The 144,179-nt window shown below is 31.2% G+C and overlaps 9 protein-coding genes across 17 annotated transcripts; 6 read left to right on the top strand and 3 right to left on the bottom strand.

Annotated features, from left to right (window-relative positions):
* Window positions 1-13,048: 13,048 nt before the first annotated feature.
* On the bottom strand, window positions 13,049-23,394 carry LOC134835363 (mucin-3B). The gene is made up of 5 exons (XM_063850240.1): window positions 23,385-23,394; window positions 21,754-21,804; window positions 17,655-21,254; window positions 13,901-17,519; window positions 13,049-13,712 (listed from the first exon to the last, which is right to left on the bottom strand). The coding sequence occupies exons 1-5, from the start codon at window positions 23,392-23,394 to the stop codon at window positions 13,049-13,051; spliced, it is 7,944 nt and encodes a 2,647-aa protein (XP_063706310.1).
* Window positions 23,395-59,453: 36,059 nt separating this feature from the next.
* Window positions 59,454-61,260, top strand: LOC134835362 (cAMP-dependent protein kinase catalytic subunit alpha-like). The gene is made up of 4 exons (XM_063850238.1): window positions 59,454-59,612; window positions 59,680-59,909; window positions 59,969-60,324; window positions 60,956-61,260. Exons 1-4 carry the CDS (start codon window positions 59,454-59,456, stop codon window positions 61,258-61,260), a joined length of 1,050 nt encoding a protein of 349 aa, XP_063706308.1.
* A 2,397-nt stretch (window positions 61,261-63,657) lies between these two features.
* Window positions 63,658-66,497, top strand: LOC134835641 (intraflagellar transport protein 88 homolog). Its single transcript, XM_063850558.1, has 6 exons — window positions 63,658-63,941; window positions 64,001-64,202; window positions 64,259-64,486; window positions 64,540-64,761; window positions 64,814-64,961; window positions 65,248-66,497. Exons 1-6 carry the CDS (start codon window positions 63,658-63,660, stop codon window positions 66,495-66,497), a joined length of 2,334 nt encoding a protein of 777 aa, XP_063706628.1.
* A 2,431-nt stretch (window positions 66,498-68,928) lies between these two features.
* Window positions 68,929-76,432, bottom strand: LOC134833458 (hexokinase type 2-like). Its single transcript, XM_063847775.1, has 5 exons — window positions 75,943-76,432; window positions 70,238-71,040; window positions 69,926-70,081; window positions 69,512-69,812; window positions 68,929-69,452 (listed from the first exon to the last, which is right to left on the bottom strand). The coding sequence occupies exons 1-5, from the start codon at window positions 76,159-76,161 to the stop codon at window positions 69,366-69,368; spliced, it is 1,566 nt and encodes a 521-aa protein (XP_063703845.1). The 5' UTR covers window positions 76,162-76,432; the 3' UTR covers window positions 68,929-69,365.
* Window positions 76,433-81,582: 5,150 nt separating this feature from the next.
* Window positions 81,583-84,298, top strand: LOC134834768 (two pore potassium channel protein sup-9). Its single transcript, XM_063849542.1, has 7 exons — window positions 81,583-81,929; window positions 82,091-82,433; window positions 82,490-82,772; window positions 82,832-83,022; window positions 83,638-83,762; window positions 83,828-84,051; window positions 84,115-84,298. The coding sequence occupies exons 2-7, from the start codon at window positions 82,307-82,309 to the stop codon at window positions 84,287-84,289; spliced, it is 1,125 nt and encodes a 374-aa protein (XP_063705612.1). The 5' UTR covers window positions 81,583-81,929; window positions 82,091-82,306; the 3' UTR covers window positions 84,290-84,298.
* A 4,269-nt stretch (window positions 84,299-88,567) lies between these two features.
* LOC134833268 (calcium/calmodulin-dependent protein kinase type 1) lies at window positions 88,568-108,109 on the bottom strand. 4 transcript variants are annotated; one of them, XM_063847531.1, is made up of 9 exons: window positions 107,807-108,109; window positions 100,087-100,557; window positions 97,853-97,987; window positions 94,875-94,922; window positions 90,496-90,570; window positions 89,984-90,387; window positions 89,388-89,514; window positions 89,181-89,268; window positions 88,568-89,050 (listed from the first exon to the last, which is right to left on the bottom strand). In XM_063847531.1, the coding sequence occupies exons 2-9, from the start codon at window positions 100,197-100,199 to the stop codon at window positions 88,886-88,888; spliced, it is 1,155 nt and encodes a 384-aa protein (XP_063703601.1). In that variant the 5' UTR covers window positions 100,200-100,557; window positions 107,807-108,109; the 3' UTR covers window positions 88,568-88,885. The 4 variants fall into 4 exon arrangements, with proteins under 4 accessions (XP_063703601.1, XP_063703604.1, XP_063703603.1 ...); XM_063847534.1 differs by having other exon boundaries at window positions 94,878-94,922; XM_063847533.1 differs by having other exon boundaries at window positions 108,062-108,096.
* A 921-nt stretch (window positions 108,110-109,030) lies between these two features.
* Window positions 109,031-134,121, top strand: LOC134835947 (ankyrin-3-like). Of its 6 annotated transcripts, none has more exons than XM_063850993.1 (13): window positions 109,031-109,683; window positions 121,860-121,967; window positions 122,027-124,189; window positions 125,143-125,323; window positions 125,593-125,700; window positions 126,082-126,216; window positions 126,279-126,396; window positions 128,178-130,072; window positions 130,142-130,345; window positions 131,355-131,987; window positions 132,152-132,214; window positions 132,863-132,944; window positions 133,004-134,121. In XM_063850993.1, the coding sequence occupies exons 1-13, from the start codon at window positions 109,540-109,542 to the stop codon at window positions 133,098-133,100; spliced, it is 5,931 nt and encodes a 1,976-aa protein (XP_063707063.1). In that variant the 5' UTR covers window positions 109,031-109,539; the 3' UTR covers window positions 133,101-134,121. The 6 variants fall into 6 exon arrangements, with proteins under 6 accessions (XP_063707063.1, XP_063707060.1, XP_063707062.1 ...); XM_063850990.1 differs by having other exon boundaries at window positions 131,133-131,987; XM_063850992.1 differs by lacking the exon at window positions 125,593-125,700 and having other exon boundaries at window positions 131,133-131,987.
* Window positions 134,122-136,600: 2,479 nt separating this feature from the next.
* Window positions 136,601-138,776, top strand: LOC134835361 (pickpocket protein 19-like). Its single transcript, XM_063850237.1, has 4 exons — window positions 136,601-136,872; window positions 137,400-137,496; window positions 137,556-137,981; window positions 138,036-138,776. Exons 1-4 carry the CDS (start codon window positions 136,601-136,603, stop codon window positions 138,774-138,776), a joined length of 1,536 nt encoding a protein of 511 aa, XP_063706307.1.
* Window positions 138,777-141,547: 2,771 nt separating this feature from the next.
* LOC134835360 (pickpocket protein 19-like) lies at window positions 141,548-142,879 on the top strand. The gene is made up of 3 exons (XM_063850236.1): window positions 141,548-141,613; window positions 141,673-142,098; window positions 142,151-142,879. Exons 1-3 carry the CDS (start codon window positions 141,548-141,550, stop codon window positions 142,877-142,879), a joined length of 1,221 nt encoding a protein of 406 aa, XP_063706306.1.
* The last annotated feature ends 1,300 nt before the right edge of the window (window positions 142,880-144,179 follow it).

Below are 144,179 nucleotides of genomic sequence, written 5' to 3'. Positions count from 1 at the left end.
CTTCGGTTAAACCAGTTTTATGGGTGACTTTTGTGTTTGTGAATTGTGAGTGTGTGCGAAAAAAAAAGTTTATTTATGAAGAATGTGGATTTCCAAAATGGACTTTTAAATGTGCCAGAAAGAAATTCACTCAACCAACAAGCCGTAAAACGTTATTTATTGGTACTTGGGATGTTTGTTGCAGCGATTCACAGAAAATATCATGCGAGAAGCACTTCAGGTAGCGCAGAAAAAAACGGACTGTAAAAGGTAAAAATTTTATTTGTATTTTTATGACAATTTTAAAGCATTTTAAGGGCACTTATTAAAAGTCCGTGTCGGAAATTTCTGCGAAAATTTCGCTGCCAAAGAGATCCACGTCGTCCTGATCCATTTCCTCGATGTCGTCCTCAAAGTTCCAAAAATCCAAGTCTTCCGTTAATTTTTGCGCCTTTTTCTGATGAAGCACGTTCATCTCGGGATTTCCCAATAAAAAATGCACCGAGTCCATTTTTTGCAGCATTAATTCCATTTTTTGTTGTACAGCTCGCATTTCTTCGTGCATCGACTCCTTTTCACGCTGCACCGATTTCTGTACAAACTCCAATTTTTGCTCTAATTTTCCGAATTTCTTTCGATCCACAAATTTGGCGTATTCCAAATCGGGAACGAAAATAAATCCATCGAGTTTTCCCGTTTCATAAGAACGCGATCGATAAAAATTATCAAAAGTTGTTGTATCCACTTTAATTCCCGTGTATTTCAGATTTTTCAGGATTTGTTCCAGCACTGCACGATTGAAGTCATTGTCGTTCAAGTAAAATGATTTGATTTTTGGACATTTTGCGAGGATTATTTCAATTTTGATGTCAAGTAATCGATTTCCAAACACAAATAACTGCTCCAAATTACCCAAATCTCTAAACAGTTTCTTCGACAATGACGTTAATTTGTTGCGACTAACACTGAAGTACCTCAAATTTGTCAAATTCCAAAGAAGCTCTTTAGGCAATGCTGTTAAATGATTTTTGCACAGATATATTCCGAATAACGCTTGATTCCGGTTGAAAGTATTCTTTTCTAGTCTTTTTATGCAGTTTTTGTAAAGACATATCAATTTTAGGTTTTTGCAGTGCACGAAGGCATTTTCACTGATCTCTTCGATTCGATTGGATTTGGCTTCAAGTCGCATTAGATTCGGAAAAGCACCGATAATGTTTTCAGTCAGACGAGGAATGGTCGATTCCTCGATGATTAATGTTGTGATGGAGTCACATTGTTTGGAAAGCACAAATTTTTCGCTCTTTGTGAGATGCAAATGGCTAATCACACAAATATTTTGCTCGTAACTGATGCTAAATTTCACCATTTTGAAAGAAAAACTTGATTCACTACATGAGAGCAACTTTTTTATGACTAAGTTTGATGAATGTCTTTTAACAACTAATTTTTCGATTTTGACAGATGCTTTTCTGACCTGATTACTGATGACTCATTAGGTAATGTTGTCTCTTGATCCAAAGGGAAGATGAATATTTTGTGTCTAAACTCGTTGAAACAGAAAATTAAAAGTGGTTCAGGTAAGAAAATTGAATTTGGCAAATTTTAAGGTCAGATTTTTTAAAATTAATAATAAAAATATTTTCTACAATTAAGGCCGCTCCAAATTTTTTTCGAACTTTTTGTCTCAAAAATTATTAAAAATAATAAAAAAAAAAATTGAAAACTTTTGATACAAAATTACAAAATTTTACTCTTTTTTTCATAAATCAATATTTTAGAAATTTTATGGTATCTACATTAAAAAATAATTTAAAATTTATCTCAAATTTCAAGTTAAAAATTTTTAAAAAAAATTTACTTTAAAAAATTACCTTTTGCATAAAAAATATTTTTTTTCAAAAAACAAAAACAATTCATGTTAAAATACGCAATACGTTTTTTTGTAAAGATTAAAAATGCTTAAAACTTTAATTTTTTTTAAAAATTTTGTAAAATTCCTTGAAAAAATTTCAAAAATATGTAAAAAATGGTCAATTTTGATAAATTTTAAATTTTTTTTTATTTTGACATTTTTTCGACTTTTTGGGAAATGTTTTTGTCATTGTTTGAAAAATAATTTCAAAAAAAATTTGGAATTTTTCCTATATCATTGATTTCCAAATTTTTTATTGAGAAAATAAAATTTCAATTAAATTTTATTTAAAAAAAAATTTAATATTTCAAAAAAGTAAAAATAAAATTTTGATTTTAACTATTTACTCTGTTAAAATTATATTTTATTTTTTATCTAAAATTTTTAAAGATTTTTCATTGACAATAAATTACAATTAAACTTTTTTCCATAACTCACCTAAAAAATTCATGTCTTCATTGAAATATTATTTAAAAAAAAAAAACAAAAATATTTATTTTAAACTTTTTATTTATTTACTCATCTTCAATAATCTTTCATAACTCTTATTATGTATCATATTATTATTAATATTATTACATGTATTCATTAAACATTGTAAATTTAATCTTACAAATATCGTATATAAAAATATATTATATACCATTTTGGCACTTATAACATAGAATGATTATTTTTTTTAAAGAAACCAAAATATTATTTTATTACGTTTTATTTTTTTATTGAAATGCCTTTAATTTAATGTTTTTTTTTCCTGTTAGTAAATTTTATTATATTTATTTTTTGTTAAACAATTTATTTTTATTTATTTATATACTTGGAAACATTATTTACAAAAGAAACAAAAGTAGTGAAGAAATGATTTTTTCATAAATATGGCTTTTCATGTAGTATAAAATTAAGTATAATTTTGTATATTTAATTAATTATTTTATTTAAGAAGACCGAATACCCAAACAAAAGTAAAGAAAGGGTTTTAAAAGTCGCATATTTACAAAACAAAAAATAATATAATTTTAATTATTTAAAGTATAATAATATAATATAAATAGTATAGTTTTAAAAATAATAATTATTAATTTTTTACTGATATTTCTCTCTTTTAAAGGTCCAATAAAGATTTAATGTATTTTTTTCTTTAAATTTCTGTATAAATTGTATAGATTAAAACATTGCACTATGTATAAAATAAATTTCATTATTCATAATTTAACATTATAATCGATATAAAGCACTTTATTTAAAATATTTATTTCAAGTCACAATATGGACGAATTAGCTATAACAAGAAAATTCAAAATTTTTCTTCGTTAAATGATTTTTTTTACAACAACTTACAAATTATTAATACAACAACGTAATAATGAGCAAGTTCGTAACATATATAAAATATATATTATTTATCTCTTGATTAATTTTTATATATTTTTTTTTTGTATAAAAGACCAGATTTTGTATGTGTTTTAAATATCCTGAAAGAGATGATTTTGGTTGATTGTTTTTTTTTTCATAATACTGAACCAAAGGGCATCTCTGTCGGAATTTAAAATAATAATTATAATAAAATAACATTTTACTAAAAATTAACAATCAACAACAACAAATAAATTAATTTTTCTCTGACTTCCTGTAACATTCATTGAACATTCTAGTATTGTAGTAACTCTCAATGTATTAAATTTTTTTGTGTATTTCGGTAAATTTTTAATAAAATTGAAACAAACAAATCAGCTTTATAGTGAGTCGAAACCCGATATGTCACTGCCCTAAAAGTAAAATAAAAAAAATATTTTTTTTTATGAATTTTGATAGATTTTGAAAACTTACTTGTTTGTATAGATGTGTGTGTGGCATTAGAAGCGTTGAGCCGACTTCTCGTTCAGCCATCGTGTTTGCTTCCTGTAAAATTTTATTTTTTTTTCATTATTTTTTTTTTATATTTTTTAATATTTAGAGAAATAAACTTACATCGTTGTTCATGTGTGACGACTGTTTGTCGTAATGACAGCTCCTCAAGGATTTTGTTGGTGCCTGTATCGTCGTTTCATCATAAGAACGCGCTTCGGAAACGGTTCGTCTGTGAAAAATGGAAAACGTAAGATTATTGCTTCAAGTTAATAAATAAAAAAAAATAAGATTTTTGTTTACAGGTCATTTTGTGGCACATGTTCCAGCCAGTCGTCCATAGAATCGATTAGATCTCCATGACTAAAATAAAAGTTAATTCTAATTTTTTTCTTAAAAAGAATTTTGAAGAGAGAAACTCACCTATGGCTCTTCTTGATGATACTCAGATCATCAATGGTGGATTGATTGATCGTCGTATGTTCAGAAATTGTACTGACTTTGTGGGCAAGATGTCGCTTGTTGTGTGAACTGCCTCCCGATGCTGAGACCTCAAAGCCAGCGGAGACAAGAGCTCCTGTCAAATTCATTTTTTAAAAGATAAATATTTTTAAATGTAATTTTTAAGGATTTTTACCTGTCGACATTGAATGACGTGACGGTTGTCTACTTTTAGACGATGATGGTGAAGATTTCTTTTTTGGTGGCACATTCTGTAAATGTATTTTTTTTTAAATTCGTTAAAAAACGACAAAAATTAATAAAACAACTTACTTTACTTGTAGATGGACTAGCATCAAGATAATTTATCAACTTTGCTTCTGTCGTGCTGCAGACCGAAGCACTTCTGCGATCGTATTCAATATCCATTGCCGAATTCGGGGCTGCCGGATGGTATTTGGCTCGCGGTATCATCACTGTCAAACTACGATCCCGTTGTTCCATCGTCGAAATGTTTGGCTTAATTGCCATTTTATTTTTATTCACGACAGCTGGCGGTTTTGGGATCTTTGGCGGTGCGACACGAGTTGGCGTTTTCGATTTCTATAAGAAATTTTTTTGTTTTAATCTCAAAAATTGATCAAAATGAGACAACTTACCCTTTTGACGTACGGCAAGACGTGGGAATCATCACTCGTTTCGCTACACGTGTCATTGTTGATCATCGCTCGTTTGTCGATTTTCGATCCAAAGCTGTGATGTGACGAAGTAGCTCGATGTGAAATGATTCCGATGTTGTTCGTCAAATGTCCGGCATTGTGACGACGCTTTCCTTTGCAACAAGTCATCATGCAACAGATGAACAACAATCCCAAGAGAATTATTCCCAATGTGACCAAACCGATAAGAAGCACTGCAAGAAATTTCATAAGATTTTTGTAAAATTTTTAAGTTTAATGAATTTACCTTTAAGATTGATATGACAACTCGCTCCGGTGTACCATTGGAAACATTCGCAAATTTGTTGTTCATCGCCGCGACTCACACAAGTTCCATGATAGTGACACTTTTCGCATCCCATTTGCTCGGCAGAGCATTTTCTTCCGGGATACAAAGGATTTTCGCTCAAATCTGCGAACCCTTGCAAACAACTACACGTGTAAGTGCCGCGCAAATTGAAGCACTGTGCATTCGGTGAACAATCATGGAACAGCGAGTCTTCACATTCGTCGAAATCCGCTGCTTCGAGCTCATTCAGGGGACGTGCCGCGAAAAGATCTGTGCCACCCAAGCTGTAATTGTGATGCATGAGATATGCCTTGAAGATGTCCACGAGTCGTTTTTCGTTGATATTATCCGACAACTGGAGATAAAAGTTGCTAAAGATGCCCGATTGTTGCGGAATTTCTTCGAAACCTTGCACATGAATGCCGTGATAAATGTCCCGCAACTCGGATTGCATCGCCGTACGATCGAGACCCTCATGCGTGATGGTCGAGAGATGCGAATATGCGGGCGACGTGGGATCCGAAAGCGATTGATCGAACACCAATGTTTCTTTGCCACTTCGATCGAGAGCCAACTTCATGGCATACGTGTACGTTGGTTTGCACGGTCTATCTTCGAACATTCGCGCAAACCCGGGTCTGCAAACGCACTTCATCAGTCCCTCGCTACGTTGACAAACCTCATTTTTGGTTGCCTTGCATTCCGGTCGACATTCCTTGTTTTTGCCGTAACTCACGTTACCGAGGCGCGGTGGCGGGGAAGCAATTAAAATGCCGCCCAACAAAACATGATTTACGTCTTCCGGCAAAGGTTCGTCACGAGTAGCAATTTCGTTGTCCATGTCATTAGGTAATTTCGTTTTCTTCGGATAATGTGTCTCGATCATGGAAGGTTCAATTTTGAAGACACCAGATGACTTTTTATCTGACATCACGACGAAAATACTCTCGCCATGCCCTTTATCGCCAACTCCCATCACAGAAGACGAAGAAATTGACGACTTTGTGTGATGTGGCTTCAATCGTTCAGTACCTGGTTCAATTATGAACTCATCCAAGTCTTCGTCATCCGCATGATCGAACGACGACTGCGGGTTCTTTGAGAAAATTCCACCATTATGAATTGGAACTGGCGGGTAATTCGGGAAGTGATGTTCGATGATGCTCGTTGTTGCAGTCAAAGTCGTAGTTACGTGACGCGTTGTGGGAGTTGCGTGAATCGTGATCCTCGTTGGCTGTACCAAAGTATGCGTTTCGGTGACAGTATCGAGTACTGTTGAAACAAACGTCTTTGTGATCAATTGCGTCGATGGGATGCCCTGAGACCGTACCACAGTCGTCTTCGTTGTTGTAATTGTCAATGTTTTTGTGTTTGTAATGAATTTCGTTGGAACAGTGGAACCTTTTGGCGGTTGAGCGATCGGTCTGACATTCAATCTGTTATTTTCACGACCTTTGTGACCAGTTGTTGGTGGCGTTCCACGACTTGGAGGAATATCGACAGCACCTTTGTTGATATTTGACTCTGATTCTATCGAATCTTCCGGTTTTACGAACAAATTCTCGAAAATTGTCTCGATTTTTAGCTCCTTCGTGGTTGTTGGATTCAATTCTGGCGTTATGGAGTTCTTATTGGATGATGGTTTCGTAATAATATTTGGTCTGTCTTCAAAATCGGGCGTTTCTGAGCCATAAATGATGTCGTCGTCTGATGCGTGATGACCTCCAAAGCCGACATTTACATACATTTCGCCGTCATTCAAGCCGATATCGTGACTTGTGATGATATTTGCCTCCTTAACAGTCGTTGTCGGGCGAATTTCAGTTGATTTCGAAGCTTCTGACGTAGCAGAGGATCGCGTTCTTTGAATCGTTGAATGTTGATATCTCGATTTGCTGTTAATTTCTGGCAAATCGTGCACAGATGGTTCATTCACAACTACTCCTGGACGACGATTGGGATCACGAGCTCTTGATGGTGTGCCACTCGGACGTCTATTCATGTTCGTATAAGTACGATTGAATTGATTCACCGGATATTCCGGTAAATTTTTCTCCGTAGACGTTGGTGTGACATACATATTCAAGCTGAACGTTGGTCGGCGATTCGGAGTTGATCGTGTCGTTGGTGATTGAGTGACAACAGTTTTTTCCGTCGTCGTGGAAGTTGTTTGTTTCGTAAATTTACTTGGCGGGACCATTGGCACAGGGAATCGTGAATGATCTCGTACCGGCTCGACTTTTACGATTAATGGAGGCGGACTCATGCCAAGTACTTCGCCACTGTCTTTGGGCACTGCAGTCGTTGACGGTTTGGGAGCATGGAAAATTGTCACGGTGTTTTCGTGCGTTACTGGTGGCGGTGGACGCATATCTTCACTTGGACGAGGCAAAAATGGTTGAGGAGTGCTGATACTTCCGTCAAGTTCGTAATAGATGGGACCTTCTTGATGCACGGGATTGGCACCCTTCTTGGGAGGAAGGATGTCAAGTGACGGTTGATTCGGCATCTGTTCATATTCAATTTCAATCGAACCATAATTGTGAGGATTCTGACTTTCTTTTGAGTCGAAAATCTCTTTTTCCCCATCTTTCATTATTTCGCCTGTATTGAGAGATAATTCGTCCTTTTCGCCTGTCGAAGGTTTTCTTGTGATATGTTTGTGACTGTGTGTCGTACTTTGTTCGTGAACAATGTTAACATTAAAGGCCGTTACACCGGTTGTTGTTTCATGCGTTGTCGGTTTATGACTTTCCGTTACCGGTGTGATGTACATTTCTTCACTACTTGTCTGCTCGACAGTTGGATGATAGAACACTTGAGGTCTTTGTCGAATATTATTTCCGCCGGAATACACTGGAGGTATCTTATTGATGACATTTTGAGCCTTTGTCGGTCTTCGTGGATAGTGAATTTCCAGTCTTGGTGGCGGTGAAGGTCGTTTTGGGATACTAATGAATTGCAATGGAGGCCGATTTGACACCGGAGCAGGACGTTTGTTGGATTCGATGAAGAACGGACCTTGTGGCTGTTGTTGGTGAATGTGATTGAATGATGATGGAGGACGAGAATCAACAAAATTAATTTGATCATTAATTTTTTGACTTTCGTATTCGTTCATTTGATAGATTTCTGCGCTCGTTTGTTGTTCAGTGGAACTTGGAGCAGATGTTGTGCTCGATACGGTGTCCAAAGCATGTGCAACGACATTATTCGACTCTTGTACTACTTCGCCATTTTCATTTTCAGCATCGTCTTCTTTGTGATGATCCAAATTTGTGTCGACATTTTCGGAACCTTTTTGTTCGTTATCTTGTGGAGGCGCCTCGTTACCAATGTTAACAATGTTTGACAATTCATTCTCTTGATACGGGTTGAAATGTGGCGCTTCTGGATGTCCAAGTGGAATAACTGGGGGACCAGCGTTTATTTGGGCATCAGAATGTGAAGGTTGTTGTTGTTGTTGCTGCTGCTGATGATGATGATGCTCATTAGGAACGAATTGTGGTGGTGTCATGTAATCAACAGGATTTGGTACGGGATTAAGAGATGGTGGCGGAAGATTTGGACGACCGTTATTAAATGGTCTGCCCTTATTGACATACATGTTAAACAGAGAGTACTGCTGTGGATTGTGTTTCGGCATTTGTTTGAACGGAACGACATTGGATGTTATCGGGGGTCTTTGAGGTCTCTGTGGATGCAAACGAATATCTTTCACGTGACCTGGATGGTAAGCCGGTCTCTGTTGAGATTGTTGATTAAACATCGATGGATGAACAGGACCCACAATATTCGAATATTCCGTTGGAAGTTTTGCATCAATAACATGTCCTTGAACTCCTTGCGCCTGAACTTGCTGAGCTTCATGATCATTGCTTGGAACAATAATTGGCAATGGTGAAACACTAATTTCCAAATTGTCACCCGTAATATGAACATTACTATGATAATCTGGAATCTTCAAGTCTCCCCTAAATGGTGGCGGAGGACGTTCAGCAGGAAGTTGCTGTTCGAAAACAGGTTTCTCTGCGTGATTTTGGAAAATTGGTCCAATCGAATGCACATTATTTGATGATTGAGCATTTTCTTGTTGTACATTGTTTTGTGAATGCTCAGAATTTCCAAATACAGCACTGATACCCACTTGGGAGTTCAAATATGGTGGTGGGTCATCAATGTATTCGCCTTTCGTATGAGGTTCAATGGCACCGCCAAAAACTAACGCAGATGTACTTCCTTGTGGAATGAGAACACTTGCCACCTGGCTCGGTTGAATATTTACCAAAAGCGGTTGTCCGCGATGACTGTCAAGTATTTCCGGAAGATTGAATGAATCTGAGTGCGAATTGTGCGTGATGACATCATTTGAAAATGTTCCATGGTGAATTTCCTGGTGGTTCATTACACGAACGGGAGGCAAGTCGGTACTAAAGACCGCGGGAGCCTTTTGAATTTCAAAAACTTGACCATGATTTTTATTTATAAAGTCCAAATTTTGGTGATGGATCATTTGACTAGGATCTTGCTCACTTGTTTGGATGATTTCATTCTGATTCGATGGTAACGGGAGATTGTTTGGTAATTTCTGATTAGTTTGCTGTTGTTGCTGTTGATGATTTTGTTGCTGCAAGACAGCAGGCGGAGGTGGATGGAAAAGTTCATTGCCAAAATCATGAACGGGCTTTTGTTGCAAGCGTAATCCATGTGGTCTAGTCGGAAGTCGTTTAAATGGACTATTTCCCGGCATAATTAACGGTCTGGGATGCTCCTTATTTTTCAAATTCGGTCCTGGTGGATGTCGTTGCCCATTATTTGGTGACAAAATCGGAGGCCCTTGTTGGATTGGCGGCGGCAAATTTTGTTGTTGTTGATTTTGCGGTACATTTTGTGGCAATTTCTGATGATTTTGTTTTTGTTGGATGTCATTCAATGTTTGTTTTGTCATTGGTGGTGGAGGTCCGATGTAATTTTCATTTACGTTCGATCCTTGATGGTGCGAATCTTGATGTACGACATTCGACAATGGAATTGGAGTTGGAGACACATGTTCTATCGGCAATGGCGGTGGTTGCATACCGATCGGTACTTCGTTAATTCTACTATTGTAAGGAATTCGAGGACCAATCGCACCAGGTCTTCCCACAATGACATCGGCATTCGTGTTGATAATTTCTCCGGGTGATATGGGAATTCCTCCACCGATACCAGCAGCCGCAGAATGACTTTGACCAGCTAAAATATGATTCCGTTTCTCATCGTCGTCGATCCATCCATTTGGTGGCGGAATAAAGCCATTGTATGATGCTTGCTCCAAGATTTGTGTCTCAGAGTTTTCTAATTCAGTGCGTGTTGGACCTTTTTTGCCACCAACAGGGATGTAAATTGGAGAACGGTTTTGCGGATCAGTAACTGGAATGATTTCATTTTGTTGTTGTTGATGATGTTGTTGCTGAATTGCTTCTGGATGCGGTTTTGTTTCGTGCACATGCTTTACAATTAATGATTGACTTCCAGTTGAATCATTTTTTGTTCCGCCCAGAAAGTTATTTTGAATAATTCCGGCCATGGTGTTGATCAAAGGACTCAATGCTGAAAAGCGATCCATACTAAAGGAACCAAGAAGATCAGGCACAGCTCCCAACAAATCTGGCTTCGCTCCACTAGGTTTAACTTTGTTGATTTTCGTACTATTTTTGGAAACAATTTGAGCGACAGCGTTACTTGCAGCTGTTTCAAAGTCGTCCTTAACGGGCTTTTTCTTGTTCACAGAAGGAGATTTGATTGCATTTGAACTCAGTTTTGAAGACGAATCTGGCTTAGAAGTTGTTTTAACGGATGAGGGTTTAATAGGTTCGCTAGACAATGGAGTAGTGAAAGGTTGTCCTTGTTTCAAAATTGATGTGGGTTCAATATTCGACGTTTTTGTGCTCACTTTCTTAGTGGGCTTCACGACATTACTCACAGCGGTGATCTCAATCGTTTGTTTGTCAAGTAACGTAGCTAAAGTAGTAATTCCCGTATGATAAACGTCTTTCCTCAGTGATTTTTTCAACTTTTTCACCAACTCTTCCGGCAGCAATGTATTGGGAACTGTTTCTGTTTTCACATTTTCCACAACTTCTGTGTGAGAATTCACGACCGTTGACGAAACTTGTTGCTCGTTTTTGTGGAGAACAGTTGTAAAATACGTAAAAGTCGTCATATAAGTTTTGGTCGAGAAAATTTGAAACGGCAAATTTGTGACAACTTTTGTCTTTTTCTCCAACAATGAGTCGACCACATTCAGGGGTGTCATCGTCTTTTTCGGATACAAATACAATTTTTCCGTCACGACATCGGATGACGTCGAAACATTCGATCGTAAAATGGTTTTTCCATCTTCCATAATCGTATTGTAATACGTGTATGTCACAAAATACGTTTTCACTACATCTGTTGTCTGTATAAGTTCCGTTCCTTGAAGATCGTAACCACCAGAAATGAAAGGCAGTGTCATTCGGCCAGGAGGAAGAAATTCCGTTATCACGACTTGCGTCAAGACATCTGTTGAACTCAGTATTTTCGTTTCCGCGTCTTCGTTCAAGGTTTTTGTCAAGGAAACGGTGCTGAAATACGTGTTTGTGTCATACACGGGCGTTGCCTGCTCAGACGGCTGCAAAAGCGACAGGTAATCGTCGGGAGCGGTGATTGTATTCGTCACAGTGTGTCTCGATGTTACGACAATTGGCAAATCGCCGTCTAAAATGGTGTTCAAGTAGGTGTATGTCGTGTGGAATTCGCCAACTGCCAAATTTGGTGTCTGAAAAAACAATAAATTTTGAGATATTTAGTGACCGATTCGCAATGGAGAGTGAAATTTACAACTCACTTGTGATAATAAAATGCCCGCTGTTGGTGTAGGTATGATGTTAAACGCTGTATTACGTTCCTCGGTCGCGATATTCGATATCACCTTTTCACGACTTTCAACTTTAGTCTTGCCATCTTGCATGTACGTCGTTAGGTAAGTGAATGTCGTTAAGCATGTTTTTGTTACAAATTGATTTGGTATTAACGATGCTGATATTTCGTCCAGCTAAACGAGAAATGAAACATTATTTTAAAAAACGGAAAATTGAAACAAAAGTAAAATTTACCTCTGGCTCTGACGGCAGCATCATCAGAACGTTGTTCTTTAGTGTACTGGCAGCAAGTGTGTATGGCTTGTAAATACTACTCGGTAGTATTCGCAGGATGTTTGGGTCGCCTGGCAGCGTACTTTTGTCGCTGGCTACGATGACCTCCACTCCGTTTGACATGACACGCGTTGCTAAATTAAATCTAGCCTCATCAGTTTCAATTTGAGCAACAAGGGCATGATTAAAGCTTTTTCCCTGATTCTTAGCGACATGCTGCTGCGATGATGAGGTTATTTTGGCTGCAGAGCGAAAAGCAATATGAACGTTAATAAAATGTGATGGTAAATTTTTTTCAATATTTACAAAAAAAAAATTATCTTTTAAGATGATTACGACTAAAAACTCAGAAATATTTTTTTTCTAAATTTCTTTAAGAAAAACTGCTACTGATTTATGTATAGCGATAATTGTGATTTTTATGCATGATTGATATGATTAAAATTTTGGAATGGTGTGATGATTGGTGATTTCTTAAACTAATTTACAATAGAAACTAGAGAAGAGGAACTCACCTGTTCGACATTTAGGAAGGACGTGTGCTTGTTGGAAAGGTGATATTTTACACATAAGATTTAGAGGTTTTATACAAGTTGCACACATACAAACGTTGATGAACGTCAGGATGGAGGTTGTTGTTGATTGTTGTTAGGATTATCATTTTTGTTTGTGTGTGAATTATTTACACAGGAATTCTGGTCTTGAGTTGTTGTATTGGCGGAATTGTAATTGTCAACGAAATCGTTCTCGTTACAGTCAGTGTGGCGGGTCCTATGTGGTCCTTGACTGATGTGGATGACATCACGACACTTTCGCCGTCATTTACGCGCGTCACCACATACGTGTATGTTCGTTGTCGCGTCGTTGTTGTTGTCACGGTATCGAGAATGTGAGTTTCCGTGGTATAGATAATGGGAGTTGGAGGAGTTGTTGGGGTTGGGGAAAGGATATCTGATTCGTCATGCTCAGATTGCTCTTCAACTGGCCTCTCAAGGAGACGTTTTTTGGTTCGGAGAACCTTTCTAATGCGTTTCGTCGGAGAAATTGTAACTTTTTCCGGCAACGTCGAAGAAATATTTTCAGTTCGAGTCTTTTTTCTTGTTATAGCTATTCGTTTACGCGTCGGATTAATAACTAGAGTGCTCATTACTTGATCTACAAAACTATTACTGCTTGTTGTTGTCAAGAGTTTGGGCTTACGTTTAACTACTCTAAGGACCTTACGTCTAGGGATATTATCATGAGTATTTATTGGACTTTCTTTTTGTTGAGTATTTTCATCAATCTCGTCATCATAATCATCGTTGTCAGTTGTGCGTTTAAATCTATTGACATTGGTATCAAAGCTGTGTGCGTTATTTTTTGCGGGGGATTCGGGATTTGAGGGGGAAGTGCCATATATTTTCGAAACATTTTGTGCAGATGGAAGCTTAAAATTATTACTCTTAACATTTAAATTTTCCCCAGAATTTTGATGTTTCTCAAATGTTTCGACCATTGGCTGAACTGAGGTGCTTTCAGCATGGTCCCTTACCCTAAAAAATAACTAGTTGCTTGTTTTTTGTCATTACGCGATTCCGGGACGTAGTATTGGCTAAAGTCCCCTAAGACACTTTCAAGACTGGCGGTTTCAGAGTCATACAAACGTTGTTGCTCGTGACTTGGATCCAAGCTAATTTCATTTGTTCCAGCAAGATAGAACTCATCGATGTTGTTACTAGCTTCAGCTTGATAAATATCAACCAAATCGTCGATTTCGGTCTTTTTGTTCAATGTCGACAAGCGAGAAGGAACAACTTCGACGTAGTTTGCAGAACGTTTGCTCACGGCACTGTCTTCGCCTACAACGTATGTCGACAATACGGTGCTGAATTCTCCTGGACGTCTTCCGGAAACGTATAATGTTACAACACTTGTTTTGGGGGCAGCAACACTAACTGGTTTAAATTGTTCTTGTTTTTTATTTTCGTATTTCTTGAAATTCTTCAAGGGATTTACTTTGGGTTTCTCCACTGGCTTTTTCACTGCCAAATCGTCGTATGTGTCGTATTCGTCAACTTCTTTGCTGCGTGAGTTATCGTCACGAATACTTTGGATGTTATCGAATTGTTTTTCGTCTTGTTCCAAGCTCTCTTGTGTGTCGGGAATTTGGTTCAAAATTCCAGTTTCTTGAGACGCAAGAGGTTGTTGGATCTGAGGTGCTTGTTGAAGCAACAAAGGAAGCAACAAACTATTCAATTGTTGTTGTTGATTTTGAGCCGTTGCAGTTGGAGTCACAACGATCGTATCAGTAATGAACTCCGTAGCGGTGATTACATTTGTGGATGTCTCAACGATTGTCGTTAAAATTTGTTTTCCGTGGAAAGTCAATGGCAAAACGGTAGATGTTGCACTTGTTAATGTCGTTTCATACATAGTTGTGCGTACTTTGTATTCCGTCATTGGTGTGTTCGCAATTTGTGGTTGTGGTTGCTGTTGGAACGAAAGCAGAGGATTGATCGTTTGTTGTTGCTGCAATGGTAATCCAACGTTACCCAAGAGCAATTGAGACAATAAAATGTTAGCAAGTGGAGCATTTGCTGCCAAACCAACATTTTGTGTGGAAACTGTTGGATGAACGTCGTAAACTGTGCTTGGAATTATGTGAGAAAATGAAGTGCGACGTCCACGAATTGTTGTTGGTGTGAAAATAACACTCGAAGTTGGTGATTCAAACAACACAAATTGCGTAACTTCTGTCAAACCATTTCCATTAACTGCAGTCATGTCACTCGATAGCAAAGTCACAACTTTTCCCATTGGATCGGTGCTTGTGTAATATTGCTTTGGACCCAAAACCTCTACACTTGTTTTCTCAGTGATGATATTCTTGTATTCCGTATGTCCGTTATTCACAATTGGGATTTTCGTTTCGGTCGGAATGTGATGTGTTACTGTAATTGTTCCGTCATTTTGTGGAATGTATGGATCGACTTTGGGAGCACGTGTTCTCGAGGATGTTCGACGACCGCTTATTGTGGTACGAGGACGTTGGGTATTACGATTGTTCGTGTTTGAGTATTGGTTGTAGCGGGATGAAGAACGGGTCGAGGCACGTCTATTGGAACTGGACTGGATTGTTTGTGGACGGCGAAAGTTGGATGTACGGGAATTTGAATTGGAATTATCCCTTAATGTGAACTGTGATCGGCTTTGCGATGACGAGGCACTTGTGGGACGAATACGATTGTTGGTTTGTGGTTGTTGCGTTGATCGGGAACGAAATCGAGATTGTGTGGTACGAGAAGTGGCCTTTGGAGGAGCTTCTGTTTCATCATCGTAGTAGTAATCGACTGTTTGAACCTTGGGCTTTCTTTGTGCTTGATAACGAGATTGATAGCGTGTTCCGTAGTCAACCTGTCTCTTGCTGCGACGACGTAATCCAGAAAATGGGCGAATGTTAGGTGTATTTGAGACAGCTTTAGCTGGTTCAGGCTTTGCTTGTTCAACTACTTGCTCTTCGATATTCGAGCCTTCTTGATCTGTGTCGTCATGGAAGTCATTTTCAGTGTCATCAGCTTCCTCGTTTTCGTTTTCTTGTTCTTCTGGCTCGGTTGGTTTTGGAGCTTGTGTAGTTCTCAATAAGCTACGTGGCGGGAATAAGTTACTTCCAGCGGGTCGTGGACGATTTCCGATTGGAGCAATTGGCAAAGGTGATGGTCGTGAGAAAGCACGTGCTTTAGGACGAGCAGTAGTCGTCGTTGTTGTGGTTGTAGTTCTCTGAGATGTACGTGTCAATGGATTACGGCGAGTAGAAATAGCAGCTGCTGGACGAGATGTTGGTCCATTGCCGGCAGCTGTTCCTGGAGCACGCGAAATCGGAGGTCGTCGGAAGTTAAGCAATGGATTTCCGCGACGTCTTGAGTTTTCTGTCGTTGTAACAACTTCTTCTTCAACACTTTCATCTGTAGCTGTTTGTGTGACCTCGTGTGTGATCACATCAGGGGATTCTGTAAAGTCATTTGGCGTTGTTGTGATTCCAGCAGTGCTTGGGGATGTTCCTTGTAAACTAGCAGTTGGTCGAATACGGTTGAAACGAGAGTTACCAGCGAAACCGGCGGAACTCAAATTAATTCTAGGTTGCACAGATGAGCTGCGCAATCCACCACGACGTGAACTGGCCAAATTATTAACAGTTGGTTGGATGCGGTTGACAGAAGATGTGGGACGAACACGAGATGATGATGCCAAGCCACCGCCAAGAGACGCTGTTGCGCTAATTCTTCCGGGACGAGAGAACCGACGACTACTGGAATTGGCGCCACTTGCAACTGAAGCAGCAGATGAGCTTTGGATGGCATTATTTAGTGCCGAACTTGAGCGACGACCGCCGAAGCGATTGCGTGAAGAGCTTTCTGCCTTAACGGTTGGCGTTGCCGTGATTGTTGGTGTGATATCAGATCGTGTGATTGTTTGGGCACTTGTAGCACCACCACGGTTCTTCTTGGCAGGATTAAATGTTGGTCGTGGGCGAGAAGCGAAGGGACGAATAACTGGAGTGAAAGATGGTTTCTTTGGTGTGTATGACAACCGTGATTTGCCACTTCCTTCTTCATCGTCATCTTCATCTTCGTCGTGGTCTTCATTTTCGGAGTCGTCATGTGCATCGCTGATTGATCCCGCAAGCACAGCAGGAGTTGGACTGATACTCGATTTAGCAGCATCTAATCCAACAGTTGCTGTTGGCTCAATACTCAATCCATTGACGTTCGATGGTTCAACTGTTTTCTCAATAACAAAGCTTGATGTACTTTCGATGATTTGCGCATACTTTTCATCAATATACGTTCCAATGACTTTCGATTGATAGAACGTAGTTGTGCGATTGGCGACAATTGTTCCGTCATATAAACGAACCAATCCAGTCTTACGATTTCCAGGTGTAACTTCTGTTTCTGATGTCTTGAGTGCCTTTTTGACTTCGTCAACTTGAACTTTAGACGAGCTCTCTACAACTTGTGTATATGTGTCATCAATAACAGTACCAATTGTCTTCGTTGTGTAAAGGATTGAGCTAATTCCATCGGCATCGACAATCTTTCCTTCATTCAAGTACAAAACTCCAGTTGGTTTCAAAGGATCTTGAACAGGAGAGAATGGTACAACTTTGGCAGCTGATTCAGTTGCATCAGAATCACCATTACTGGGGAAGACGTAGGCTGGTGCAATGTTCTTTTCACTCTTTTCATTACTGTCGATCAAGTTATTGTTGCTGTTCTTGTTCAAATCGATTGCACGTGACGTTGGACGAACCTCCAAGACTGGAGTTGGCGTCACAATGTTTGTGATTGTCTCGAAACGGCTGTTCAAAACTGTTTCATCACCAACATACGATGTTGTGAAGTAAGTGTATGTTGTATAGTATGTAGTGGGTTCAATGGAAGCTGCTGTGCTAGATACCTTTTTGTCTGCATCTTCTGAGCTTGATCCTTCAGATGCTTGAACAGTTTGGAGCTCATTTGCGGGAACAACAACTGATGTGGCATCAATTTTATCGGTAGATGAACTATCAAACTTAACAACGGCAGTTGGATTCACTACATTTGAGATGGTTTCTTCTCGACTTGTGGTTGTTGTTGATCCATCCTTGAACAGTGTGGTCCAATAAGTGAATGTTGTGTAGTATGTAATTGGAGCACTGTCATCACTCAATTGCAATGTTTGTGTCGGATTCAATGTTTCAGTTACGATATTTGTGATGGTTTCCAAGCGACTTTCAATCTTGCTTGTGCTGGCACTTGGATTAAACAAAGTTGTAAAGTAAGTAAATGTAGTATAGCTGGTTTGTAACAACAATTGCGGCGATGGCAAAACCTCCTCATTGTTACTTTCTGAACTTTCTTGATCGATTCTGTCAATGAATTGTTTGCCACCTAGAGAGCTGCTGCTCTTGACGTCAGTCACCATCGTTACAACATCATCTGATTGCTCACTGCTTGTTGGATTACGAACCATTGTACTGTATTTTGGTTGAACAATTTCATTATCAATTTTATTGTCATCATCCAAACGGTCTTCTTCATTAGCTTTCTTAGGTTCTTCAGGTTTCTTTTCGTCTTTAACAATTGATTGCTCGTCGCTCGATGAGTCAAGAACATCATTATCTTTCTTTTGAACATATTCAGTAGCATCAACAATTTCCGAAGGTTTCGCTGTTGGCGTTACATCATTGTTCAAGATATTGGTAAACACTTCTGTGCGACTTGAGATTTCTGTCTCACCATCGACGAAAACGGTTGTAAAGTAGGTGTAAGTTGTGAAAAGTGTTTTTGGTCCTGCTGTTTCGAGATAATATTTCTCATCCAATGCTGGAGTAGCAGATAACAATCCTTGTTCGACCAACAATTGATTGATACCAATCAAATCGCTTTCAGGAATATTGAAAGTCGTTGTAGGACGACCAACGCCAACATCTGTAGCGGTATTTGGATGAATCAATTCTTTGCCTGACTTTGTTGGTTGAATTGCTGATGCAGTTTTGTCCACTGCCATATCGTTAATCAATGCAATCAAGTCGGAGTTCTCATTGGGGTCGAGAGTTTGTGTAATAACATTTGTCACAACTTCTTTGCGACTTGACACGGATGTCGTCTGATCGACAAAGAATGTTGTAAGATATGTGTATGTAGTGTACAATGTCTTGTAGATGACGTCAATTTCTTCGTCGCTGTCATAATCTTCGGTTTCTTCATCTTCCTCATCCTTCTTTTCTGGTTTTTCCGTTGTGATTTTCAAGGGCTCCTCAGTCACATGCATTTTTGTTGTGACAATTTCAGTTGTTCCCTTGATGTCATTCGACAATGTAGTATCTTTTTCTTCTTCTTCGTTGCTTTCAGTTGTGCTAATTGCTTCAGTAACATCTTCAGCAGTTGTCGATGTACTTTCTGTCGAATCATCTTCTGTGGTTGTTGCTTTCAATGTTGTTGTTTCATCTGCAACTGAAGCAGCGGCTTCTGTCACAACGTTTGTAGCTTCAATGCATTGTGAAGCGTAATGCACAGAAGTACTGACTTTAGCGTTCGACTTAATTGAAGTACTGGTTGAGTCGGGATTTGTATCGTCGGGAATGAAGAAAGTTGTAAGATATGTCAATGTCTTGAAAACTGTGCTGGGAATGATTTCAACGTCATCCTTGCAACCCAAAGCTTCCTTAGCCTTGATTTTACGCAAAGCTTTCTCAACTTCCGCTTCTCTTAAAAGTTCTTCAGCCGACTTTTCTGTTGTCACATCTAATGTAGTTGGGAAAGTTGTTCCCTTTTCAGTGGTTGTCTTTTCGTCAGCTTCAGTCGTTGTTTCTGGTTTTTCTGTGAGACCTTCTGTAACGGACTTATTTTCTGTCGTTGTCTCAACTTTGTCAGTAGTTTCTTGTTGTTTTTCAGTTGTTGTTTCCGCCTTTTCGGAAGCCTTGGCAGTTGTAACAACTTCAGTTGGTTGAATGGCAAATGGATCGTCGTCGAAGAAGATTGTTGTAACTCCAGTTTGAATGACTTTCTCCGGCGTTTCTGATGATTTTTCTACCTTTGCTTGAAGTGAAGCCAAAGCTTTCAAAATGTCTTCGTTCGATGGTTTCGACAAAGTTGGTTTGTCAGCAACTGGAGCAACTTCTGAAGGTTCAATTTGTTCAGGCGTGACGTTAAATACTTTTGGAGTCGTATTTTCATTCGTTGTAATCTCTTCTTCGTCCATGGTGGGTGTCGTTGTGTCATATTTCGAAACATCTTGTTCACGTGAGAGAACATTAAGTTTCTTGACCAACTCTTCTTCGGAACTTTCAGTGCTTTCTGATGTTGTATAGGGATTTGTGGTTGTGTCGTAATCTTCTTCGTCTTCCATTTCTTTGCTGTCGCGACTTGGCGTTACCGGTTCAACGACAAAGGTTGGGATTTTCGTTTGCATGACGACGTCGTTTTTGGGCACAGTTTCAGTAACCATTTCGCGTTCGTGCGAAACAAAAGTCTTCGTTGAAGTAACGACAGACTCTTGTAACGTGGCTTCACCTCTAATGGAAGTAGCTTGACCGCCAGTTGCTGGGGCAGCAGTGCTTGGAGAGAAAACAATCATTGTATCGCCGACGATTGTCGTGAAATCAGCAAAACCGTAATACGTGACAGTACTCAAGTGTTTCAAATCTTGCTCTGGAACACCGCCACGGAAGAGGACTTTAGCAATACGATCGGACTTAGTTGTTGGCGAATTGCGTTCTGTCACAATTTCGTCATCAGCAGTAAAGGCACTCGGGGCAAAGACATTTGAGACGGTAAATGTGGGCAAATTTGAATCAGGAATAACTTTCTTCGGCGAAATTATTTCTTCGACTTTGGCGGAGTTACTTTCAGAACTCACAAGTGATTCTGACGGGGATTCGCGACGCGGTGCAACCTGAGCTTGACTTTCGGGAAGGAGTTCGTGTTGTCCGATTGTCACAACATTTCGTTCGAGCTCTTTTGCCTGACGATTGGCAACGAAAGCATCGTAGTTGTGACGCGACGGATACACGACGAAAGGATTATTGGGAGAAATGTAGTCTGTGTTCTTAATGAATTGTCCATTCCATTGGTCTTTTTGGTCAACGGGCGTAATTTCATTGTACTGATGATACTGTAGGGCGGGAATTTTGGTCGCGCCATTGTCGTGGTCATATAATACACGTGACGTTGTCGCAAGTAGTTGGGCGTAAAGTCCATTTTCGAGAGTGGTGCCCACCACTTGGGTCGCGTATTCCGTCGTGACACCCTCCTGGATGAAGGTACGTGCGGTGGATTTCAAAAGTCCAACTTCCGGTTTTATGTTGAAGAATTTTCCATGGGCAGCTCGGTCTTTTGTATCCACTAGCAAGACAGTGGTTACATCTGTACAAGTCGGAAGGGTAGAAAGGATTATTTGTACATTTTTTTTTTACATCGGGTTGATTTTTTTTTTAATGGTAGAACGTTGGGAAATTTGGTAAAGTGAGAGCAAAAAATTTTAAAAACAACAACATGTTTGTTCAGGAAAGTGTCAAAAGCATCTAATTACACATAAAAAACATAAAACTTGAAATTTAATTAGTTTTATAAAAGAAGAAAAGAGAAAAAAAAGAAAAGTTTTGTTAGAAATTTCATTAAAAGTCATTAAAAATTATAGGAAATTATAGAAGAATATTCAATGTACAATAAAAAAAATATGTTTTTCTAGGTATAAAAAAGTTGTCGCATTAGTATGCAGTTCGCGAAGAAAAATATTTGCGCAAGACAAGAAGAATAAGTAAGAAGAAAGAATTGAACGCGGTTGAACCAACTCCTCAAGATGTCGTTGAACCCTTTTTACACAACGTTTTTGCATCTATTTATATTTCAAACGCAGACTTACCTTGATCACTTAATCTTAACGTAGGTGTGGGCCTTACATCACTATCTGATTCTGCAATTAAAAAGAAAGCAAAAAAAAATGTGATCAATCAAAACTATCACAGAAAAAAAAACGCGCGAGAAACAATGCAGCCAGATAAAAGTTACGTCCATCCTGCTTTTAAATATTACACATTAAAAGTTGTCGATAATATTTTTTTATGGAGTCAAGATGCTAATTTGCCACTAAAATGTGAATAAAAACAAAAACATATAAAAATAAATTTCACTTTCGAAGAAATTTTGAGCCGCATTTTTGAGGGGAGCAACTCGCATGAGATAGTAATGGGAGATAAATTCAATAATGAATTTGTAAAAGCATTAATTATCACATATTAAGATGATAATTTATGGAGAAGAGACGACAACATTATACACCAGTCAGTTAAATATGTTGATTAGTGCTTTGAAAAATGAGTCTCGATAGAAATTTTTCTATGTTTATGGACATGTAAATTTACTTTAGGAAGTAATCAAATTAGAGATTTACAAAGCAAAAAATTTAATTTTGTGACGTCAAAAATATTTTGAGACTAAAATATGCCTTCAGAGGCTAAAAATATTGCGCAAGAGTAGTACAGCCTAAAGAACTGAAGAAAGAAACCTACGTCACTACTTGATTGACTTGTTAATTAATGCTGCGTTGTAAATTTCCGTCTTACTTTGTTTTAAAATTAACTCCAACTCCCGTTAACATCGCCATGCATCTATTTTTATGACTCATTCTTACAAACTTTGTAACGTAACTTTTGTTGGTAAGTGCATAGGAGTGGAATTTACTTTAAATTTATGTGACAGATGCTTTTCTCGTTGCAAAATCTATTGTTGAGTCACTCCGTTTCGAGCTTTTCTGATCAAAATAAATCCTCATCTCTGACAGAAAATCACGATTTGTGATCTTTCACGACGACGCCACTCTTTTTTGCATTCCACTGCCATTCACTCATTAATATGCCACACCACATATGCACGATGAGCAACATAAATGTATGCAATTATGATAATCACCCACATTTAAAGCGCATACAGTGTGCGCTGCCGCTTGGACCATCAAATCTTCATTCTTGCATATTTTGCTTTATTTTATTCCTGTGTACACGCAGCGCGCAATTTTATAAAGTACAAAGTATGCCAGTGAATTGCCTCAAGCAAAAGTAAAACTAGGTACGAAGCGAATTTACTCTTACTTCTTCTTCGTGCTCATCGTTCGCTGTACGAGCTACGTGCAAAGACAAGAATTACAGGTAGATGTTGTTGATGATGATGTGAGAAACGATTGTAATGACCTCAAATTTTTCGCAAGTACTCCACTTTTTAATCGATTCTTTTTTTATCTCACTTTTATGTTTTAATCAAAAAAAAATCCGAACTTTAGATGAGAAAAATCAGTCATAAGTCACAACAAAACGCATGAAACGCTTGACATGTTTTTTCGCCGTTATTCGCTACAAACAAGTAAATCACTTTATTGAGGAAAGAGAAAATGATGTGTAAAGAGGTGTGATTGCATGATGGTTGGTGTCAATTAGTTGGTGCATGAGAATGAGCAAAAAAAAAGTGATGAAAGTGTTTCGTTGTGTGAAGAAATTTTACGACTAGACATTGTAATGTCTTGGAATTTTACAAGTTTTTTTGTCATTTCAATTTCGGAGTGAAAGTTGGATTTTCTTATCAGAATTTGACTGAGAATTTTTTTTTTTTGAGTGGTAAAATATTCAGCTCACAAATTTTTTTGTATGAAATTATTATTTTTTTATGAGGAGTTGAATGTTCGGATAATGTTGATTCATGTCACGGAGTTTTGCAAAAAAAATTCTTGTTAGTTTATTTTTTATGGATTATCCCGTAAAAATACAAATTTAATTATGTCAATCACCTTTCGAGAGTGAATGAACAAGGTTTTAGTTGTGAATTATTGGCTTCGATTTGACGATTTAAATGATCCGTGAATTTGAAGAAAAATTTGATTTTGAATATCTTGAAAGGTTTAATCATACTTTGATTTTTATAGTAAAATAATATTCAAGAATATAGTAAATCAACTAAAAATAGTACAAAATTTTAAATCATATGAATTCTTTTAAAATTTTTATTTAGGCCGCTCCAAATGAAAATCAAAAATAAAGTCCAAAATTTTTGAAAATAAAATGGGGGGGGCAAAATAAAAAAAAAATTTGAAATACTACTTATTTTCATACAAAATGACAAAATTTTAGCAATTTTTGATCGTTGATCAACATTTTTGTTGTTTTCTAATAATCTTCTTTGAAATTTTCAAATTAAAAATTGATTTTAGATCATTTTAAGTTAAAAATTGAAAAATTAAAATTTCATAAAAAATAACTGTCAAAAAAATTTGAAAAAAAAAATCAGTAATTTTATGTAAAATATTTTTTGAGAAAAAAATTCAAGTTAAAATATAATTTCAAAACAAAAATTAAAATAATTGAAATTTTTTTATAATTTTTTTTAAAATGTCTTGAAAAATAATGAAAATACAACAAAAAACGATAAATTTTAAAGAAATTTATAACTTTTTTTTTATTTTGCCCCATTGGATTTTTGATTTTCAAAATGAGGCATCGGACTTTATTTTTTATTTTCGTTTGGAGCGGCCTTATGAGTAAAATATATTTTTTCAGATTTCAAAATATAAGAAAAATTGAAAAAAAAAATTCTAGATTTAAAAAAAATTAAAAAGAAAAATATTTTTTTTTTAATTTTAAAAATTAACAAAAAAATTTTCATTTTTTTTTTGAAAATTTGTGAAACAAATGTTAAAAATTTGTGAAATGTTTTTTGAAAAGACCAAAAAATATGAATTGAAGCCTTTTCAAGCTTCCTGATTGTCAATTCCACTTAATTAAACATCTTTTATCTTCTAATAACGCTCAACTAACGACAAAAAACAGACAGTCGACTTCCTTTTCCAGCGTTGCACACATGCAAAACCTACATCAAGCTCCGTAATCTCACAATAATGAGACAATTCATTGTGCTGGATCATGTAAGCTTTAACATTTTTTTCTATTTCTCAAATCGATCTCATTTATTGTGCACACTAACGAGTCGTGAATGATGTCATTTAACTTTTTGTTTCTTTTTTTTAAGCTACAAGTTATTTGAATTGAGCCGCAAACAATGCAACATCGATGCAACAAAGCAACAACAACAATTGGCTCACATGTTTGAAAAAAAAAATTGAATAACATCGAATTTGAATCAGTTTTGTGTTCACTAATTTTTACATGTTTCCTTTTGCATTTCTTTCTCGCTCTCTTTCGGTTTGTTTGTTTGCTCGCAGGAATGGCATGCCACGTAATTGAATGTGAACCGATAATATGAATCAGTACGTACGTGTCTGAAATCTTAATAAATAAATCGGGCTATTTATTATTACTTCATATTCATTCACCTTTTTCGCATTCACGGCAAAAAAAAACGGAAAAATGATTATTAGACACCTTATTATACATTTATTTATCACTCACTTTGCCGCGTAATTTGATAAATGTTTGGATAATTGTTTAATTTTCATTTTTTTTCTTGCACCACTGAACCACGTACGATTTTTTGTGTGACGTAAGTACGTTGTGGTGGCAGATTTGCAACTTTTAATGATAATGACATAATAATGTCGAGTGCGTTTAACGGTAATTAGGTGAATTATTTGATGAGTTCATGAGGAGAGGTAATTGTTTTGTTGCCGTTGTTGCCAACGTGATCATTACATGCCTCAGTGCGAATTTCCCACAGTGATAGCTATCGTTTTTTTTTTGTTGTTGTTTGTGTGACAATCGCTCATTTGTTGTGCGTGCATGCAAAAATTGGAAGTAATGGATGAATTGATGGTTTGATGGCGTTACTCAGAAGTTGCGATCGGGTGTGAAAGTGATGAAAATTGTCAATTAGAGAATATATTATGGTACATTATGTCAATCGAAAGTGAGAAATTTGTCAAAAATAACCGAAAATGAGGCATTAGCATAGTACGTGAGATGTTTCTATTGATGCTTTTACTAAATATGAGAAAATTTAAATTGAAAGTGAGTTCAAAAACAAATTTTAATAAAAATGAAAAAAAAAAATATTTATTTATTTTAAATTTTTGAATTAAATTCAATTAAATCAATAAAATTTTAATGAAAAAATTTAAACAAGAAAATTGAAAATAAGACAAATAAAAAAAAATTAGAAAATGGAAATAAGAAAATAAAAAAAAACCTAGGTGAAAAAAGTAACTGAAATGAGATGTTTTTAAAAATTTGTTCTTAAAAAAAATCAATAAAACATTTTTGATGAAAATTTTTCGATTAATTTAATCCAGTTAAATTGTATTGAAATTTTTTAGACGATTTTAAATATTTCTAATAAGTTTCACAATTTAAATATTTTATTTTACAAAATTTAATAAAAAAAAGTACAAACATAAATTAATTTGATCATATTTTGAGAATTGCTCGAACATTTTTTTGCTGTAGGTAATTTTTTTTATTTTCGGGGATTTTATTTTTGAGTTCCATTTGGAGTGAAAATCAACAAATCAATAGTCTCAATTTAAAATGTCAATTAAATATAACTTTTTTCGTAATTTTTATGCGACAAAAAGATCTTTTCTCGGAAACCTAATGAAACCCTTACAAAGTTTCCTCATAATAAAGATCATTAAATGCATTAAACCGATCAAACAAAAAGCTAGGTGTGACATTTTCTAAATAAAGTGTGTTGTCACAACAGCAAAAAATTACTAAATAACGAAAAATTCACATAATTGTCTCTATGCCAAAGCAAATTTACGAACATTACAAACTATTAATAATAAATATATTGCACCTCTGCTATTTTCAACGAACTAAACTAGTTTATTATGACAATGCACTCGCATAGTACGAGGAGAGCAACATCACGATTGTATGACCTTTATTATTACCACTATTATGAGGCAATGAATCAATATAAATATATTTATTCACTTACACATTCCTCGTTTATGCGCCGTTTGAATAAACAAATAAACCGAACGTGCAGTAAGAGTGAAAGTGAGTATTACTGCAAAATGTAAATTATATCATTATATTCATGTGCAACAATTCGAAATTATTACAATTGTAAATCAATATTTACCGAAAATTTGGTGTCGTCGCATCATGACGAACCACACACACTTTTATTACCTGAACTATAATAATGAATTGCATAAGACGCCCGCCGCTCGCCTGCCTGCCTGCCACACCACTTTTATTGTTATGTTTATGCGTTGCGAGCCATCAGGTATGCACGACGCGACAAGATGATAAAACGAGAGTAAGTTGCATGCGGTACAAGGTCAACATCGTTGTTGCAACCGAAAATTTATTGCTTTCTTGCGCTATTTTTGACGGTTATTGGTTCATTTTGTCAGGTGTTGCACGAGGAAGTTCACATTTTTTTTTCGCTCGGACATCGATCATGACTCAATTTTTATTCAAATTCATAGAAAACAACACTCTCTAATTGTGGCTTAGAAGTTGAAAGAATTTCAAGGACTTCCACCTTGTGAACAGAGTTGCCTAATAGAAAAAAGCGACATTTACACAAGAAACGCAGCGTTCTTGTTTTTTTTTTTAATTCAAGAAACGAGCGAGAACAGTTATGTACGCTTTCAGTTTCATTCGAGACTGGAACTATGATATAATCGAGAAATCGGCTCAACATTTGCATATTCATGTCTTTTTACCATTCGTAGCATTTCTTAGATGAATATTTATTTACAAGAATTGATATTTCTAGAAGATTCATTTTTTTATGAATTTCGTATTCAAATTTTGACATTGAAAATTTTAGATTCAATTTTTTTTCTGCTGAAGAAATATCTCGACATCTCACGAAAAATGACGAAATTTTAATTAAAATCGACAAAATTAACGGTTCATTAAATGACTCGCGATGAATGAAAATAAAAGTTAAAAAACTGGTAAATTAAGTTCTCTTTTTGTACGTAAATGTTCTTGATCAAGGCTGTTGATTACTAATATAATAATTAAGTGGTTTTTTTTTCATGCAATTTCAAAACTGGTACATTACAAACAAAAATTCCGACCAACTTTGCGGAATTTATGACTAAAGTGGATGAAATCATCAATAAATAATCCTGCAGCAAAATAATTTCAAGGATGGTGAGATTTGTTGATGCAAGTTGATGACTAAAAACCTTCAATAAATATCTCAGAAATGTCATCGAAATTGATTGATGACTTTTCACGATTCATGGAAGTTCAGATGAAAGCGAGCAGATAAGAAATTCCCACGTTCTGCTCCCGACCGTACCTTATATGACCGCAGCACGAAAGCGACGACTTCATCAACAGTGAACGCGAAACCTGTTTCATTCCACTTTTCCATCCAACAGTCAAGAATGCTCGTGAATAATGATCAGGTAAGTACTTTTCTCTCTTTCTAATTCCTACGATGCTAATAAGTAATAACGTTCGAAAAAAAAGATTGAAAAGCATTCGTTGAGAAAATAGCTTAACTGCCTTTTAAAATTTCAAAGTTTTCGTAATTTCTGTTAGTTGACTTACCCGAATATTTTAAAATTTTTCATACTTTTCCGATTTTCCATGAATTCTGAAGTTTTTCCGATTTTTTTTAAATTTTTCCGAGTTTTTTTGAAGTTTTTCATGAAATTTCAACTAAAAATGATCTATTTAAATTTTCCAACGGATAAATTTTTAAAAATATCGAATTCAAACTGTCAAATTTGACATTTGAGAAAAATTCGCCATTCTGCTAATTCATTAAAAAAATGTACACGGCATTACGGACAGACGGACAGTACGATGCGCATAATGACACATTTTTTCAAAATAAATTTGAAATGCGGTAAAAAATTAAAAATGTTATAAAAATAAAAACAAAACGACTACTTTATGTACCTTTTTATTCCTATTTCTTCTTTCTTCGTACTTGCTAAGGTAACTTGACTGCTATCGTGAAATATAAACTGTGAGATTGCTTTGTAATAAATATTTATTAGTACCTACAACAACTTCACTTAAAAAACTTTCACTTTGTTTTCGGACGATTTTACACACAAAAATATACAAGTACAAGAAGAAGACGGAGGAGAAGCAGAAGAAAGAACAACAACAACACTCGTACGTTTTGCTCAATGGAGAGATGTGTGCAAAATGGAATTCAATTCGCGGATATCGCGTCGATGCCATGTAAGGTGTTTATTTTTCTTTTTCTCTTCGAACAATGAAATGACAAAAAATATGCAAAAAAAAACATGGATGAGAGAGGACGTTGACTCATAAAAAATCGAAAAAAAAAAATATAAAAGGTGACATACAATTTTTTTTTAAACAAGCAATTCCAATTTATCCAAACCAAGCATTGAAGTGTGATTTTTGTGACGATGATAAATAGGTTGTAGTGTGGCGTGAAATGGCATGACATTGAATTAGTTAGACAAACAAAAACTTTTTTGACTTATTGAAAGGAGAAATCTTTCACAAAACCGTTTTTTTTTTCTTCGTCTTCTTTTAATGTTTTATAACAATCTGAACTTGAAGCTAAGCCGCGCAATTATCTTGTCCAATAAAAAAAATTTTAACCACATTTTGTAGTAAACCTTTCAATGTCAAGGACTTTCATTTCGCTCAAAGTTATTAATTAATATCGCATGTTTAATTGAGCTGCGCATAGTACTTGTTTGCGGAACTAAACGATTTTTGTAATTTTATTATAACAAAAAAATAAACGTTTTGGCGAATTAATTTATTGAAGTACCGAATTAAATTACAGAAGTGAATGAATTTCGGCCTGTGTGAAGTTGAGGTGTTTGACCTTCCGTAATGCAGAAGAAATTTAATTAGGTTTAGCGTCGCGCACTCTAGGGCGGAGATTAAGTTGATTTCTTGCAAGTGGTGAAACTAATGGACCGTAAACGACAAATGAATGTTTGTTACGTGAAATGGCTTCCTGGAAGTTTTTTGATGGCGATTTGTGACGTCAAGTGGAAATTTAAATATAAATGTTTTTAATTAGAAACTGCCAAAAAATGGAATTGAACCTTGGGTTTTTTTTAATGAAATCGGAAATTAATTTAAAATTTTCTAAAGTTAACAAAACTTTTCAATGTTTAATGAAAAAAAAAATCAAAGCATTTTGTCGAATGAATAAAATATGAGTTTTTTTTAAGTTAAAATTTTAAATATTTAAAAATTAAATTTAAATAATATTTTTATACAAATCAATAAGTGCTCTAGAAACCCTTTTTAAATCCATTTTTATGTAATTTTAAACTAAGTCTCTTTATAGCATAATCTTTTAACAAGATTTTCATAATGATTGAATACAAATTTTCAAACAATATAACACCTTTCACTCATTTATCTGTTCGTTACGAAGTCATTTTTGCCCAAAACGAACAAAAAGCCGATAAAACGTAACACGTTACCGAAAAAATTAGACAATCCTTGATAAACAGAGATCATAATCGAATTTCCCATGATGATTAAAATTTACAACTTATTCAAGTTTAACGTCAGTCAAATTTTTCCGAACAAATTTTTTGGTGTGTCACGTAATGCCATTACCAAGGATTAGCATCTATGGAATTTCAGTACTTAATCTTTTGAAAATCTCACTTCTATTAACTTTATGCCTTTATTTGACCCAAGGAGACATCTTATTAAACTTTAACACCAAATAAAACAAAATCCGCAAAGAGAAACGTTAATTGACTCATCCTCCTCAACTGCTATTGATAGCTATCTTTCTTTAATAACTTCATTTTTTTCTTTTTTTAAATTTTTATTTATTTAATGAAACTCAAACTTCAGAAGGTCACTTCATTAATTATTTTTATTTCTCATCATTCATTCAACTCTTTTATTTTTTTTAGTCGCTTCATGAAAGCAAACAAAGGAAAGTTTTCGTACAACGGAGACGTCGACGACAGATGTGACGCGCATAAATTTAACGTAAAAAAGGTGCGTTTTTATTATCGGCTAGCAAGCAAGTGCAATAATGGCCGTTAGATGAAGCAAATGTCTCCGAATGTGTGTGAAGGTCATCAGCATCGTTACTTTTCAGGTAAGTTGCTACAAAAAACAAAAAAAAAACACAAACAAAATTTCATCTTGAACTCATTTTTATCGACGGACCATTTTTTAACCCAATTTTTGCGTTTCTCAAATCAAATCAATAATCGATTAAGAAATTTATTTTTTTTTTTGACTTAGCTTCAACATCGACTTTGTGTGGAAGTACAAATGCTATATTGGGAATTTTTTCGACTCACACGCACTCGTGTGTGACCTTTTACCTTTTTTTTTGTTTTTAACACTTTTGTGGGAAAGTGTTTAGATATTTCTCATAAATGCGGCAAATTACTCGTGAGCGATGATTTTCTTGCATCATTTCCACACACAAACACACGGAGTAAGACAATTCACGAGTTGAAGCGTATTGAAGTGAGTTAATTAGCGTGTATTTCGGTTAAAAGTAAACTTAATTTTTTTAATGAATGTAAAGTGGGACAATTTTTGAGAACTAGAGCTTTGAAAACAATTGCGATTTTAATTAAAAAATTTTTAAATTTCACTTTTAGATGAAAATGCAAGCGCAAACAATGTCTGAAGCCGCGTTGAAGAGTTGATGAGAGGAAATGAAGGGCCAATGTGATAAATCGCACATACGCATATTTTGACAAACTGAGAAAAATGAAAAGTGCTCCAGAGATTCGAGCAAAAATCCTTAAAAAATGAAAGCCAAAGTCAATTTTTTAGCAATAAAAACTCTTACTCGTAAAAACATCATAAAAGATAATAATAATCCTATAAAATATGGAGCAATTCGTGTACAACAACAACAAGCTACAAGATTAACCGCTAATCATACAACATTCTTAACAACACGAAAAACAGACGTAAAGTACATGAAAAAAAGTGAACTACTAAAATATACAGGAAAAGTCGTTGTTTACTTCTTCTATAACAACAACAACAATAATAATGGAATACCATAATAATAATAAATGTAATAAATAATAGAAAATGAAAACGAAATTAAAATTACACGAGATGTCCGAGCAAACGAGCGAGATTGTGAAAGTCCCTCTAAAGTCGTGAGTGACCAATCAAGGGGCTGATTGTTGTTCAGTTACAAGACAACTCGCGCCTTTAAAATGTTCGAAAAAAAAAATGATTAATGACTCTCCTGATTCTTAAATTCATTCATAAAAGGTACTCGTGTCGTCTTGTGAGGTCACAAAGGTCAAAGGCGCTGGTTACTTTCATTGTTTCTGTTATGTTAATAGCCGCTGCTGGACACAAAGTGAACAGACGTAAAACAAAACAAAGTCTCTTGACCCAGAAATTGTACAAGAAAATAAAAAGTAAAAATTGTTTAGATTTTTTGATTGAATTAATGTAAAGTCTTGCTAAACAAATAAGAGACAACGCACGAGAGAAATAAAAAAAAGAGAATTAATCAAATATGCAGAAAGAAGCTAAGGTGTGCCAAAAAAAAAAGCAAAAATTGGCTATTGTTATGAAAAAAAGTAGTAATGAAAAGCTTGTAAAGACATGAAAATGAAATAATATACAGAAAAAAATCCGTTATAATTGAATGGATTAAAAAAAAATTTACAAGAAATCATGTCATTATCATTATACTACCTAGTTTAGTTTATTGGTAATTATTTCACTACACAAGAGGTCAAGTATAATAATGTTTATAATTAAAGTCAAATTATTAGCTGCTGCTGCGTGATGCCATTTCGCAAGAAATCGGACAAGAAATTCGATTTGAAGCAACTGTAAATGGTCATTATCAATTTTTTGTTCGGTAATTTTGGAGAAAAATGGGCCAATATTATTAGTGCGAATTATTTACCACCAAGTTTGGTATCTACAAAACAATCATAGTACTATATGGATCTGAAACCTCACCAACAACCAAGAACGATGAACACTTGCTACTCTCCTTTGAACGTAAGATTCTCAGAACAATACTTGGGGCTAAGCGGGAAGAGGGGGGATGGAGACGTAGATACAACTTCGAGCTGTTCTGTGGATTTCAATCTACAGATAAGGTTAGACTTTTTTTCAGATTTTTTTAGAGTTAAAGCTTAGGACACAGATATTCTCAACGAATTATTGTGCATCCCTTAGTCATCCATTTTGACGTTATATCTCACTTTTATGGTTCAATCACGATGAGAAATTGGTATTGTGACTCATTCCCAACAATCATGAATTTTTAGTGGATGGATGTTTTGTCCTGTTGCCTTAGAACAGTCAAATCTTTTAATTAAATATCATTCATAATTGTTTCATTCATGAAAATTTCATGATCGAAATAGGCTCAATATAATCACTTAATGCCTAAATTATTCGAGTAATCTCCACGCAATTTATTAACTAAGATCATTTAAAAGCATCAGATGCCAAAATTGATCTCTTAAAGTCCCATTGTGATCATAATTCCACAACTTTTGGCACACTTTCATAATTAAGTCACTCCTCAAATGGCTTCGACGTCTTCAAAATCCGACTTTAGTCACTAAAATGTCCCTTTTACGGCAAACTATTCCGATGATCATCGACGCACGCAGATAACATTCCATTTTCAAAGTGAAATTTCGTCTTATTTAACACCTAAATAGTTATAAATAAACACAATTTCCAACACTTTTCGTACCTGGCATACAGAATCGTCGGTGTCAATAGATAGTCGTCGCCCGATAAACGTAATTTGTAATAATAATTGAGGTAATACACACACTCGTTCGCATTGCTCAAGAAGTAAAAAAAAATCTATCCAATTGATTCAATTACATATATTTGCTATAAATGTACATTTCTCTCTTTTGCAAACTCGTTTATTGCCGTCGTCGATGTCGTTTTATGTAAAGCAAGTAGATGTTTCGAAGTGAGATCGCATAAAATGTGTGTTTGTGTAAGAAGAACTCGGCCTGGCTAGTTAAAAGCCTATTTATGGTTTCGCATACGCGAAATGCGTACGTCGCTCGAGTGTTGATGCAATTTCACAAAATATTCATTGAATAATAAATATTGGTTCGACGACGACGACGACGACGATGAATGTAACTTGACATACTAGTTTCTCCTCTCCTCCGTGTCGTGTCTGTGGTGACTGCATATGTGTGATAATACAAAAATTTACGACAACTTTTTAAATACGTTCAACAAGTTTTTTTTTGCTCAGTATCGGTACGAGAGCCAAGTAGTAGCTACAACCCGGAAATAAGTCTTTGAAGTGAAAAGTATCATGTACTGTACATACAGTGAACAGGTTGATTTCTCGCCTACATTTGTTTATGTGGAATTTTTCTCTCGTCGTCTTTTCTTCTTCATCATCGTCGTTGTCGTGATATTGATCATAATTAAATCTACTGGGTTGCAACCAATGTCCAGTCAATAATAATTATCATATCAACACTACACTTTAGTCCGTAGTAATTGATATTTTCCGTTTTCGCTTTTTTTTCATGCTTTAATTTTTTCCGTCTCCTCCTCCTCCTCCTGCGAACATTTTAGATGTCAAACGTCTCGTGATCACGAGGAAGTAAAGAAATTCATTCATTCGCATAGTACGAACGAACCCGTTATAAAGCCTTGACTTTGTTCTTTCTTTTCTCGTTTCTTCCTTCTTCACTCATTTATTACTATTATTTACATATTTAAAGCCCAAACTATCGACGAACAAAAACAAAACGAAGAAAAAAAGGGGAAGAACAAAAACCAAACCAACTGAATTTAATCTGCTTGTCTTTCAGTTTTTTGTCGGTTTTGTTGTATGTTAATTCAATTTTTGCTTCTATTCTACGATGGTGATGACGACGACGACGACGAACAAACAAACAAACGACTATCTAAATGGAACGGAGATTGCTTTCTGTTGTTGTTTGTAAATACCACTCAGATTATTATTTTATATAATAGAGCGGAGAGAAACAAAAAAAAAAAAAAAGTACAGAAGAAGAAAGAACATTTGTGTCTACTACTGAATAAATAAAAGCAAATGAAAATGTAAATTGTTGTAATCGTAGCATGTTGTTGTTTTGTTTTAACTCTTTTTTTTTGTTGCTCGTGTGTTTTGTGTGCTCGGAATTGTTGATCGGAGTGACATTTTGCTCTTTTTTATGTATGAATTGAAAAGTAATTCGTGGTTGATTAGAATGAAATCAGGTCATGTAGGTTACTCGTGTAACGATTGTTACGATTGCTATCAAAGAGCAGGGATTACTTTGAGGTTTATTTTTCGGTAGATTATTGAAAGTGAAGGAAAGGAGAAAATAATAACAAAAGTTAAAGTCTGAAATTTCTTGTTTGAAATTTTTTTTGCAAGTTTGTTCAAATCTCAAGCTTAAACTTAAAAAAAATATTTAAAAAATAAATGTTTGGTTATTCTTAAATATTTGCTTATTTATTTTATTTTTTTCATAAGTTGATTGGATATTTGTAAACTTTTTTTTTGAGAAATTTATTAGATTTTAATAAAAAATCGTTTTATTACCATTTTTGACTCATATGAAATATTTTTTGAAAATTTTTACGATTTAAAAAAAAATAATTTTTTGATGAATTATTTTTTTTCTTCAGAGTTAATTCAAAAAAATCCAAATTAAATGAGCTGAGGTGAAAACAAACTTAAAATCATCATCTTTATATTCAGAGTTGAAAATTTTAACAAAAATTAAATAATTAATCATCAAATTCTAAGCTTTCAAAATTTAAACTTTTGTATTTTTGGTTCATGTTTATTCAATTTGATAAACATAAAAATTATTTTTTAAAGAACTTTTTTTTTCGAAACCTTTCAAAAACTCTCTTTATTAAAAGTTCTTCTAAAAATATAATTTTTTGCCTTTGGCCAAATATGTACTTGAAAAACTCAAGAAGTCATAAAAGTGCGACTTTCTTCATGATCTTCAGAAAATTTTCCATATGCCAAAAATAAACGTGCAATAAGCTACTTATGTGTAAATACTAAGCAAGCCTATCTCACCGCAAGAATCAACAAAAATACTTTCAAATCAAACAAAAATGGCAATCGGTGTCATCGACAACAACATCGTTCGTTCAGGTGCTAGAGAGAATGAAAGCATATCTAATACGAAAAATCTTCACTATCAATTTCCTTGCCTGCTATGCAAAACCAAAGACTATACAATGTCTCACAATTCGTATAGATAGAAAATTCTCTCTTTCATTCAACGATCCATAACCGCAAGTCGAGATACAATATAGCAGTATAATACAATAATGATTCTAGATATCTCCGACTTTTATCATCATAATACTTTTTTTTTTCATTTATTTCTTTTCTTTACAATTTTTGTAGTTTCATTCAAATTTTGTGTACGCGCCAAAGTAGCAAGCAGACGATACACACTCACAAAAAAAAAATGTTTAAATTTCTTGTGTATGTGTACAAAATAGGTCATCGTGCAAAGAAAAGTAGGCAAAATCTATGTCTGGTCATGTTCGTACTTTTCGTACGTGAGTGAGTGTGTTTGCTTGCGCTGCTTTGCTGCTTGAAGTGAATAAAATGTTAGAAAATTATACGATTTAATACGCGATTATATGAGAAAAAAAAGTTAAATTTTTTGTTTTCTGACAATAATCAACAAAAACAAAACAATTTTTCTGACTCACTCACGGAGAGAAGGTTGATTTCTAAATTTATTTTTTTTTTGTGAACGGCGTAAAATTAGACGAGAATTTGAACTTTTCGTCGTTGTTTTTCGCAAGTTGTTGGCAAGGCGTGTGAATTCAAGTAAAAATTCGAGAATTGTTTAAAATTGGATTTCCGTTGTTTTTTTTTTATTTTAAATTAACAGTGGCTTTGACTTTAAATTAGCACCCAATAAAATATGATTTATCTGTGTTGTTAAGACAAATAATCCCCACAAATCTGATAAATAAATATTTGTGTATTAAGGAAGCAATTCCGCACTGCATGCTAATTAGTTGATTGTTTTAAATATTTTTTTGTATTGTTTGAATTTTTGATCGCCTACAACGATATGATGATGATATGACGCGGACAAACTTTGAATGGTTTGCTGTCAAAAATAAAAACTTGGTTATCACAGGAAAAAATTTACTTTCTTCTCATGTCGAGTCAAATTTCGAGCCAATTATATTTTTTTTTATTTATTTTCGTATTGTCACGTAACTCTTTTTTTTCAGACCGTGTGAGTGAATGCATCGCATATGAATGGAGAACTGTCTACCTACTTGAATTTCTTTTGAACCGATAAAAACGCGAATAACCTGTTATAAAATGCACTTTTGATTAATAATAATAAAGAAAGAAAAAAAAAGTGAAAAATTTGCATTCTACTTGACATAATTTTCTGTTTGCACTTTTTCTCTCGTTTTAATCACATACACTTTCAAATTAATAAAAAAAGTTTTTTTTATGAAGATATTCTCATACGATATGTGTGATAATAATGATGATAGCTTTTTTTATTTGACAAATTATTTGTGATATTTTTTATAAAAAATCATTTTTTTGCAAATTTATTATTTAAGTTTATTATTTTTATTTGCTTTTTTAAATGATTTTAAACTTATAAATGTTTATTTTTTAATTAAATTAAATTAATTAATTAAATTGGGATTAAAATAAAATAATTTTTGTTAAAATCAGTTTTAATAAAATATTAAATTTTATTAAAATTTATTTTTTTATAAAATTAAATTTTAAAATTAAATTTTAAATTAAATTTTTTATTTTTTTAAATAAAAATTATTTTATTTTAAATTAAATTTTAAAATTATTAAAATAATTTCAGTCATTTTTTTAAGTTTTTTATATTTAAATTGTCAAAAAAATTATTTTTACCAATAATTTTGATTTTTTTTGGTCTTTAAAATCAAAAAATGAATTTTTTTCGATTTAATTAGGAAAATTACTTTAATGAAAGAACTTCAAACAAAAAAACCTTAGAATCAAAAGTCAAAAGATGAGCTTTACTCAGATTTTCACATTCTTCTTCAACTTTCTCAATTTGTAAGTTTTACATTGTACGCTGTGCTAACGAGCAGTGTTGCACAAGACGCAACTCTCGATGTAATTTGATTAAAAATACCTAAGCCAGCATATCAATTATATGAAGAAAAACCAGTATCTCATAAAAAGTATTGCTTTTACTTGCAAAACTTACTTACTTACAAGTATTGCATCAATAATGTCTTCGTACGTACACTTTACTTTACAAGTAATGTGAAGAGTTTGAAAAAGTTTTTCTGTAAAATAAATAATAAATGAGGAAAAATTATGCTGCTGATGCTGCAATAATCGATCACTATCTGCGTTGATGATTTATGGAAAATCAAACTTATTTTTCTTCTGGAACAATTTTTTTTTTTGATCGTGTCATTAAAAAAATTAATCGTGACTTTCCCACTCGGTAGTCAAAAATTGACCGTAACAAAAGAAATTTTAATAGGAAATCCGTAACACAAAAAAATTAAAAAGACAAGAGGAAGCACACGCGGAGAACCGAGCCTTTCATTAAAATTCATTTTTTTTGCTTACTCACTGCAGAAATATCTTCTTCGACTTCTTCAAGGTAGGCAACTACGAGTCATCTACCTACACGAGCACAAAACACTGCGCAGCAACGGTTATGATTAATAACCGAAACTTTTTAACGTAGCGGTGTTCCAAAAAATAATATAAACAACTACGGTTTTCGCACATGATTGATTAAAAAAAAAACTCTTTAAATATCGTTTAATCGTTGAAAGAGCGAAGTTAAGGCACGGAACTAATGACCTATAACCAAATAAAAGCGCGAGAAAGAAATTTTCAAACTGTTGTTTTTTTGTTGTCAGCAACTTTGAGAAACAAATTTCGCTTGTCATAAGAAAAAAATGACAATTTTTAATGAAAAAAGGTGTGCTCTCTTATACGAGTGTCTCCACTCAACTACATTAAAGTACAGAGGATGAGATCACTGCACTCTTTTATTATTTTTTTAATAAATTTTTTCAGTTGACCGGTGTGAGCTCGTTAAATAACATCAATTTATTAAAAATACAAGAGAAGACACACAAAAAACAAGATTTTATCGATTTAAGCCTTAAAATGCCTTTTTATTGCTTTTTTGCACATTTTAAAAAGTACGTTGCCCGCAGCAGGGCCATTGATGTCAATGAACAAACGCAAATTATTATTGATGCAAGTTCTTTTTAAATCATATTACATTGACCCGTCATGTCAATCGCTCGTCAAAAGACAAGACGTTGCAAATGTAATAATAATTAGGATCGCAATGAATGTTCCAGACAATTTTCTTTTCAAATGTTTGTTTAGCGTTTATGCTGTTTTTTTATTAAAAGTAGAGGCACACGAATCGTGGTACCAAGCCTAGAAGCACGATTTTTGAGTGAATCAGCGATGTGACAGAGACGGAGACTTTAATGGGGATTATTAGCCAGGCTTGGAATGCTAAAAAATGACGTTTATTGGGCATGACATGTGGCGTGCGTCAAATTTCTGTCATTCTTGATAGTTTAATCTCTTGTTAAACATTTACTTTATGTTTAAAAAAAATCGCGAATTGAGTCTTACAAATTTTTAAATTACGATAAGTGTCAAATTACTATCAGAAATGTCAAAACTCTTTATGTTTTGAAATTTACTGCAAATTTTATCGAATTTTAAGGAAGACCATATAAAAATTTGATATAAATATATTCAGAAAACCACGTGGTCAACTACTTAATACATCACGTGGTAAAAAATTTTTTTTTTTAAATTCACCACGTGACTAAATATTAAAATAATTTCTTGTTTAAAAATATCCACGTGGTTAAAAAGTTAAATAAAGCAAAAATTAAATCCACATGTTGATTGAAATATTTAAAAATTCAAAAACCACGTAGCTAAAAAAAATTAATCACGTGGTTTAAAAAAATAATCTAACCACGTGGTTAAAGAAATAAATTAACCACGAGGTTAAAATAAATAATCTAACCACGTGGTTAAAAAAATTAAGAAACCACGTGGTTAATTAACTTTTAACCACGTGGTTTATTTTTAAGTTATTTGACCAAGTATTTGAGAGAAATTAAAGAAACCACGTGGTTGATTAACTTTTAACCACGTGGCTTATTTTTTAGGTTTCTCAAACACCAAGTGTTTGAGAGAAAAAACTAAAAAACCACAAATATTAAGAAAAATTTAAAAAATTTGCTTCTTTAGGCTCCGTCACTGCCGCTGTCTTCCCCAAGCCCGTAGTACACCAATTATAAATCTTCGCTTATATAATACTTCACTAGTCCAATATATATATTTAAGTGAACCAAACAAAATGTGGTTCAATGTAAATAAATTTTCTGTAACAGTATTATTACTGCATTCAAGACAAAACAAGAGAGAGAGACGACGTAATACATTTTATTTAATTCACATTAAAATAATTTTATAATTTTTTGTGATGCTGATGATGATGATAGACCTTGATTTGAATAAACCAAACAAACATTTTGCAACAACCACCGTCAAACATTAATTTTACATCATCTTCTGGTGTAACAAATTTACTTGCATGCATCCAACACAGTCATTTTTTTAATGAGAACACGACGAGTACATGCCCAAAAAGCAACCTACAATCCGAGCATCGCTTGTCAGACCCACTCAGAAATAGATGTTGATGCGTATTGACAGTGAGTCAACTTTAACGGTTGTTTAGATTATTACTATTATTTGGCTGTTGATCAAATTACTTAGACACTGATCATAAAATATGTCACCCAAATTTATTTAAAAAAAAAAAAACATTTAATGAGCTCGTTATTAATTTTTTTCCTCTTCTTCGTTAATAAATGAGCAAGAATCTTCAACATATTTGTGGTTTCTCGATAAATGGGCTCGATAATCGACCAAACCAAACCAAATGATGACAAATAGGACTATTATGAGCGTATGGCAAACTAGGTCTCTGTTCTTCTTATTTTTTTTCGTGTCAATTTGTTAAATAAGAGAGTGACAAAAAATGTAAGAACCGTGTTAAAGTAATAACAATGTTCGGTTTTTTCTCCGTTTTTTGTCATACTTTCGAATTATTTTTGATAAAACTGTTGTTTTCAATCTCTTACGGAGTAATTTGAAACGTAATTTACTACCGAATAATGAATTTTTAAGAAATAAAAAAAACCAATTGATCATTTTCCCGTTTAATCTATTTTTAATAAGATAACTAGATTAATCAAATTTAACCTGAATTCGACACGCGATAACAAAACAAAAGTCCCACAAATTGCATAACGCGAAAAAAAGTTACTTTCAAAGTTTAAATTTAAATAGCAGCAAAGTGAAAAGGGTGCCAACAAATTGTTTTCGTATCAAAAAATTTGACCAACTTACATGTCTCGCGCACAAATAATTACTAATTTGGAGCACATTTAAGTTTTTTTTTTTGCCAAGTAATGCGGGTTTGCGGCACAGCGCACTTATAAACGCATAAATCAATCACACAGAATTTAAATTAAAAAATTATATCAAGTGTGTGTGTTGACCACATATTATATAAAAAAAATGCTCGTGCCACGCCTATGTCATAAAAATGCGCGTTATGATATGCTTTAAAGTGGTTTTAAATGTTTTATCAGGTCGCCTTTGATCGAGAATATGTGAGATTTTATCACGTTTTATTAGGTGTCGCACGCTTCAGATCTTCCGTTTCGCTGCATTTTGATTTCTAATCGGCAGTTAAATGATTTAACGACTTTTTTTCATCACCTTCATTGAAAAAGCATTTCGAAATTTCATCTGATATGGAGTTTTGCCAGCATTTTGAGCACCAAACTTTATTGCATTCCGAGAATATTAAATAAATTTCGAAAAAAATAAAAGAAAAAATTGTGTCACCAAAGTAATTTTGCAAAAACTTTGAGCTTTCTCATGTATGCGCTCTCAATTGCGTTCGATAATAAAACTCACACAATGCATTTTTAGTGACTTATTATTTCCTCTTTGTGGCACTGTAAGACAATTGTGGATCGTAACTTCCAGAAAACTGCATTTTTCGGTGTTTCTTATGAAATTTTGTTCTTACCTGTAATGAGAAAAAAATAAAAAAAAATTATTTAAAAATATTTTTAAATTAATTTCGCATAGATATAAAAAGTAAATTTTTTCCCGAAATTTAAAATTATTTCCTAAAATTAGATTTTTAATTTTAAAAAAATCATAATATAAAAAAAATTAAATTAGATCAATTTATAACATTTTTAAGTAATTTGAAAAATTAAAATTAAATAAAATAATTTTTATGAAATTAAAAAAAAAATAACTTTTCATATAAAAAATTTCCCCTATATTTATCCCTTTAAAAATTCGAAACCAATTTTCAACATTTTTACTTAATTAAATAAATAATTTTATTTTTAATTAATTAATTAAAATATTTTTTTTAATTTCAAAATTTTAATTTCATAAATAAAAATAATTTAAATAATTTTTATTTTTTAAAAATATTTTTTTTAAATTTAAAAATTTAAATAAAAAAAAATTAATTTTCTTTTTTAAATTAATTAAAATATTTTTTTTAATTTAAAAATTTTAATTTCATAAATAAAAAAAAATTAAATTTCCCCAAGTTTTTTAAAAATTTTAGATTTATTAATTAATTTTTATAAATTTCCCGGGAACGAGGCCCTTAGTTCCCTAACATTTTTTCATCACCGCAATTTTGTGTAAAAAAAAATAATTTTTAGTCAAATCTTAAGTTTTCGTTCCTCATGCGACCAACAGTGAACAATAAAATAACAAATAAATACACAATTTTTATTACAAAAACACTCTTATGCATGTTGATTACGTTAATTTTGTCAATTTATATGAACCTACATTTTATACAGCAACAATTAAATTGTAACACACATATTGTAACAATGCGAAAAATTGGCAAATTCCAATATATGCGAGTAGGTACAATAAAAAAAGCAATCTTCAACTAGGTAGAAATTGTGTCAAGTGTTTAACATTCGTAAGTAAGAGTTTACAAGCTACTTACGAGTTGCTCACGTGCGCGACAATCATAGAAAAAAAAACATGTTCGTCAGATAGTAGGTCTCTTTGCTAATCTTTCATTCATGCATTCATTCATCAAATCAACATCAATTTTATTCGCAAGCACACAAATGACGAGAAAAAGTAAACAAGACAGCGACAAGCAGAAGAAAACGAAGAAGACAAGGGAAAAAAGAGGTATAATGTGGAAAGTAAGTGCCTTGCCTGGTTTCGAGATATTGTTCGTTACTTACCGGTATTTCACTCACATCACATGTAATTCAATTAAAAAAAAAATCTCTCGGATTATCATTATTATTTTTATAGAAATCGAAAAGAAATTGTGATGATAGAAAAAAATCGCAGAACTACAAGTAATGAGTTGTGAACTAAATAACTATTTCCCTAATATAGTGAACAGTTTCACTTTATATCATTTCATTTGCGTCATTCGTACTTTTATTTTGTGAAAAGTATATCACATCATCGTCGTTACGTACGCCGCGTTATCAACATTTCATCCGGTTACATCAATCAATTGGCGATCTCTAAACTGCGCCTTAAAAGCTTTTTTTTTATCGCGAAAACTCACGAAATTAGGCTGAAATTTCCTGTTACACTTACAAAAATTGAGTTGAAAGAAAAATTTGGTCCATCAGATTGTCCAAAAATTACCAAGATAACAATTTTTTTAATAATTGCAGTTCTTTGGCCGCCAAAACCACCGCTTTTCTGCTCTTTAGACTGTGTAACCGCGGCATGACAGTTTTTTTCTAGTACACAAATTATTACATATTCAAAATAAATAAACAGACACAATAATCAACTACCGGCAAAACTGTTGGTTTGGTTGCTGATTACTCAAATATGTATAATATTACTCACATAAACAATAATTATTTATAAATATTACATATTTCATACCTTTTTGGTTTGTTTGTACTTCTTTTTTTTTCATAAATTTAAGCAAACACAAATTATTATGATAAATTATTACGATTAAACACGTAACACCATTTAGTTGCTCGCTCAACCAGCGAAGTTTCCTTTATGCACGAAACGAGCCCTGGCTTGCCGGTGCTAGTCGCGTACAAGATCGAAATTTCTCACGGTATTTTGGTTTTGAAATTGAAAATAGATTAAAGTTATAATTGTTTGCCGCTATTGCTTGTGTTTTTTTTTAATTGTACAGCGGTTTTGGTTGTGGCAATACAGGAAAAGTGTATTGTTTATAAATAATATTGACTTTGTGTGACAAGTTACAAATGAAATAGCTAAACTTTGGTAAAATAAGAGCATTCATGTGTTGTGGCATAAAGTTGCGAGACGCCTACATGTTGCATTTGTTATTTTTTTTTTTCGTAAAAAAATGCATACCTTGAAATCGTTTTAAGAAAATATGTTCTTTTGTGTTTATGCGCGATTTTTTTGTGGGTATATTTAAATTTGCTAGACAAATAACGAGAGACATGTAGGTTCCGCGTGTCTTTGGGATTTTGTGATTTGGTAAGAAACGAGTTGGTGACTCAACGGAGAGATATTTAAAAACAATAAAATTGACAAAGTTGTAAAAAGTCAGTTATTTTTAAGAGAGATTTTTACAATTTCTACTGGTATTAATTTAAATTTCGAATTGAATTTGCGAAAAAGGTGAAATTTAACTAAAAACGGTAAATTCTTTCACTTTTAATATTTTAAATACTTAAATTTAATATAGCCGAATAAATTTTAGGGGTAAAAAAATAAAAATTAAATATAAAAATTTTTGACATTTTCTTGTATTTTTTTGATTGAAAAATCATAAAAAATTATTTTTACCGTGAAATCATTAAAAAAAAATGCTTTAATTCCAAAAAAGTCTAAATCACGAGACAAAAATAATGTTTTTTTTTTCAAAAAAAAAAAATTATTTAGGGCAACTTTGTTGTTAAATTTCTTTGAGTTCAAATTTAAAAATAATATGAACTTAAATTAATTCAATGTTAAGACAACGGTTATTGTCGAAAAACTTTAAAATTACAAATAAAAAACCATATTTAAAAAAATATGAATTTTTTTCCTAAAAAAAAATTATAATAAAAAATTCCAATAAAATTTGTTTAAAATTTAGCTCAAATTTATATAGAAATTTTTGAAAATGTTTACTCAGTAGGATTAAAAACAAAACAAACAAGTTTGGAGCGCTCAAATATTTTTGAAAAATTGAAACAAAAAATCTTAACCCGTACGTCAAAATCCATCGGAAACTCATGGACCCCCACCCACCCTCAAACTTCCGACGCCGTAAATGGATGGCGCCTTACGTAGTGCCAAAGTTAAGTAGCAATAGCAATCAAGCCTCTGAAAACTCAGTCTGCGACTCCGGATTTCCCGGACTACCATAATGCATCATGCTTAACAAAAAAAAAAGCAAAAAAGAAAAAAATATTTTTTTAAGAAGCCTAAAAACTAGAAATAAAATATTTTTATAAAAAAAGCCTTTTAAGATCAGAAATGATTCCTCAAGGTAAAAATTTTTAAAATACATTGAGAATTTAAAGAATTTCGAAGAATTTTGCATTTTTTAAATTTTACGCATGTTCCTTATTTTTTTTTTAATAAAAATCATCATTTAAAAAAATTAAGATAAACAACTTGGTTATGAAATAGCCATCACACACATAATATCGAATATTCGCGATTGCCGATGACCCCACAAAACACATAACTCGTCTCCATTCAAACAAAATATTTTACCGTAATGCCATGCAATTATTGCTTTGTTTTGTCTTTTGTTACGTTTTAATCTGAAACAGATGAACAGTTTCTCTTTATAGAAATATAATTTTTTTTTATATCTCCAAGACATTTCATTCTCAATAATTTAATGATCTTCTCGAGTCGTATTAGATTCGCATTTATATTGCAAAGCAAAATACTCATGACATCAACAACGAACAGCAGAAAAAACTCTAATCTAATAAATGTAGTAATAATAGTAATAACGGCAACATCTTCAAAACGGTCAGATAATCGGTTTCAATTTCAACATTTTATTTGGCCTGAAATTGGTTTTGAAAACTATTATTCGAACGATTATTGTGTGTGTTTGCATTTAATTTTGAATGTATGAATACTATTTGCTCTGAGCTACAATTCTTGTTGTTTGGCCTAGATTATTATGCAAAAACAAAAAAAAAATAATAATAAATAAAAATAATTCCGCCACCCAATCAAATAGGTACACACTTGTTCATATTTTCAATGTTTCCCGCTGCGTGTGCGATATACATTTCATGTGGCCTCAAATCTCATTACTCGCAATCTTCTCACAAAAAGGAAACACGCAGAAACCAAGTTCATGCACTTTGGGACTTAAAATCGCATGAGAAACATCTAGCGAAACACACTCAGTGATAGATGATGTAAAATTAACGCAATGCAGCATAATCGTGAAATTTATATGTATATCTTCACCCAAAACGAGTAATAACGTGAAATAAATTGATTAATCAACTGGAGAGGCGAACGAGCATAATCACGATGATATTTTTGCTGTGGAGAGAGATGAAATAAAATAAAAACCAAAAGTCATGAAACTTTCGTTCTTCTTGCAACGAGCAACATAATTGCGAATTAATGTGAAATATCATCGACTCGGACACCAAAAACTCGAAGACTTTCACTTGTTCAATACATTTTTTTTTGTTTTTTTTTTTTGACAACATCATCATACCTGATCAGACCCGCATTAAATCGACGACTTGATTAAAGTTTTTCTGTTTAATTCAAGCCAAGCAAACATATCTGAGCCCAGCCAGCAAAGAAACAAACAACTGATACAACAAAAGACCGTTTATTTACTCAATTTTTTTTTTATCATAAATTGCCGCTAAATTCGACATGAAAGTTCCCTTTGGACATTCACGACGTTCGTCGTTGATCGAGAAAAGAAATTCACACACACACACATGCCGCAAAATTTATTTTACGAAATACCTTTCTTTTGGTTGCGATGACGACAACGGACGACGAGGTACCTCTTGCGCGAAGATAAATATAATCAAATAAATTTTTCGTTTTAAATTTCGAGTGTGTGTTTGTGCGCAAAAAGTTATCCAAGCATGCATCTGTAGACGTCTGTATACACACACGGAACTGGAAGCAGGTTCGTCGTCGCTTGCTACCCAAGTCTTTTGTAGTTATCTTGCACTCTCGGACTGTCATGCGTATCGGACAATTATTTACATTGTTTTTTGCCGTTGTGGCATTTCTTTTACGGTTCATAAGCATTTCTTCCCCAAAAATTTCTTTGGTGCAGTGTGAAAAATTAACGTCTCGCAATTCTAACCACGTGGTTTTATAAGATTTTTAACCACGTAGATTTATAAAATTTATTAACCACGTGATTAAAACCTTTTAATTGTGTGCTTTATCGAATTATTTACTTAAATATTTTGACCACGTGGTTTATTTAAATATTTAACCACGTGGTTTGTTTAAATCTTTTACCCACGTGGTTGATTTAAATTTTTTAACCACGTGGTTTTATAAAATTTTTAAGCACGTAGGTTCAAAAAATTTATTAACCACGTGGTTTGTTTAAATCTTTTACCCACGTGGTTTATTTAAATATTTTAACCATGTGGTTTGTTTAAATCTTTTACCCACGTGGTTTATTTAAATTATTTGACCACGTGGTTCATTTAAATCTTTTGACCACGTGACTTATTTAAACCTTTTACCCACGTTTTTTATTTAAATTATTTGACCACGTGGTTTTGTGAATTTTTTTAACCACGTGGTTTCATAAAATGTCACACCATGTGGTTTTAGAAATTTCTTAATCACATGGTTTTATAAAAATAATTACGAAACAGTTTTTTAAACCACGTGGCTTTATATTTTATTAATTACGTGATTTTTTTTTATTTTTCAACCACGTGGTTTATTTGATTTTTTAGTTATTTTTTTTTTATTTTTAACCACGTGACTAACCCGCAATTCAATTTCTTTCTTAAAAATGTATTAAAAACAAAAATAACTACCGGAATTATTTTGCAGGAATTTTTGATTGCGAAACACAATTTCGTCACAATTTTGTATGTGTGTATGTGAGACAAGTGCATACCACGGAGAAATTTATCGGTGAAGGTTAATAGAGTTCATTAATGACAGCTGCCCTTCACTTATCTCAAAGGCGACTTCTGTGTGGCTTGTCCGATGGCGATTAAACAATGCGAAGCTTGATTTCAATCAATAATTTGAGTGATTTGATTAATAACAATTTTAATCAAAATTCACGGTCTTGTCAAATCACCTCAAGTAAAGCAAGTGTAGGTCTTGTAACTTTTTAATAAAAAAAAATTTACTAATAAAAATATTGACAAACGAAAAATTTCACAAATTAATATTTATTCATTAGCTCTTGATTGGATTAGATATGATCGTTGATAGAGGTGACTTCATGCTCAAAACGTTGATTTTGTAAATGAATCGCTTTCACCCCAAGTGATGATAAAGACTTCCACATGTTGTAATTTATATGTAAAAATTTGATATTTTGTAATAAAATATGATCATCGGTGTGTAGATAAATCTCACAAAAATATATTAAATGAATGCATATCCGCCCAACAAAGCATCAACAGCAACTTGCAAGTGTGTGAAGAAACACTTGCTATACCCAAGAAAATCAACTAAAAATACAGAAGAGAGGTGGTTTCTATTATTATTATTATTTTAATGGGATATTGATGATCTTTTGGTCTTTGCTACTAGCTGATCAAAACTCCGAGCACATACGTCGTTCTTTTCGTGGAGGCAAATAATTTACATGAAACACAAAAATAGCAAGACAAAAGGCAAAACAGGTAATAATAAATGAAGGGAAATTACTCAATTGTATATGCCATATTTTTGTAAGCCAAATAGAAATAGAAAACAATAGATTTGCAATTATTATGATTTCTATGTAAGTGGCTTTGGATAGACAGATTGATGTTAGCTCCGTTGTGGTTATTGTTGTAGCAGATAAAAAGAGAATCGTATGATGATGACCTGCGAGGTTATTGTTTTCATTTTTCATTTCGAAAAGAGTGCTAGAAAAAAAGTAAGTTGTATGCCAGTCGCTCTCAGGGCATGTCATGTGTGTATGTGCAAAAGAGTGGTATCTCCGTTTTTTTTTTCTTTCAAAGAAGAAGTTGAAAAGAAGTGTAAATTGGTTTTGTTGCGTTTTTACTTGTTTCGTGGGTCGTGAAGAGGTCAATGAGGTTTTTTCTCTTTTGTTGAGCTATGGAGTTTCAATTTAGACATTTAGCTTACAAAAGATAATGACCGTTTGTTTTGTGTTTGCAGACCTTCTTGGATGCAAATATTAATTTTCTGATGTCAATTTTTTAAAATATTTTTTAGTCTAAAGGCCAATTTTGCAAGAAATCATCCATTAGTGGAAAAATTATCCAAAACATGTCACTTACAATTTTCATTTAAAATATTTTTAATAAGGGAAATATATTAATTAAAATTAATACAAAATAAAAAATAAAAATTTTTTTTAAATTTTGTTTACGTGACATAAAAAAATTATCTTTATTTCAATAGGAAAAGTCAATTAAAATAAATTTATTTATAAAATGCATTTTTGGACATTTTTTTCCAATTTTTATTTTTATTATTAAAATTTATTCGTTAAAAAAATTTTTAATAATTTATAAACTTTTCATAACTATTTAAAATAACTTTTTATAACTATAAGAAAATTTACTATATTTTATAAATTTTGTCCTCAAATCCCGAAAATTTCTAAATTTTATAAAAAAAACTACAAAATTTTCCAAGGAAAATTTCCAAATTTGAATAAAAAAATTAATTTAAAAATGTATAAAATTGACCTTAATTGGAAATTTGACGATGGAAGCTTGAATATTAAAAAAAAAATTTTTACATCTCTGTATTTTTAATAAAAAAAAATAAAAGTCTAGACTAGATATCAATCATGGACTTATAACTAAAAAAAAATAAATTTCTATTATAAAGGTGTGGTAAAAATTAAAATCCTACAATCGCCTTTCAATTATCAATGAGCTTTTATTTATTTGAAGCTCTCTTAAAAATTCCATCAAGATATTTATCTCCCAAAAAACTCGCGTCGCTCAATCGAGCAAGTAATCCGATAAAATCTCCCGCAATTTCACTAATTCCCATTAAACGCTTGAACAACAATTGAAACATCTACCACTTTTAAAATTTCCTTGAGGGGCCCCTGCAACTCAGCAATCATCATACAAACATATAATTAAATAATTGCCTTACATTTCATTTCGTTTCAGCTCCGGCATTTCAACGAATGAAAAAACCCTCGGGCCAAATGAAAACTATTTATTTTTAACTGCGGGTTGCGTTAAATTAAATCAAATCAAAGATTTTTTTGGTTTGTTGCATTTTTCCAATGAAAGTGGCTTCGGAACAAAATTCCAGTGACGTGACATAACTTTTTGTCTTGCACGGGAAAAATTCTCATACATGATATAATTAAGGCCATTTTTGCGAGGAAAAGAGATGGAAACAGAAAGAAAGTCAGGCAAAAAAATAAATAGAAAAGACGTGAAAAAAGTGATATGCGTATCGTTAATGTGTGATGAAAACAAATATTTATTATGTTACAAGCTCAGTGATCAGTCAGTCATTCAGTCAATAAATCGTATTTATTGCTATACAGAAACGCGCACGACATGCGAACGATGCAAAAGTAGAACATTCAATCGAAAATGATTAAATAACACATAAATTGTACAAGTAGCAGCGTAACAACTCTTCTTTCTCGCAGTCTTCATGACTTTGTGTACGTACGTAAATAAATAAAATATAAATATAAATAGAAAGTTGTCATTCTTGAGAAAAAAGAAAAAATTTCTGTTTATTTAATATTTTTATATGTTTACCGAGTAGTAGTGTATGAAAATATCACTAGCGTGGTCATCATTTAATTATTATTTATGTGCAAGTCTATTAGCTTCTGTGTACGAAGACGACGAGAAATTGTCGCGTGTAATGTTTTGATTGTGAATTTACTTAGCGGAGAGATGTGAATACTAAGCAGGACACCCATATTGTACGAGAATTTACTAAGCAAACACAATCGGAAGTGGAATTTGGTGTCAAATTAGAGATTTTTTTTTGTTGATTTCTCATGACTTTTCGTATTTTTTTGTGTATTTTTATTATTGTCAGTTTAAAAAAAATCGGAAAATTTTGTCCCTGAAAAACATGTTGCTTTTATCAGGAGCGAAATTTCCTTTTCAAAAAAAAAAAAACGGAAAAATTTTTAAATATTTTCTTACACAAAATATTTTTTTTAATGAAATTTAAACATTTTTTTGAGAGTTATTAAAAAAATTGAAGAATATTTCTGTTTCATTTCAATTTTTTTTCAACTATTTTTAGAATTAATAAAATTTAAAAATTAAATTAAATTTTAATTTAAAATTATTTTTTTATCCTATTAATTAATTGGAGTTTTTTAATTTTTTTTTTCAAAAAATGTTTTTTCCCATGCTTTTATAAAATTTGTAAAAATTTTCCGGGGCTTGAAATTTCCAGAAACACATAAAATCACATGGGTTCCGGAAATTTTCAAAAATTGAAATAAATTATTAAAGAATTATTAATGAATTTTAGGTAGAAAAAATTGAAAAATCATTTAAATTAAAAATTAATTACTTTTAAATTAAATAAAAAAAAAATAAAAATAATTTTCAATTAAAATTTTATTTAATTTTAAATTTTATTAATTCTAAAAATAATTTTTGATAAAAAAATACCAAAATTTGACCATTTAACGGATTACACTTTCTAAGATCCAAAAAGGTTAACAAATTAAAAGCTCCTTATAGACTTAAAAAAGGACTTCTCATTCCTTCCTTCAGGCAAAACGGTCTTAATTCCGTCATTTATCATCATTTTCAACTAAATATTTATAACCTCATAATCACGTCTCTCAATAAATCTCCTATCACGTGTTGTTAATCTAACCCCCTTTTCGCGATGCATTTAAATTTTTTTACTTCCCGCGCGCATGCAAACAAGCAAATGTATCTCACGTATCATAAACCATGGAGAAAAAAAGCAATTCCAAACACCATGATCATGCACTTGACTCGCAAATTACCTTGACTGCGACTTAACGACTTTTTTTTTTATTTTAAATGCACTTTTTCCATCGCGAAGAAATAAACAAGACACAGGAAAGAAATATCACCACGCCACGTTCAAATGGAACTTGTACGAAAACATTTCCGGTGTGAGAAAACCGATTATGGTAATTGAGATGGAGACTAACAATTTTGTCGCGTATTTATTGATTGATAATTTTTCTGTGTGTGTTATTAAAATCGAGCGATTGACGATGTTGCAGTTTTTTATCGACTTTTTTTCATTAAAAAAAAATTGTTAAAATAATGATAATGATGATAAAATAAAAAACGACATGAAGCGTTTAATGAACTGCCTTTCCTTTCACGCAAATTAGCGAGAAAAAAACTTGAACTTTTAACTTTTCGAGAGATGATCGATGAATTTCGTGTAAAAATGATCGCTTTTTAACGAGAGAACGTATTTTTGTGGTGATCAGTTAGAAGTAGAAGTAATGTAATAGTCATAAGATCAAGTCACAGTCACGGTTGTTACATAATAAAATGCACATTTTCAGCGTTTTCTGTTCAAATGCAAAAATAAACATGCGGTTGGAATTATTATAAAATAAAATAAAATGAGTAACGGTTAGTTTCGACTCGAAAAATGTGAATGGTGTGACAATTTCCATTGCAAATCAACAAATCTACCGCTTGTTTCCCCAATTACCGGTACAAAATGCCAAAGAGAAACGGTGCAAAATTGTTACATATTGCAATGAATTTATGAGACAAACACAATTCAAGGACATGTGAACATTTTTCGGTTCAACACATGAATCAAAGCAATTGAAATCACCAATAAAGTAAATTTATGCACTAACAACATTGTCACGAGTGTTGAAAAATTTAGGATTTAAGTCTCTTAGGCGTCGAATATGCTGCAAATATGAGGTCTTTATTAATTTTTGTTTGTCGTAACTTCCGATTGTCTCAACAAATATTACAATCACATTTTTTTCATGTATGAATGCTCTCAACAATTCAATCCGAGTTGATTTATCTTTCCATACAATGGAGAACATACAAAAAAAAAATATTGCACTTAATTATAGGCCATTATCGGTTTGTATTGTAATACTAACGAGAAAAACAAATAGAAGCAAGAGAACAAGATCAGTCATGCAGGGCAGCAAAATAAAAGACAGGTGTCTATACTAATTGAAATGAATTAGATTTGTAAATAAATATATTTTTTTTGTTGCTGCTTTGTTTTGAATGAATGGAGAATTGTTGTGATTATTAATGATGTTAATTGAGAAATACATTCGTTTAGTGGGATAATTAGAATGTCAACAAGGTTCGTCGTTTTTCTTTTATTTTTTAATCAAAGCTAATTTTTTTCATAATTTAATAAATAAATTTTTGACATCTTTTTTTTTTGCAAAAATTTGGTGTTTGTTAAAAAATAAAAAGTTATGAAAATTTAATTTTAAAAAAAAAATCTGAAAAATATATAAATATACGATCTGAATTAAATTATTTTTAATGTTTAATTTTTTTGTCAGAACGCCAGAAATTCAAAACATACTTTTATTTTATTTTTTTGTTAATTTAAGAAATTTTAGAAAGTAAAAATAAAACAGCTTAATCTAAAAAATCTTAATTTTTTAAAAAATCACTAAAATTTCAAATAATGTTTACAAATATTTTAAAATTTTTGTAAATTTTTATAAATTATCAACAATTGGCGAAAATGTGGTTTCCATATTCCCGAAGGAAAAATTAATAAATAAAATTTGTCGAGTTTGATAACGCATTTTTTCATCGCATTTTGAATATTTATAAACAAAAAATTGAATATTTTTTAAACAAAAAAATAAAAAACATTAAAAAAATATTTAATATTTTATTTTTTTTTCATAGTGATTTTTAAAATTACTTTTTTACCAAATTTTTATTGATTTTGAAATAAGAATTTTTTTCTCAAACATGATTTTTTTTATTCTCAAAAAAAAACCACCTTGACTCCCCTCGCTTTAATCTTCATCAACACAATCATGTAACAACATTGTATTCTCGAAAAAAGACACAAATTAATTATTTAATTAACGAACAAACACTTTATAATTTCCATACTTTATTAACGATACATAAAAATTAATAGAAAACTAGTCATGTAACAACAAACTAACGTACACAAAAAAAAATAATTTGCTTGGCATGTTTTTACTTTTATCGCCATTTGTTTATTATTTCTTTATTTATTTATAGCTACATTAGCAATTTAGTGAGTCGCAGCCATTCTAGTAAAGACACATAGCGAGCCGCAATAAAACAAACTCAACTTGATTAACAGCAGCAGCAGCATTGAATTGCATGCAACATAAAGGATTTTCACATAAGATATTTTTTGAAGTTGATAAATTTATTTGTTTTGTTTAAAAAAAAAAGTTTTACGTTGATTTGAAAAGACATAGAAACAGGTTGATCGACCGGTTCGTAATTAATAAAAAATGTAAAATTTTGTGTGAGTGAATGTAAATTTTTTTAAAATGTTTCCTTATCACCTGAAAAGTCCTTTTTTGTAAAAAAAATCCCCGAAAAAAAATATCATAAAGATCGTTTCGCGGAAGATGTTGATCGTTTTCCGCATAAAAATGTTCATTAATAGACTTTTCATTATAATTTAGGTCAACAATTCCAAATATGTTAAGTAAGGTTTACTTTTTTATATTAATATAATATAAAAAAAAGAAGAAAAAAACATGATTTTTTTCATTTATTACGCGCGCGCCTGCTTCAGTCTTTATATAATATACACGTTTGTGTACGGACTGCGTGAACGCGTAGCGCAGCGAAGAAAAGCGTCTGCGAAATAAAAGTAAGTGTATGTAATACCACTGATAAAACTGAGCTGCAGCATAAATTTATTGCAAAGCTTTTCACTTGGTGTGCCTGTTTTATCCGCATACGACAACAGCAACAACGACGACGACGACTGGTTCAGAGTGTAACCATATATTCCGATCTCTCTTTCATTTAAAATATCATTTCATTAATGAATATAAGCTGTTTATATTACTTTACACTCTGCGAGAAAAAAAAATTGTTTTGAAAAAACTTTCCTCGATGATAATTTTAAACGCGAGACGACGACGCTGCGGAGAAAGAAACTGGATTCGCGAACAGCACCGCAGGCATCCTTTTTGCTGTTTTAAGTGTGGTTATAGGCCAACACGCACGTTTCGCGTCTGGTTTTCCTCGTGCGTCGACAATTTTACTACCTGTTGCGCATTTTTGCTTCATTTTTAAGTGGTGGGAGCTTTCATCATCTCAACTTCTAAGTAAATTCCAATTGAAATCATGTTTCATTTCACTTTTTTGTATATTTAATTTTTTTTTCCTTCTTCTTCTTCGTTCAATCAAATAAAAAGTAATGATGAAACTTGTTGACACGCTTGTGCTAAAATAAAATGTTAACAATTAAAAGCATTTAAGAGTGCAAAGCAAACAACGTTCGATTTTTGCATCCGCGTACGATCATAAAATTTATCTGAGTAAACGAGTTGCGTTGCGTAAGAGCCTTCGTTCAATCAACTCTCAAAAAAATATATTTTTTTTAAAAAATATGATGATCATATTATTTGTACGGGAGAGAGAAAAAAAAGCCACTAAGAAAAGTTATTTTTAGTTAAAAATGGAGATGATGGAGTATTTGCATTTTTCATGTCGTCTGAATTGAATTGTGTATTTATAAATATTTTAAACAGATATATACAAATTTCACCAAGTTTTGAAATAATAAATAAATATTTTTTTTTGTATTTGAATGGGAGACAGTTTTTTTTCATTTTTTTTTTTTAATTTTGGCATTTCTTTGGTGCGTAATAGGCGTCGACCGACTGTCGCGATATTATTTTTTTGGCTTTAATGCAAGAAATGGAAAAGGCTAATTTTTGAAAAAAATTTTTTTTTTTGTTTGAAAAAAAAAAATTAGAAAAGTCAAAAATATAAAATTGTTTAAAAGTTGTAAAATTGCAAATATTAATTTATTTTTCAATTAATAAAAAAAACTCTTATATTCATCATCAGTTGAAATAAAAATACTTTCAAATTATTGAAATATTTAATAAAATTATAAAATAATTTTGGTTACTTAATTTATCATAAAAATTTATGTAGTTATAAGAACTTTCAAAAATTAATTTAAAAATTTAAAACAATTCAATTTAACTTCGAAATTAATTAATTAAATTATTATTTAATACGCAAAGTTATTTAATAAATTAATTATATTAATGCATTTTATATTGATTATATATTAAATATTATTTAATTATTATTATTAATATTATTAATGACTAATTTTTTGATACGTTTTCCAAATAAATCAAAATTAATTCAATTTTTTTAATAAGTTAATTTAATCAAATAAATTAAATTATTTCAATAATTTAAATTACTAAAATAAATTTATTAAATAAGATAAAAAATTATTTTTTTTGCAATTTATATAAAAAAAAGAAAATCTCGAATTTCTAAAAAAAAATCTAAACTAAAATATCCAAAAAAATTTCTCAACATTGTACTATCACGACACAATTTTTTTTTTCGTGACAATAAACCTTTATATTATACACAAAGGGTAAAAATCATCATGAAACTTCTAAATTCACTACTTCACAGTAAATCACCGCGTCAACTGTACAAATTAATAGTGGGAAATGTGCATTAACAAACAGCAGATCTGCACACAATTCGACACTAAGCCAACAAACTTTACGTTCAACTTTGCTTTTGAACCAACTTCACTAAATTTTAATTCTGAACATCTATCCATACGTTTTCCATTATTATTATTATTTTTTTTTCGTTTGAAACCAATTTTTTACACACAGCATCTCGCGTACACAAAGTACTTGACTTGTAAAAGTTATTTTTTTTTTGTTTTAAATTAAAAAATATAGGTAATAGGTCGATGTTTTGTTTTAATTTTTATACACTTTTTCGTACACTTTGTACATCCGCGTATAAAGCGGCGTGTAAATTGTTTCTGTATTGTTATATTTACTGTTTGTAAAGATATACAATCTCGTAACACTTCACTTCTTAACTTTACCAACAACAAAACAACTAACTAACTCATATGGCCCACAATTTTTTTTAAATTTATTTTTTTTCTCACATAAAATTTGAAACAATTAAAAATTAGTTTTTTTTATTGCTTCTTGCACGTACTTGGCAAGTCTCTTGTAATGTCATTAGAAGTTATTTTTTTTTATTTATCAGTTACTTACCTATGAATTGTGAATTAGCTTGTAATGCGAAGAATATTACAAAAAGAAGTACAGAATTCCTAGGTTGCAACATTTTTTTGTTATTTTAGTTTTGACTGGTAGCGATGCACATGAAAGTTGTTTTTTCTCGGGTGTCCTCCAAAAAAAAAATTAAAATAAAATTTGGAACAAGATTTTCAAGAAGGGTAAGGTTGGTTTTATAGTTGATTTTCTTGTGTTCGATTTTTTTCCAGTCACTAATTTTTTTTTGTAAAATTTTTTTGATAAAATAAATATAACTTTTTTTTAATTTCTCAGTAATTGTAAGAGTATAAGTTGTGTGACACCTTTCTACTTTCGTGTCATTTATTCGTTTTTCTTTCCGTATGTTTTTTTTTTAAATTTATTTATTTATTATGTTAACCACAAGTAGTGTGAAATTATCCAATTATATTTTGACAATTTCGTCAATTTTTTTGACACTTCACTTTTTTTTCAATCAACTTTCATTCTAATGTATGATAATTTTTTTTATTAATTAAATATTTAATTAATTAAAATGTTTCACAGTCCAGTATTATTATTTCATTTAATGTAGGTTCGTGAATAATTTAATAATTTTTTTTTAAATTAAAAAAAAATAAAATAAAATTATGAGTAAGAGTTGAGTATTTAAGCCGCCGTTCACTTAAACGTATTACTGAAGACTGAATTAAATCTCGAAAAATTTTTGCCTTTCCAACTCTTGCGTTTCGTACATTGCATACACACGTACGGTGCTCTGTGATTGCTGCTAAGCCAACATACTTAAGTGGTTTCTCTCTTTTTGTACCTTCTTTCGTAACAACGACGTCGTCGTCGTTAATATACCTGCTTCGGCTTACGTGTGTGCGCGCGTCGTTTCACTTAGTTTATGCAAAAATTGCACTGGAAATAACGGCGATGTGCGATTTTCAGTCGCATGGAAGTTTGTTAGTGAGCATAAAGTGAGTGGCTGATGCTATTTTTCGTTATTTCACTTTCGATTGGGAGAGCATCGAGTGTGTCAGGTTGCTTTGCCGTGTAATGAAATGTGTAGGACTTACATTCCTGAGATGACTTTTTTTTCGTAGTACTTTTGTGTATCTTTTCGGACAGGTTTATTTTTTGGAGATAACCATCCATCATGTCGGTAAAAGTGGTATGATCGCTGCTGTTGTAAGAAAAGAACCCAATTAATAAAAAATAATTAAATTTGCCGGTTTTTGTTCTAAAATCTTAATTTTTATATATTTTCTATAAAATAAAAATATATAAATTTCGCAATTTTTTTTTCTTAAAAAAATATTTATTAATTAGAATTTTTTTATTTTAATTTTAATTTCAACATTAAACTTAGGCTGCTGCAAATTTATTTTAAATTTTTTTGACCCATTTATTTAAAAATAATTAGGGGTTTTCAATATTTCTCTTGAATTTAACTTTTTAATCTTTTAAAAATAAATTTCAGAAAATTTAAAAAATTCAAATTAATAAAAAGAAAAAAATATATTTTAAAATTGTTTAATAAGTTAATTATTTTTTTGTAAAAAAAAATTTTTCAGATATGAAAATTTAAGTTCAAAATATCTTTTGGTAAAATATATTTAAAAATTATGAAGGAGTTCAAAAACAATTTTTTAAAACTTTTTTGAAAATTCATGAATTATTATGAAATTTTTTTTTTAGAATTTTAGAATTTTATGACTAAAAATATTTTTCAATAAAAAATAAAATAGACTCTTTTCTCACAAAATAGCAGTTCAAAGAACTTTTTTGGGTAAAAAACAAGAAAAAACACGCTCATGTGTAATTTCAGTGCAAGTGACAGTCCCAATAACCAAACGCCTAAAATGTAAAATCTCTCATTTTAACGCAAACCTTGAACTAATAGAACATATTTGCTGCGATTCTGTCTGCGTTGTGCCTCTATTTACAAACTCTAAAAACTCAAATGCCTATATCGGCGTAACGTGAGTCACTTTCCGTTGTAGAGTTTTCTACTGCAGCAACGCGCGACTAAATACTCTCTGCGATAATAAAAATAAACGTAAATGATTTACTTTGCTTATTATTTTATTTATTATTTCATTTTAACTTAGTCAGTTGTGAACCTTGTGTCAAAACATGTCGCGATAGATTTTGATGTGTGACTGAAATTGCATTGAAAAATTCGAATACTCTCGCAAAAAAACAAAAAAAAAATGAGCAAATTTTCCCCGAATGCGGACTACAAGACGGTTCTGAACCGGCTAAAGAACGACTTTGAGAAAAAATGGAAGGAGAAAAAGAGTTCGGATGCCGAGCAGCTGAAGGAGTACGAAGATATTCGTGTTTTGGGAAGTGGAGCATTCGGAGTTGTTGTAAGTTTTTTTTTTGCTTCGTTGTTTACGTAATTTTTTCATCGTTAATGATAAAAACTTTGATTAGAAACTCGTTAAGCACAAAACATCTGGCAAATATTTCGCGATGAAGTATCTCTCAAAGGAAAAGGTTGTTAAAAATAAGCAGATTGCACACACACTGCTGGAGAAACAGGTACTTAAATGCATTGACTTTCCATTTTTGGTATCGCTGGAACACGCATTCAAAGACAATACGACGTTGTATTTGTTACTGCCGTTCGTCAATGGAGGCGACATGTTCAGTGTGCTGCGAAAGTAAGTTCTTTCACACAAAAATTTCGCCAAAAAAATTTAAAATCCTTTTTTTTCTTCAGGTACGGAAAATTCTCGGAGAGTCATGCACGTTTTTATGCCGCCCAAGTCGTTCTTGCCTTTGAGTATTTGCACCATCTAAATCTCATTTATCGCGATTTGAAGCCCGAGAATATCCTAATTGACCATTTGGGCTATTTGAAGATCACGGACTTTGGGTTTTGTAAAATGGTCGAGACAAGAACGTATACGTTGTGTGGCACACCCGAATATTTGGCGCCGGAGATAATTCAAAGCAAGGGATATGGTAAAGCAGTGGATTGGTGGTCTTTTGGGATACTTTTGTACGAAATGATTGCCGGTTACAGTCCTTTTTACACAAATAATCCCGATCCAATGGCATTGTTTGACAAAATCGGTACGTAAAAATATCGAAATTACTGTTTTTATATTTGAATGCTTTAAATGAAATCCAATAGTTTTTAAGTTTTAAAAAATAAAACGATTAGCAAAGAAATATACCTATATAAGTCTTGTGAAGAATTCAGTTGATTTCTCTTGGAAATTGGATTTCTCTTAAAATAATTGAAATTAAATAAAATTTATTATTAAAAAAACATGATTTTGAAAAATTGAAATTTTCTAATTTCTAAATTAAATTAAATTTTTTCTAATTCTAATTTCGAAATGTTGAAAAATTTTGAAATCTCGATTTTTGTAAAATTTTATAAAAAAAAAATTATTAAAAAATGCTCAAAATTTTTTGTTGACGATTTTTCGTTGAGAATCAGTTAAAATTAGAGCAAAGCTAAAAATGGTAAAAACTACTTCATTGAATAAATAAATAGCAAATTAATTTTAAATTTATTATTTTTTAAAATCTCCTAATTTTGTAGAATCAATCATCTTAAAAATTTAACTAACTTAAAAATTTTGATCAAAAGGGTCATCCCTCCTTAATTAAAAAAAAAGTGAAAAAAAAATTTAAATATATTTTTTAAAATTTAGTTAAATTTTTGAAAACCTTATTAAATTATTTTTATTTTCAGTTAGTGGGAAATATCGCTTCACCTCAGCGTTCACGTCGGAGTCGAAGAGCTTAGTGACCAATTTACTCCAAACCGACATTACTCGTCGTTATGGCAACCTCAAAAATGGCGTGCAAGACATCAAGGGACACATTTTCTTCAAGCCAACCAAATGGATCGCCCTGCTGAACCGCGAGGAGACCGCTCCATATGTACCAAAAATCTCCGGCGAGGGAGACTACTCGAACTTTGACGCGTGCAAAGACGACATACAACCGAAGATCCGGAGCAAGTGTCAATACGAAAAAGATTTCCTCGACTTTTAAAAGCACACTAAACTATCACTTTCATTAACTATAAATATCGAGTTAACAAAACATAAACAACGAAAAAATCGTAAATAAAGATGAACTTGTGACTACGAGATGAATTTGGACGAATCAATGAACTTCAAAAACGAAACAAAAAATTAAGACGACGCATGAAAGATGGACACAGACAACACAACTCTTGATCGATCGATAGAAATTTTTTATAATGCGCATACTTTAAATCGTTATTTTTTTCATAAATTTGAATAATTTGACAGTATCTGATACTTTTTTTTTGTGATGTCCGACACATACGCACACGTGAAGAGTACAGACAAGCAGCGAAAAAAAACTTTCATTTTTAATTTGAATTCATTAGGAATTTACATGTGAGATGCGACAAGTGTTTGATTCGTCGACGCTGATTGAAAAATATCACTTTTCTAAATTTGTTCATATAGACTGATTTTTATCGGCGTCCCGTAAGTCACGAAATTCGATTTTTGGCGGTGGTGGCAAGGAAACGTGAGATTCTGGAGGTGATTTGAAACTTTCAAGCAGCGGACTTTTCCAAACATTGTCAAATTTTGCTCGGATGTCTTGCGGAATGTCAACGGATTCTTGTGAATTTCTCAAAATTTCATCTTCAAGATCCCGCATTGCTTGAATGAGCTCGCGACGATCATTGGGAGGCGACTCAATTGTTGTTTTGATGCGAGTTGATATCGTTCGTTTGTATTTCGGAGCAACAGGATGAACTTTTCCACGATTTTTGAGTTTTTCTTCCAACAGAGCTCTTTGTTCGCGTTCTTTTTCCAATATTGTTTGCTTCAAAGTCACTCGTGGACGGTCATGATGAGCTGGATCTTCCGCAAATTGAGCATATCCGTCATCGTCACTCAAATTTGAGTCACTAAAAATTTTATCAACGCGATTGTCGATCTCGCCATCGGTCGTAACGAGCTCGCATTCCTGCACGACATCGTCATCTGGATCGATTTCCGGGATTTTCATGCCGCCAAAACTTGAACTCAAGTCACGATAGTGAAAAGACTCCTTTTTGCGACGTTCTGGCAGGCATTTTTCGATTTCTCGTCGATATTTTTCGATCAATGGATGAACTTTCTTCTCCAACTGAATTGTTTCGTCATGAACAACGACACCACTTTCTGCTTCTTTTCTTAAAAAAGGTTCTCCTGAATAGACGTAACAAAAGTGCGCGCCATATCCAGGAATTTTTTGATGTGCCACATATTCACGTCGGTCTTCCGCTACTTCGTACGTCACTTCCGGCGGTGTTTTCGGACGCGTATTTTGAAGAGCTTGATTAACCAAATGAATGAAGTTGACTTCGCTGAGCGAAGTTATGTCTAAATGTGGAGTTGGTGGAGTATCCAAAGGAGGCACTAAAATATTGGCATTCAGCATGAGAATCAATCCTTGAACGATGAGCAACTTGGCAGACGATTCTTCACTGATAGAGTCTTGGTCGTAGAGGAAATGGAGCCATTTGGAAGCGATTTTACGGTGATTTTCGTTCGTTAGTCCAAGCATGAGTTCCGTCGCGATCTGGTGTTGCTGGAAAAAATAATCTGTCATCACTTCATGGTTGAAAGATGTATCGAGAGAAGCCATTTTTGAAAGAAAATTGACGTTTTTGACAAAAGCTACTTCAAAATTGGTATAATTTTATTCTTTTTTTCAAAAAAATATTTGTTTTTTGAAATTTTTGTAGTTTTTTAGAATATTTCGGAAATTTTTTTTTCTCAAAATTTGATAAAAAATTTTTATTTATTGACTTTTGTCTTATTCTTAGGCTTTTTTTTAAAAAAAATAAATTTTGTGAAGAATTTTTGTTAATTTTTGCTAAAAAAAACAATTTGTAAAACACACTATTTAAAAAATCTACGTCTCGAGACGTGGAAAATTTATATTTTTGGCTTTACTTCAGCAATGGTGAAAAAATATATACTCAAGACATAGAACAGTTCTAGTGAAAAAAAAAATTATCTTAACTTCTTTTAAAATTTTAAAATTTTTGGTCGAAAATCAAAATTTAAAAAAAAAATTTTTCACTTAGATTGTTCGTTGTCTTGAGTAGATCATTTTTCACCAAGAAACAAATGCCAGCAAACCTATAATTGCTGCAGTAAAGCCAAATATCAATTTTTCATGTCTCGCGACGTAGATTTCCATACCGCTAATTAAAATCGCCACCTGCTAATTCAACAATTTGGTATGTTTATAAATTCCCACCGATAGATGGCAGTCCAAACGTTAGATTCCAAATTTGAATGCAACAAGTGTCCGTTGTTCTCATGGAAACAATTCTCATAGCAACAAATGAATGGCAAAGTAAATGAATTTTGCGTCAAATAAAAAGTGAAAAAATCTGAAAAACCCCCAAAAATAATGGAAAACGACATTTACGCTGGTTTTACGAATCGCGCCGCGGATCTTTTCGACTTGGACAACAACGATTCGTTCCAGAATGCGCTCAAGACGTCCAGTTATGGCAAGAAAAATACGACACCAAGCTCCGTTTGGCGCGGAGGAACTGGAGAAATGACTGCGATTGCAAGACCTTCAACGGCAGTTCGTCCCGCGGGATATACAATGTCGCAATCGAAGATTTTCGATCCGTTGAATCAAGCGGCAAAGAGAACGGTGGTCATCGATACGAGAAAGGAAGAAACGTAAAATTTTATTTTTAGAATTTTTTTGTGAATTTTTAACTCAAATTTTTAATTTTCAGTCCTGAACAAAAATATAAAAATCTGGAACAAAAGATTTTCGACACCCTGGAGGAATCAATTTTGGCAAGTTCTGGTCCCAAACCCGATTTTACACTCGGATTGAATAAAGCAAAGGAAGCTTCTTCACTCGATAGACAACTCCTGCGTCTACGGGACCAAAATGGAGGCTCTCATTCACATAATTTTGATTTGACTTACTCGGTGGGTCTCGTTTTTAATCAATTTAATCGCTAAAAACTCATACAATTTCTTTGCAGGTCCTTTTTAATTTGGCAAATTTATATGCCTGTAGCGATATGTACGTCGAAGCATTAAACACGTACACTTTGATGACCAAAAATAAGATGTTCTCGACAGTAAATCGACTAAAAATCAACATGGGCAACATTTATTACAAACTTGGACTGTATTCGAAGGCTATCAAAATGTATCGCATGGCTCTGGATCAGGTTCCGAGTAACCAAAAGGAGTTAAGATTGAAAATTGTAAGTTTTTTTTTTGCTATTTCTAGCATAATTAACACTTTTAAACATTCCAGACTCACAATATCGGCGTTTTGTTTGTTCGTATGGGACAATATTCCGACGCTGCGACCTCTTTTGAGTTCATAATGTCGGAAAAGGGCGATTTGCGATCTGGTTTGCACTTGATTTTGTGTTATTACGCATTGGGAAATGTCGAAAAGATTCGACGTGCCTTTCAATTGTTGCTGGAAGTTCCCATTGAGTACAATGATGAGGATCGTATCGTTGGACCGAACGTAAGAAATGTCATTTTTCCTCTGAATTTTATGATAAAAGTATTTTTTGTAGGCCAACATTAACGACGAGTACATTTATGACATCATTCGTACCGATGAGCTCGCAATTTATGAGCAACGTCAAAAATCTCTGGCAGAAAAAAGTATCTTAATGGCATCGAATCTCATCTCTGGCGTAATTGAAGAGAATTTTAATGATGGTAAATTTGATTAAAGAGGTTTAGAATTTTTTCAAAATTTTTTTTTCACAAAATTTCGCTGCTTTTCCAAATTTTCGGGAATACATTTTTTAGAAACATTCGGGAAAATTTTTAAATCCTATTTAAATGATTGAAAAAAATACAAAATTTTTAGAAAAAATTCTCAAAACATTAAATTTTAATAAAAAAATTTCAAAATTTTCTTTTCAAAATGATAAGAGACAAAATTTGAAAAAAAAATAGCCTGAAAAAGTACCTAACTTAAATATTTTTTGTTCTTTTTCAGGCTACAGTTGGTGCGTAGAAACAATTAAAAGTTCAATGTACGCTCCATTAGCTGCTGAATTGGATTTAAACAAGGCTGTCATGTTCTTGAAGCAGGATGACATTCCGCAAGCAGTTGAAACTTTGAAATATTTCGAACGCAAAGAAGGTCCTGTAGCTGTAAATGCCGCTATTAACCTCACTTTCATCTATTTACTGAAGAAAGATGTCGCCACAGCATCTAAATACGCTGAAAACGCTCGTAAAATGGACTCGTACAACCCGGCGGTGTTTGTCAATAGCGGCGTTTGCGAAATGTTCAAAGAAGACTACGATGCCGCCAAAGTTATGTTCGAGAATGCTCTGGAAATCGATCCGATATCCTTTGAGGCATTGTTCAATCTTGGTCTGATCTACAAAAAGCTCGGAGATTACGACAACGCAATGAATTACTTTAGAAAATTGCAGGCCAACTTGGGTCACAAGCAACATCCCGAAGTAATTTATCAAATTGGGAACATTTTCGAGCACACAAATGACTCCCAAGCTGCTCTGGAATGGTATTTACAGCTGCTTGGGTTGGTTCAACTCGATTCCGGAGTGTTTCAGAAAATTGGTGAAGTTTACGAGAACGAAGGGGATCGTCAACAAGCCTTTCATTACCACTTGGAAGCATATCGCGTGAATCCCATCAACAATTCCGTCATAAATTGGATCGGATCGCACTACATTGAACTGCAAGTTGCCGAAAAGGCAATTGCTTTCTACGAAAAAGCCGCTCTCAACAACCTGGACGACCCGTATTTCATGTTGCGCGTTGCCGGTTGCTATCGACGCATCGGAAACCCCCAAAAAAGTATGCAATTGTTCCAAGCGATTCACGAGCAGTTTCCGGATAATTTGGATTGCATTCGAGCTTTGATGCATTTGACGCAAACGCAGGGCATGGATGACATGTATGAGCATTACCAGGCGGAATTTCAGCGGGTCGAGAAGGCGAAAGAGATACGACAACGCATCGGAAGTAGTCGGCCCGGAACGACAACAAGTTCCCGCTTGTCGGCAAATGGGAAGAGTAATGTCATGAAAGAAGCTACTTTTACGACGCACAGCAGCAGTCGCAGCATTGAAATGGATTCGGCAGGTGAAATTCAGGTCAACTATGCAGATCCCATTGGACCGCCAGCGGAGAGACCAAAAACTGGGATGCGAGTTGCCTTGGAAGAAGATTCTGATGAGGATTTAAATGCAGCAGATTTGTTGCCAATGTAATGAACGAACCACTAAAAAATAATATTTTACTCAATTTTTATTCGAAAATGTGTCTTTTAAAGTTCCACAACATCCCTTTTCGATACTTTCTTTGTCTTTTTCGTCTTTTCTGGTTTACACCAAAAATTTTCAACTTGCACTTCCTCGAAGTCTCGTTTCTTATCACCAACAAAATTCGTTGGCATATCTATTTCGATCATCTGAAAGAAAATAATTTTTTTTTCAGTTTTTTTTTATATTGTAACCCTGGAACTCAATAATTTTGTCCGATTTTCCATTTTAAAATCCAAAAATTGACTAAAATAAAATTAAACTTCACAAAAAATATCAAAATTTTGATCAAAAAGTTCAAATTTTCGATATAAAATTAAAATTTATAGATTTTTGAAAAAAAAACTAAATTTTCCGAAAAATTCGAAAAAAAATTTTTAAAAAATAATTTTTGTAGGATTGAAAATTTTAATTTTTTTAAATCTTTTTTTTAACAATTTGAACTAAGATTTTGTTCGAAACTTTGAAATAAATGAATAAAAGTAACAAAAAGAATTTTAAAATTCTCATTTTAGTAATTTTTTACCAAAACTTGAAACTTTTTAATTGAAATCATTTTTTCATCACCCTTCAATTTTTTTTAAAATTTTCTTTTGAATATTTTTGAGACAAAATGATTGAATTTCATTTGAAGCAGCTTAATATAAATCACAAACCTTTGCATACAAAATAATATTCTTCAGTCTTTTACATGGAATTTCATTGTTGTTCAAAAAAATCTCCTTCAATTTTCCATCCAACAAATAAAAACGAAGAGTTTCTAGGAAAAAGTCGCTCAAATTATTCGTTGACAAATCCAGAGTTTTGAGTCTTTTGTTATTCTTCAAAATCGTCGGTTGAAATTCCACCAAATCGTTGTTCGCCAATGATAACACTCTCAATTTCAGATTATTTGCAAATACTCCAGAGTTAAGCGCCATTATGTTATTGTGACTTAAGTCAATAAGCCGCAATTTGTCACACTTTTCAAAAGCATCACCAAAAACCGCTTTTATTCTCGCGCCATTCAAGTAGAGACGCTTAATGTTAGGAAAATTCTCACAAAATGATATACTCAGAAATGGTATGTGTGACTGGGCGACAACAACTTCGGTGATTTTTGAAGGATCTTTTACGTCAACTTTGAAAAATGGTTCCTGCTCGGTGAGAATGATGTCAGAAAGATCGCATCGAGTATCGTTGGCTGATAACTGACATTCGAAGGTGGGAATTTCTTTTGGATTTTTCTTTCCCAACACTGCGTTGATGAAAAATGTACCGATAATGAGTGAAAGAAATATTTTGGATAGTGATTTGATCATTTTTTGATAGTTCCGTAATAAAGTGCGATTTAAGACTGAAATTCTTACGTGTCGAATTTTTTGAATAAAAAAATTATTTCAGTTGAGTAAATACAAACAAACTGTTTAAACATACTTAAAATTTGGTAATTTTCGAAGCTTTTAAAGTTTTTTATTAGAATTATTCTAGACCTTTCATTATTTTGAAACAGATGAAAAAAGAATTCGTTTTTTTTAAATTAACCCAAAATAATAATTAAAAACAGATAAATATAAAAAAATTCAAATTTAAAATGAATTTTTTTATCAAAAAACATTATTTTAGTTAGTTTTAAAAACATTTTAAAATTTTATCTATTTTAAGGTTATTTAAGGTTGAAATATTCGAGGAAATATTTTAAGTAAAAAAAATCAGAAAAAAAAATTATTTTCTTTTTTTTTTTGAATTTAATATTTAAAAAACTTGGTTATTAAAATTTTTTTTAAAAATATAAAAATAAAAAAAAATTATTTTATTTTATTTTAAGGCCGCTCCAAATTTTTTTTGAACTTTTTGTCCCATACCCCATTTCAAAAGTCGAAAATCCAATGGGGCAAAAAAAATAAAAAAAAAAGTCAAAAATTTCATCAAAATTGACAGTTTTTTGGTCTTTTTTCATATTTTTTCAAGGAATTTTACAAAATTTTTTAAAATATTTTAAATTTTTAAGAAAACAATCGTATTTTAACATGAAATTTCTTATTTTTTTTTTATTTTTCAAAATTTTTTGACAGTTTTTTTACGAATTTTTTTTGTCAAATTTTTAACTTGAAATACTCTAAGATCAATTTTTGAGTATCAATTATCAATGTAGATACCATAAAAACAACTAAAATATTCATTAAGGGCCTAAATTTGTTAAAATTTTGTATGAAAAAGTATTTCAAAAAAAATTTTTTTTTTACATTTTTGCCCCACCGATTTTGAAAAAAAAAATTTTGGTACAAAAAGTTCAAAAAAAATTTGGAGCGGCCTTAAAAGCAAAAAAAGCTGAGTTTTATTTTAAAATAAAATCATTTTAGAAAAATTATTATAGAAAAAAAATTAAAACAATTTTTCATAAGTTTTTCTACTCATTCAATTTATTTATATTTCAATAAAAATATCTTTTACGTAAATAGTTTTTTTTTTGTCTTAAATATTTACAACAATCTTAAAATCTATAAATTTTTTAACAAATTCTTAGTGTCGTATAAAAATAACAATCTTTACAACCTTACACTTATGCCTCTAATATAAATGCCTCTAAAACCTACAGAATATAGCTTATCAATATCCTCTAATAAGACACTTTTTACTTTGTATCACGACTATGCGTCTGGCCTCTTTTGTCACTTAATTTATTTAATTGATAACAATAATAAAATTTACAATCCAGATCCAGACGACACTTTAGCATTGACCGCAAGGAATTTTATAAATTATACATTTTTTTACATTTAAGAGATATGGAAATTTTTAATCTAAAATCATTTTTTTTTTGCTTTAGGAATTTGTTCAATATTTGTTGTGAATTCGTTGAGCGATGGCAGCGACGAGACCAGCTCCTTTGCCACTTCCATCTTCAGCGAGCAGTAAATTGAACTAAAATTGGAGTTAAATGAATTAAAATGAAAATGATTTTTTTTAAATTTAATTTTTACCTTCTTCTCTGTCAGATCGGCGATGTATTGTTCCATGAGTTTCTTAAAGCGTGGATGATGTTTGTACAAGGAGCCATCGAGAGCGATCGTAATATCGTCTTCGGACATGCGATTCAACAGTTTAGCTGTGCAAATGGATACGAGTTTCGCTGCGCGATGCGACACCAAATCGCACACATATTGTATGATGGTGATGTCGTCGTTGTCATAGTCGCGATAATAAACGTAGTTGAATTTGCTCAAGACGTCGATTGTGTTGCTGTTGTTGTGATTGGGATCGGCTCTTCTTTGTACAGTGTCTCTGTTGCGGGATGAAAAAAAAGAAGAACAATGAATATCGCGTGATGCGAGAGGTTATCAGTTAGACTGTCAGACGGGGCGTCAGAGGAAATGGTGATAAGGAAAGTGACTTACTTTTCGATCGCTGAGACATTTGCCGTGTCAAAGTTCCAGCTGGTTGGAAAGAGATTCTTTGGGGCACGTTGCAAAAGAAGTCCGTCGGCGATCAAGTCACGTAACACAACGCGACACACTTCACCCATGTACTTGCCACTGATGTATTTTTCGAATCTGTAAGTTTATTTGAATTTTTAATTATTTTTTTTTTTTTTTTGGTAATTTAAAATTTATTTTAAATTTTTTGTCTCAGTTTTTTTTTAATTTTCGATTTTTTAAATGAACAAAAAGTTCAAAATACATTTTTGCAACTTTTTTTTTTAAACTTACGTGAAACTCTGATGCAGCGAGGCATTGTCCACTTCTCGATCGAATCTCGTGCGGATAAAATCCAACGTTCCATTATCCCCAAATGCTCCCCATTCGATGTCAATGATGACATTTTTCTCGCCATGTCGTTCTCCTTCCCAATGCGAAACGCGATCTGCCCTTTCCAAATACGCACAATTCGATCCAGTTCCCAAAATAATTCCAAGCTTTGCTCTTTTATCCATACTAGCACCTTGCACGAGTGTTCCCGTTGTGTCATTCAGAATGCAGAGCACCTTAATATGTCCAAAACCCCTTGCGTCAAGTGCATCTTGCAAAATAGCGACGACATCCTTGCCAACCACCGACTGAATATTGAAGCTCTTTGTCCAGCACTTGAGGCAACCCGAATTCAGACTATGTTGAATCATGGGAAAAGAAAATGTGAATCCCATGGGCAACGGTTGCTTTTCCATACCGCGCTTCGTAACAAAATCTTCGACGCATGATGCGAGGAAATCAAACAAACAGCCGCCGATACCCAAACGGAGCTCTTCAGAGATCTCGTATTTTTGCACAATTTCTTCGACAATCTTTCCGCCGGCAACTTCGAGTAAAATGACGCGGAAATTGGTGCCACCCAAGTCGAGAGCGAGGAAACTACCGGCTTCTGTACCATTTGGCAATTCGGGGATGTAAGTATTTTCCATTTGTAATGACGATGAACCGCCCTTGAGAGCGATCCGGACTTCATTTTCAAAAACTTCGCCAATTTCAATGATATTCTCGTCGGTTAAGATGAGGGAACGAAGATATTCTTTGATCTGCAATGAAAAAAAAATGTTTTTGTTAGTTTCTGTGGCGATAATCCTTTAGACACATAAATTTATCTATAATTGCGTTATCAAGACGCTATTTTTAAATTTTTATTGCTACTCATAAACATTAAAAATCGTCAAAAAAATGTCTGTATTTTTAAAAGGCGATTTATATTTTTTGAAAGTTTTTATCCCAACAGATGTGGGGTGATTTTTTTTTAATTTCGTTATTTTTTTTTTGTCGCATTTTTTGTATTTTAATGCAATTTTTCGCAATTTTTTTGCAAAAAAAAATTTGTTGAATTTTTTACAAAAAAAATATTTTTTTCATTTTTTTTACATATTTTTAAGTCAAATTTAAAATGTTTAAATTTGTAAAAAAAAATATTTGGTCTCGTGGCTAATTTTTTTCACTTAAGGCCGCTCCAAATGAAAATCAAAAATAAAGTCCAAAATTTTTTAAAATAAAATAATTAAAAATAAAATTTTAAAATAAAAAAAAAGTTTTGAAATACTTTTTTTATACGAAATGTTAAATAATATTTTTGATGTTTTTTTACTATTCACTTTAAAATTTGCTTATTTAAAATAGATTTAAGAATATTTTGTATTAAAAATTAAAGAAAAAAATTTCATAAAAAATAACTGTCTAAAAATTTTGAAAAAAAAAATTTATTAATTTTATGAAAAATATTTTTAGAGAAGAAAATTTATGATAAAATATGATTTCTAAAACAAAAATTAGAATAAATTGAAAATTTTTCAAAAATTTTATGAACGGTCACTTTTGGTTAAATTTTCAACTTTTTTTTATTTTGCCCCTATTTGTCATTTTCAGACAAATAGCAATTTTTCATGGTCGATCAAAATTTTCAAAAAAAAATCTCAGAATAAAATCAGATGGGAAAATGACAAAAATTAAAATAATTAATTTTAACCGCCTAAGATTGCGTATGAAATAGTTTTTTTACGTTCAAAATGCCTGTAAATCACCTGTTTCACACAATTTGTCGTCTAGCATCGCACCATTCAAACGCTTGATAATAATAATGAAATAATTTAATATTTCGTCGCACAGCGAAAATCTAAAAATAGACGCGAATCTTATCGTGTGTCGGTCGACGCACGATTTGTCATTTCAGCGCCATTTCTTTTCAAGAGCACGGCCTTTGGATTTCAATGCCACAAGACATTTGCTGTTGTCAAGTGCGACGAAGATTCCGGAGTCGGAGCGCACCTCGCCCTTGACATGTCACGTCCATTGTCAATTCACGTTCGAGTCAATTCTCGCCAATTACTTCACTTTCCGTGTGCGAACCACATGCTTTTAATTATATTCTTATCGATATGTTCTCGAAAAAGACAGACCTGTCAATGCTTCAATTCAATTGAAATTCATTTTGTTTGAACGCGCGCGCGTTATGTTTGTGTAAAAATTGAATCGAGCTATAAATTATTTAATAAAATGTATTTCATTCATCATTCATTGATATATGGCTCTAACAAACTGTTGATTATTCTTAATAAAATGATTTATAGCGGTACGAGAAAAGTCGTTGTAACGTACGACGTAAGACACGCTAAAATGACCGCGAACGACGAATGAATTTCAAAAATAAAATAAAATGAAGAAAAAAGGGGCTCGTCTGATGTACAACACTCATCTAAATGTAATTTTGCGATGTCTGACACAACGCACGTAGGCCAAGATTTTTTTTTTAATTAAATGTGATTCAACTTTTCGTTGAAAAAATATCAAATAATTGATTTGAATGTCATTTCTCACTTAATTTTCATACAAACCTCTGGTTTTACATCATCTTCCCATCGTCTCGGTCTTCGACAACAAAATTTTTGCCAGAATTTCAAGTTTGTCACTCTAATCCACTCGCGCTGAATGCGATTTTTGCAAGTTTGAAGCACAACCGGCGATTGTTTCTGCATTTTTTGATTATTTGCCATTGAATTTTGAAATAAAATTGAAGAAAATTGGAAGTTCACGTCCGTTCAAAGCGAATTTTCACTATTATCTGTGGAAATTTTTGCTGATTTCCACCGGAAAAGAGTATCTGGCATGCGCACAATCATTAGAGCCATAAACAAACAAACATTTTCCATTTGCAGCGTGGCGCGATACTTGCTGCTTATTAATAAAAAGTAATTTATCTTGTTAGTCGGTGTCGAGTAGGCCGGAATCTTGTCTGTTTTTGAAATAATAAAGTGTGGTTCTCTAGAAAAAGTACAATTTTTACGAGAATTAACGCGTAATTGGTTCAATTTTTGTGGCAAAATCGATCAACGGGTGCCAATTGCCCCAATTTAGGGAAAATTTCGGTAAAACAGGTAACACGTGTCACTTTTTTCAGCAAAATAAACATTGAACTTGACTTTATTTTCCAGTTATGAGCTGTTTGATGGCCTCTCCTGCAGTTTCAATCATCAACAATGTCATTTATTGAATTTCTCACACTTTTCCACTAATCACAAAACCAAACATCGATGCAACTCCCCTGTTGGTGTCATTCTGCACTTTTGCACATGGCTTTGCTGGCAAAACAAACAATTTGAGGAAATTGGCATCGAAACAACAACAACAGTCATTATCCAAATGGCTTTTGTTCGTTGTTGGACTTGCAAAGATATACGACATGACAGCATTTTATCTTATCATCGAAAGATAAATCAATAAAATTGAGGTCTTTTATGCTGAATTTCTGTGAATTTCATGTGGAAATTTACTAAAAGGTCGAAGATCTCTATTTTTCATAATTTTTTGCACGTTTAAAATGCAGTTTTGGAACGTGCGACGCGTAATTTTTATATCATACGCCGGTAATTATTTGATAAGGAACGCGGTGTTGATAACCATAATCTCGCAATAAGGGTAATAAAATTTAATTACATCACTTTTTTTTTAAATTATAGATTATTTGCGGGAAATTCACGTTTTTCAGACTCATGCGATGCAAAAGCTCTAATCAAACAACAATAATTGCTCCAACAACGTCATGTTTGTAGATTAATTACAAGTTGGGATCTAATCGGTTATGACGCTGAGTGAAAATAAAAACAATGTTTGTAAGACGCAACTAACTGGCGCTCGATCTGCAGCGGAATTGAGGTCAATGTGGGGTCTGCAATGTTTGTGCATTGGACATGACGCAACATTTTGATAAGAAAGGCGAATGATATGACGTGCACTTTGACGTTTGTAAGCTTTTAATGCGATTTATTTCATTCAAAAATCTTCAGGCTCTATTCAACGCATTTTATTTTATTTATTTTTTTACTAAAAATGTCATGAAAAAAATTTTTATTGTTCTTTTGACCACACTTTATTTGAATTTTAAAGAATTTTTGTAAAAATTGCGCCGTTTCAAGATTGAATCACAGACTTTTACGTAACGAAAAGATTAAAATGAAATTTGCCGGTAATATCACATCTGCATCAACATGTTGATTCTACTGTTTTTTGCGTTAAATTCCGTATCTTTTTTTATCTTTATTGCTTTAGAATGGCGCGCCGGTGCGGTTGGAGGTGTGTGTGAATTATTTACTGCTGACGTTTAAAAATATCGTGAAAAATAAGAGGCGCGAAATTTATTTTACGTAAAATGAAAAATATGTACAAAAGTGTCAACGCTGTTATTTGAACGATTTTTCAATGTCACTAGGGACAATTGAGTTAAATCGATCGCACTAAAGAATTAAATTTAAAAAAAAAATCGTAAAATTACTTCAAAATAACTGTCATTGGAAGTACAATGAATATTCTGCTAAATATTTATAATTTTAAACATTTTTTTCGTAAAAAAAAACAAATTTAATTAAAATCATATTTTTGTACTAAAAAGAATTTTTTTACAAATTTGGTAAAAAATGATATTAATTTTATTGTTTTACAATTAAAAATGTTTTTTTTTAATCGAAAAAAAGTAAGTAAAATAACTTTTTAATTTGTTTTTTATGAAATTTAAGTGAACCCAGTAGGACGAAAATAAATTTTTTTAGAGGTTTTTAAATATAATCCTTCTAAATTTCATAAAAAAAACTTTTTTCATATTTTTTAAATTAAGTATTTTTTAATTTAATTTATTATTTTTTTTAGAATAATTTGTTGCAAAAATAATTTTTTAAAATTTTTTTAAAGTATTTAAAAAAAAAAATAAAAATTTGCAAAATTTTCCTTTTTTTAAACCCTCCTAGAGTATTTAAAATGCTATTCTCCTTTTAAATCCGCAACTTATTCTCAGAACTGCATAAAAGTTCACAACAACATAAATTTAATGTTTTTTTGTTGTTATTGCATCGAAACTCGATCTCAATCACTTCCGCAAAAAAAAAACACTCCATATAAATAAATAAATGTAACAGTAACTTCCTCCTTTAATCACTTTGAATGAAATTTCCATTGAAACCGGCCCCCTAAGCTGTATTGTGTTGCTGTTGATCTCGAGAATGAAGACTTAATTAAATATTCATTTACTTTTGAGTTCTGATCAAATTTCTGCACCTTTTTTCTCTCAACGAATGTCTCGTGCTTATCAACTAACCGGTTTTGAAGTGCGATTTTTTGTTCATTCTAGCATAAATTCGCATGAATGCAATGTTTACAAAAAAAGCGGCGTGATTTTTTTTTAGAATTTTATATTTTTTGAGAATTAATTTTAAAAGACGTCGTGAATTATTTGGATTGGAATCTCGTTTTTAATTGATTTTTATCTAACGAGACTCATCATTCAATTAAAAATAATAATTTTTTGCTATGCAGTTTTCCGCCATCCATACAATTAAATTACAATATTAAATTACTGTTTACATATATGCGACTTGTTCTTATTTAATGATGGGTTATGTTGTCCTTTCATTAGACGTTCGTTACGAAACGAATGGAAGCCTTATACTTACTTCGTTGGCCCGGTCCTCATTTTGCAGAATTAGATCTTTGACGTGGTACAAGTCACTTGGATGGCTTGTCACATGGATGCTTGGCGTCGTCATCGTCGTCGTCGTCGTTGTTTGTTTCGTCGCTTTGTTTGCCGGAACCTGGTAGACGGGTGACTTGTGATGTGCCGTTAACGTATTTGACACTCCATTTAAGTGGTTTGAGGCGACAATATTTGCCATCTTTCACACAATAAATAAATATAAATAATTTCACTTAAATTAAATTAAGTTAATTCGACAAAATGAAATGCAACAGGTACAATTTTTCACTTGAGTTCTCGTTTAAAATGATTTTTTTTAAATATTTTTTTTACAACACAAAACGAATTTAAATAAAATATCACACACGAAATGTCTTTTTTTTCTCTTCTTCTGATGAAAGATTTTTTTTTTATTTAGACATTTATTTTATTTTGTAGTTCTTGATTATTCGAAGTTCGCTAACCAACTGAATGGATGCCAGCAGAACAAAATTTTATATACTCTACTGATGGCGTACAAACACACTTCGATTCATTTCGCACGAGCAATTGAGAGACAACAACGACGACGCGAGATATGTACGTCAAGTGAATTTTTTGTTACATTTTTTTTTTATTTTGGAAGTGTGCACGCTTCGTCATGTACGTGTAGAAGATAATGTACACACAAATAAAATAGCTATGTGCCTAAATAGTGAATTTAGTTATTTTAGCGAGAATGAACGAATTGCAAGTCGTTTCCATAAATATTTATGAAAAATGAACGAAACGTGAATCGCCAGACGTCTCCACTGATGTTTATGTTTTTTTTTTGCTTAGATAAATGTAAACAACGTTCTGCGAGTTCATTTGAGTTGGTTAGAATTTGACTTTTGTACTTGTTTTCGGCCTTTATAATCATGCACAACTAGAATTGTCTGGATTTAGTGACTTTTGTGAGACAACGACGACGACTTCGATTTAAAAAAAAATAATAAAATAAAAAAAGGTCGGAAAGTTCAATCTTATTATTATTATTACATATCAGCTATCTCCACTTTGGCTCGAATCAATTTTAAGAAACGTAATTACAGACGACGCCTTTTTCCCTTATCAGTAGCAGACGTGCCTCGATGTGTGGCGGGATCTCGGATTTTGAACAAAAGGTCAACCTTTCACGAAATTAAGATGAACGAGGTAACGGATGATTATGATTTCTTATTAATGCTCTTTTTTCTTCGAAAAAACTAACGTGAACTGCTTTAAACACACAAAAAGTTACAATAAAATAATAAAATTCTCTTGTTTTTGTCTGTTTTTTTTATTTTTCTTACTTAATCTTGAAAAACACTTGCTCGTGCGTCCTCATTAAAACGATTTATATATTAAATGAGGGGCTTGTCTTGTGATGCGATGAATGAACTCGTAAATAAAATTTTTGCAAAAAAAAAATTATTTTTTGATATATTTTGTTATGACTCGTAGAAGTGTTTTTTGGCTAAATTTTTGTTTCAAAGCAAATTTTAATTTTTTATCAAAATTAAATTTAAAAAAATATATTTTTTATCGTTGTTTTAATCGAATTACTTAAAAAATTTTCAAAATTTCATCAGCTTTTTCTTGAAATTTGCGTTCAATAACATATCTTGCAATAGTAAAACGCGATTTTTTAAATTTTCTTGGCAAATTTCCATCAAAAATTCGATTTTTAAATCAGAAAATACGATAAAAGTGTGTAAATACGTCTGTTCACACAATAAATTTCCTTTGTACGCATTTGTACAGCTATTTTTATATCACGTGGGCTAAATCACTAAAAATGTCTCCCAAAAGTGTACGTGCGGGATACATTTGAAAAGAAAGTAAATAAATTTTACGCACACAGGTCATATGACTTTTTACGCAAATTAGACAAAAAAAAAAGAGATTCTCACAATAAATCATCAAATTTATGAGGAAACTCACGTATTTTGGAGATAACGGAATCTTTCAATGACCCATCGTCCTCAACATTTGAAAATCTGATAAACAATGTTGTTTTGTTATGACTAATAAATTGAGCATCAATGAAACATTAAATAAAAATATTTTTTTAAAATTCAATTGGTGTTAATATATTCAGAATAAAAAAATCAAAACAAACAATTAATTTGGGACACATTTGACTTTGAACCAATTTTAATGTATTTTATTAAGTTCCTTGTTTTGATAAGAAATAATTTCTTCTTTTTTGTTTTTAGAAAATTACTTGTCACACGTTTCCCATAAAAAACTGATAATTAAACTTTAATCCAAATATTTACCTACCGCGAGAAGTCACGTTACAATAACCGATATTTACGGACTTGTTTTTCTCAGTGACTTTCCAAACATGTGACAAAATTTTTTTGGTTGACTCAGCTATTATTTTGCTTTGATCAGGGGTGGAAAATGTGTGTTTTTCACGGGATCCAAAATATTTTTTTAAAATTAAAAATTTTCCACTTTGAGATAATTTTTAAAAAAATAATTTAAAAGTTGAAAAACTTAAATATAAAAAATTTATTTTATTTTTTAATTAACTTCATATTTTATTTATTTTTTTTTAACTTTTTTTTTTAAATAAAATATTTTTTTCTTTTTAAAAAAATATTTTTTAAAATTATTTTTAATTATTTTCCAAAAAGCAGAAAGAATTTTTAAATTATTTTTATATTTTTTATAAAATTATTATTTTTATTTTTTTATTATTTTATAAAATAAAAAAAAATAATTTACGTTTAATTTTTTTCCATTAAATAATATTTTTTTTTTCATTATTTTTACAAATGTCCCTAAAACTCACAAGTGTCCCACACTTTGTCCACTGCTTTGGCTGTTTTTCTTCTGATTGGATTGTAATCAAAACTTGTTTTTATTTATGGGGATTTTTATTTAGGAAACCGTAAATCCAGTAAACGCGTGATAAGCCAGAACAAAAAATAGACTAGAATGTCGTCTGGATGATAAAGATTTTTTTAAGTGAGGAAGCAATAAAAAATTTAGTCAAATGGTCTCAACTGGTACTAGACACGATGATTCTTTTGTGAATTTTAACACTGTACGAGACAACTTTGGACTTTATCTCTACGATGACTTGTTTTTTATTTTGATTACTTTCGCATTTACTAATCATTGTTGCAAATAATTATTTGATAACGCAGATTTATTGCGCAGAGAAATGGGTTTCGTCAGATTAAAATGAACTTTGTGGCCTTTTTACGTATTTTTATTATGTTTGTTGTGGGGAAATTAATTGCAAATACGCGCATAATTTTTATTTGTTTTTGTCTCGCACAGGAAATTTTTAATCGGTTTACGACATAAATGAATAATTTTGTCAACAACCTAGGTCAACTGTTCCTCCAGTACCATCGCTTTTAACGTATTGACCTTAAATGACAGTAAAGCGTGCGCACAAAATGAGACAAAATTCTGATAAAAACGACAAAAATTACACGAAACTCTGAATTCCCTCAAGAGGTGACAGAAAATATAACACACCTTATTCCTGACACCACATACGAACATCATGCAGCAAACAGAGGGACAACATACTGGCTGTGCCTCCAAACATGTTGCTAAAAATAGAACGAGAAACTTTTTACGATATACTACTATAACGCAATATATATTTATAGAGAGCAGTAGAGTAGAGACGAGAGGAAAACTCTGTTTGTGCCAAAAATAAATGTGTTACGGGATGACGTCATTGCAAAACGCATAATTATATTTTTACATCCCCATTTGTACATGGACTCGTATTGATTATAGTATAAAATATAGGATGGAACCGTGTTGCAACATAACGTAATGAAGTACGGAGAAAAAAGGTTAGAGTGTTAAGCAGTATTTCTCGCAAGTGAGTACCTACAATGAAAATGATGTTTAAATACACATTCCATAGTTATATATCTCTTTTGTATTTGACTTGTTGTTTGGTGTCTCTGCTACAATACGAAGGTACGGAACATTGGATAAACAGAGACACAGACACGCGCATCTCCCAAATGTTGATTGTCTAGAGATGGGGAAAGTTGGTTTTGGGTTGAAGCGGTTGAATGGTACCGAAAAATGTTTTTTTCTGTTACCCGATAAAGAAATTAAGGATGCTCAAATATTTTTCCGGATTTAAATTTTGAAATTCGTATAGTTCATTTTGGTATTGAATCCGTCACGCATCATGTCATTCAAAAATTTTACTCCCTTAATTAAATATTTAAAATTCTTTGCGAATGCTGATCTCATTGGGAGCAACTTCAGTTCGTTTACGCTTCTTAGCAAATAGTTGAACGTCTCTCAAATACATATTTCAGGCCTCTTGACAGATAATCCGGCAACATTTAATTCTTTATTTTGTAAACAAAGACTAATCCATCATAAAAAATTCTTTGCTTCACATTTAGGATATCAAAAGTCTGCACGATTTCACTGAAATTTGCATATCTGAAAAATTTTAAATGTTATAAAATTATTAGGAAAATTAAAAACTTAGGTGAAAAATTAAAAAAAAATCTTAAACTTAAAGTTTTAACTTATTTTGTTTTTCTTTAAATATATAAAAAATACCGTAATATAGATAATTCTTATGGATAAAAATCCGTTACAAATTCAAAAAAAAAGGTAATAATTAATGGAACATCAATTAAGTTAATAGAACAATATTTTTCCATTAAATTTTGGATTTTTTTAGCAATTATTTAGACAAATTTTAATTTAATCAATAAATAAAAATTCATTCTCAAAAATTTTGTTAAAAATATTGAAAAATTTCCTAAATTCGTTAAAAGTTTAACATAAAAATGTTAATAGAACGAATTTTAAAACCTATTTTCGTTAATAGAACGGATTATTTTTTTACATAAGAATTATCTACATTACGGTATTAAAGTTACGTTAAAAATTTTATAGAAATTGTGTTCTGTTCACTTTAAGATTAGCCTTTTCTTGATTTATCTACATTCCGAAATTTGAATTTTAAGTAGCTTTTTTTCTATTTTTAAAATTGTTATAAGGTAATAATAATTATTTTTCAAAACTGAATAATTATTTTAGAGAGTTTTAAAATTTATCTTTAATAAAAATATTGACTCTGTTGCTTTTAAAACGGTTCGTTTAATGAACATTTCCACCCCTCGTTTAAGAAATGTATATCTACAGAACCTTCATCCAGAAGGGCATATAGCAACATACAGGATGTGTTGAAATGGGGGAGATTTTGTGTATTTTACACGCTTTTCATTGTATTGGTATCGTTAAATGTGTTAGTGTTATCCTTAATTTTTGTTTTTCTTCAATATTTTCTTCAATTTTTGACAAAATATTCAAAATCTAATTTCAATTTAATCTGAAAATTGTATTAAAAATCCAAATATGAATCAAAAAGTTGAAAAAATTACAAAAATTAAGAAAAATCTTCCACTTTACTTTTAGGTACCCCACGTTACTATCCTCATTTGCGCGTGTATTGGTACGCCAAAAATCTCCGTGTATTTGTATTTGATCACTTTTCCAAATATCCACACATACGAGAAAAGTGGTTTTTCATGCAGTTAGTTTTCATCATCGCTCCTCATCTAAATACCAAAAAAAGTAACTTTATTGCCAAAAATAATTGGTAAATTTTGGTGCAAAGGCTGCTTGTGTCTCGTTACAGTCGGAATTGCAGCAGAAATTGTCGATAAAATGTACCTAAAATCGAAGAAAAATAAGATGAAATTTGATGTAATACAAAGTGGTGTATACGAGAATTAAAAAAAAAGACGAGAAAAAAAGAAGAGGAGAAGAAACGGTAGCCATTACTCGTGCGTGTGTGCTTTGTGTATCCTCGTACTGGAACACGGATAACGGAAAGAAGAATCTTCTAATTCGTTTTTAATAAAATAATACAAATAAGAAGAAGAAATAGCAAAACTCTCAACAAACGGAGAAAATAAATTGAAAATTTAATTTAATTTTCGGAAGTAACTGGTGCGTTATAACACAATTTGTTGGAAATATTGACAGAAATTCTTCATAACTTTTGACACAAATGGACATTGTAAAAAGATTAAAATGTCATTTATGTGGAATATGAAGAATTTCGAATAATACGTGCTCGATTAAATCGATAGAATTTTCTCTCGTTACAGCGTTCACATTACAGAATTCACTCGAAATTATGGTTACTCGGATTATGCCAATTTTCGTCGTAAGCTAGCAAGACACTCGCGTGTGGGGGCTTCTTGCTTACTAATTGGAGACTCGTTTGAGAGTCAGGTGGACGTTCTCGGTGAAGAAGAAGACGGAAAAAGGATTGTTCAAGCCCCCGCGCAAATGATTATGTCGTCGGTGTCAGTAAATGAAGAATGAAGAAGCAAAATGTTCGGACGATTTCCTTAATCGTTTGTACATTTACATATTTGTTGGTGGGCGCAGCCCTCTTCGACAAACTTGAAAGTGATACAGAACGGAAGCGCTTCGAGGCGTTGCAACGTGAGTGGTGTTAATGTTGTGTTTTTTTACAGAATTTCATTTTTTGTCTCTCGCAGAGGTGGAAAATAAAATAATAAAGAAATACAATATAACGGAGGACGATTTCAAGATCATGGAATTGGTGGTGCTCAAACTGGAGCCGCACAAGGCGGGACAACAGTGGAAATTCACGGGCGCATTTTACTACGCCACCACAGTGCTCACCACCATCGGCTACGGGCACTCCACTCCGGCCACTGTCGGCGGCAAATTGTTTACCATGTGTTACGCCATGGTGGGCATCCCCCTAGGATTAGTTATGTTCCAAAGTATTGGTGAACGTGTGAATAGACTGAGCAGGTGAGCCATTTATCATCGTCCGTGTCCCTTGTCGCGACTAAATTTAGAATGATTTACAGCTTTTTGATACAACAAGTGAAAAAGTCACTTAAGCATAAGCATACACAAGCATCGGAACTCGATCTAATTTGTGTTGTAACAACACTGAGTTCGTTAACGATAGCGGGCGGTGCAGCGGCATTCTCGAAATTCGAGGGCTGGAGTTATTTCGACTCCGTCTACTATTGTTTCATAACACTAACAACAATAGGTAAGAATATCTTCTCATTTTTACCGCATTTCAAAATTTATTTTTATGCCTTTCGTCCGTACAGTTTGTTAATTTTGTCATTTGCTAATTCAAACTTCTAAGTGAATACATTTGGCTTGAAGTATTTTAAAAATTTCAAGAAAATTCGTGGAAAACCTGGAAAATTCACGCAAAAAAATAACTTTAAAATTTCTAAAATATTTAATATTCGTCGAAGTCTCCTGAATAACGTAGAAAATAAAAAAAAGTCACGAAAAAATTCAAAATGGAAAAACTCGAATATTTTCAAAATTGTAAAATTTTGGAAAAAACTTGCATTTTTAATTTGATTAATTTTCGAATCTCAAAATGTTCGAGGTTTGAACTTAAGAACTTTGGGAAAATTCTAAAAAATAAAAAAAATTAAATTCTTGTTTTTGTGTAAATTTTCTCGTAAGCAACATAAATGATAAAAATTTGTAGGGAACCTCGGGAAATGAAAAAATTTCCGGTGCAAAATTGATAAATTGACCTTATTTTCGTTTTTAATTTACGAAATTTGAAATGCGGTTAACCTGTTCCTATCAAAAATTCTTTTCAATATAAATTTTTAACATTTTTTTTTATCTTTTTTAGGTTTCGGTGACATGGTTGCCCTACAAAAAGACAACGCATTAAATAGTAGACCAGAATACGTAGTATTTGCATTAGTATTCATATTGTTCGGTTTGGCTATCGTAGCTGCTTCGTTAAATTTATTGGTAAGTCCAGCGCATCTGTTGAAATCATGTTCTCTAAAAAACATGTGTTTTTTTGTTCTTTTTAGGTACTTAGATTCGTAACGATGAACACAGAAGACGAACGTCGCGACTTGCAGGCAGAAATGCAGGCGTTACAGGTGGCCGTGAAGCTAGAGGGCGACGTCATTACAGCGAACGACTCTTCGACCCAAATACATCGAATTGGCACGGAAACAGCGAGTTTGGATGGCGAAAATGCCTCAATTTGCTCCTGTCACTGTGCGTGTTTCTCTGCTAGTCGTCATCGAAAGTAAGGAATTTTAAGAGATCTTTCTGGAGAGAATTTTCAATTTTTTCTTTAATTTTTTTTTAGACACAAATTCCATGTGCGACACTCCCCTAATCATAATATGAAGAATTTATTACCTCCAGCAATGCCAATGCACGACTTTACAAGTTACCAGAATCCACATTTAATTTTACAACCGCAAACGTTGCCAACAGATCTTCCACCACTTTATCAACCACAACACAGGGCTTCAATATGATACCATCACATCAAGCGCATTCGTAGTAACATCGTAAAGGTAATAATAGAACATAATGAAATCCAATTATTACTCAAATTATTAGTATAAAAAAATTACGATTTTTTTTAATTAATTTATTTTCTTATTGTCCTTTATTTATTTTCGAAGAAATAAATAATTGACAGTAAAAAATAAATCTTAAAAAGAATAAAAATCGATAATAATTATAATATGTGAGCTAATAACTAGTTATAGAAACAAAAATCCGTAGAAAGTAATAGAAAACTTCATAAAATTTAATATTAATTAAAATTCTTAAGTAGAATAGCGCGGAACATAAATTACTGATGTGTACACACAATCTATTAGGACAAAAAAAGAAACCAATAGAATGCACTAAAAGTTAGCTAAGCTATAAAAACAAACTATATAAAATTGCTGATATTCAACATTCCATGTCTTATAAAAATAATAGATAAACATTTAGTTGGATTTGAAAAAAAAAATACAAAACACAAAGATCAAAAAAGGTTGACCTCTGCTCAAAAATAATACAAAGAAATTTATTTTTTATATACAAAAAAGTTTTTTCAAAAGGAGTCAGAAACAAGTGAATTGTCGTTTTAATTCAATAAAATCAAAATGATCTTATTTCACTGAAAATACTTTCATTTAAAATATAAATTTTCGTATTATTATGGTTGTGCCAAACATAAAGAAAAACAGAAAATTTCAATAAGTTACTAATAATGATTCTAAAAGTTATCTTAGTTACAATAAATTATTTAAAAATAAAGATATAAACTTGTATCCGTCCTCCTTTAGTTTCCCGACTTAATTTTTTTTTTTAAATAAAAATTTTCCGATCAATTAAACAAGAAAAAAAACTAAATAAATAATATTCAATTTTTTAAGTCTCATTGCTTATAGAACTGTACATCAAAGAAAAATGCAATGTTTTCCTAAATATTTATTAATAATACAAAAAAAAAATTAATAGTTGATAAATAAAATATAAAAAAAATGAACGAGGACCAGATAAGTTTTGCATTTATAAAAAAAAAAGAAATATTTGTACTAAAATGTAAGCTTTTAAAAAATGAAATTTAAGCATAATTTTTAGCAGCAAATTTATTACAATCTTTATGCGTCCTATAATGTTTATTATTAATAATATCAATGTCAATCAAAGTTGTGTTCAATCGTTCGCTAAAATATCTTTACAATTTTTGCAAATAAATTTTACCATTCAGTAGCATTTTTAAAAATTTTTACTTCTTATACTTGATTAATATTTATATATATAATTACTTAAAGAATCAAGAGCAGTGAAAGATTTCTCAAGATATTTAAAAAAAAATATAAAAAATACATCACAAAAAATTAGTTGAAAATTTGTAAAATTTTATCGTTATGCATCATGATGAATGAACAAAAAAAAATAATAAAATTATGAACATAATTATTAAATATTAATGAATTATGATAAAACATAATATTAATTATTATAGAAGAAAATTAATAAATTGAACATAAAATTAAATTTGTCTTTTAATTTACTTACCTATAAAATTTATTACAATAAAATAAACTTATAATTAGTTTTTAATAGATATAACTTTTATTTACTCAGCATTTTATCATATATTTTTTTTTTAATTTTATGTTACAATTTCTTCCTCTACATTTCTCTTAAAACTTATCCCCATTAACAATTACATTAGTTTTAGTTAATTTTCCTTTTTTTTGTATTCATTTATTCTTATAATTTCTCTCTACTACTTATTTACATTTTTTTAGCAAAATTTTATGCAATCTTTGTGTGTATAAGTTTCAAGAATTTGTTCTAAAATCATATTAAGAGTTATCAACATTTTTTGTTAGTTTGAAAATGCATTTTTTTTTAATAGAGAGACAGAGATAAAATCGGTAGTATTGACATAGAAGAGCAATTAAGAGAGATTCAGTTTAAAAAAACACATTTATTCGGATAAATTTATATATGACTAAGACGATTTCTTACTTAGACAGTGAGAGAGGCATCATTCATTATATATAATATCATCAACAACTAGAAAAAGTTTAAAAACGGTAAATGGTCCTATCGGTATGTTTGTTTATATATTTTTATTATATATGTTTAGGTAAGTTTTTATTTTTCTTTATAATATGTATTAAAAGTTTGTAAGGTTAGTTTGGTTTGATGATATTTGTTTTTTTTTATAAATATTCAATTTTTTTAATTATTTATAATAATTTAGTTTAGATAAGTTTTTCATTCAATTCTGGTCTAGGAGTTTCAAAACTTTTTACCTGTAGGCTAGATATAATAATATTTGTGGGTGAGAAGGTGATAGAAAGATATAAAGAATAATAAAAAGTGATTTAAGTTTGATTAGATTTAAAAGTTTAGAGGAAAATTCTTCGGTAGTTTCATTTCTGAGCAAACATTGTTTTTTTTTTAAGTAGATTGAATTTGTTGATTATTAAGTTATTAATTGTCATTTGTGCCTTTTCTTTGTTGTTGTAGTTATATATTGTTGATTCTTAAATATTTTTTAAAAGCTTTCATCATATACATTTATTAATTAAGTAAATTAAACAAATGTATTGCTTCTTTTTTTGGAATACATTAATATATTGGTATTATTTGTTGGGTGTTTAAGTAATTTCAGTAGGCTGGTTATATTGGGTTATATTTTATAATATATATTTTTTGTGTTTATGTATGTTTGTGATGTATTGCAGTTTTTGCTATAATAAGCTTAAGGTGCATATTTTTTATTTAGAATAACATATATGATATCTATAAATGTCTGAAGTCAATTTGTTTGTTTATTTAGAAATGTTTATATAGAAATTGGGAGATTTTTGGTGAAAAAACATTTAAAAACATCAAATTTGGCAGTTAAATATCTGCACTTAATTTAATCCTATATAAAATATACATTTTTATACGTTATTTTCTTTTATATAAAACCAACGTCGTTTTTTATTTTGTTTTTACTTTCGGAATGTTTAACAGCCAAGTGAACTAATAATTTATTTTTTTAAATATATATTTATGGTTTTTTCTCATTTTCATTAAGGTACGTATCAAATTTCTATTTTTTAATTTTTTTCTAATTGGAATTATTAAATAAAATGTAAATGGTAAAGCAAATCACAAATTTTATAAAGTTTAAAAACGAAAGATGCTCAAAAATAAAAACAAATATATGTACAAGTACACATCTCATCACATTTATATTTTTTTTAGTTATCATTTAGTTAAAGCAATTGATGTTTCCAGTTTTCATTTTAATTATTTTTAAGAGTATATAATTCCGACATAACAATTCACAAGTAAATCGCTCTTTTTTTAGATTTATATTATATTATAGTATATAATATAGTCAAATCAATAATATTAACAGTGTATATGTTTTAAGTTTCATAACAAGTATAGAGTACATCAACATTCATACATAAAATTTCTTAAAAGTTATTATAACTCTATTAAAGTACGGTAATTTTTTTTTATTTATTTATTATTTTTTTTTAAAGATCACTTGAAGCATATGTAATGTAGTGTGTATATATATAATAAAAGCCTCTGGTTATTCATGTATAATAATTATACTTTTGTGATGATAATTTAATAATTTTGTAAGGATAAAATCATACAAAAAAAAATTTTTTTTTTAAAGGAAGCACAAGAGATTCACAAAATAGTACATAAGAGTCAACAAAAGGTTATGGCACCTAATCAGATTATTATAAAGTTTTGTTTAGTTTTGAACTAAAAAAAATGTAATCTCATGTTTCACTAGTTATTTATTATTAGTACGAAACGCTACACAAATGGGAAAATAGAGGGAACGCATAAAACACTGACCCTTATCACTATCATTATGTTGTTTACGATTATTGTTACAATATATTACAAAATGCAATGCATTATCAACATTATTTATAAATATTTTTTTTTATTTATATTTGTATATATTTTAAAAGTAAAGTTGCCCGAACTAAAATATATATATATTATTTTTCTGTTGTATAAAAAAAGTTAAAAATAAAATTTTCCGTAATAAAAGTTGTCATTACAAATATGTTTTTATAAAGTTTAGTAAATTGTAAGTAACTCGTTAACACATGTTTATTTAATTTATTTATAATATTTTATCAAATATTAAAATCGTATTTTTTTTTTTTATTAATTTGTTTAAAAGCTTTCATTTTTTTCTTGATATTTGTTTGAGTTTTAAAATTGTTCTAGTATAGTTATTATAGTTTGTTTGTAAAATCATTATTAATGTAAAAAAAATATTTATGATCACAAAATGAGATAGAAATGTTTGTCATAATAAGATTTGTTGCTCGTTATCGAAAATAAATTGATGAATTGGAATCGGCTTGGAATGATATTCGTCGAGAGACGAGAATGGAATCACGTTCCCAATTTATTCCAACTTTCATCTTGTATAATATAATAATAATAATAATAAGATGTATAAAAAAATATTTTATAAAAAAATTTAAGATTCAAGTCCGTATTGTTTAAAAGTTATCAGATCTAATATAAAAACATGATAAAAAAAATATATGTATAAGATGAAAAGTTGCCCACATTTACTTATTATTAGTGCTACCATTGACGCAAGACGAGGATTCTTCCGTTGTTGCTGCCGTCGCTGCTGCTATATTCAGGCTTGCTTGCGAACGCCCGCTTGATCCGCCGCTATTTAGTGCCATTCGTTGCATTTGTCGTATAACTGTAGCCGCATGATATGCTTGCTGCATAATTTATTGAAAAAGAAAAATATATATTTAAGTTTCGAGTGTGTATGTTTGTGTTCGCGAAGAACGCGAAGAAAAAGACGTTCTGAATGTTGTATGCAAATTTAAAATAAATCAAATTTCGTACCTTCCATCGTGATTTGGCAAAATTCTTCTTAAGTTGCTCCGATACCGTTCCGTGGATATTCTTGCTACTCGCAGCGTTACCCGAAATCCTGCGAAAAGTTGTATTATAATGAAATTAACCGAAAAGTACGAGTGCGAGCGAGACAGTGTGTAACGATAATTTTATTATCTCGCACGCTACTAATATAAATTTATCTGCAATATTTACCATGGATGTGCCAGCGCCTGTTTACACGTATATCGTTTCTCTACATTAACACACATTAAATGCTGTATAAAATCCTTGGCAGAATCACTAATGTCATCCCAGTAGGGCGAATCAAATTCGTATTCACCTAAAAAAAAAGAAGAAATAATATTATATTAAAGAGTGGCATGAGAGAACTGTGATTCCATAAGTAAATGCAATAATTTTCCACACGTATGGTCACGAGCTGCGTCGTCGTCGTCGAAAATAAATTCGAAGACAGAAGAAGTTAATAATAAAATAAATATATCAAGTATAAAAAGTTTTTCCTCCGCTTATGGCAACATGTCATGCAAGCTAATAACTTATATCGTCGCATCGTTGCCTGGGTCGATTTATTTCGTATTTAGATTTGTATGGAAAACGAGTCGCGCAAGGTGTTGATTAGGAAGAACGGAACTCTGTTGAATATTAATTGGCAAAATTTGCCGTCTTTCGCTCCATTTCACCCTCTCTAATGTAATTAAAACTCCTCGGATATGTACTAGTTCGCCCAAAACATGTTCGGCGTTCGCCATTTGCCGCAAAAATAACAACAAAACAGAATTTTTGCTTACCTTTCAAAATTTGTGCGAATAAATTAGCGTCATTTTCGTCGTAGAACGGCGGATAACCGCAAAGTAAAATGTACGAAATAACACCTATACTCCACACATCGACGGGTTTTCCGTAGGGTTTTTGTGCTAGAACTTCCGGTGCCACGTAGCCCGGTGTACCGCATGCCGTAGACATGATACCCGAATCTTCCATTTTCGACAAGCCAAAGTCACTAATCATTATCTTGCTGTCGGCCGCTTCGCTGTAGTACAACAAGTTCTCCGGCTTCAGGTCCCGATGCACGACACCCTGCTCGTGCATGTAGGCAACCGCTTGCAGCACTTGTCGTATCAAGTCGGCAGCATCCTTTTCCGTGTACGATCCCTTTTTCACTATTCTATCGAATAATTCGCCACCAGTCACTCTGACGATGATGATGATGATGATGTGAAATGAAAAGTAAATAAAATTTACATTTAAACTTTGTAAGGCTGTCTGTCACAGAAAGAGACACAGATAACTAGGTACTTACAATTCCATAACTAAATAAACATTAGATTTATCTTCATATGTTTCCAGTAATTGAACTATGTTTGGATGAGTTAACCTGTAATTGAATTATTGTGGAAAGAGAAAAAAACAGGAGACAAGTAGAGTATCTGTTGAATGAAATGCTTAGTAAAACGTAAAACTTCATCAGAAAAACATTGAATGTCACACAGAACTTTTCTCATTTATTTATTTTTTTTTTTTTTTAATTATTACTGAATTATTACTACACGGCAGCAGTTTGTATTTATGCAAAGAAAACTTTAATTTTTCAGAGTGATGCAAAAATGTTAAATATTTATTTATTTGAAATCGATGAAAAATGGTAAAGTTTATTTGTTTTAAAATCAGGATTAAAACAAATTATATGACTGAATTGCATTAGATTGTGGGTAAGTCAACTGTTAAAATTTAATCTTATTCTTAAGTTAAATTTAAACTTAAATTAAAGTTTAAAATAAAAATTAATTCTTTCACTTTAATATTTATTTATTTAAATTTAAATTTAATAAATAAATTAATATTTTTAAAATAAATTTAATATTTTTAAGCAAAAAGATTTTTTTTTTTTGAAAAACCTTCCGTACTTGTTAAGAAAATACGGTATTAAAATTTTATTTTAAATAATTTTTTTTGTTAATTTTCTATAAAATTTTTACCGACCTGTAAGTTTTTAAAAAAATATATAAGCTGAACAAACTTATGACTTAAACTTAAGATTAAAATTAAGTAAAAGTATTAAAAATATGTTGACTTAAGCTTTTACTTTAAAAAAATAATTAAATTAAGTTTTATTTTTTGAACATTTTTGCGAAAAAAAATTATTTCAAAAAATCCTTTTTATAAAAAATATATAATTTATTTTTTCCTCTTAAAAAACGTTTAGTCAAGTTCAGTTAAAAATAATTAATTAACGTAACTTTAGTATTCTTAAGTTTTTAATTCAAAATTAAATTTGTTGTGACCTTTAACTTTAAAGTCTTTTTAGTCCTGGATTTTATCTCTAATAATAGAAACTTCATTTTTTCGAACACAAATTCTATTAAACTTAATAATAATACTATATTTGTTTCCTTTAAAAATATATGTTCTTCGGAGATTTTAGCATTTATTGCATCACTCTTGTATTAAGTATAAGTTAGTAACCCATCAGAAACCATAATTAAAATAAATATACGACATAAAGAGAAACATGATAGAGAGAAAGAAAGACTTTTGTTAGTTAGTAAGAAATAGTTTGAGTTTTGAAACAGCCAATTAACAAATTGATAACAAAATACAAGACACTAATATAATAATCATAATTTGATATTTAATATAAAATACGTATGTGTGTTTGGTGTATGTGGTGTTGATGTTTCACATAAAATGTAATAAAAAGTTTCGCCTAACCTTCTTCCTTTCGTTCCTCAATACAACTTTTACAACATCTACTATGGCATTACTGTATATTAGCATTATTATTACAACATTCATAATAACTGAACGGCAGCGCGCGCGTGTATGTTTTTATATAATATTTAATGAAATGAAACTAATATTCCTAATTAATAACTTTCGTTTTAAATAACGTGTCTCACTATACTGCATGAGCGTGGAATGTGTGGCGTAAAAGTGTAACATTAACTCTGATACTGCTATAACTAACTTTTAATTATTGTGATTTTGTGATAAAATTGAACAAGTTTTTTGAATCAATAAGGAGTTTTGCAAGTTTTTATGAGATTTATGATTTTTTTCTTGCGGAAGAAATATCAATGTCTCAACTTCTTTTCGAAAGTCGTGGAGAAATATTTTTTGTTTGTATGTCATTTGGAAGAAAATACGGTAATACCTTGAATTTTTTTGATAGGATGCCAAGTCACGTTGGTTAAATTTTTTTTAGGTCACGTGGTTTAAAAATTATTCAAGTCACGTGGTTTAAAAAATTATTCAGATCACGTGATCTTGGAAAATTATTCAAGTCACGTGGTTTGAAATTTTGAAACCACGTGGTTAAAAATATTTTTTCATACAACGTTTCATTTCAAAGATGTGAATGCACAAAAAACCACGTGGTTAAAACGATCACAAATATTTAACGAAATTTTCCGAAAGACATCTCGAGATATTTCTTTATACGATCAAAAATTATAAAGTTGTCATCTGCAAAGATTCATTTACAATTCAATTTTGTATGCCCTAGAGAAAACAGCGAGTGTTTCAAATATCATATTTTTCTCGGGAACAAGCAAAAATAGAATCAAATTTCTCACAAAATAATGATTAAACATGAGTTCATTTAGTTTGTTGTATGTCAGTATAAAAGGACTTGTATGGCTTGGCCTGCCCATCATTACTCTGAGAATGACATCGTTCCGTGGTCGCGTCCTCATCGCAGTAAAACTATTGAAACAGGATGCATTGTAATTATTATTATTATAGGAAGGTCGTCGTTACGAACGGCTTCCTGTCGTTATTCCATACTTTTCGAAAAATTTTTGTTCATGATTTTCGTGTAGATCGGGTAATTAAAAAATTTTATTGAAAATATCTGTTGCGAGGAAATGGAATTGTTATCGGAAGTTGCAGTCAATGGCTCTTTCTCTTAGTTGTTTCAGAATATTTTTCATTGAAAATATTTGTGTTGAGCGACCGGCCGTAAAAATGCACCTATTAAAAGTTTAATCATTGAAAACTAGGTGAAATACTGACAGAGTGGGAAAAACGTGACGTTCCCATTAAAAGTTTCGATAATAATCCTAAAGTCAAAACAAATTTGACCGCAAACCAGTCGTTTCCACTGGCAGAGTGGATAAAACTTTTCCATTATGAAACCGAGATAATTTCTGCAGGCACGAACATATAACTTTGTGTATGTGATTAAAAACATGTTCAATTCTAACAAAATGTATGGAAAAATATTATAATAACGTCTCTAAAGACCTTGCAACAAAACGACTAAAAAATAAATGAAATCACCTACATCTTCCACATAAAAAATGTACACAAATTATTATTTTTATTATCATTAGACAAGAGATAGAAAGAGAGCAACTCAACCTTTAATGATGAAAATATAAAAAATAGTGTGTGGTGATAAAAGTTATTGCTCAATAGCTCTCTACTGACACAACGGTGACTACGAAGATTATGTTTATTAGGGATCCTCAAAAAAAAGTTTAACTGATTTTTTATGAATGTTCAGCTAAAAATAATAAACTTTTTAATTTTTTTTTATTTTAACGAAACGAAGATTCAAAATTGGATTTAAGTAAGCAACGTTTTTGAAAAAAAAAATTTTTTACGGATTTTTTATTTATTTTCATATAAATTTTAAATTTTTCTTATTGATTTTGTTTCAGTAAAATTCAGTTTTAAAAATAAAATTTTTACTGTATTTTGTAGAAAAAAAAATTTTTTGGCCTAATTTTACGGAAACGTAATTAAAAAGAAAATTTTTAACTTTTAAAGAAATCACATTTTTTTAAAATTATTGATTTTAGCATTAGAACGAGTAAAATAAAATAGATAATGATTTTCTGAACTTTAATTTTTTGTCGCAACGAAATAATTTCTAGACGAAAAGTGATTTTTTTTACCGATCTTATTTTTTGCTAAAGAATCATAAAAACTCAGTTTTGAAAAAAAAAGATTTTTGAATTTTTTTAGGATCCCTAATGTTTACGTATATATGAATATTTTTTGCTCAACAAAAGAATACGTGTTAAACTCAACCAAAAGAACAACTCAACGGAAAATTATTATGAAACAACAACGAGAAAAAGAGAGACAACAAGAGAGAAAACACATAAAAATTTCCACTCATGTCCTTTTTACATAGAATGGAAATCGGTGTTGTAAATATTAACATGACGACGTAAATACGTGAGTTAACTAAGTCAGAGTTGTGTAAGTATAGTAGAAGTAGTAGTAGTAGTAACAAATGTGATATGATAATAATGTTAATAATTTTTATATTTTTAATAACAAAAGTTACTGAAAATTACACGGAAATTATGTTAATTTGCTTTTGTAAGTAGTGTATGTTGTGTGATGTTGTTAGTAACATATTTTTGTGTATAAATTTTCCTTAAATATTATTATTTTATTTTTTTACAAAAAAAAAACATTTTTTTTTTAATTTCATTTACACCCTCATCTAAAAATGTAGTAAAAACACAGATTCCCGTTTTTTCTCTTATTTTCTATTTAAAAAAAGAAACATTGATTTCTGCATACTATTACAGTGCATTTTTCTGTATAATGATAATTTTTTTTGTTTGCTGAAAAAGACGACATGACACTCACACACACCCCATTTTTTATTTTTTTGCATTTAACATCTCTCTAACGTTCTAGCTGTAATTGTAAGTGACTCACCACGGTTTATGATCTTCTGGATCGTCATCACAACGCATAGCACTGAACCTAGAATTGTGTGAAGAGAGAGAGTAAGAGAGAGAAAAAAGACGGGAAATTATAGATAAAAACAAAAATCAAAAAAAAAAAGATAGTTCATCAGATACACACAGATTTTTGTCAACATTATATTGCAGATTTGCCAAAAAAAAATTGTCAAAAAAAGATACTTTTTTTTAATGTTTGACAGCATCCCGCATGTACCTTAAATTTATATTCCTTCCTAAATATATTTTATAATAAAATTAATATTCTTTGATATTTTTTGGTACATAATTAATTAAATAAATTAAATTACGGAAAATTTTCCTTTCGTTGAAAACGAGAGATTAAGTTGGATCAAAGTTAATGCAAAGGGATGTATCTTTAATTCGTTTTAAACTTTTTTTTTTGTTGTTGGTTTGTGGGAAAATTGGGTTTCGAGAACTGCTCTTGTTTAATAAAATTTAAAATTTTGTTTGAAAAACCACGCATGCAATCATTTTATTTTAAAAAATAACTAAAATATCATTGTTCAGTTATAATTGCACTCTAAGGATTCGTTTTTTTTTAAACATGATGAACAAATATTTCATCGCAATACAAAGTTGTTAACACACAGATTAAAATACCAAGTAATAATTGATTGTTTGCACAACAAAGGTGGTTTGGTCAGTACATCTCTTAATTCCATTATTAGCCTCAGAAACGTTTATATGAACTTTATGATTGCATTTGTGGTTTGAATTCAATTGAAGATATTTTAATTTCTTGGTTAATAATAATGTTCGTTTTTTTTAAACAAGAATAACTCTCTCATAAATTTTGTTTGTGTGCCAGGATAATTTATCATAACAATAATAAAGGTAATCAAAGTTAAAAAAAATATTTCATATTCAAATTGGTTGTAAATATATGCAAAAAATTACTTTCATTATTATTATATTATTATAGAAGGACTTTAGGTAAAAAAAAAAGTTAAGAAAAGGGGGGTTTCTTGCAAAAAGGGATCTACTATGATACATAACTCTTTCATTTTTCATCTTTTACAAATTTTGATATAACTACAGAAGAAAAGAAAAAAAAATTATAATAAAAGGGATTTTTCCTTGTTAATTTTACATTCACATTATATATATTTTTTAATAAAAATGCACGAGAATCAATGTGATATTTTTATGAAATTTAATTTTTAATCACGGATATATTGAGGGTAGGGGTTTTTATGCAAACTTTCATCATTTTATACTTCATGCGTGAATTAACCTTCAAAAATATTGTTAAATTCATATTAAATTAATAAGTTTAAATATTAAAATATATAAATATTGGGACTTTTTTATCATATATAATTCAATAATAATAATAATATTAATTATTTAAAATGGATCAACCTTCGTTCAAACGTAACCGCGAAAAAAAAAACAAATTAAAAATAAAACTAATTATCATTCTTTTCTTTTTGACACATCTCAATTTAAAAGCGCTAATATAAAACTTCATCATCATTTATGAAGATTATTAAAATAAATAAATACTTCACGACAAAGTCTCTCTGTATAATTTTTTTTAAGAAAGTGTAAAAAAGTGTCGGTATAATTTGTTGAATATTTTTGATGGTAATTGGTTATGATGTAGGTAAAAGTTTGATATTTGTTATATTTTCAACACAAGAAAAAAAAATATAAAATGTTATAAAAGTAAAATAAACTTGTATATTTACACAAAATATGGGTGTGAAAGTAACTGGTGTTTTATTTTAACAAATATATATAAAGTTTTTTATTTATAGGACGTAAGAAAGATAAAAAAAAATAACTTGAAAAGAGTTCTTGTAGTGGTATGTATTGGGGTACACAAATTGATTATTTGCAGGAAAAAAAGTATATCACAACAACAACAACAACACATCGATGATTGATTTGCTTTCAGGATATTTACAATGTTTCGTTTTGTTTCTTTTGTATATGACATTATATGAGGGTTTTCGTCGTCGATAATATCTTCTTCGTTTTTGTTACTACTTGTTTTCGTTTTTTTTTTCGGGGATATTATTTACAAACATATAGTTTTGCATTTTTTTTCGTCGAGCTTTATTATTATTATTATATTACTGATGGAAATATATGGGAAAATAAAAAGAAATACGGACGAAACCAAAGCAAAATCAATATTTTTATTATTTTTAATACATAAAAATAAATTATATAACAATGTGTAAGCTAAATGCATGCAAAATATTTGTTGATTATTGTATTATACACGCTAAAAAGCCGGCATTCATATGCAAATTATAATAATTGCGCACTTTTGTGTACGGCATATTGAGCTAAAATACTAATAAATTGTTTATAAAATCATTAAATTATTAATTTCATCATGAAAATTAGCTTTGCGGAGAATATTAAAGCAAAAATGTTGAGCAAGGGAGTTGTTTCACATTTTACAAAGTAAAATAATAATGACTAAAGTGGGACATCACTTGTTCGTCGCCCGCCCATACACAAAAGGTTAAAGATAACCCAAAATGAATTAAGCCAACCAGTAGGAAAAAATAACAAAAAAAAAATTGAAAGAATAAAAAACATCATCATCATCAGGACGAAACAAAATAGAAAGAGATTTGAAGATAAATAAATCACGTTTTTGATGTTTTTCCTCTTTTTTTGTTGTTTTTTTTTATATATATATTTGGCAAAAATCTCAGCTAACTTTATATAAATCTTTCCTTTTCCTGTCCCGATGATGGAACAAAATGGATTTAGTGCAATCCAATGTCAAATTAATAATTTTTTTCCCACTTTCATTGCTCGAACGTGCCGAATATGCACGAATGAATAAATAAATTCTAATCCGTTTGCTTGTCAATCTGGGATTTTGGCCAAATATTTGTTGGATTTATGTACAAGAAAGAAAAAATAGCATGTTTGTGGCGTGTGAAAATACAAACGTTGTCTTACCTTCTAAGTACCCGAATTTCGTTTTCCAGTGAATCCTCTTTACCTTTTAAGGCCTTTTTGTCGATTACTTTAACGGCATATAATTGACCCGGATTCGCTTTACTTTCGGCCAACTTTACTTCAGAAAAGGCACCACTGCGGAGAAAAAAATTTTTTTTTTTTGAAAAATGAGAAGATTTTGGTTCAATTTAAAATGAAAAGAAAATTGTGAGAATGAGAGGACGAAATATATGTCAAGAGGAAACGAAGTGAAAATGATGAATGAAGCGGTAATTGTGTAATAAATATTAAAAGATGAATATTTTCGTTTTATTTTTCCGGTCAGGTGGGAAATTATTGACCTTTACGAGTAAAATGAATAAGACTTCAACGGCACCAAGTGATAGTGAGAGCAATAAGAAACATAAGAAGAATACGAAAAAAAAAGAGAAACATCGAATTTCATTTTATTTGTTTTCCTTTCTGTTTTTTCTTGCTCAGAAAATAAAATCATTTTTTTCCTCAGGGGAGTGCTCTTCCATCGCCTCCGTGCAGCAAAGGTGAAAGCAGCAAAAATATCAAAGTAAGAATTTCCTTCAAGTTATTTTATTTTCTTTTAGTGCTGTAATAAAAAGATGTAGCAACAATAAAAATATGTTTTGATTATAACCGATAGGGATTCCAAACCTTTTGAAGGAAAAACAAAATATTTCTGCTGGAATTGCACGACAATTCTTTCGTGAACGAAAATAAAACGTTGCAAATAAGGTCGACAACCCACTGTTACTTTTTTTTTTGTTGTTCATCTTAATAATAAACAAAATATAAAAGAAATAAAATAAAATTGATAAGAAAGCGCGCGACGACCACTGGACTTTAATCTGGCCCAGTTCCGCCTTCTTGGAAGTGAGTGACATGACGACACTTTTTTCGCACTCAATTTCGTCTCCACTTTACCGGGGAAAATCAAGACTAATTAGCTGTAATAAATTTTCAATTACACCAAGAAACGAACGAGACCCTTATCAACTTCATCAATAAATAATTTAGCCGCACTTGGGTTGATTTTAAAAGATGAACGAGCACAAAGTGTAAGTAGTATAAGGCAACAACTAATCTTTCGTCGGAGCAACGTAAACTATAACTGACAAAGCAAATTGGTAATCAAATAAACATGATGTCGAACACAACGAGGAGAGTTTACGTTTAAGAAGGAGATGAGAGATGTTGTTAATCAAATAATTACATTGTAATTGAGATTCCACTAGACTCGGGATAAAATATTGTGAGTAATGAATGTTTCTCACAGCTAGAAAAAATCTGCGACTAAAGCGGAAAATTCATTTTTCTATTATTCTTTTAAAGTTGTTTTCATTGAAAATATATGCAATTAAATTATTTGACTTAATTTTTCGCTTTTAAAACGAAAAAAAAAATCTAAAATTTAGAAGAATTTTCTATTGAATTTAGGCCTCTTCAAATTTTCTTCTATGCCCCATTTTAAAAGTCGAAAATCCAATGGGGCAAAATAAAAAAAAAATGAAAACTAACCGTTTTTTTGGTGGTTTTCCATATTTTTTCAAGAAATTTTTAAAATATTTTCAATATTTAAGAATTTTATAATAAAAAAACGAAATTTAACAGTAATTTTTTTTTTCTAAAAATATTTTTAAAAAAATTATTTTTCAAAAAAGTTATTTTTAAGAAATTTTTTTGTTTAAATTTTTAACATTTCATTAATGTTTTGAGATCGATTTAAAATTATCAAATTGTATCTACCCATAAAAACAACTAAAATATTAATTAATGGCCAAAAAAATATCTATTCTAATTGATTTTTATAACATATTCATCAATTTTGATATATAAATTGTAAATAACGTAAACATAAAATAATTTAATGTAAACAATTATCGATTTACGATTAAAAACGTTAAAATAAAAAAAAAATCATAAAAAGCACGAAAATATCATATTATTATTTTTTTTAAAAATCCTGATAACAATAAATAATTTAAATAAAAATTGAAACAATTTCAAGTTTAGATAAAAAAGTTAAAAATATCTTAAAATACAAAAATTACTTTTTAAAAGTAAAATTAAATTTTCGCATGTCTTGCAGATTTTTTTAGCCATGAGGCGAAAAATTTTCTACAATAAATGATAAATCGACGCACAAATTTGGAATAGTGAGTTATCGAACTCCAATTGACGGAAGGAACATCGTTAATAAATGATGAAAAACGGATACTTACGATCCCAATACATCTTTCAAGATGTATTTATCCTCAATGGATGGCTGTTTATCCGGATCTCTCGTATCCTTCTTTGGCTTTTTGCCGGAATCCTTTTTCCCAAAAAGCGGCATTATTGTGGTGTTGCTGTACTACGTTCCTACTTCCTACAATTTTGAATTATGTGGATTTGAATTTGAGAGACTTTTCTCGCACTTGCTGTTATCACGTTTTATTTTTGTCAATATCTACGTTGATTTACTATTTAGCAGCAACAGGTTAAAATTTACACGTTAAAATTCGAGCTAGTTAAAAATACATTCATTCACAATTTTGTGCTAAAACAACAACATTTAGTAACTGATTCACTGATTTTTTTTTTTTGTTTAATTTTAGAATATCTTTCCGTTATAAAATGTCATCCACTGTTCGCGGTCGGGTCGAGTTGTAAGTACTACGATTATAGTATGGCCATGTAGCTTGGTGGTTTATCTGGAAATAATAATAAATTTATAGTCAGTTTTACAATAATCACAACATGTGAGTGCGCGCGAGGCAAAAAGGGTATCATGTTTATCAGCAACTTTCATAAAATCGGAATCTAATTTATTTATTTATTGCCGTCCGTAGGTACACCGCGTCATACGTATCTTATCACCACGACGAATGGTGGCTACACACCGCTTATCATAAAACTTTCCAATTATTATTTACGTTCGTTTGTTTTATATTCGAGACTCCACCACACAGTAGTCTAGTCGTTGAATGTTGATCATTATCAAAAAACAGAAAAAAAGACTGGCAAAGTAATTAGACTGTCATCGAGTTGAAAATATGAATATTGAAGGTTTGAAATATATTTTAAAATGTTGACGTTCATTAAAATCCAAAGTTAATTGGAACAAAACTGGTAAAAGGTTGCTCAAGGCTTTGCGTACTTTTTCATATTATTGCGTACGAGTACATTGAGAGACATTGATTTCCCGTTCCATTAAACACCGCATGGAAACAGCAAATTTTATCAATATTCCAAAAAAATAAAAAAGAAATTGATTGAACAAATTATGTGTCAGAAAGAAAATTATTATCATAAAATCTTGTTTTTTACACTGAGACGAAGTACTGGAGTAAACATGACAAAACATTTTGAATTATAATGAACGATGTTTTACTGAAAAAAAAAATAAATAAATAACGTGGTAAAAATAACTGAAACAAACCAAAAAATTAATTTTAAAAAATTAATTAAACCACGTGGTTTTAAAAATTCATAAATTTATTTAATTTAAAATTAAAATAAATAAGGCAAGTACAATTTCAAAAAAATGTTTCACATTATTTTGAACCTTAAAAAGTAAGGAGGTGGGAGTAATGAATAATGATAATGGAAAACAATGATTTTAATGATTTTTCAATCTTTTTCACTATTTTTAGGGATTTTTTATATTCAATTGTGAGCTTTAAAGACATTTTAAATCTTTTATTTTAAGATTTGGACAATTTTGGAAACAAAAAAAATTTTTAACGACTTTTTTGAAATTTAAATTTTTTTGGCAAATTCCAAATTATAAATTTTTTTTTAATTTTTTTCTGTGAAAATTAGTCTAACCCTTTAAAAAATTGCAAAATATAACAAAATTTATAGATTTCAACCAATTTTTGATGATTTTTTGTCATTTTTCGTATGTTTTGAAGGTAAAAATATTTCAAAACCATTATCATTATTCCATTATTCCCTCCTTAGATTTTCGGAAAAAGTTAGGAGGGAGGACATGTGAAACATTTTTTGGAATTGTAATTGCATAAATTAAAAAATTATAAAACAAATTAAAATAAAATAAAAATTAAAATAATAAAAAAAAACAATTAATCAGGTGGTTTTAAAAAAAAATAAATTTTATTAATTAATAGAAAATTTAATTAACTTTAATTTAATTTTTATTTAATAATTTATCAAAAATAAAAAAAATCAAGTTCTCACATAATTTTTTTTTCCATAAAACCTTAATAATTTCTCTTTTTTTCTTCCAGTCACAAAAAAAAATTAATTAAAAAAAAAATCCGTAATAAAGTCATCGTCAGAGTCCCGCGTGAAATATCTTCCATTTGTGTGACTGTCGCTCGAGAAAATTTAATAAAATCAATAAATTCCTACTTTCACAATACGCTCTCGATGCTTTTCCAGAAGTTGAAGTGAAGTTTTGTGGTTGCATATCTGGTAGTGGGCGTTTCACCAATCATCATCATTATTATTATCATTTTGAATGCGAACACCTTTCTAAGCCGCAAACGTATTTCACTCATGCATCAGATAAAATTATCATTTTCACGTTCGTTCGAGTTTGATTGGAACGTCGAAGCAGACAATTATTGTCTGAAATAATACATTTCTCGGATAAAAACAACACAATTTTCCATATTATATTTCCCTTTTCTCGAGCTGTTCACTCTGCCTGCCTGCCTGCTTGCTGCTGTCGACAATTCTATTTCAATATATCATGCATAAAATATCTGCACAATACTGATGTGTGTATATGTCTTGATTTAAGAATGATCTGATCACGTAATTGCAGTATTTATTTCGCATTAACAGCAACAACAACAACAACTACGGCACACAGCGAGAGCAATATAAGCACAAATGAAGCAAATACGAGTTATATTGCATTATCATTCCGTGAACGATCGACATACATCCGTGTTGTCTGTCAAAAGGGAGAAAATGCGCTCATTTAAGATGGAGTTCAAGTTGTTCATTATTTTGTGTTTTTTTTTGTATTAACGATGTAGACAACGAACGACAACGACCGACCTGATAATACACACGAGGCAGATTTTGCTTAATCAGAAATGTGAGGAATATATAAAAAAAAAACATTGACATTCGCAGTCAAGATTCAAGGATTTGCAACTTATTTTATTTATTTAGCAAGAGAAGAAAAAGCGGCAGTTTTTATTGGATTTGTCGTCCTCGGGTATTGCTGTATGAAAGTATAGAGACAACAACAAATAATCACGTCGCTTTTTGTCAAGACAGTTTTGTTTGCTCGAATCAGATTGAAATAGCGTGTCAAGTGTGGTCGTGGCTAGTTCTTGATGTGCACCAAAAAAAAAAAAAGGAAACAAAATGTTTAAGAGTTGTCATGAAACGAACTACTTAATGGTATTTTTTAACCTTTTTTGTGGTTTCCTCGTTTTTTAAAGAATTAATACTTTGTTTTTCTTACAAATAGATTAGAATAGAGTGAATCTTGTTTTGAGTTGAAATTCAAACAATAAAAAAAAATTAATTTTGGAGCTTAATTTAGAATTAAAATTCAATTTAATTTTTAAATTAATTTAGACGTTTAGGTATTTATTGTTTAAAAATTATTATGTTATTTTTTTTAGGCCGCTACAAATAAAACTCAATAATTGTCAAAATTTTTGAAAAAAATTTAAAAAAAATTGAAATACTATTTTTCATAAAAAATCAAATAATTTTTGACTGGTGATTAATATTTTTGTTATTTTCCGTTTTTTTAATTGATTTTGGTTTTAATTGATTTGAATATTTGTTCCTTAAAAATTGGTTTAAGAACATTTTAATAAAAATTTAAAAAAATGAAAATCATATGAAATAACTGTCAGAGCTTTTTTTAAAAATAATTTTAGATATTTTTATGAAAAATATTTTTAGAGAAGAAAATCCATGCTACGATACAATTTTCAGTACAAAATTGAACAAAAAATTGAAAAATTAAAAATGCTTTAATTTTTTTTTTATTTGAAATTTGAAAATTTATTAATTCAGAAATCAGATGAAAAATTAAATATTTTGTAATTAAAAGTAGTGTATGAAAAATTTTTTAGCTGAATACTGTAGGAACAATTTTTTTCAGTATATTTTATTTCATTTTTTTGCTTTTTTCCCAAATTTCATCATTTTTATTCCTATATCCTTAGAAGATCGGCCTATTTTAGACTCAAATTTAATCGACCCACCAGAAAAATTTTCTAGTTCTCTCAACAGTCAATAATTACAAAATTTAGGAATATTGAATTTTTTCTTGTCTAGGTATACAATAATTTCTCAAAATTTTTAAATTTAAAATCGATAAATAGTAAAAATAAAAAGAAAAAAATACTATATTTTCACATTTGCTCGCTATAATTCAAGGTACTTAATTTACAATTTAATTTCTTGCCCTGATTTTTTTTTTGGACAATATCAAAGGACAAAACGTTGAAAAACATTGTCTCCGGCAATGCGGCAAAAACACAAAGAATAAATATAGACACGGTATAAATAATGAGTACTTTTGCAATGGTAATGGACAGACATGGATTGCGCGCAAACAACAACAAGAGCAACAGTCGTCTTACTTATGTCGTCGAAATGAAATGACAAACATGTAAATAGCCCCGCACACAGCCAACAGCAATCACAACAACACGACTACTACTCGTTCTTACTCGTTCACACACATAGCTGGCGCAACCAGTGTACTTTATTTTAATTAAAACAAAGTTGTTGAGCTGAGTCAAGAGTCAAATTATATAATAGCGCCAAGCATTTATTTATTAATTTCTTTCTGACTCGTTATACCTTTTGCCATGTGCACAACAACAAACAACCACCTTTCGGTACTGTGGCACGTTGAGGTTCTTATGCTACGTTGTTAGGGTACTTTTTCCGAATAACTCTGCACTAGTTTTTTGACGCAGAACAACTCGACAGACACACAAAAATTATAATTAATAATGAATGTACTGACTTCTGTTTTGTCTTTCGTCGTAGACGTTGTCGCCTCTTACGAACAACTGAACACACAAAAAAATTAAAAACTCTTAAAAAAGAGTACTGTACACGTACAAACATTCAAAAAATTGTATTAAATAAAAAAAAACCGAAGGCCATCACAATTCTTTATTATAATTTAGATTAAACTTGTCTCTCGCTCTCTGGTGAACGAGTATGTGCGTGGCATGCGTTGACAATGTATTTTTGTGTCGTTTTGTTGCCTACAGCATCAGGGCACGAGCCTTTTTCACATCACAACTTTTCAACATTAAATTTTACGTACATTATTATCAATATTACTTGAACATTCATTTTTTTTCTAAGCTTAGTAGTGGTGGAGTATTATTTTTTTTTTTGTAGAACGTTCAACAATTTATTTTTTTGCAAAAGCTTTTCGACGCAAACTTACATGAATATTCATAAGGGAGTGATTTAGAAGATAATGGAAATTGAAACTGGATAATTTTTTGTTCGTTCCTTTCGTTTGTGTTACGACAGAAAAAGCATTTACGGATATTACTGCGAGGACTCATGTGTTATTTACAGACAATTTAACGGGGAGAAGGATGTGAGAGACAAACTGGAATAACAGTTTTCTTGATGAAGCGAAAACATGGAACGGAAATGAAGCAGTCAAGGGATTGTTCAGTGAGTCGGAGGAAGAAAATGCGATTGTTTACGAATTTGACATGATGACAAATGAGCTTGTCAGCAAAGAGTTCTCTCTTTATCCAGAGCTATTTTGAAAGTGTATTAATAATAATAAAAAAAATATGTATTAAAAACTGGACGGAAAGAAATTTGGATTCAAAACTAAGGATCAATTTAAATTTTTTGTCAAATTTCCAAAAAACAAATAATTTTTCGTATTTAGGAACAAATTTATTATTAATTTTTTTAAATAAAAATAAACAGAATTTAAATCTTTTATGAATTTAGGGAAATTTTTTTTAAACTCCCCAAACCGATTTTTTCGGGAAAAATCAGGGAGAAAAATAAAAAAAAAATATTTTTTTTTTTAATTTTTCAATTTATTTTGCTATTTTCTGATTAAAAACTTTTTCATTTTCATTGAAATTTGGATTTAAGAATTTTAATCACGTGACCAAAATAAAACATTTTTTAAATTCCATTTCGGAAATTATTTTTTTTTTAAATTTTTATTTAAGACCTTGATGTTCTCGCCCCACATAAAAATGAAAATTGATAAATTGAGTTAAAAATTTACAAATAACGTAAATTATTTAAAGTTAATTTTATGTAAATTTAATTTAATTTAATGATAAGTAAAATTATATTAAGCGTAAGTAAAATGAATTTCAAAAAATCATTAGAAAAAAAAAATAATTTCATGTGCAAAAATTTAAACAAAATTTCAAATTTATATTTTTTTCCCATAAAATTAAAATAAAAAAATAATATTTTAAGGAAAATCCTAAATTTTAATTTTTTTTAAATTTTAATGAAAATTCGCTTCTGGGAAAAACAGCGTGTTTTTCAAGAAAAAAAATATTTATAGTTTTTACTTTTCCGAAAAAAAAAAAATAATTAAATTTAGTTGCTTTCATATTGACCATTATTTCAAAATTTAAGTGAAAATTTTCAATAACCGTCATTCAAAAATCACAAGTGGCAGTTGTGAAAAAAAAGTTTTTCCATTTTTTTTTCTGAAATTTCTCATCAATCGAAAAACGACATTTATCATCTGTCAAAAGTGTCACAATCGTCAATTTTTCTTTCTCCCACTCGTCAATTACTTCAACACTTTTCAAACTACTCCAACTCGAACAACAATAAAAATAGAACCACTTCCAAGCCACTTTTAACGCACATTAACAAAACAAAAACTTTACCTAAAAATATCATCCGCATAACCATGACCTTTTCAAAAATATATTTAGTTTGACAAATATGGGTCAAACTCAAACATTCACCTTATTAACTCCTGTCGCTCGTGTTGTCAAACTGTATCTTCGCTGAAATGTTCGCAAACAAAAAAAAAACTGAATTTTGAATCCTCGCCATCATTAACAACAAAAAATATTCATTATTCGCCAATAAAATGTTTATGTTGCTGGAGCTGTATGTTACAGACACGTACACGTCTATCACTGTCATAATCACACCAAAAATATTTTGTTTTCACTTGAATAAACTAAATATTTTTGCATTATTTAACATACAATTTTATATATATTTTTGCCAATGGCAGATTGAACGCCGTCACTACTACTACTACTATTATTATCATTGCGCTCATATGACACTCGCAAAAATGATCAACCACATATGTTATTCCATTATAAATAATTGATCGCAATTGATACGACGTGCGATATTTTTTTTTCATCATCGCATCACTTTCCGAAAACACAAACAAAAAAAAAAGCAGTGCGCCTGGTGTGTGGTAATGACTGCGAATGTCACTGCCGCCGTTCTGCAAAAATATCACATTGCATTGCATTGCGCGAAAGGGAGCGCAAAAAATTATAAATGATCTTTTTATTGAGGCAAATTAAATATTTATTTTTTTTTACACACACGAGACACAAAGTCAAAAAAAAACAATAAAATTGTCAATAAATTCTCATTTAAAACTTCCTTTTTTGTATGCAAGAAAAAAAAATTGTTAAGAGGTCACTCGTTCATTCAACACTTTTGATTGTTTTTGTGTGTGAGTGTTAAATCACTTATTTATCGAGCATGTACACGTAACGAACCTTAGAATGGGAAAAAGGTCATTCGATTGCATATTTTAAGCACCTTTCAATCAAAAGCAACTCTATTGATTTACGTTCACATCACTTTTTTATGACACATCTCCTTAAACGACGGAGGTCTCTAGCACAAAATTAGGCGTCAAATTTCTTACAGTATACATGAGATTCAAGTTTTTTTTTCTAATCAGATAATTTTTTTCCCTTTTTTTGTGTGTTGCTCACAAAGTTCCTCACATACCTATTTTTTTTTTTTGAGTGTGCACTGTGTTGTATTCCGTCGTAGCTAAGTAGTGTATGTTTTTTTCCTTTTCTATTTTTTTCTTCGTTTTTTTACATTATTTTTAGCTTTAACACTGTTGTTCGTCTAACTTCTTAAACTACAAACATGATTTTCTATTTTAGTAACTGGACAGGAGAATTCTAAGGGTTGCTTTCACTTTTCCGAGAGAAAATAGTCCGAAAACACCACAAAACATTTGTTTTTTAGTCTTACAAGTATTTATTATAATAAAATAATGTGCACAGAAAAAAATCTGTGTTTTAGTCTCCACAGCATTAACTATACTGAGAGACTTTTAAAACAAGAGGGGGCGCCGTCATCGATTTTTATGTATGTTACATTCGTTACGGAAAAGTGATAATAAATTGAAACTCGCAAAATTAGTGTTGCCATGCGTTTTGTTTTTCCAAAAAATATTTCTTTTTTAAACACGAAAAAAATTTTCTAAGAAAGCTCTGCCATGTGTCCCGTTTTGTGCCGTTATTTGTCGTTTTCCTGAAACAAACTTCCCTGTTAATTCAAGAATTCATCAATTTCGGTCGTCTTATGTGTGAAAAAATGATTTTTTGCTAACCGGGCAAGAAATAATTTCATTCAGTTTCGCAATGGGATTCTCATGCAGAAATCCACAGAAATCTCGTACATTTAAAATTGAATTTTTTTGACATTATTTCAATTATTTTTAGTAAATTTCATTGAAACCACATAAAATAAGACAATTTTTTGCTATGTTTCTTTAAGAAAAGTCCTAAATTAAAGTATAAATGAGTCTCTTGAATTAAACATGAGAGGCGCTGTAAACATGAATGAAAATGGCTGCGGAAGACACAAAATGGCTGCGTAATTTTTTTTTCATGAATGACTATTAGCATGAATGGCAAGTTTTTACCGTTCATCATTTTTCGTTCAATAATTATTTTTTATCATTTTTAAATCGTTAAATTAATTTTAATGAATTGATTTTTAATTATTTTTATTGAAAATTGATTTTTAAAATAAAATTTTTAGCTAGAAATTAATTTTTTGCTTTAAATTATGTTCAAAACGTGAAATTGACAGATCCGACCGGCCCTTGTTTGAACCCAATAAGAATTCATTCGCGATAACACACACACATATTCATTCATAGCAGCAGCAGCGAATTCATTCACGATTCACACAGTCAGTCATTGGCGTCCCCTTTCGAAAAACCATACGTACTAACGCCGTATTCGAAGTGAAGCTGCCCTCAAAGTAAATGCAGAACATTTTATTTTTATTTTAAAAAAAATTGTTTGGTGCTACAGAAAACTAGATAAAAAATTCCCTATTTTTGTACGAAAATTCCCGATAAATAGCCACGAATGATGTGAACTTTGTAAAATGCTGAATTGACGAGTATTTTGTGGCTAAAAATCAAATTAAAATACAAGTGAGAAAAAAAAGTGAACCCGAAAATTTATATTGAATGCCACTTTCTACTATCGCGCGTACATAAAAAAAAATAAAAATATTTTTTTTCGTGAAGCAAAAAAAATATCATATGTGAAAAAAATTATAATTATAAAAAACGTGCGATAATAAAAAGAAATTACAAAAAATATTCAGAAATTGGTGTTAAACAAGGTGTGTACATACACAAGTATCTATAGCACGTACCGAGTGAAGCATAATAACACAGAAAAAGGATAATAACAAACTATTACACAACAATGGCTTTGGAGGAAAATCAACAACAACAACAGCAGCAGCAAACCGAACAACAAACGGCGATCGAAACGACGGCCGAAACGACGAATAACATTGGAAATGGCACAAATGGTGTCCAAAAGCCAGTGAAAAATGTAGAGAAACAGGTTGGTTACCGCTGAAAATTTCTCGCGAATTGCCAAAAATAATAAAATGATGCACAAAATTCTGTTCGTGCGGTGCGAAGAAATGTGAATTAAAAAAAAATGAAATGCGGAGAAAAAAAATTAAATCACAGAAATTTTATAAACAACACTCTTCTTCTGTGTATGGCTGATGATGTCATAGCGCTCAAAAAAATTATTGTATAATTTTGTTCTCTGCTTAATTTATGTGTGTCGCTCGTTGCTCGTCGTATGTGCGTGCCTACCTTCTATATATGTTAATATCACTGTAGCGACCGAGATACAGGTTCAGTTCACCATTTAAGTATTTTTATCCATATGCGCGATGACGACGACGACCACGACGTTTGACCGCCGTCCAAAAAAAAAAATACAGAAGCACTGCGATGGTGATGAATGTTTGTGCCCGGAAGTGAAATTAAGAAAAAAAAAATGCCGTGACAACGGAGCAAATTTTCGTAGTTATTATTGTTGGAGCTATTGTTGTTGCTCTGTGATTATTACAGTGATACATGACCGAGACCGAACGATGTCTTATTTACCTCTCTCACAAATCGCCCGTATGCTTGTAGTTCAAGAGTAATTTAAAAGGCATTTAAGATAATTTTTTTTAAAGTTAATTTAAAAATGAACCGTCTTGCATGAGCGACCAAAGAACAATGATCGACAATGAAAGAAAGACCTTTTTTCAGTGCAACACATTTTTTTTTTCGTTCAATTTTTTCTTTTTCAAAAAAAAACTCAATATACTTTGATTCAAGAACCAAGTCGTGCCTTATCTAACTAATTGTGCAAAATGTATATTTATTTATTTGCTGCAATGTTTGCCTTTTTTATCGTTTTTACGTTAAAGAGTACTCAACTCTTCTCCAATACATGCCATTTTTTTTTCGTCGTCAAACCATTTCACCGGTCCGCGTGTAAATCTCTTCGCTGCGATTTATGTCGAAAAATCTTGAAACCTGTTTTATGTCACGGTTCATGCTTGAAAGGCAACGAAACGAAAAAAAAATGAAGTGATGAAGAAGAAGAGCGAAGAGCAAAAAGCGTACAAATTAGATCATACAGTTCAGTTTTTGGTCATTTTTATGTCTTTTTATTATCAGTAAGACCTTTATTTTTGTGTGTTTTTGAGAAAAAAAAATCGAAAGAATAATGAAACGAGCATTTATTTATTGAGTAATTTAAGACGACATCAGTGCATGACCGACGAACAAAAATACCGAATGCATGCATGGAAATGTGATTTTAAAGTGAGAGACAATATTTGCTTTTTATTTACGATTGTGTCATATGAGGGGTGTCAACAAAGTTGCGTGTGATATTAATCAAAATTTACATTTTTAGTCAAATGTGGTTCAATTTATTATATTTACTTTTTTGAGAAATTCTTGAGACGATAAATCATCGAGTGACTAAAATATAAAAAAAATCTTAATTTTTTTTAATAAGACCAAAATTTGAAAATAAACTCAAAAGTCAATATTTTTTTTTTTAATTATTTTTAATAAAAATTAAATTTAATAAAATAAACTAATTTTTTAATTATTTTATAATTTTATATTTTTTTTATTTTATTTATTTTTGATAATTTGAGCGATGTGATTGAAAGAATAAAATATTTGACAAAGTCGTTTTTCATGAAAGGAAAATGGATAATTTTTAGAATTTTTTTTCCTTCAAAAATTAAAATTCGAACATTTTTGAAATTTCTTGAGAAAAAATGATAATTTTTTTTATTTATTTTAATTTTTTATTCTAAATTTCTTTCCTAGAATTTCAATTCTTTGAAAAGTTTTAAAGGTTTATAAAATTTTACAAAAAATTAAAAAGATCTTATTTTTGTAAATTTTTTGATAAAAAATAAAAATTTTTAATTTTGATCATAAAAAGAGTCGAAAAGATCTTTTAAGCTCCAAAAAAGCCAAACTAAATTTTCTCCATGTTAAGCAGTAGCTCATGAGATATCTAAATAAAATTGCCATTTCCAGATGAATTTTCTGCCAATCAAGAAACCTCAAAGCCCGCAGCAACCGCACAACGACTTGTCACCTCATGCCATATCATTTATAACTCCACAAACCAAACGTAATTATCAAGAAACATCTAATCATAATTTACTGTCAAACGGCACAAATAGAACTTTTACAGCCATAAAATTGAAAATTATTACTGCGTTGATAGACGAAGAACACGAAGCAAATTGACTTGTAGACGTATAGCATAAAGAATGCCATGACATACCGGAAATAGGAAGAGTTTAAGTCAACATAAGAAAACAATCATCATCATCAGTTTGTTGCTTAACAATGGGAGTGTGTGCGTTCAATTCGATTTTATTTAAAAAAAAAAACACAGAAGAATGCAGTTTTTTTTTCTTCGTCTTGTCATTTACTTGCGAGTGTGTGTGTGTGTGTGTGGTGGCATTATGGGTCAGAGAACATTTCTATTATTAGTACGGAACATATGATTGTCTGCAGCTGCGATTCGGTTTCATCTTTGATCTTTTGTGAAGCACTATTGTCGCTTCATTTATTATCTCTGTGCCGCGGCGCACAGAAGCAATTTATTGAAGTAACCCAGATCATTTTGAATTCCCATGTCTTAAGTTTTTAATTAATTTTTTTTTTGTATTTCTACGAAGAACAGACTTGGGGGAAGAGAAAAAATCTGCCAGTGTTGCATAATTTTTCAACAAACTCTCATCACTATAGACCTATAAACGTCGAATTAGCAAATATTTCTTAAAATAGAACCAATATAGCGATGAATATCAATGACTTTCACGAAGGAGGTCGCTCGACGGATGTCGATTGCTAACAGTTTGCTTCCAAAGATGATGATGCATTGTAAATTATAAAATCAAGTGAATCGATAAAAGTTTTGCATTCTTCAGTTTTTTACTGCGTTTTAAAGAAAAATTGAATTATCGTGGTTTCTATGTACCTGTGGAAAAAAAAATTAGAAAAAAAAATTTTTGAACTTGAATTTAAGAATTTTTTAAACTTGAACTTCAATAAAAAGATCTAAAATCTTTGACTTACAGACTTAATGACTAAATTAATGGTCAAAAAACATCTTTCAAATTTTTTTTTTATTTTGATTTTTTTTTTGTATTTTTATTAAAATTTTCTCAAAAATTAAAAAATTTGTGAAAATTCTACTGAGTGAATTTTTCCAATCAAAACTTTCCCAAATTTTTATTTTTTTTTATTTTTTTTAAATAGAATAGAAATACGATCAAGTTGATCAATAGTAATTTATAACGATAATAAAAGAAAAAAAATTTCTATTCCACATCGATTCAATAGATATGAGCTACGACTCTTTTTTATGTCAAGTCAACACAATGCAGACAAACATATTATCAGACTTTTTAATAAATATTTTACTCTTTCTTTTTTTTTATTATCATGTCAAACCAAACAAATCCACGAAAGCATATGTGGGACTTTGCTGTAAACCTTTTATATTGATTCATTAAATTGATTGAAATTGAATTGAGTTGGAGGTTCAATTGTTTATTGTTTGCGGACATGCACATCAACAACAAGCACTTGTGTGTATCTTTTATCGTCGAGTACTTTAATAATAAAAACTATAAAGAAATTGTCATCATTCACCTTCTGGCCATATTTTTTTCATGAATGCTCTCTGCGAATGTAGATCATCATCATCATGAAAGGGGGAGTTCTTCATTGCTTTATAGACAGAGATACAAAAATCGTTCATGGTCATGGATTATGAAGGTGCGCGATGCTGTAATGAAAGTGCATGGAGATCATAATAATAATTTATAGCAGTTATTGGCGTAATAATCGTTGATTTCGGTTAAATAAGATTTTATGATGATGATTATTGCTGTTTGGCTGGCTTGTTAAATAAAATTTTCATTCAAATTATGACAATATCGTTCAATCAAGGAATATTAATTAGCGTGTTGATTGATTTGTGGTCACATTAACATCCAATGAGCGGATTATGGACTGCATTTGATTATTATTTGGTCAAGTGTGAGGTGATTTTGGAAGTTTCGAGGAAATATTTTGACATTGAAAGGTCACTTGTTAGTTTTTGGTCTGTTTCGAGGTCCAATCAGCGTTTTTTAACAAACCAATAAGACTCAAAAGTTATTTTCTCATAAAGTTTTTGTATTTTTTACCGGCTGTAGAAAAAAACGGAATATTTCTCATGATTAAATTTTCACAGATTTTATAAAATCATATGGAATTGGGATCTTAAATGAAAAATTATTTAGGCGAATAAATTTATTTTCTTAATTTACTTAAATGGGGGATTCCATTCTAAAAAAAAAGTACACATATAAATCTTATCGTGATGTCTCGGGAAAAAAATTTAATTTTTTTGATTTTTTAAAATTTGAACTAAAAAGTAAAGAAAAAATTTTAAAAAAAAAAATAATTTTAGTCATTTTGTTTCTTTGCTTTGATAATTTTACATCTTTCTTTTGACTTTTTAATATAAAAATTCCAAAAAGCCTAATAGAATTTAATTGAAAAAATTTTTACGCAAGAGTTAGTTAAATATTAAAATTTTTCAGTCAACAGTATTTTTTTTAACTTTATGCAGTCCCTTGAACCCCATTAAAATTCTCATGACGCCATTGAAAGTACTCTAAAGTTCCTTCCATGCATTCAAATACATTTCAAAGTTCATTCTCTTTACTTAATTAACCTTCAAAACAAACAAATTCCATTGTTTGTAACAAAAAAAAAATAACACACGCACAATCGCCACCATTGAGCATTCCACCTAAAAAAAAGTTTAAATCTCCAAAAAGTCATTACTCATACACATTATTATAATTATTAACAACAACATGCTACTTATTCTACGGGTACTGCGAAGAAACACTCGAAAAATGAACCTAAAAATAACCTAATTTGTGATATGTTTCTACGTTTATTTATTTATGTTTATATATCGCATCGCGAGAACATGACTGGTGTTCGTATGGATAATTATTGGCTGAAAAAACGAATTAAACTTTTAATATTAAACACACTCACAGCAGAAGAAAGAGATTAAAAAACATTCGTTGAAACAAACATCTTAACTGCATTTTCAAGCCGGGTTTCACCAAAATTTTTCACGATATTTCACTTTCTGAACATTTTAAATTTTTGAAATTTTTTTAACTTCTGGAATTTCCACGAATTTCTATTTCTTCGAGAAAACCTAAATATATTTAAAATTTTCCAACGTATATTTTTTTCGAATATCCGCCAACCCGCTAATTCATGTAACACTACACGGCATTACGGACAGACGGACATGACAATGAGAATAATACCGCATTTTTCCAAAATAAGTTTGAGATGCGGTAAAAACTATAAAAGTACGCATTCTGCTGTTTTTCTCGTAATAAATCGAGTGAGAGAGAATCACCATGGACTTCATGTTTAAATTGTAATAAAAAAAAGAGCAAATCATGTTTTATTTCATTTTTTTCAATTCAGTAGTGTTGAAGAATGTATAAAACGAACAATAATTACAAAAAAAGAGGGTAATTTATATTATTTGTAACATTCAACTTAAAGTACTACTGAGAAATGCGCCGCGATATTTGAGTACTTTGCTTTCATTCTTGTCAGATACAAACTCGTTTATTACATTTTTTTTCTTCTTTCAGAGCTTGTCTCTGTTTGTATTTATAAATTTTAATTGTTTTGACATTTGAAACTGGGGAATTTATTGCCTTGCTCGATCCGACGCATGATGATTCAAACAAGATTTAAAGCAAAAAAAAAATCACTTTTATAACGGATTTTGTCAACTTTGACCGGTTTTTTCGGAGTTAATTACCACTTTCGATGCATCTTTCGACACTTTCGAATACCAGTCGCTGCTCCACCCTTTAAAAAAGTCAAAAGAGCGTACGTGATGTAATCGCATTCCATGACTTGTGACGTTTTATTGGAAAACTATTCCGCCGTTCAAGGTACAACGCCGTATACACAAAAACTGTTTAACACGACGATGCTAAAATTAATACAATGCCATTTTTGTTATGATTAAAATGCTAGAACAAACGTACGGTTCCATGTTGCTGTCGTCGCGGAATCTCTCCATCGAATAAAATTTTACAGTGTTTACTCAAAGATTAAGGAGAATCAAAAGTTTAGTTGCTACTCGAATGTCTAAACTTTCGGTCGCGCGTCGTAAATGATAAAAAAAAATTACGCTGAATGACGTCGTCGTCTTCGTAAGAAGTTTATTTAATAAATAAACAAAACTAAAAAAAAAGAGTTTTTTGAAAGATAAACATCATGTGCTCCCGTAAAAAGCGAAAATACTTTCCGTTACAGGTAAACAAAACTCTCAAGAAGAAAAAAATTATTTACAATGTTATACGAAGTCAAAAAATGGCACGAGAACTCTTTTTTTTCTGAATTTCACACCAGATGTTACACCTGTTACATGCGCTACACACAAATAAATCATATGTTGCGTTTAAAAATAATTAACTTGCTTCTGTCTCACGTCAGAAAAACAACAAATTTTCGTTGCTGTGCTCTCGCATTGCCACTCAGAACTCGTAAATCAGTGTAAAATTTTCGTATGAAGTAATGATAGCAACTATAATTGATGTGCGTTTAACATTCACGCATCAAGGCGTGCTCATTACTTTGCTGTCTGAGTCATGAATGAACAGCTGAAAAACAAAACAAGTGACTAGAATCGTTTTGTAATGAGTCAAAAAAAAAAAGGAAAATAAATGTTCAAATATGGAAGTGACAAACCAAAAATGTTTTATGTCGGCCTCCATTTAATGTGGAGTAAGGCAGTCGTTCAGCGTGTGTGGCAAAAAACAAAACAAAAAAAGTGTTTCGTGTTACAATGTTTTTTTTTGTGGAGTATAAAGCGAAGTGATATGATGTTAATGGAGAAAAGTCCAGCTGTGATGTGTGATTTTATGATGAAAAATGTTGGTTGAAAATTTTATTTGGAGCTCAAAAGAGATTAATTTGACACCGCAGGATAGTTTAAGGCTCGATTGGCACATAAAAAAATCATTCGTCGATTTAATTTTTTTAAAATTAATTCTATTTTTCCTTTTAATAAATTTGTTTTTGCTTGATTTGGATTAATTGGATAGGATTTGATGTTCGAGGAGGGCCAAATTTGAGCTTATTTATAAAAATATAGCTCTCAGGGCCTTATTTTCAGTCTTATGTACCTAGAAAAAATTTAAATTTAATTAAATTAAATAATTATTTTAATTCAAATTGAAGAATAAAATATTTTTGCGCTTTTTAAAGGTTTTTAGTTGAAAAGGAGAAGATACAAAAGCTTTTTTTTATAAAATAATTCTTCTCATTTTTGTTTATTTTTTATTTTGCGAAAAATTTTCAAGGCATAATTTGCCCCGAAATACTCGGCCTTGAAAATTAAATGCCTTAAAATTCTTTCCCTAAACAAACAAAAATTAAGTTAAATAAAATCCAATTTATGAAAAAAAAATCCTTTTTATCTTCCCCTTCTCAGCTAAAATCCTGGCGACGTGATAAAAAGTGAAATTATTTAAATTAAATTTAATCAGAAAATTACTTACCAAGTTTTTTTTTCGTTCGAAGACGGCTTTAAAAAAAAGTTTAATAAATTTTTAATAAAATTTATGAAATTTAAAAAATTTAATATCTTGTCTAATATTATTTTACCATCAATGATATATCCTTCAGCAGTCCCAATGACCTACATATCTCTGGCATTATCTCCGTTCATCTTGTAATCTCGTCATCTTTGAAACATGACACGAGTCAAGCAAGAACATCTCTTACATACTTCCCCAGGAATGTACGGTAGTAGTCATTTTACATCGGAATTCCGAACATCATCTTGATATTTTTTTTTTCGTATCACAAACACGATAGAATTAAATTCAATTAAGACGATCGTGTTCGAGCTTCGAATTCATTCATTCACAATTCAGTATCTCGTAGAATATTCAATGAAATATTTTTTTTTCGTGAACCACTAGCGAAAAATGAGCAAAAATACTACTACAATACAATCATTTCACTCATTTCGTGACTCAAATGTTCGTGTTTGTACTAAAATATAATAATAATAGAGCTAATGTTCTGATTATATAGAGTGAGTTCACTATATGGGTTATTCAGCGCGTTATTGCTAATTGTAGTGTAACGACGACGACGACGTCGTGTCGTCTCATTTATTTTTTTCAAGTACAAAAAAAAATGTTCAAAGGAATGCCCAAGCTTCAGGTGATTATTCACCCTCTTCCTTTTTTTGTTTACCTGTCGTTCATTTGTCGCATTAAGCACGAACCGTAATTTCAGGAGCTCTGACAGTAATTCGTGGACATAAATACGCGATGCCAGATAAAGCAAGATTTAAATGTTTTGACTTGCAAATTTTTTGTTCCATTTCCGCCATTTTCCATAAAACTACTTAGTTTTTTGTCATTGCACGAAAATCAATTTCATTTCCGTTTCCATTCGAATGCCTTCAAGGAATTGTCTTTTGTTACAACATCCTCATTTCAATTCAAGTCGTAACTTGTTTTTTTTTTACAATTTAAGAGGGGGACAAGTATGGAATGTCCAACAAATATTCAATTTCTCCGTAAATTATCAATATTCAATAAAAAAGGAAGTCAAGGTTATTGAGCATCATCGAAAAACAAAATTTCCTTTTTATTACATCGACATCATCTAGGGAGGTGGTCTACATCAAACTTTCAGCAATGTGAGTTTATATGGTAGCAGGTGCTAAATATCTTGTGTGCGTTGTCATGATAAATAGACAGCTAGAGATGTCAATATGGAAAAGCTCGAGAACCGGTTGTAAAATTATTTTTAATCCAAATTTGATGATTTCAAGTTGTTTTAATCGTTTATTGTTGGATATTTTTGAACAATATCGATCTGAAAATGGTAAAACCACTTGATTAAATGCTGAAAATCGTTCATTGAACCACAAATTCAAACTATATTTGATGAATTCATAAAGTAACAAAATCTATGGGAGTTGAAATACTTTTTTTTTATACTGAAAAAAGAAATTTAAATAATTTTAATGAATTATTTTAATTATAATTTAAAAAATTTGTTAAAAATCGTTTAATTTTTTTTTACAAATGAGTTTGGTTCCCGAAAAAAATAATTTTTTCCTTTTTTTTATTATTTAAATAATTTTAATGATAATTTTAATTTAATTTAAAAATCAAAAAACTATTAATTTTTTTTAATTAAAATTATTTTTAAAAAATTAATTTAATTTTTTAAAAATTATTTAAATTAATTTTTTAAAAATTATTTTATTTTAATCATTTTATTTAAATTTAATAGTTTTTAAAAATTATTTTTTAAAAATTATTCAAAATTATTTTTTAAAAAATCATCAAATATATTTTTTTCAATATCTGAAGTAAAAAACGTACCTACTGCAAGTTATTTTACATAAATTTTTAATTTTATAATGCATTAAACGGCACAAAATATTATTTCGAGAAATTACAATGAAATCACCACAAAGTTACCGTCACTTTTATTATTTTAAAAGCTTTAATGTTTTAGAATCGGTCGTGCGCACCTTCATTTTCCTCGCTCATTACACCCTGAACGAACAAACAATGATATAAAATTTAATATTATGTCATTTTTCGCCTCACGAGTATACTCGATGTCGGTTCTAGCCTCTTAGCCAAGTACAAAGCACATGCAAAATAAAAAAAAAAAACAAATAACACTTTATATCGATTTCTATTCATTTCAAATATTTTTTGTGTGTCAAAATAGGGTTATACTACTTTTCTAGTCGCTTGCTTGCTATTTACGGCAACCGCCTACAAGGTCACGTGTTTTGATAAATATTTTTCAACGAATTGCGAACAAGCTTTAAAAAAAAGGAAGGAATCCTCCTCGTTCAACCTTTGAATTCATAGCAAAACTTTTGAAGTTAAAGGTCGACTGATGAAAATTTGGACGTACGTTAGACGATTATCATAACAAGGAATGACGGTTTTGAAATGCAAATATTTGATAAGGACCACAAAGATCCGTTTTTTACGGTTCTTCGCTTCAAATTGACGTGCAATAAAGAAATAAATTTACTAGAAAAACTTGGGAAAATCCATTTCTGTGTTTTTGCCATGGATACACAATCAGAGTAAAAGCTTCGTCAAGGTCTCTTTTCAGCTCTATTTAACGTCAAAGTATGTACTGTCGTCATCGGTGTCGCGACAAAGTCTTTATCAAAACGTTCATTAACATAATTTGCAACAATTTTTCAGAACAGACGGCAATAAAACAACCAACAATAATACAATAGACACGATAGAGCCTACTACCACTAATAAATAGACAAAGTTAATAAAAACGGACTTAATTGATGACATGCGGACGAACGATGACACAATCATAAAAACGAACGATCTTCCTAATCAAAACCGCAACAGTTTGTGTTTTGTTCTGTTTGTCATTTGTTTGCTTGTTGAATTGTCGAGCGTTTGTCGAGCATCACAGTAAAGTTCACACCGAAATCGAATTGAAAACGTGGCGATATTCAAATGACAATAAAACATTTTCGCATGTTGTTGTTATTTACTCTTGTCTTGCTGAGCCGGGCCTTCTTCGACAACAACGATCATTTTTCTTTTTAGATATTTTGTTGTCGTTGTCGTCGTCGTCGATGTTTTGTACGAAATTCTTCAATTAAGCTGAATTAATTTATTTATGCGAAAGAGGTCAGAAAGAGCGAGAAGAAGAGTGACGGACGACGATAAATGATGATGAATTGTGGTGGTTGATGGTCGAAAGTGTGCATGGGAAATTTTTTGCCAAGATTTTTTTTGACACTTTTGTGGGAAAGTTCTTCCGCTGTCTTTGCAGTAGCGGTTTTTTTTGCAAAAACATTTTTTCACACCTTACGGATTGAAAAAAAAAGTGATATTAACCCCTTTCGAGGATAATTTGATTCCTTATTTTGGAAAAGGAATATTAATCTAATCCATGTAGCTTTTTAAGAAGCTAATTTAATCCCTTCAGAGGTCAATTTGTCCTTTTAAGAGATTTGAGAGCTCAATTATCTCATAAGTGGATCAATTAACTTCTATTTAAGGGATTAGATTAACTCCTCAAAATTTAAATGGATTAGATTAGATTTCTCTTTCGAAAAAAAAGGGATCAATAAAATTCTTTTTCAATCCGTAGAGTACGAAATATGCAAAATTGAGCTTCATTTTAAATAAAATATTCGTAATTTTTTTCTCATAACGTTCTTCTTTGGATACTCCTTAACAATTTATTTGTTCATTATATTTTTATGAAATGCCTTAATTATTTATTATTACCGTTCAATGTGTTCTTGGAAACTAAAATCAATTTTCAATCCGTAGAGTACAAAACCTTCAAAATTTATTCACCTTTATTCATTTAAAAATAATGTATTTCTTATGGTTTTCAAATTCAAAAATTGCTAATAATTTAATGGAACATCAATTTTTCTTTTAATAGAATATTTTTTCAAATTTTTGTTTATTATATTTTTATGAAAAGTTTAAATTATTATTATTCTCGTTCAACGTGTTCTCGGGAACTATAAAACAATATGAGAATTTATAATCCAATCTTTTGCTTGAATAGTGACTTCATGGATATCAGCAATCTGTCCAGGATCTGTCTATATGACGTTAAAGGGCACTCGAAAGTTATTTGTTTGATTGTTCTTGTCCACCTTTTTCACTTTTTATTCTACTTATTGTTGTTCAAATATTTCTTCTTGCTTTGAATGCTGGCAAATCTTTTGATCGCGCTACTAAAATGTGACAAGTGACTTCTGCAGAGGTCATGTCACTCCAAATCTAAATCCAAGCACATTAAAAATTGATGCTATTGCCAGTAGTCTGCATTTCACGATAAATTATCTCAAATGTAATATTAATGCAAAACAAGCGAAGAATTTAGCCACCGATGTACATTTATTTAATTAGAAAAACAGATGTTTCTCATATGTTGCAAGCGGTAGTCGTTTGGTGTGTCACGTAACTCTCATGATGTATGTTTAAAACAAATATTTGCTTGTGGATCACGCGATGAAGTTTTGTTTTCATGTTGTTTCAATGATTAAGTAGGATTAAATTTTTATTTGTTTTTTTTTCTTATTTTTTGCAGGCCGACACAAACACATCCTTCTTAAGGGCTGCACGTGGCGGAGAACTTGGAAAACTCGTAGAATTCCTAGAAACAGGTCAAATACTTGATATTAATACAAGCAATGCTGTAAGTTACCTTTTTAAGTTTTTTTTTTAAATTTTACTAAAAAAAATGTCTTTTTTTAGAATGGCCTTAACGCTCTGCACTTGGCTGCGAAAGACGGTCACATCGAGATCGTGCGCGAACTGCTGAATCGCGGCGCCAAAGTCGACAATGCCACAAAGAAGGGCAACACAGCGTTACATATCTCCTCGCTCGCCGGCAAACTCGACGTTATCCAGTTGCTTGTGCAGCACGGTGCCTCCGTGAACGTGCAATCGCAAAACGGCTTTACGCCGCTCTACATGGCAGCGCAGGAAAATCACGACGAATGTGTCAAATATCTGCTGGCAAAGGGAGCGAATCCCGCACTCGCGACAGAAGACGGTTTCACGCCACTCGCAGTCGCCATGCAACAGGGACACGACAAAGTCGTTGCCGTACTCTTGGAGAGCGATGCCAAAGGCAAGGTACGTTTGCCCGCGTTGCATATCGCCGCCAAAAAGGACGATGCCAAAGCAGCTGCTCTCTTACTCGAAAACGACCACAATCCCGATATCAGTTCTAAGTCAGGCTTCACGCCATTGCACATCTCGGCGCACTACGGAAACGTCGATGTCGCGAATTTGCTTATTGAAAAGGGTGCCGATGTCAATTTCACCGCCAAGCACAACATTACGCCGCTGCATGTCGCTTGCAAATGGGGCAAAACCAACATGGTAAACTTGCTGATACCGAAGGGCGCGAAAATCGATGCCGTTACGCGTGACGGTCTCACTCCGTTGCATTGCGCCGCTCGTTCGGGCCACGAAGAAGTCGTCGATATCCTCTTGAAACACGATGCCCCGATCTGGTCCAAGACCAAAAACGGCTTGACAGCTTTGCACATGGCGGCACAAGGTGAACACGTTGAAGCGGCACGCATTTTGTTGCACCACAACAACGTCGACGAAGTAACTGTCGATTATTTGACGGCGCTGCACGTTGCCGCCCATTGTGGTCACGTCAAGGTCGCAAAATTGCTTCTCGATCGGAATGCGGATGCCAATGCACGTGCCCTAAACGGTTTCACGCCTCTCCATATTGCATGCAAGAAAAATCGCATTAAGGTAGTCGAGTTGCTGTTGAAACACGGTGCTAGCATAAGTGCCACTACGGAATCGGGATTGACACCTTTGCATGTCGCCTCGTTCATGGGTTGCATGAACATCGTTATTTACTTGTTGCAGCACGAAGCGAGTCCCGATGTCCCGACGGTGCGTGGCGAAACACCACTTCATTTGGCCGCAAGAGCCAATCAAACCGACATCATCCGGATTTTATTGCGTAACGGGGCTCAAGTTGACGCTCGTGCCAGAGAACAACAAACTCCCCTTCATATTGCATCGCGTTTGGGCAACATTGATATCGTAATGTTGCTCTTGCAGCATGGCGCTCAAGTAGATGCCACAACAAAAGATCAATACACCGCATTACATATCGCCGCAAAGGAGGGTCAAGACGAAGTTGTTGCCACCTTGTTGGAAAATGGCGCCCAAATTGATGCGCAAACCAAGAAAAAGTTCACGCCGTTGCATTTGGCTGCCAAATACGGTCACATCAATGTCGTGCGTCAACTTTTGGAGAAAAATGCCCCTGTCGATGCGCAAGGCAAGAATAACGTGACACCGCTTCATGTCGCCTCGCACTACGACCATCAAAATGTCGCTCTTCTATTGCTGGAAAAGGGAGCTGATGCACATGCAGTTGCCAAAAATGGTCACAGTCCGCTTCATATTTCCGCCAAAAAGAATCAAATGGATATCGCCAACATTTTGCTCGAGCATGGCGCCAATCCAAATGCCGAAAGCAAATCGGGCTTCACGCCACTTCATTTGAGCTCCAAGGAAGGACATGCGGAAATGACGTCGTTATTGCTGGAAAAACAAGCAAATCCAAATCACGCCGCCAAAAATGGTCTGACTCCGATGCATTTATGTGCCGAGGAAGATCGTGTCGCGGTCGCGCAAATTTTATACGATAATGGAGCAAAAGTGAATCCTGTCACAAAGAGCGGTTTTACGCCACTTCATGTCGCTGCACACTTTGGACAAGTCGAGATGGTGCGTTTCTTGGTAGAACACGATGCAGATATTGAAATGAACACCAATGTGGGTTACACTCCGTTGCATCAAGCCGCTCAACAAGGACATACGTTGATTATTAATTTGCTGTTGAAACATCGCGCTAATCCGAATGCCGTTGCCAATGTAAGTTTTTTTTCTTTCTAAGGCGACTTAATTTGATTCTGCGACTTATTTTTCACTGCTTTTATCGGAAACAAATTTAAATAGAGAGAAAAATACGAAATTTTTTGCTTGAAAAATTCCATTTCACATTGAAATTGCAAAAAAAAATTAATTGATTAAAATTTTTAGATATTTTTAGAGTTTGATTAAAAAATAGTTGAAAAGATCATCAAAAAGAACATTTTTGTGCATTCTCGGCTTTATTTTTTTTTATTTTTTTTTTTAAGAATTTTTATATTTAAAAAAATGTTATTTCGATAAATTAAAATTAAAATATTACTGAAGTTATTTTTCGAAAAAAAAAAATTTTTTTTGACAGTTTTTTATGACATTATTTTTTTTTCAAATGTAATTTAAATGTTCTAGGTAAATTTCTACATTTTAAGTTCATTTTCAACATTTTATTAATAACCTATAATTTTTAATCAAAAAATACAAGAAAAAGTCACAATTTTTCATATTTTTCATTTTTTTGTAATTTTTTCTGAATTTTTTCAACAAAACCGAAATAAAGCCGACACAAAATACCGTAATGTAGATAATTCTTATGGAAAAAAATAATACGTTCTATTAACAAAAATAGGTTTTGAAATGCGTTCTATTAACATTTTTACGTAAAAATTTTGAATATTTAACGAAATACCTCAACTTTTTAATATTTTTAACAAATTTTTTGAGAATGAATTATTTTAATGAATTTTTATTTTATTTGATTTTGTCTAAAAAATTGCTAAAAAAATACAAAAATTAATGGAAAAACATTGTTCTATTAACTTCAAAATTGATGTTCCATTGATTATTAGCATTTTTTGAATTTGTAACGGATTTTTTTCCATAAGAATTATCTACATTACGGTATTAAATTTATTGACCTTGTGAAAAACAGCTATTAACCATTTTTTTTTTTATCACAGAACGGACAAACCCCATTAAGCTTGGCAAACAAATTGGGCTACATCACCATCGTGGAAACATTGAAAGTCGTCACCGAAACCAATGTGACAAGCACCAGCACCGGAACTGTCGAGGAAAAATACAAAGTTATCGCTCCCGAAGGCATGCATGAAACTTTCATGTCAGATTCTGAAGATGAAGGTAAAAATTTTTCTAAATTTTTGACATCACACATTTGCGTTATAGTTTCATGCACTCGTGATTTTGATTTAAAAAATATCTAAACTGAACCAAAAAATGAAACTATATCGCATTTAATGGCTTTGAATGGAATCGTAGTGGCTTTTTCCCAAGCTTTAACAAGAAAATAACAATTTTTTGAACTAATATCCCTTTTTAACAAATAAATTAGAAATTAATTTTTTAATACCGAAAATTCTAACAAATTTAACAAATACGATAAAAAAAAGGAGGTGCAGATGAACCGAATGTTAATGAAACAATGAATGTTGTATTTAGTAATGCACAAACGCCACCACATCAATTGCCATTTTACCAAAATCAAATGCGATATACTCGTAAGTATAGTGATAGATGTGGCTCTCACCCCTCTTCTTCTCTCTCGTTTCACATATTTTTTCTCAAACTTCCGTATTCACAATTTTGTTTATGTTTTTTTCAAGTCTTTTTTCACGTTCACACACGTTCCACGTTCATTCTTAATGAAACAAACAATAATAATTTACCTGCACTGCACATAATCAGACGAACATATTCACAGTATGATTTTAATCTTATCACGTAACTCCTGTACTCTACTAATTATCGTAATCTTATATTGAATTCTTTTTTTTTTACAGTTGTAGGTACACTTAATTATTATTAGAAATATTTTTTCTTAGTCAGTTCTCAATTGACTCGCGAAATGACAAAAACTAATATTTTTAACGTTTCCACAGGTGGCGAGGATCCAAGTTTGTCCGATCACCAGCAATACAATTACATGTCGGGAGACGAGAGCAAGCACTTGCAAGATGACCATTACCAAATGGATGTAACTGGCGACGAGAAAATGGTGGAAAGAATTTTATCGGGTATAATTTTTTTTTAATAAATCCTTTAAAATCACTTTAACTTAATTATTTCTTCAAAACAGACGCCGAAAAATACAACTACATGGAAAAATCTCGCATGAGCCGAGACTCGACGCCAAATCCCTTGGACATTTCCGTGACTGACAATTGTCAGATCGTAAGAAATCCCATTCATGCTGGGTAAGAAATTTTGTGCTTTTCTTATTTAAAAATATTTTTCCGATTTTTTCATGTTTTTTATTACTTTAAATATTTTTTTTCTTAATTAAATCTAAACAAAATACATTTTATATTAACAAATATTCTCTCTTTTGGCTCATATTTGTGGTTTTTTTTTTATTAATTCATCTGATTCAAAATTAACCCATACAAACATGCTTGCATTCGCATTAAAAGTTACTAACGTGAATACATAAATTGTCTCATCTCTCACATTTTTTTTACATATTTGGTTCGACAAAACACAAAAACACGTCAACAAGTAGAAATTTTATTATGAACAAAGTTACACACCAATGTTTGATGCTAGTGAAGTGTTATTAAATATTTATATTCAATAAAAAAAATAGCATGTTAGGGATTGAGCAAGCTCACGAGCTCTGAATAATAAATTAGATTTTCGTTAAATAGTAAAATATTTAAAAACGTTACTTGCTCAATCCATTAAATTAAAAATTTTACTAGATTTATTATTTTTTTTAAATATTTAATGAATGAGTAGATTTTTTGTTTGCATTTTTATGTTTTTTTTTTTATAATGAATTTTTAAAATTTTTAAGCACCAATATCCACTTTTTAAAAAAATTATCTAAATTTTTTTTTTCAAAAACACGGTGAAAGTTTTATAACAGAATTAAATAGCTTTTTGCCAATTTGCCAAAAAATGCTACTGAATCCCCGTTTTTTTCTGTGTGTTTTAACCGTATTATTTTAACAAATTAGAAAAAATTTTTTTTGTTAATAAAAAAAAGTTTTATTTTTTTTTTTGTGTTCGATTGATTAACAGATTTTTTTAAAAAAATTAGTTTAACACGTTACAACAAAAAATACAGAATACTAATTTTAATTTTTATTATTTTTTATTTGACACACAATTTTTAACACAAAAAAAAAACATTTTAAAAAATTATTTTAAAAAAATTAATCTTTAACGCGTTCCTGTGTTATGATGTCCTGTCTATGATATTCTTTTGAAAAACTTAGAAAACGCTTCTTGAACGGGCATAGTGCTAGTGACGACGTTTTGTTGTTGAATCAATTTCAATCCTGCTTAGAATCATTCAATGGTTACAATAGAAACAAAATTGTACCGATGTGTAGGGAAAGGTACATTATCTTATTATATATTTCTTATAGTTTAATAATTAGACAATAAAATTAATTTATTTGTAAATTTAATTATTCATAAGTTAAACGAGAGAAATCCTACTAAAAGTTTTTTTTTTAAATGTATATAAAAAATTTAGTTGGATTTCCTCCAAAAAACATTATTAAAATTTGTAAAAAAAATTATTTTAGACCACTTGGGCACGGGTTATGATCTCATTCATTCATAATTGAAAAATGTTGTAGTCGGTGACGGAAAGTTATTTTTTTTCATTTGTTTTTCATCTTCATTCCCTCATTATTTCACAATTTTTCGTCTATTGCTTTCATTTTTACGAGTTTTTGCATGAAAAATTTTGTTTTTTGTTTGAATTTTTAAGATTTTCACACTTTTCTTATCGGATTCATTTCATTCTCTTCAAACTTGGTTGGTGGCTTTTCTGCTTAGCGGCTCTCCTAGCTGTTCCTTTCTACCATTTTTTGAATTTTTTTAATCTCTAGGATTTTTTTGGCTAAATTTTTAATTTTTTGGAAATTCTTATTAGACGTTTTTTTTTCGTTTTTTGATCTAATCTAATAAGGTTTCAAATTTTTTAGCGGGATATTTTTTATTAATTTTCAATTTCAATTCACAGCTTTTTGGTTTCCTTTTTGGTGGATGCTCGCGGAGGCGCGATGCGTGGTTGTCGTCACAGCGGTGTGCGTGTAATTGTGCCACCGAAATCGGCAGCCCAGCCAACTCGAATCACGTGTCGCTACGTAAAGCCACAGCGCATCTCTAACCCGCCTCCTTTGATGGAGGGCGAGGCATTAGTGAGTCGCATTCTGCAATTGTCGCCAGCTGCCGCCAAATTCTTGGGCCCCGTCATCATCGAAGTCCCGCACTTTGCCTCGCTCCGTGAGAAGGAACGTGAAATCATCATTTTGCGGTCCGACAATGGAGACACATGGCGCGAACACACGCTCTACGACAGCGAGGAGGCGATCCAGGACGTCTTGAACGAGAGTTTCAAGAGCGAATCGTTGAACTTGATCGAAGACTTGCACACGAGTCGCATCACACGTATCGTTACAAATGATTTCCCCAATTTCTTTGCGATTGTGTCGAGAATTCGGCAGGAAGTGCACGCCATTGGGCCTGATGGCGGAACCGTGTCGGCAACGGCAGTTCCGCAGGTCCAGGCGATCTTCCCGCCGAATGCGTTGACAAAGAAAATTCGTGTTGGTCTGCAAGCACAACCGATCGATCCGAATGTCACAGCTAAACTTTTGGGAAGATCTGTGGCGGTATCGCCTGTCGTCACTGTCGAGCCGCGTCGTCGCAAGTTCCACAAGGCAATCACCTTGAGTATGCCGGCGCCACGTGCCTACAATCAAGGCATGATTAACCAATATTCTGGCAATGCACCCACTTTGAGATTACTCTGTTCCATCACGGGCGGTCAAAATCGCGCGGTCTGGGAAGACGTCACCGGAAGCACTCCTTTGACCTTCGTCAAAGATTGCGTTTCGTTCACGACGACAGTTTCCGCTCGTTTCTGGCTCATGGATTGTCGCAACATCTCAGATGCCACCAAAATGGCCTCGGAGCTCTACTCGCACATGGCTCACGTCCCCTTCATGGCGAAATTCGTCATCTTTGCCAAACGCGTGGACCCACAAGAAGCCCAGGTGCGCGTCTTCTGCATGACCGACGACAAAGAAGACAAAACACTCGAACAGCAAGAACACTTTACCGAAGTTGCCAAATCGCGCGACATCGAAGTGTGCGAAGGACGCAACATTTACCTGGAATTTGCCGGCAACATTGTGCAAGTCCTCAAGTCGGGCGAGCAACTCAACATGAAGTTCAGCGCCTTCAAGGAGAACCGACTCGCCTTCAATGTGCGTTTGCGTGAAACGGACGACGGCATCGGTCGCATTGTTTTCATGAACGAACCAAAGGTTGCCAAAGGAGAGCCCGCACAAACGCCGCTCTGCACTCTCAACTTCCAAGTACCCGAAAAGATCATTGGAAGTGAGTCGCATTCCGAAGTCGATATCAGCGGATCCTACAATCAAAAGTACAATATGCCAAGTTTCCTGTTGCAAAAGCAGCAAGAGGAGATCTTGAAGGCGGACATTCGTATCTCGGACATTTCGATTCTCTTGAATAACGATTGGGAGAAACTGGCGCACGAGTTGCAAGTGTCGAACGAAGATATCGCCCTCATTAAGGAGGAATATCCGCAAGACGAGAAACAACAAGCTTCTGTGTTACTGCGATTGTGGCTGCGACAAGGCGGTCCAAAGGCAACTGGCAATGAACTCGCATTGGCATTAAACAAAATCCAGCGTAACGACATCGTTGAGCAATGCATGAAAGATGTCCAAATTGTCACGGATGACTACGAAAAGCAAAAGGCACAAAAACAACTTGAACACGCACAAGTTCATGCACCCGCAATTGTCGAGGAAAAACTGAAACGCGAAATTGTCATTGAAAACAATCACGTTAACGGGGGATCAGAGTCTCATGATTTACCAGAAGGTGAAAAAAATCACGTTTCATCCTCGTTAAAAATTGAATTTTTAAATATTTTTTTAACTTTTTTTTTAGAAATCATCGAAAAAGTCAAGGAAGAAGTAACAAAAGTAGCTCCCCCATCAAAATCTGCACCACAAGTAGAAACACCACCACCCACTCCCGCAGCTGAAGATGAAGTCCATGAACAAATCATTGAAAAAATCGTCGTAGAAACGCACTCTGAGCCAACTGTGACAATTGTGGAAAAAACTGAAGTCATCACCCATCCCGATAACGGTAATTTTTAATTTTTAGACGAACGATTTTAGCTTTTAAACACGCAAAGGAATGATAATTTTAATGCCAATAACCTGCAACACACACGTTGGTCCTCTCATGCCTTTTCTCTCTCTCTCCTCTTTAAAAATAATTAATTCATTTACAAAAAAAATCACCCTTTTAAAATTCATTATTTGTCAAAAATTGGCCAAAAAAGAATTTATTCCCATTTTATTTTGCATTTCCCAAAAAAAATTATCTCTTGAATTTTTCTCAGTCTCTTACGAACTGCTTACACTTCCCATAAATACTTAATTTTAAGAAAAATTAGCAAAGACATAGATAGAAAGATAGACTTAAGTAGGATAGGAAACAAAATTTTCATAAATATTTCGTATTTTGTGATATTTTTCTAACAAATTTTTTTATAGTTTAAAATTTTATTTGTTTGTTTTTGTGTTTCGTGTGTCTTTGTGGTAATCAATATAAATACTGGTTGAAGTACTGTCTCGTGGTAACTTTTAAAGAAAAATTATTTTTTTACAAATTTTTGACCTTGGTTTTCATTTTAAAAAAAAAATTGCTTGCCATGAAAAACAAAGCAAATTTTTGTAAAAAATTGTAAAAATTGGAATGATCATCAGAAAATTTTTAATCATATTTATTTTAACACTTTTTTAATTAATTGGAACATTTTTTTATCATTGACTAAATTTTCTCTTTTTTCATTTGTTTGTTTATTTTTTGTGTTTTTTTGCCAAAATTTCAAAAAAAAATATCTAAAAATATTTCGAAAAAAAAGTAGCTGAATTAGAAAAGCTTGACGGCAGTAACAAGAAGAAGCAAAAAAAGAACGACTTGAATCAGAGATTTATAAATGAGGAAAAATTGAGTAAAATCCCCGTTGCCACAAATAATTCGTCAGTAGTGACGACGACGACGAAAAAAGTCAAGACAATCAAGAAACATTCGAAAGCACGAAAAAACTTGAATGTTCAAGATGTCGTTCAACCACGTCCCACTGTAGGTGACATCGAGTGGGGCGAGGAGAAACGCGACACGGAACGCGAATGCGAGGACATCGATGACGACAACGACGCCGAGGAAGACGAGCAAGAAATCGATCCGAACGAAGTAATCAAAGAAATTTCCACATTGGCCTTAGAAGACGTCCATCAGTTGTCGTCTCTCGATCAGTCGGACCCGATTGTGCTGATATCGTCGGGCGACGACGACTACAGCGGCGACATTGACGAATTCATTCTCATTGAGGCGCCCAACAGCTATACGCAAGCGCGTCAGTTGCAACGTGAGCAACGCGAGGCGGCCGCTGCGGCGCACGAAAACAAGACAATAAGTACGACGACGACGCGTGCCTTTGATGCGGAGGGCCGCGAAACGGTGACAATAAGACGCGAGGAGCACGGACCCGATGGCGAGGTGATCATTACGGAAGAAACGCACGACTCGAATGATTATCCGCCGCCGAGTAACGTCACCTTTAGCGGGTCCGACACAGATGAACAACTCTCGCCCGTTGACGAAGTCCACGAATCGCACGTCAAGACGACGCACCGAGGTAAAACATTTGGGTCATCCAGCGGATCGGACGTTGCTTTGCATGAACCTGGCGCCGCCGACAGTAGCGAGGATGAAACAGGTACAGTGCTGGTTTTTGTCTAGAAATCAAAGAAATTTTTATTTTTTCATTTGACTTTTTTGTGTCTTTTGAATCATGCTTTTATGGCTCGTAATCGGTTATCGGTGTCTTTTGTCTTTAATTTATGTTTCATTTTTATTTTATATTTTTCTATGATTTTTTAGGTGCAAAAAATATTCAAACGCCAGAAATTGTAGTGGACGAATGCGAAGAATTAATAGAAGATAGTACGTTCATTTTCATTTTCTCGCAAAAAAAAAAACATTTTTTTGAAAGTAGATTCTCTTAATTTTTTTCTCCTATAAAAATAATCTTCTTAGATCTTCTAAATGACTTTAGAAGCGACTAACAAAAATTTCTTTCTAGTTTAAACGACACACGGACGACGACCTAATATTATTTTCTTTTGTTGCATGTTTAACTATTTTTTGTTTGTTTTTACGTATAAATTTAGTAAACTAGCATTTAATTAGTTTGTAGTTCAAGTAGATCTTGTCTTAGCTAATATAATTTATGAAACCCCCAAAAAATTTCTTAAACTAACTTAAATGTAAATATTTTATCAAAATCAAAAAAATAAAACTTATGATGAGAGTGACCAACTTTCTGAAGTGCCTTAAAACAATCCTGAACCAAAAACTTTCGAAATTTTAGTTTATAAGATTTTCCTGGTGGTCGAAGGTTTAATTCTCTATCTATAAAATTAGAAAATTTCTTAAAAATACTTAAAATAACAGAATAATTTAATATTAAGATTTGAAAAAATTAATTAACACGAAATTATTTAGGATTAACTTTTCTCGATCGAACATGATTTTAAAGCAATTTTTTCGTTTTCTTTTCTTTTTTTCCCTTTTTTGACCAAAAAATTACAGATGACGATATTTTAGTCAGTGAACAACCGGTCACAACGACAGAAACTGACACAAATGTTGAGGAGATAGTTAACGAAGATGGGTAAGTTTATATAACTAATGATAAATATTTTTAATAATTTTATTTTTCATCATTTACAGAAGCACAACAATCGTTAAAACGACCACAATCACAACAAATACCGTGGTGACGACTACATCAACTGACGAGAACGAGCCCGAAAAGTTACTTTATTAAAGAAAAAATTGATAAAATTAAAAAAATTGCTTAAAAATGGAAAAAAATCGCTAATATATAAATACAACACGCAGCTAAAAAAAAATATTTATAAATTAAAAATTGCTTTTGAAGTCGTACAAAACGACGAAAAATAGTCAGTAATGATAAAAACATTTAGTTTTTTGTGTAACATATCTCTTCTATCTCGAGAGAATTGTCTTTTTGTTTTACGTAAATTAATAAGATGATGCTTTTAAACGCTTTTTTATTATTTAAAATTTAATATAATCAATCAAGTCACACAACAAATACAAAACAAAACAGAAGATATCGTAATAATTATTATTTTATTTTATTAATATTATTGAAAAAATTGTATATTTGTTTGTTTAATGTCTTATGTAAAATTATTTTATTATATTATACAAAAAAAAAACTCACTTTTAGAATATAAAATTTATGCTTTTTTGAACGAGTGGTGCACATAAAAACCGCACACAGGTGTTTCCTTTGGTACATATAAACATAAAAAATTAATAATAAATAATGATAAATGTCCTTTTTCCGCTCCCAGTGAATAAAACTAACTAAGAAAAAAAATAAATAATAAATAAACAACAAACTATATTTATAAATAAAAGTATTAAAGTTATGATTTTTTCTTCTTTTCCATTTATCGCCTTGCATTTAGTGCCTAAGTATTATGTGTATTAAAAAAATCAAGAAAAAAAGGTAAAATTCAAGATCTATAAAAGAAAATCCTTCAATGATCAACCAAACTAATATTTTTGTAAAAATTTAATAAAAATCCCTTGTTTTTGAAGGTAGTTTGGTTACTTTTCTTGCGTATTAAAAAAAATAATTATTGCTATAGCTTGAGCTTATTTTTTAATATCTTAATAAAAAGAACGGGTTTTAAATGTTTCAGGTAGAAATTTCTTAGTTTTTTCTAGTCGTGCTAGAACTCGGCGTCTTCACTTACAATTTTTTATAAAAGACGCGAATATTTATAAAAATAAAATTAAATAAAATAAATAACGGGCACAAATCATTTTTGATTAGAATTTTTTGCTAGAACTTCTTGCTATAATATACAACATTTGAATATATATTAAACTAAACTAATAGCTGTAAATATATATAAAATAACTTTTGTTTGTTCAGCAGTTCATATTAAATATATTAATAATAATATTGATATACAGCTTATATAATATTAATAACAATAATAAATAAATAAAATATTTGTCAAAAAAACTAGCAAAATTTATCCGGATACCTGTTTCATTACGAATAAATATAAATTATAAATTAAATGGAAAAGAACTCTTTATATTAAAAAAAAAGATCTAAATATAATAAAAATAAAACACAAATTTTATCATTTAATATATTATTGTGGTACAAAACTTTTAATAATAAAAATAACCCTCCTTGATATCAATTTAAACACTTTTAAAAAAATATATTTTTTTGAGTAGTTTCTTTCTATGAAAAACCAAATGTCGTCCAAATTTGTCCTGATATATTTACAAAAAAAATTATCATATAAAAATACCCAAATTTTTGTGCTAAATAAAAGATATTAAATAATTATTAAAAATAACACAAGAAAAGAAGAGATTGAAAATGCTTGGCAAAAAATCACTGAACAATAATGTAATGAAGTGAAATTTAAAAAAAAAATATGAAGAAACACAAAAGGAATAATGCTTGTAATTGTGAAAATAAAAAAATAATTGAATAAATAAAAAATATTTATCAAAAATTACAATTAAAAATTATTTTGACTGTTTTTATTTTTTTGAATAAATTTTTAAAGGCTTCATTTAATAAAAGCAATGTAAAGTTCGTTGAGAATTACTGATATTTTGAGTCGGCTGAAAGTGATAATGTTGAATTAGCAGGTTTGGCGATTTTCTGAGTTGCTAACGAGTGGTAGTTTGTATCTAATTAAATTATTTATTTATGTATTATTTATTTAAATAATTTTCATAATTTTTATTAGTTTAATTCAATTTTTTAATTTTTGTCCCATATGGATTTCCATAAGGAACAGGGGGAAATGAAGATACAAACATTTGTTTTTTATTTTTTGTTTGTAATTTTTAGAGTTTAAGAAAAACCGTTGATTCTTAACATTGAATTATTGATAATATTTTCCAATTCTCTCAAAATAAAAATTTTTGAAAAAAAAATTATTCTAGTCACGTGACTTACATATACTTTTCATATACTTTTTATCACCTATCAACAAGAAAATAAAATATGGAAAGGGTTACTCGCTAAGTTTCTAATATATCAACGGAAATTTTCACCTTATACGATAGAATAGAAACAAAAGTTTAAGTTCACTACTGAATTTTTGAAATGTCCTTTTTTACCGCGCTTTTGACAAGTTAAAATTACACCGCAATACACTCTAAACTGAAGTTACTTGCACGAAGCTGAAATCATTCTAATATCATTCCAATACCATTGCTTAAAGTAGTAGCAGATAGTAAAAATAACATAAAGAAGTTTGAATTATTCCTGATCAAACTCCAAAAATATTAAGGTGTTTTAAAACTTAAACTTAATTTACTAATTTTTAACATCTGACCCATTCTGTTCACTAATTAATTTCATTTTCCTTCAAACTAATTTTTTAAGAAATTTAAAATATATAAGTTCTTATTAAAAAAATTTTTGATTTTTGTATCGCCCTGAAATATACACACTTCAAAGCTTTAAATGTCGAAGAAAATTTCGATTTTTTCAACCTTTCAGAAAAACTTAACTTCAAATTTGTACAAGTAACTTCAGTTTACAGTGTAATGCGTTGTAATAATTAGTCAATAATCTATGTTGATTTAATCAAGAGCAAGAGCAAATCGACAGTCATAATAATTGATTTCGGACCTTTTTTATTAGAGATTTTTACGTTTATTTAGTTTGTTTTTACACAATAAAAAATCTGTGATGCGAGATGTGCGCGAGACGTGAAAAATTGATGTTTTTGGCTTTTCTGAAGCAACGGTAGGTTTGCGGGCGTATGTTTCTTAGCGAAAAATGACCTACTCGAGACAACGAACAATTCCAGTGAAAAAAAAAATTTTTCAAAAAATTTTGATTTTCGACCAAAAATTCCAAAATTACTTTAAAATCCGATTAAAATCATGAAAATCGTCAAAAATCGAAGTAAAGGTGAAATTTTTTAACTAGAATTGTTCATTGTCTCGAGTGGATCATTTTTCGCCAAGAAATATAAGCCCGTAAACCTTCCATTGCTTCAGAAAAGCCAAAAATATCAATTTTCACGTCTCGCGCCACGTTTCGCTCACGTCTTGCGCACGTCTCGCATCACGCAAAATTTTTTACTGTGTAGTATTTTACCAATTCAAGTCAAATAAAAAAAAATGCTGTACGAATCTGATTTTGCATATTTTCTGCGGAATCCTGATAGAGAAACCATTCAAAAAAGATCATATTTATCGTCATTAGGAGAAAGTGATACAAAATTTTTGGAAGGGAGAAAAATGCCAGATTTTGTTGTTTTAAATGTGAATGAGGTTCCAAAAAGTGTAAATAAAAGTAAAAATGTTTCGTTCATTGAAGTTCAGCCAGATTCAGAAAATGTCGTTTCTAAAATTGATATCGAGTGTGAAGCAGGTAAAACAGAAATTCAAAAGTGGAATAAAAACAGCGTAAGAGAAAAATCAATCAAAAAACTTTTTGAGAGATATTGTGAAAAAACGACGGTGCATGGATTGAGATATTTCGCTCAAAGCGATCAACATTGGAGTGAGCGGTAATTTTCACAAAATTTTTTAAGAACATGAAATATTTTATATTTGTATCGCGGATTTGTATTAAATAAAAAAAAAATAAAAAAGGAATTTTTATCATTTTCTGTAAAAAGCAGTGAAACCCCTTGGTATCTATAATTAAAGTTGAAGGGCCTCAAAATATTCCAAAATGTTTTCTTCATATAAAAAAACAACGAAAATTTTAATAAATTTTAATGATTTTCGGTAAAAAAAACTTTTATCTTTCTCAGGTAAAAATGAATAAAAATCAGGAAAAATTCGTTAATTGTTTTATAAATGTGAAAAATTGTGAAAATATCAATTTTCTCAAATTAAATAAAAAAAAATCATAAAAAAATATTGGTAAAACTATAAAAAAAAAACCTTGAAGGACCTTGAAGACCCAAAGGGGATTTTAAACTGGCCACTGGGAATGTAAATTCAGTTCATGGAAAAATGACGTGTTTATCAAGTCAGGTGAAATACAAACAAAAAATTGAAATTATTAACATATGTTTATATTTCGTAGAGTACTTTGGATAATAATGGTATTATTGGCGATGGTTGGTGTCATTTACGTGAGCCTTTTGTTGTCTGAGCGATTCAATAGCACTCCACTAGCAACTGTGAGTAGCCATTCTAAGTAAATTTTGAAAATTTCAAACCTTTAAATCAATTTTCACAGGTGCTTGAGAGCACAATTTATCCTGTTTCTGATATTCCATATCCATCGGTCACCATTTGCAACTACAATCGTGTGAATTGGAATCGTGTTGAAGCCGCAAAAAGGAAATATATCCCGAATGCAACTGAAAATGTAGTAAAACAATTTGAATCTTATCTGAAAACGATTAATCGCTTGGAATATGGATCTTTTGATGAGTTTAAAGAAATTGACACTTGGGATATCGATGCTCTTGAACACATTGACCTTCTGGAGTTGTATCGAGATGTTGCCTACAGTTGTGAGGAAATGTTTGACTCAACAGCAATTTGTTGGTGGAGAAATAAATTTTTCAATTGTTGTCAAATTTTTCACACACAACGCAGTGAATATGGGATTTGTCTTTCTTTTAATTCTGTCACAAATTCTGATGGACACGAAATGTTTGTAAGGATTTTCATTAAAATTTTCTCAATTTGTTTTCTTAAAATTTTTTTTTAGTTAAACTCTTCGAATTCGTACCCTCGTCGTACGAGCAGTTCCATGGATTGGTCAGGATTGCGAATTGAAATCACGATTCCCACAAGTGGAATGCCTCCCGATCTTCCCGCTGAAGATATGGGTCTAATGGTCATCGTGGGAAACCCTTTTGAATGGCCGACCGATGGATATCTTGTGCCAGCTGGAACAAACACAGGCGTTTCAGTCCATCCAACTTATTCGTATGCGACGGAAAATATTTATCACCTCGCAATTAACCAAAGGATGTGCATTTCTGATGAAGATATTAAACTAAATCACATCGACAATGCAAGTGTCATGCGGCTCCCGTTGCGACTCGATCGTTATTATGTCGGAAACTGCTACTCGGAGTGTCGACAACAACACATGATAAAATTCTGCAACTGCACTGTTGACTTTTTCTACACACCCGGCAACTATACGCCTTGTCGCATGTCTGGAATAAAGTGTCTGAACAAGTTTGATCAAATTATGAATTATCAGAAGCCTCCATCGGGTAATTCGTTCTTTTCTGATGACGAACCAGGAATTAGCTGCAATTGCTGGCAAGAATGCACAAGAACAGAATATGCAGTTGAAGTGGCTCCGAATATGCTGAGCGAAGCAACTCCCGGTAAAATTATTCTTGATGTGCATTATCAGAGATCGACAACGGTGAAATATCGTACTGACGTCGTTTTTGGTTGGATGGATCTCATGGGTAAATGTTTTTCCAATTAATCCAATTTATTTCTAGCTTTTTGTTCCAAAATATTCTTTTAAGGAAAGGATAGGACAAAATTTAAATAATAGTTTTGAAATACTTTTTCCAGTATTTCTCAGAGGACCATCATTTACTGTAATAATCTATAAAATCGTCTTTAAAAAATTGTCACATTTTTGTAATTTTTAGTGCTTTCAAAGGGGGTGTTTCAATTGCAACCCTTGCCCCCCTCCTGGATCCGCACTTAAAAATGACTAAATTTAATTATTTCTGATTTTTTAACAATGGTTGCTTCCAAAAATTTTTCTGAAAAAATCATTGATGTTAATCGATGAGCATTCTTGAATGCATCCAATATTTTTGTTGTTTTGAAATTATTTAAATTAAGATTTTTAATTTTTTAGAACATTTCAAGCAATTTTTTAAAAATAAAATTCAGTAATTTGGTAAAAAATATTTTAGATAACGAAAACATTGTTAAATTTGTACTTTGGTTAGAAAATTTTTTCTTCAAATTAAATATTTCAAAAAATTTCTTCATAAAACTAAAAAGAAAGGAATAATTATTAAAATTAACTAAACTAATTAATTAAACTAAACAAAAATGCAAGATAACCACATAATATATATATTTTTATTTTTTTTTTATTAGTTAGCTTTGGAGGAATCGCAGGACTATTTCTTGGATCATCATTATTGAGCGGCGTCGAATGTTTGTACTACCTTGGAATCGGAATTGGCTTGATGTTTAAAAACTTATCTAAAATTCGAGCAAATAACAAAGATAAACCCGTTGTTTAATAAAAAAAAACAATTATTTTTAATGAATTGTATTTATTTCCTTTTTTGTTTATAAAACTATAGAACTTAAGACATATTTCTGTAGGAAATATATTCTATTGTATAATGTTATTAAAAACTGTAGTTTTGCATAATTTTTTCATCAAAAATTCCCAAAAATGTTATATTTTAATTCTTGTTTCAAAAATCAGGACGACAAAAAAATAGAAATACAAAATTTATTCGCCTTATTTGATATCCTTACTAAAAATTTAATATTATTTGATTTAAGCCAAAAATATGTTTTTTATTGTATTTTCTTCCAATTTTTTGTTTATTTACTTTATTTTTCGTTAGTTTTCACTTCTAAACTGACCCTTGAACTGTATTCAATGTTAAGTTTGGGTTAAACGTTTATCCAGAAACATAATCAAAGACAATATCAGCAATCAACCCATAATGACAATCAATTAACAGATCATTATAGCACCGATTTTTATCACCTATCATCATATAAATAAATAAATTTTATGGAAAGGGTTGATAAGTTCCTACTGTATAAACGAAAGTTTTCACCTTATACGAGCAAATATAAACAAAAGTTCAAGTTCATTACTGAATACAAAGCTGAATGTCCTTTTTTACCGCGCTTTTGACAAGTTATAATTATAATTGGTCAATAATCTGTGTTGATTTAATCAGACAAGAGTAAATCGACAGTCATAATAATTGATTTCGAACCTGAAATTTATTGGAAATTTCTACGTTTCTTCAGTCTTTTTTGAGCTCTTCACCAATTCAGAGCAAAGTTCACGGAAAAATGTTGTACGAATCTGATTTTGCTTACTTTTTGCGGGATCCAGCTAGAGAAACCATCAAAAGATCTTATTTATCGAATTTGGCTCAAAACGATAAAATATTTTTGGAACAAAGGAAAATACCGGATTTTGTTGTTTTAAATGTGAATGAAGTTCCAAAAAGTGTTAATAAGAGAAAAAATGTCTCTTTTATTCAAGTGCAGCCACAACCAGAAAATGCTTCTAAAGTTAATGGCGAGAATGAAGCAGGTAAAAGAGCAATTCAAAAATGGAATAAAAATACAGTAAAAGAAAAATCAATCAAAAAACTTTTTGAGAGATATTGTGAAAATACGACGGTACATGGATTGAGATATTTCGCTCAAAAGGATCAGCATTGGAGTGAACGGTAAGATTATTTTTTCTAGTGAAACTCGGTCCTGAATGTCACTCGGGATCTTGAGATCTAGATTTTCGAATAATTTTCACAGAAATTTCGAAAAATCATGAAAATATTGAATTTGGGTGGTTTTTCAAAAAAATATTTTTGGGCAAGTGCAATTTCAAAAAATGTTTCAGATGTCCGCCCACCTAACTTTTTCCGAAAATCCAAGGAGGGAATAATGGAATAATTATAAATAATAGTTTTGAAATATTTTAACCTTCAAAACATACGAAAAATGACTAGAAATCATCAAAAATTGGTTGAAATCTATAATTTTTGTTATATTTTGCAATTTTTCAAAGGGTTCATAGAAAAAAATTAAAATTTGAAATTTGCCAACAATTTTTTAGTTTCAAAAAAGTCGTTAAAATTTTTTTTAATTTTTTCTTGAAATTTTTTTTTTTCGAAAATTTGTCAAAATTTTAAAACAAAAGATGCAAAATGTCTTCAAAGCACACAATTTAATGTAAAAGCTCTTTAAAAATAGTGAATAAGATGGAAAAATCATCAATATAATTGTTTTCCATTATCATTATTCATTACTCCCACCTCCTTACTTTTTGAGGTCCAAAATAATGTGAAACATTTTTTGAAATTGTACTTGTCTTGATGAAAAAATAATGAATTATCTTAATTTTATATTTTTGAAATGAAATTTTGGTTCCCGCGAAAATTGACGGAGTTACCAAGCTTTAAAAAATTAAAAATTATAACAATATTATTTTTATTTTAAAGCGTCCTTTGGATAATATTGGTATTTTTGGCGATGGTTGGTGTCATTTACGTGAGCCTTTTATTATCTGAGCGTTTTAATAGCACCCCATTAGCAACTGTGAGTAATAATTTTCATTAAATTTTGAATAATTCAAAGCTTCAATTAAATTTTCACAGGTGGTTGAAAGCACAATTTATCCCGTTTCTGATATTTCGTATCCTGCGGTGACCATTTGCAACTACAATCGTGTGAATTGGAATCGTGTTGAAGCCGCAAAAAGGAAATATATCCCGAATGCAACTGAAAATGTAGTAAAACAATTTGAATCTTACCTCAAAACGATTAACCGCTTGGAATATGGATCTTTTGATGAGTTTCAAGACATTGATACTTGGGATATCGATGCTCTTGAACACATTGACCTTCTGGAGTTGTATCGAGATGTTGCCTACACTTGTGAGGAAATGTTTGACTCAACAGCAACTTGTTGGTGGAGAAATAAATTTTTCAATTGTTGTCAAATTTTTCACACACAACGCAGTGAATATGGGATTTGTCTTTCTTTTAATTCTGTCACAAATTCTGATGGACACGAAATGTTTGTAAGTATTTTTATCGAAAATACTTTTAATTTTTTAAATAATATTTTTTTAGCTAAACTCTTCGAATTCGTACCCTCGTCGTACGAGCAGTTCCATGGATTGGTCAGGATTGCGAATTGAAATCACGATTCCCACAAGTGGAATGCCTCCCGGTCTTCCTACTGAAGACATGGGACTGATGGTTATCGTGGGAAACCCTTTTGAATGGCCAAGTAATGGATATCTCGTGCCAGCTGGAACAAATACAGGCGTTTCCGTTCATCCAACTTACTCGTATTCGACTGAAAATATTTATCACCTTGCAATTAACGAAAGAATGTGCATTTTTGACGAAGATATTAAACTAAATCACATCGACAATGCAAGTGTCATGCGGCTCCCGTTGCGACTCGATCGTTATTATGTCGGAAACTGCTACTCGGAGTGTCGACAACAACACATGATAAAATTCTGCAACTGCACTATTGACTTTTTCTACAAACCTGGCAACTATACGCCTTGTCGCATGTCTGGAATAAAGTGTCTGAACAAGTTTGATCAGATTATGAATTATCAGAAGCCTCCATCGGGTAATTCGTTCTTTTCTGATGACGAACCTGGAATTAGCTGCAATTGCTGGCAGGAATGCACAAGAACAGAATATGCAGTTGAAGTGGCTCCGAATATGCTGAGCGAAGCAACTCCCGGTAAAATTATTCTTGATGTGCATTATCAGAGATCGACAACGGTGAAATATCGTACAGACGTCGTTTTTGGATGGATGGATCTCATGGGTAAATAATTTTGCCAATAATTTAAATTTATTTTAATTTTACTTGTTTTGAAATACTGTTTCTCATAAAATGATTGAATTCGAAATTAAATTCAGTAATTTTGTAGAAATAATTTTAAGATAAAAAAATTCTAGTTTTGGTAGAAAAAATTTTCGAAAATTAAATTTTTGTACAGTTTTCAATTTTTTGTCATATTTTTTAATTGAGACGAGGAGTAAAAAGAAAAAAACGGTTTATTTTTTTTGTAGTTGGCTTTGGAGGAATCGCAGGACTATTTCTTGGATCATCACTGTTAAGTGGCGTCGAATGTTTGTACTACTTAGGAATCGGAATTGGCTTAATGTTCAAAAATTTGTCTAAAATTCGAGCAAGTAACAATAATAAGCCTGTTGTATAGATAAAAAAAATCAATTATTTTTAATGAATTTTATTTATTTCTGTTTTTTTTTTATAAAACTATAGTACTTAATCATTTATTTTAATACGTATATCCCTATATAATTTTATTAAAAAATAAACTCTTAAATCAAAACTTAATTAAATAATATTACTAAATATAATTATTTATTTTTATAATCTGAAGATATTTATGTAGAAGAGTATATTTTTCATTTATTTAATGCTTTTATATCATTTTTTATTATTTTTTGTATAAAATAAAATTGATATGTACATAAAATAGCTCGCTAATTAAATATTATTTTCTTTCCAGTCACATAAAAAACATAAATTAATACAATATTTACAAAAATAAAAATTATGTATTTCAATTTATATCATGCATAGAAAAAATATAATAATATAATTCAATACTTTTATATTATTATAAATGTCTATATCTTAAATAAGAATGAAATATTTAATACAAATCTCTTTATAAAAATTATTATAATAACGGCATTATGGCTTTCATATTCCTGTTTAACCTTTTTTCATTAAATATTCGTCCCAAATATTGTCATAGAATTTCTTTAAATTATATCGTACTAAACTTAATTGGACGGAAGATACCTTCTAATAAATTCTAACTTAAATAGCTAAATATTATACATAAAAAAATAATAGACAAAATTGTTCATTTTTAATTATTTTGATTCATTTGACATTTACTAATTTTTTTTCTAAATTGAAAAATGAACAAATTTTTGATTAAAAAATTAAATTATACTGTGTCAGGTGGATTTTCAACATAATTATTTACTATATTTTTGTTAAACATTTTGATACTATTAAAAAAATAAAGGTTTTGAAATATTGTACCAGAATTTTTATTGTTTCTAAAAAAAAGTGAAATGAAAAAAAAGTATC

This window comes from Culicoides brevitarsis, chromosome 3 (genome assembly GCF_036172545.1).
Source record: "Culicoides brevitarsis isolate CSIRO-B50_1 chromosome 3, AGI_CSIRO_Cbre_v1, whole genome shotgun sequence".
Classification (NCBI taxonomy): domain Eukaryota; kingdom Metazoa; phylum Arthropoda; class Insecta; order Diptera; family Ceratopogonidae; genus Culicoides; species Culicoides brevitarsis.
Note: the sequence above shows the minus strand (reverse complement) of the source record. Positions and strands in the feature narration are given on the sequence as shown.

What these genes read in the sequence shown, in the direction of transcription:
- LOC134833458 (XM_063847775.1), bottom strand. Translation starts at nt 76,161, where the DNA reads ATGGCAAATATTGTCGCCTCAAACCACTTAAATGGAGTGTCAAATACG. An exon ending in ATGAGGACCGGGCCAACGAA is followed by an intron (nt 71,041 to 75,942) that starts GTAAGTATAAGG and finishes TTTTCATTGCAG; the next exon opens with ATCAAAGAATATCTTCGTTC. An exon ending in CCGATCTGACAGAGAAGAAG is followed by an intron (nt 69,453 to 69,511) that starts GTAAAAATTAAA and finishes CTCCAATTTTAG; the next exon opens with TTCAATTTACTGCTCGCTGA.
- LOC134835361 (XM_063850237.1), top strand. Translation starts at nt 136,601, where the DNA reads ATGCCAGATTTTGTTGTTTTAAATGTGAATGAGGTTCCAAAAAGTGTA. An exon ending in GATCAACATTGGAGTGAGCG is followed by an intron (nt 136,873 to 137,399) that starts GTAATTTTCACA and finishes TATATTTCGTAG; the next exon opens with AGTACTTTGGATAATAATGG. An exon ending in ATAGCACTCCACTAGCAACT is followed by an intron (nt 137,497 to 137,555) that starts GTGAGTAGCCAT and finishes CAATTTTCACAG; the next exon opens with GTGCTTGAGAGCACAATTTA.
- LOC134835362 (XM_063850238.1), top strand. Translation starts at nt 59,454, where the DNA reads ATGAGCAAATTTTCCCCGAATGCGGACTACAAGACGGTTCTGAACCGG. An exon ending in GTGGAGCATTCGGAGTTGTT is followed by an intron (nt 59,613 to 59,679) that starts GTAAGTTTTTTT and finishes AACTTTGATTAG; the next exon opens with AAACTCGTTAAGCACAAAAC. An exon ending in GGCATTGTTTGACAAAATCG is followed by an intron (nt 60,325 to 60,955) that starts GTACGTAAAAAT and finishes TTTTATTTTCAG; the next exon opens with TTAGTGGGAAATATCGCTTC.
- LOC134833268 (XM_063847531.1), bottom strand. Translation starts at nt 100,199, where the DNA reads ATGCCGCTTTTTGGGAAAAAGGATTCCGGCAAAAAGCCAAAGAAGGAT. An exon ending in CCAGAAGATCATAAACCGTG is followed by an intron (nt 90,571 to 94,874) that starts GTGAGTCACTTA and finishes ATTCAATTACAG; the next exon opens with GTTAACTCATCCAAACATAG. An exon ending in ATTCGCACAAATTTTGAAAG is followed by an intron (nt 89,515 to 89,983) that starts GTAAGCAAAAAT and finishes CTTTTTTTTTAG; the next exon opens with GTGAATACGAATTTGATTCG.
- LOC134835363 (XM_063850240.1), bottom strand. An exon ending in GTTAAGATTAAGTGATCAAG is followed by an intron (nt 21,255 to 21,753) that starts GTAAGTCTGCGT and finishes CGACTTGTACAG; the next exon opens with ATGTAACCACTGTCTTGCTA. An exon ending in AACTCCAGTCTTGGAGGTTC is followed by an intron (nt 17,520 to 17,654) that starts GTCCAACGTCAC and finishes CAACTGAATCAG; the next exon opens with CTGCCAAAGTTGTACCATTC.
- LOC134835360 (XM_063850236.1), top strand. Translation starts at nt 141,548, where the DNA reads ATGGTTGGTGTCATTTACGTGAGCCTTTTATTATCTGAGCGTTTTAAT. An exon ending in ATAGCACCCCATTAGCAACT is followed by an intron (nt 141,614 to 141,672) that starts GTGAGTAATAAT and finishes AAATTTTCACAG; the next exon opens with GTGGTTGAAAGCACAATTTA. An exon ending in CTGATGGACACGAAATGTTT is followed by an intron (nt 142,099 to 142,150) that starts GTAAGTATTTTT and finishes ATATTTTTTTAG; the next exon opens with CTAAACTCTTCGAATTCGTA.
- LOC134835947 (XM_063850990.1), top strand. Translation starts at nt 109,540, where the DNA reads ATGGCTTTGGAGGAAAATCAACAACAACAACAGCAGCAGCAAACCGAA. An exon ending in GTCAGATTCTGAAGATGAAG is followed by an intron (nt 125,324 to 125,592) that starts GTAAAAATTTTT and finishes GATAAAAAAAAG; the next exon opens with GAGGTGCAGATGAACCGAAT. An exon ending in GAGATAGTTAACGAAGATGG is followed by an intron (nt 132,945 to 133,003) that starts GTAAGTTTATAT and finishes CATCATTTACAG; the next exon opens with AAGCACAACAATCGTTAAAA.
- LOC134834768 (XM_063849542.1), top strand. Translation starts at nt 82,307, where the DNA reads ATGAAGAAGCAAAATGTTCGGACGATTTCCTTAATCGTTTGTACATTT. An exon ending in GCGCTTCGAGGCGTTGCAAC is followed by an intron (nt 82,434 to 82,489) that starts GTGAGTGGTGTT and finishes TGTCTCTCGCAG; the next exon opens with AGGTGGAAAATAAAATAATA. An exon ending in CATAACACTAACAACAATAG is followed by an intron (nt 83,023 to 83,637) that starts GTAAGAATATCT and finishes TATCTTTTTTAG; the next exon opens with GTTTCGGTGACATGGTTGCC.
- LOC134835641 (XM_063850558.1), top strand. Translation starts at nt 63,658, where the DNA reads ATGGAAAACGACATTTACGCTGGTTTTACGAATCGCGCCGCGGATCTT. An exon ending in AGGAGTTAAGATTGAAAATT is followed by an intron (nt 64,487 to 64,539) that starts GTAAGTTTTTTT and finishes TAAACATTCCAG; the next exon opens with ACTCACAATATCGGCGTTTT. An exon ending in TGAAGAGAATTTTAATGATG is followed by an intron (nt 64,962 to 65,247) that starts GTAAATTTGATT and finishes GTTCTTTTTCAG; the next exon opens with GCTACAGTTGGTGCGTAGAA.